This window comes from Heteronotia binoei, chromosome 13, assembly GCF_032191835.1.
Source record: "Heteronotia binoei isolate CCM8104 ecotype False Entrance Well chromosome 13, APGP_CSIRO_Hbin_v1, whole genome shotgun sequence".
NCBI lineage: Eukaryota > Metazoa > Chordata > Lepidosauria > Squamata > Gekkonidae > Heteronotia > Heteronotia binoei.
Genome location: NC_083235.1, coordinates 71459454 through 71602694, shown reverse-complemented (window position 1 = coordinate 71602694; position 143241 = coordinate 71459454). Strand labels below are relative to the sequence as shown.

The 143241-nt window shown below is 44.7% G+C and overlaps 4 protein-coding genes across 12 annotated transcripts; 2 read left to right on the top strand and 2 right to left on the bottom strand.

Moving 5' to 3' along the window:
- Positions 1-56674: 56674 nt before the first annotated feature.
- Positions 56675-97131, bottom strand: MFSD11 (major facilitator superfamily domain containing 11). Of its 3 annotated transcripts, none has more exons than XM_060253411.1 (15): positions 96908-97131; positions 91574-91808; positions 91198-91370; positions 88750-88805; positions 87531-87638; positions 85698-85777; positions 81256-81352; positions 75859-75917; positions 72456-72600; positions 69046-69086; positions 68243-68308; positions 65227-65352; positions 62902-63076; positions 59826-59961; positions 56675-57455 (listed from the first exon to the last, which is right to left on the bottom strand). In XM_060253411.1, the coding sequence occupies exons 3-15, from the start codon at positions 91291-91293 to the stop codon at positions 57291-57293; spliced, it is 1350 nt and encodes a 449-aa protein (XP_060109394.1). In that variant the 5' UTR covers positions 91294-91370; positions 91574-91808; positions 96908-97131; the 3' UTR covers positions 56675-57290. The 3 variants fall into 3 exon arrangements, with proteins under 3 accessions (XP_060109394.1, XP_060109395.1, XP_060109396.1); XM_060253412.1 differs by having other exon boundaries at positions 96962-97131; XM_060253413.1 differs by lacking the exon at positions 91574-91808 and having other exon boundaries at positions 96962-97060.
- A 228-nt stretch (positions 97132-97359) lies between these two features.
- On the top strand, positions 97360-100370 carry SRSF2 (serine and arginine rich splicing factor 2). Of its 6 annotated transcripts, XR_009556149.1 has the most exons (5): positions 97360-97754; positions 98099-98409; positions 98707-98810; positions 99377-99490; positions 99949-100370. XR_009556149.1 is itself a non-coding variant. In XM_060253409.1 (3 exons), the coding sequence occupies exons 1-2, from the start codon at positions 97393-97395 to the stop codon at positions 98400-98402; spliced, it is 666 nt and encodes a 221-aa protein (XP_060109392.1). In that variant the 5' UTR covers positions 97360-97392; the 3' UTR covers positions 98403-98409; positions 99377-100370. The 6 variants fall into 6 exon arrangements, 1 of the variants encoding a protein (XP_060109392.1); XR_009556145.1 differs by lacking the exon at positions 98707-98810; XR_009556147.1 differs by having other exon boundaries at positions 99377-100370.
- Positions 100371-100688: 318 nt separating this feature from the next.
- METTL23 (methyltransferase 23, arginine) lies at positions 100689-109900 on the bottom strand. Its single transcript, XM_060253499.1, has 5 exons — positions 109266-109900; positions 106251-106355; positions 104950-105187; positions 101396-101480; positions 100689-100975 (listed from the first exon to the last, which is right to left on the bottom strand). Exons 1-5 carry the CDS (start codon positions 109374-109376, stop codon positions 100816-100818), a joined length of 699 nt encoding a protein of 232 aa, XP_060109482.1. The 5' UTR covers positions 109377-109900; the 3' UTR covers positions 100689-100815.
- A 1271-nt stretch (positions 109901-111171) lies between these two features.
- JMJD6 (jumonji domain containing 6, arginine demethylase and lysine hydroxylase) lies at positions 111172-140926 on the top strand. 2 transcript variants are annotated; one of them, XM_060253494.1, is made up of 7 exons: positions 111172-111667; positions 113263-113651; positions 118618-118904; positions 134244-134379; positions 136686-136824; positions 138259-138386; positions 140773-140926. In XM_060253494.1, the coding sequence occupies exons 1-7, from the start codon at positions 111539-111541 to the stop codon at positions 140822-140824; spliced, it is 1260 nt and encodes a 419-aa protein (XP_060109477.1). In that variant the 5' UTR covers positions 111172-111538; the 3' UTR covers positions 140825-140926. The 2 variants fall into 2 exon arrangements, with proteins under 2 accessions (XP_060109477.1, XP_060109478.1); XM_060253495.1 differs by lacking the exon at positions 140773-140926 and adding an exon at positions 139558-139932.
- The last annotated feature ends 2315 nt before the right edge of the window (positions 140927-143241 follow it).

Here is a 143241-nt window from a genome sequence, read left to right as displayed (position 1 = left end):
CCTTCAGAAATCAGACCTGCTATTGCATTCTTGTGCAAGTTTATACAGTTCACTTCTGGATTTTTAAGGAAAATTAAAAAAGATTTTGATGAGCTTGAGAAACAAGCAAAAGCCACCTTGCCAAATGTTAACTACAAAACAAGGAGGCAAAGAGTAAGGGAACAGCAAAAAAATGACAGAAGTGCATCTGATGCCTTAGGCGCACTTTCTTCAAGAGATAGGTTTGGGATAAAATCCTTTATTCCTATATTAGATGCACTTGAAGCCAATTTAAAAAGAAGTATTGTGTACAGTGATGTTGCACAATTGTTTTCCATTCTTGCTAATCTGACAGCATCTAAGCAAGAAATTCAGCAAGGTGTTTAACTGCTGATGGAAGCATACCCAGAAGATATTGACCTGAAACTTATTGATGAACTTTTGCACTTTCACCTGTACGTGAGATAAAGCCGTCGGCTTACAGAAGAGCACTCTCTGTCTCATACAGACCTTTATCAAATTATATACAAGGAAAACATTCAGATGGCCTTTCCTAATGTGGAAGCAATCTTGCAGCTATTTCTTAGCTTTATGGTCACTAACTGCTCTGGAGAGAGGAGTTTTTCAAGACTCAAAATTTTAAAAATTCAATTTTAATAATGCTATAATACTTTTATCATGTTTTACAGATTGTTCTCATGGATATGTATAGTTATCCCTTTTGTTTAAGATGTTGTCTTTTGCCATAAATAAAATCTATCTAGAATTAAAAATGAATTAAGGGGCACGATGTCTCAAGAGAGGTTGTCCGCACTGAGCATTCTGTGCACTGAAAGTGACAAACTTAGACAAACAAATTTTGATGAAGTTTTGGATGATTTTGCTATGAGGAAGGCTAGAAAAAAAAAATTTTAGTCTTACTTTATTTGATGGTTGTAGTTTACTTCTTAATATGTATTTTAAAACTGACTGTTTAATGACAACTTAAAGTAGATTCTAAAAGTGCCACACTGTCAGGTAATCATAATCACATTATTTACACTTCCCAGGCAATATAATTTGTAAACTCAAGGTTTTTTTAAAAAAGAATAACATTACAACTTCATTTTCCTAAAAATTAATGCTTATTCCACAAAAGGTTTACAAAGTTCAGTTATTGCAAAAAAAATTCAGTGTTAATTTTAACATTTATGCATTTTTTTCAATCGCTATGGTATTTAACAATAACATCTTATGTCCTTTAGAGGAGAAATTGTGAATTGCAGAATATTAAATACCCGTAATCGTACTTGGCTTCACTCAATTTTGTTTATAACACTCTTCCATTTTCTTCTAGTCGTGAGGGTGGGGGATTCGGAGGGTCCTCACAAGTGGAGTAGCCTAGGGCCTCTCTTCGTCTAAATCTATTTTATTTTATTTATTTATTTATTCTATGACTTATATCCCGCCCTTCCCATAAAATGGCCCAGGGCGGCTCACAACAAACGATAAAACAATAAACAGAGTGCAAAGTTATTACATTTTAAAAAGTCGAAGCGTTTAAAACCTAAAAACCTTAAAATCTTAACGTTAAAACTATACAGTATATTTCACTGAAGTCTGATAAGCTACATTTATCTAGTCAGGCGTAGGCTAACCGGAAGAGGCTTGTCTTACAGGCCCTGCAGAACTAAGTAAGATCCCGCAGGGCCCTCACCTCTTCCGGCAGCTGGTTCCACCATGTGAGGGCCATTGTAGAAAAGGCCCTGTCTCTGGTTGTCTTGAGACGGACTTCTTTGGGCCCGGGGATGGTGAGAAGACTAAATCTGGCCCTGCTGACAAGGTCAGATCCAGCCCTCATAACAAATGAGTTTGACACCCCTGCCCTAGATGTTTTCATATATAGGTCTTTACTCACAGTCAGATTGCATCATGGATTTTGTACTCTTAAGGAAGTTGGAACAGAAACACACACTCCTGCATATGCAGTGTTTCACACATCATCATATACTACTGTCTGGGTTTGTGGGTTTTAGACAATCTTGCATTACAAGACTGAAATATTGCAAAGATAAAATAGTATTGGGTTGGATCCAGCAAAACATTTCCATGGCTTGAAGGGGGACAATTTTTACCAATTCATCCATCCCATGACAGACTTTTGACTCCCCTTCTCATACTGTTCCTGGAGAGAGTCCCCTGTCTCCCCAGAACAGCACTTAGGGACTATTTGAGGCTGCACTAAGAGGATACACACACGCCCAATGCTGTTCCACTAATGGAAGATCCTTCTATCAGCTGAAACTTTGTGCGGGATCCATCCTATTGCTAGGAAGCTGAATAATCATTGCTTTTCTTGAGGTTTTTCCTGGTTAACATACACACAGGGAGGCTGACAGAAAACGTGCAGATTTTGATAAGGATGCCAACCATTCTCAACCACTATTCTGTTAGAAAAGAACTGCAAGTTTCAAGCCAAGTACTGCTTTTAATGGTACTTGGCAGCAATCCTATTCCATATGTTTCCCCCTCATGGTTCACAGTGGCTTCTGCTCCAAGTCAAGATGCAAATTATTTTGTTTGTAAAGCAACTGGCCCCCAGGGGCAGCAAGTGCAGCAGAAATTTATTTGCAGCTATCATAAATAAGACGAAATGCAAACCAGGTGCATCTGCTTCCTCCTTCTGTTGGCATCCCATGCATCTTATGGCCAAAAGGCCTACATCTCCAGCTCCTGTGTACTGGAATGTACAGTGCTAACTTTCACATGACTCCACAAGTCTGCTGGTGGTCATTTTTCATCATCGTTGGATGTGTTTGCAGCCAGCTTTTGATGCCTTCTGGGAAGCTTAGTCTTTTTCATTAAGAGTAGGATGACACTCCATCTTTTTTGGGGGGGAGTGTCAAGTCGGCTGATTCAATAACGAGGCCTTGTTGATACAAAGTTTCTAGTTTATTGATATCATTGCTCTCGACTACAAGGAGATTAAAAGACTGAGGATCATACAGTAAAGTGTAATCATATAAAGTACACATCAAAAGGATTCTTAAGGGAGGGGTACTATGCAGGGCACATTCACACATTGATGTTACAATTTCGTTCTCAGGCCTGCTTTGGCCTTGAGCGTCTCCTCCCCCGATGCCCAGCCTGAGAAGGCACTATAATCTCTTTCACATATTCCCATTCCTCCCCCACAACAGGCACCCTGTGAGGTAGATGAAGATATTGGATTTCTATCCTGCCCTCCACTCCGAAGAGTCTCAGAGCGGCTCACAATCTCCTTTGCCTTCCTCCCCCACAACAGACACCCTGTGAGGTGGGTGGGGCTGGAGAGGGCTCTCACGGCAGCTGCCCTTTCAAGGACAACCGCTGCCAGAGCTATGGCTGACCCAAGGCCATTCCAGCAGGTGCAAGTGGAGGAGTGGGGAATCAAACCCGGTTCTCCCAGATAAGAGTCCGCACACTTAACCACTACACCAAACTGGCTCTCTGGTTTTCTGAGGGACTCAATAGCAAGTGGTAAGGCGAGACTTATTCATGGAGGTAAGCTGCAGTGAGAGGAATGTGCATCGGTAGCATGTACAAGAATAAGGGGAGTTGACAAAGGCAGACAATGGATGCAAGTTACATAGAAGAAGATATATGTGTTACAGTAGCCTACAATACCATAGCTGTGTGACATACTTTGAGAACATTATCAACCATGTGACTTTCTTAATGAACACACTTGATACTTCAGTGTTTAGAAGCACATTTAGGCTGAAATCCAAAGAATACTTTCCTGGAACTAAGCCCCATTGAATAAAATGGGACTCACTTCTGAGTAGTGTTGCTAAGGCTTGCTCCCTCAGGATATAATTCCATACATTTCTTAGCTGGGTAATATTGCCACTGAACTGCTTCTAAGTAAATGCATGCAGATGAGATATATTTTATTTTCATTACCACTACTTTAGTGGCAATGACTTCATTTAGCATGGCATACTGGACACATGTGAGACGTTGACCTGCCTTTAAATCCCTGTTCAGTAATTAAACTCACTGAGTGGCTTATCAGGATCACTTGCTGAACCTACTTCCCAGGGTTATTACCTCAAGGGACTGTTGTGAGGGGGAGCTATATCTGCACTCTGAGATCCACAGAGGAAAATACGGGGTTAAAACATAGTAATAAATGGTTTATAGATGTCTGTTGTCTACCACAAGAGGGGGGGCACAGAGGAATGTAGTGCCTTTGTTAACCTCCTGTGACTGTATATAATATGTTCTGCATAGAAAAGAGTGAGGTTTCATATAGCGCAAGAACACTAAGATTGCATTGTGTATAACACACACTGTTGTAACATCATTGTACAGACACAAGGGTTTATCTACATCCATTCTAAAAACAGCCCAAGACTGAACAATTGCTTATGCCCTGAAGAAGAGGAGTTTGAAGGACTATCACGCTGCTTGAGGTGCAGAACGCAGCGGCTAGACTGTTGCTGGGACTCCCTAAATGGGAGCACATACAGCCTGGGCTGCGCGAACTGCACTGGCTGCCAGTTACATACCGGGTTCGTTACAAAGTGCTGGTCATTACCTTTAAAGCCCTATATGGTCGAGGACCTGTCTACCTTAGGGACCGTCTCTCCTCATATGAACCCCAGAGAGCACTGAGGTCAGCCGGGAAAAACCTGCTGACTGTCCCCGGACCGAGAGAGGTGAAGCTGCAAAGCACCCGTAACCGGGCCTTCTCCTCTGTAGCCCCGAGCCTATGGAACCAACTTCCAGAGGAAATGCGGGCCCTGCGGGACCTAGAACAGTTCCGCAGGGCCTGCAAGACCTTCCTCTTCAGACTGGCTTTCCCTGATCGAAATGGAAATTACGAAGGAAACCGCCATCAGAAAAAGTAAATGTAGCACTAGCACTTTTAAAAAATTAACTTAATTTTAAAGCCTAACCAGATTTTAATTAAATGTTTGATGTTTGATGTAGTTTTATTCACCTGTATAATTTGGCTCTGAGCCATGTTGTTAGCCGCCCTGAGCCTGCTCCGGCGGGGAGGGCGGGATACAAATAAAATTTGTTGTTGTTGTTGTTGTTGTTGTTGTTGTTGTTGTTGTTGAAACAATCAGAGCTGAATAGTATTACTTCATGGAAGTGCTGACTACATCTCACAGTTGTCTGGGGGCAACATCCATTTCTGCACATAAAGTGCTCTGCCCATGCTTCCCAACAGCTTTCGCTCACAAACGGATAATTGCTATTCAGCGCAGAGACAAAACTGCAACAATGGCGAATCCATAATACATATATATAGATTTAATGAGCTGCTTTGGATTCTCTCACATACCTTGACCTGATTCATAAGCAAGCTATCAAAATCATCCCTGCATTAATGCCACAAATACACTGGTGCTGTACCATGAATGAAAATGCAGTTTAAGTTGTAGTCTGATTCCTGTACATGTTTCCTCAGCATTAAACAGTACCATGAATGAAATTGCAATCTGACTTGTAATCTGATTCCTCTGCATGTTTTTTTTTCAGAATTAAGCACCAATGAATTCAATAAGGCTTACTCCCAAGTAAGCATGCATATACTGACCTAGATAGCCCAGGCCAGCCTGGTCTCTTCGGATCTCAGAAGCTAAGCAGGAGCAGCCCTAGTAAGTATATGGATGAGAAACGACCAAGAAATGCACAGGTTGCTATGCAGAAGCAGGCAATGAACCTACTGAACCTACTCCACCTCTGACCATCTTGCCCTGAAAACCCTGCAAGGTTGCCCCTAGTCAACTGTGACGTGATAGCAAAAAAAGCATGCATAGTATTGAAACTAGAAAAGAACAAGATGATGCTGCACTATAAACCAATCATAGTTGGAATAAATGTAACTAAATAAACAGTTCAATTATATTTAAAACTAGTGTGAAACCCATGATTCGCTATGGTATTTAACTACCTTTAATCCTGTTATAATAGTTCTGGGTATATAATTTTTGGGGTGTTTTAGGAAAGGTGTTTCATTTTTTGAATTGGTTTGGAATAAGGCCCATTATGAAGGAAACACAATGGGATCTAGAAAGAGGCTCTAGGCAACTGGTGTCATTTCACCCACCGACCGCAGCCATTTTCTGTAGATTAATTGATCTGACTTCAGCTTTCCATTTCCTCCCTCCTCTCTGCAGCCTCTACCCCTTTTCACTCCCTTAGAGGTGGAATTTCTTTTCTTTTTTTAAAAAAAAATTATTTTTAAAAAATCCCTTTAGAGTGGACACTTACATCATGGAAGGAATGCACTCCCTGAATTTTGTGTGTGTGTGTTATATTATTTATACTTATGAATAATCTTCAAAATATTAATCTACATTAAACGCAATTATTATTACAATTTCAAGCAAGATCAATGCCAACAGAAGAGAATCAATACAGGGGTTTGTAAAGAAGCAAACAGTAATTTGATTCCACAATATTATAAAGATCCTGTCAGTTGCGGCTATAGTAAATATAATAGCCTTCAGTCTCACAAATTAATCCAGTACTCCAATGCCAGATAAGCCATGAGTGGGGCTAATGAGCTGAGTTGTAAGGTGAGCTCCAATGAAAACCCTAGGTCTTTTTCCTTGCTAAGATTGAAACTAGGCAATCTAATCCTATGCATATTTTACTAGGAAATAAGTTGTACATTCAACGGGTCTTACTCCAAAGAAAGTGAGATTGGAGAAGCTCATCCTGCAACTAATTTCATAGGGTTTTAGTCTCCTCCACATCCCACGTGTATTTAGGCTCGATTGTGAGACCCTGTCGTTTAAAATGCTGTAACCCACCAGGTAGCTGTCTGTTAGGCTGATACCTTGTATCAGCTTTGGGGCAGAATCCATGCCAGAACATTGCCTGGTAGAATAAAAGTCTCCCACCAAAATTTTTTTAAAAACCCCCAAAACTCCAGCTGGTAAACTATTTGGACTCTTGGGGAGATGAGCTAGGAACATATGTTCATTAGAGTCATAAGCTCTGTCAGCAGAGTGAAATTGGATTTAACTTGGGAGAGTCACTGGGGCTATCCAGAAGTTCAAAGGATGAGCCAGACTGACTAGTTTTAACAGTGTATTAAGATATACCAGATCTTCTTTACTTTCCAAAAGAGATGAAAAATAAACCAGAGAAGGAAAGCCACAGCAGCCTCCAGGGAAAGAGGAAAATAGTTCTGTGTAGTTCAGATAGCATGACATGTTATCACAGGAGTGTGTAGATTATTAGGCAGGTCAGGCAGCTGTGGTCAAAAGAAATAGATGATACTTCTGCTCCCCCATCAGTTGTTCATGAGAACAGGAATTAAAAGATATAACAATACCTCAGCATTCCCAGTGTCATGTCTCTGTAAAACCTTGGTCAAGCCTGTACTGTACTTTGGCTCAAGCAAAGAGCCTTCTGGGTAAAGCCTTTCTGTATTCCAATGCTGCTAGCTAAACCTCTCCCTAACCCAATGCTGCTAGCTAAACCTCTCCCTAACCCTCCTCCTTTTCCTTTGTTATGTAGCCTTGCTTTGAAATGGGAATATGGGAAGCTATAATCTGTGCCTTCTCAGGCTGGGCATCGGGGGAGGTTGGAGCCAGAGACACTCAAGGCCAGAGCCGGCCTGAGAACGAAATTGTAACATCAATGTGTGAATGTGCCCTGCATAGTGCCCCTCCCTTAAGAATCCCTTTGAAGTGTACCTTATATGATGGCATTGTACTGTATGATCTTTAGTCTTTCAATTTGAACCTATCCAAGTACATCCTTATCAATAAACTAGCAACTTTGTTTCAACAACGACTCGTTATTGAATTTGGAGACTTGACACCCAGGGCATTTTTAAACATGCTCAAAATAGGGTTGCCAATCCCTAGGTGGGGGCAGGGGATCCCCCAATTTGGAGGCCCTCCCCCCGCTTCAGAGTCATCAGAAGGGGGGGGGGGATGGAGAATGATTCCCATAGGGTATAATGAAAAATTGATCCACAGGTATCTGGGGCTCTGGGGGGGGGGCACTTTTTGAGGTAGAGGCACCAAATTTGCAGCATAGCACCCAATGCCTCTCCTCAAAATGCCCTCCAAGATTCAAAAGGATTGGGTCAGGAGGTCCAATTCTATGAGCCCCCAAAGAAGGTGCCCCATCCATCATTTCCAATAGAGGGAAGGCATTTAAAAGGTATGCGGTCCCTTTAAATGTGATGGCCAGAACTCCCTTTGGAGTTCAATTATGCTTCTCACAGCCTTGCTCCTGTCTCCACCCCAATGCCTCCTGGCTCCACCCCTAAATTATCCTGGCTCCACCCCCAAAGTCCCCAGATATTTCTTGAATTGGATTTGGCAACCCTAGCTCAAAACTATGAAAAAACAAAGAAGGGAAGTTAAAAAAAAAGGTACACTCAAGAGGAGCAACAGTGGGTCCCATAAGAACTTGGACGACAAAGAAAAGCTCCAGGAAGTTGTTAAATATGAGGACAGAAAAATAAAGATGCTCTTTGGAGGCAGATCGCTTCCTGCTGTGGGACTCACCACAGCAAAGGCACAGCTGCGCCCTGACTAACTGCACCTGCCAATATCCCTTCAACAGGAATCTGGGCCATCTTTGCACCTGCTTACCACAGTTCTCCTATGATGAGCCTGATGATATCTTGAGCACAGCTGGGACAAAAACTCCACTAGAGTCCTGCCTGCAGATAGACCATCCCTGCCATCTTACTGTATGCTTCTGTTTTCTCTGCTTTTGATTGGTAAAGGAGGAATGGCTATCATGCTACATCAGCTGACACAGCGGATGGCTATCTTCTAACAGATACAGTGGCATGCCAACTCCAAAGCCAGTTAGTTACATTTCCATTTTGATTCATGCTTTTGGAAAAGCCACCTCTAGTCATTTCTCTGTGTGAAAGCCAGCAGTTTACAATCCAATAAGCCAAAATTTGCCATTTAATTATCTGTCCTTAAAGCAGGAGATGCAACCGGATGGCCACTAACAGGAGAGCAGAACAAGATCTGCTGGATTTTTTCTTCACATCTGGATTCAAACATTTCTAAATCAGTTCTTTGATTCAGTGACTCTGAAATCAGTGACTCTTACTTAACCCAAATGGTGCTTGTGTTTCTGGCTTGCCTGGGAAGAGTATAAGCTTGGTGAGCAACTGAGGTTGAGAAAAAGGTGAGAGAATAAACAAAAAAAGCTACACACACACACACACCACAGCCTTCGCCTGATAGAAAGCCCTTTTGGTTGCTTTTTATCCCTTTTAAAAACCGCAGGAGAGCCCTTATCAGATCTCCTCACGTTGCATTTTATTTGACCCAGATAGCAAGAACTAATATACTGTATTCAGAAGAGAGAGGACAGGATTTTCAGATTTAAGACAACTACATTTACCAAGTACAATCTTCCAATTATAGTGGAAGTGTTTCAACAAATCAGCAAGCACTAGGGATTAGCATGAACTGGGGAAATAGTGGTTCATGTTGGTTCATGGATCGTATTGTTGCCTGAACTGGTTCATGGTTTGTTGGCTCATTGAAAACTCACCAGGAGTCTCCAGCAGGCTCTCCTCCACCCATCCCCAAGTTCGGCGAAGATTGGATTCAGTTTCAGTTTCAGTTTGCTTTATTACGGTCCATGACCAAATACACAGCACAATGCAGGCCAACAACAACCACATAAAAATTGTAAAAATCAAGATGGACCTAAATAAGTAAAACGTAAGATATTTAAAAAATAAATGTGAAAATAAAATATAGGGCATTAGTATGAATAATGAGACATGACAAATAATACAGTAGTGGTTAAACATCCTCTAGCTTAATAAATATAGTACATATAATAAAAAAATTAAAATTTAAAAATTTAAAATTTAAAAATTATACAGCTTCAGAAGAAATATTAACTAGAATACACTGGTTAAAATTACAATCTGTTACCGCGACATTAACTTGTAAGAACCATAAAATGCAATTTGATTGCATGGGAACAAAATTTGGATTTGGAATGTCCAAGTTATAGCCCCTCCAGAGCAAACGCCCTCAGGGAAGCTCAGCTTCAGCTCTCTTGACAACTCTCTCTGTTCTGCAGAATGAGAGCTCCAGGATTGGGTCCTGGAGCTACCAACAAAGGATGGATAACTATTATGAGTGTTTCTAGCGCTCCCAGAAGTCCACCCCCAGTGTCGCCCAGGAATTGACTGAATCAGTGCCAGAAACCACAAAAACAAAACAAACTAATCAGGGCTGAAACACTTCAGAACTAACCATGAATCGGCCTGATTTGTGCACAAATTGAAATTCATGGATCAGTTCAAGCCCATCTCTAGCAGGCACCTCATTCCCATGACTCGATACATTTGCTGTTGCTACTTTTGTCTAGCACTTGCACCCATGCTTGATTCACAACATTCAATGAAATAAATGGCAGTTTTACACAGCCATCTTTGGGCATGTCGCCTTGAGAAATTTCTGGGGTTTTTTACCTTGCTGTAGTTTTCATGGCATTTTCTCAAAAATTCAGATAATTATAGTATTGTAAACATACTGGCATTATCTGTCTGACATTCATAGCACACTTTGCAGAGCTACCTGAACTGACAGCATGACTGCTGAACTAGTTTAAATCCATGCAGTTATGCCCATTGACTTTGTCACAGAACAAAAGCTTTGAACTTACTCAATATATCCTTTGAAGTGAAATATAGATGTTTAAGCTTGACACTAATCATTTAAAAACCCAGCCTGGAACTCTGAGCAGGCAGCTATGAACAGGGGCATAGTGATTAGGCACCCCAGAAGGTAGGACTGGAACCAATAGGTTAAAATTAAAGAGTTTCCAGCTCAACGTTAGGAAGAATTTCCTGGGGGGGGGGGGCAGAGCGTTGCCGGCGATCATGGGGGACGCATGAGAGGAGAGCTCTAACTCCCGCGTCCCTATTTCCATCCCATTCCAGCGCCGGATCTTACAGCCCTAAACAATGCAAAAAGCTGGGGGGACAACTTTGCCTTCCCCCAAGAAGACAGAACGACTGGCTAAAACCTCCCCCCAGGGAAAAAAATCCTTACAGAGTAATGACTGCAGCACAAGTGATTCAAAAAAATGGCAGCTTCCCCTGACAGGGAAGGGAGCACAGCCTACAACGAGGCCTCTGTGGAGGAGTTTCTTCAAGCCACCTTACAAAGATCTCTTCAGGCCATGGAGATGTCTCTGTTAGATAAACTTTCTGCACAAATGCTGGGTTATTGAAACCCATTAATGATCAGCTACAGGACTTTACTAAATCTCTCCCACAAACTGCGTAGACTGCAGACACGGCCTTGAACTTAGGCATGGCTTTACAGGATGAAAATCTTCAGCAAAATGATCGTATTCTTCAGCTTGAGGCCACGGTAAGACAAAATAACCTTAAACTGCATGGTTTTGCAGAGGGGGTGGAAGCTTCTAATGATCTAATTGATTTCCTGACACTCTGGCTGTCCCAAGAATTAAACCTTACTGATGACTCTCCATTAATTCTTCATAAAGCTTATCGGATTGGGAATGCTAAATCTCCTAACAGAAGGCTCCCCAGAGATATTCTAATTACAATACCTGATCCACGAATCAAATCTTTGCTTCTGAACACAGCCAGAGAAAAAGGATACTTAAAATACCAGGACTGTAAAAATACCATTTATCCAGATCTTCCTCAGGATGTATTGTCTCTCAGGAAAACAATGAAGCCAATCACCACCAAACTTCAGCAGGCCAACATAAAATACAGATGGACAATGCTGTACAAATTACAAGTGCAGCACTTTAGCAAACAATATGTAGCCACGGATCTGGCCTCTGGAATTACTATGTTGAAGACCCTACACTTGGAAGTCCCTGCAGACTTACTGAAGAAAACAGCTAAGAGGAAGCTCTCACCCCAGAGAAGAAATGCAAGATTCCCATCCTGGAAAAGACCTGAAACCTATGAACTGAACATTTGCTGCTGACTTTCTAATTGAAGACGTGGAAGCTGTCAGAACTGATTTTAATGAAGAATACCTGATTTATGAGTATAAAGGGAGGGGGGGAATGGGGCTGGGGGAGGGGGGTTACGTTCTTCTTTCCTTGCCTTCTTTGCTGTGTTAGTAGTGTTATAATTGCTGTTTTATTTTGTTGGTTAGAGTAGGTATAAGTGTGGAACTTAAGTGAAGCTTAGTATAAGAACTTACCTTCTTGAAAGCTATGGTCTTTATGATGTATGGCGTCATTCCCACCAAACTGAGAGAGATTATATATATTACTCAGCAAGACATAACATTTATACACAAATTGATTACATAACAATCATTAATGAAACTTTTATCAGACAAACAAATTGGCATTAATATTTGGTCAAACCATACACCAATCCTTTGTACATTAAAACTATTTAGACAAATGCAAACAGAAAGGCACTGGGAATTTGAGAAAAAAAATTTATTGGATGACACCATAAAAGAACAAATTGCCCAAGACATACAAAACTATTTTAAAGAAAATAACACAGATGATATCTCATTAAATACATTATGGAATGCATCTAAAGCAGTTGTTAGAGGCTTGGTATCTTCTATGGCAATATGCCTGAAAAAAGAAAAGAAACAATTAATATTGGAAATGCAACAAAAAATTAAACATTTGTAACTACTCCATAAACAAACTGGTAACTCGCATATTTATAGGAAATTAGAGGCAGAATGGAAACTCCTAAAGGATAAGGAAACTGAAACAATTCAGAGACAGCTGATGTATATTAAAAACAGGAACTGGAAAAAATCCCCAAGATCAATCAAATACCTAGCGTGGAAGGTTAAACAGAAGTGCCAAGCCTCTCACATATACTCACTTCTGGACAAGGAAGGATCCAAACAAGTACAAACTCAAAAAATTGCCAAAATTATGACTGATTTCTAAACAAAGATATATTCCACCACAAAACCTGAGACACCTAAAATAAAAGCTTTCTTAAGTAAGCAAGGGTTGCTGCCTAAGCTAACTCCTACCCATGTTCACTTGTTGGAAAAAATATTACAACTGAGGTTGTTGAATATATTCAACAGCTGAAACCAAATACTGCACCCGGTAGGGATGACCTCCCTCCCGAGTATTTTAAAATTTTTAAAGCAGAGTTGGTCCCCTAACAACTCTATGCAACAATATTCTAGAGTCAGGGTCCATGCCAAAAACTTGGTCAGAAGCCAATATCATTACAATTCTAAAACCGTATAAAGATTGTCAAGATCCGGCTTCATACCGCCCAATTTCGCTCCTTAATGTAGACAACAAAATTTTCACAATACGTCGCATTTTAAACATTATTTTGCATTGTAAATCTAATCAAAATGAAGCCTTACTATTATCACTAGATGCCACAAAGGCTTTTGATAGTGTTGAAATCCACTATTTGAAAATGGTTTTACACGGTATGGGTTTTGGCACTAAGTTTAACAATGCAATCCACGCTTTATATGAGGAGCCCTCAGCTAAGCTATTAATAAACGGCTGTTTTACTGAATCAATCTCACTTCAAAGAGGTACGAGGCAAGGATGTCCCCTATCCGTGCTCCTCTTTGCAAAAGCCATAGAACCTTTGGCTGAGACAATTCGTACAAACCTCTAATTAAAGGAATAGACATAGGTGTTACTTCTCATAAAATATCGTTATATGCTGATGATATTGTCTTATGTCTCTCCAAACCCTCTGATTCTTTGCCGGAAGTACAATTAATATTACATAATTTTAGCCTAGTCTCTGGACTGTCTTTTAGTCAAACAAAATCAGATATATATCCAATTAATATGTCAAACTTTAATATCCAAAATATTAAGTAATTTCCCCCTTACAATTGGGTTTCAAAAAATTGGAAGTATTTAGGGGTGACTATACCTGTAAACCTGTCACAGTTATTTTCTGCCAATTTCGGCACCTTGCAGACAAAAAATTAGAAATTCAATTAAAAACTGGAATACCATGTCTCTATATTGGACGGATGGACTAGATCTTATCAGACACTTTATCTTCCCCATATTTCTTTACGTTTCTTTACAGACCATCCCAATTGAGATCCCCAGGAAATGCCTATACCTTTGGCAAAAAGAACTTTTACAATTTTTATGGGCAAAAAAAAGACTACGCACTAACCAAAAGACTCTTTACAGATCAATACAGTATGGAGGTCTTGAAATACCAAATCTTGCACTGTACTATGAGTCATCCAATTTAGCCTCCTTATTAAAGGCTTTAGCTTCTCCAACCTTAGCTTGGGTACAAATAGAAACACATGATATTCAGCCTCTAAATTTATTTGACTATATATGGACCTGCTAACAAGTTGAAACCAAAAGCATCTCTTACAAAAAGCTACTTACATACTGCCATTAAAATATGGAACAAATAGAATCACCCTTTTTCTATCCATTCAGTCCTCATACTTGAACCGAGAATGGTTACCCACACATTCTGCAGATAATTGTGATATCTCGCTATAAAGCTGGACTTACACGAATTATAGACTTCTTCAGCAAAGGAAAGCTTTTAGAAAAAAACAAATTAGAACAAAAAACTGGTCTTAAGTTATTTTGGCTACATTATTTTCAAATCAGAAGTTCTTTCTCCATACCACCAATACAGAATGCCCTAGCCAGACCTCAAGCAGAGTTTGAAAATATATTACATACACTAGCTACTGACGATTCTAAATTCGTATCTAGATTGCGTAAAGTTTTGCTCCACTCAGACCATACCCCATCCTTAAAGTATCAAAGATTGTGGCAAACTGATTGTAACACAAAATTTTCTGACAAAGACTGGAAAGAAATATGGTCTTCCCCATCTTATACCTCTAAAATTCCCACCATTAGGCTACAGTCCTATAAACTGCTAATGCGTTGGTACTTACCTCCCAAAATACTTCACCACATGCGCAATAGCATAAGTTCAAACTGTATCAAACAGTGTGGGGAAATGGGCAACTATTTTCATTGCTGGTGGTCATGCAAGCACATGCAGAATCTTAGGCTACTGAAAACATCAAAACCTTCTCACACTTCTCTATGAAGAGATAAGGGACAGTGGCTCAGTGGCAGAGCATCTGCTTGGGAAGCAGAAGGTCCCAGGTTCAGTCCCCGGCATCTCCACTAAAAAAGGGTCCAAGCAAGTAGGTGTGAAAAACCTCCGCTTGAGACCCTGGAGAGCCGCTGCCAGTCTGAGAAGACAATACTGATTTTGATGGACCCAGGGTCTGATTCAGTAGAAGGCAGCTTCATATGTTCATGGGGAGGGACGGTGGCTCAGTGGTAGAGCATCTGCTTGGGAAGCAGAAGGTCCCAGGTTCAATCCCCAGCATCTCCAACTAAAAAGGGTCCAGGTAAGTAGGCGTGAAAAACCTCAGCTTGAGACCCTGGAGAGCCGCTGCCAGTCTGAGAAGACAATACTGACTTTGATGGACCAAAGGTCTGATTCAGTATAAGGCAGCTTCATATGTTCATGGAGAGGGATGGTGGCTCAGTGGTAGAGCATCTGTTTGAGAAGCAGACAGTCCCAGGTTCAATCCCTGGCATCTCCAAAAAAGGGGCCAGGCAAGTAGGTGTGAAAAACCTCAGCTTGAGACCCTGGAGAGCCGCTGCCAGTCTGAGTAGACAATACTGACTTTGATGGACCGAGGGTCTGATTCAGTAGAAGGCAGCTTCATATGTTCATGGGGAGGGATGGTGGCTCAGTGGTAGAGCATCTGCTTGGGAAGCAGAAGGTCCCAGGTTCAATCCCCAGCATCTCCAACTAAAAAGGGTCAAGGCAAATAGGTGTGAAAAACCTCAGCTTGAGACCCTGGAGAGCCGCTGCCAGTCTGAGTAGACAATACTGACTTTGATGGACCAAAGGTCTGATTCAGTATAAGGCAGCTTCACATGTTCATATTAGGGGAGGAACGGTGGCTCAATGGTAGAGCATCCGCTTGGTAAGCAGAAGGTCCCAGGTTCAATCCCCAGCATCTCCAACTAAAAAGGGTCCAGGCAAATAGGTGTGAAAAGCCTCAGCTTGAGACCCTGGAGAGCCGCTGCCAGTCTGAGAAGACAATACTGACTTTGATGGACCCAGGGTCTGATTCAGTAGAAGGCAACTTCATATGCAGGAGGGACGGTGGCTCAGTGGTAGAGCATCTGCTTGGTAAGCAGAAGGTCCCAGGTTCAATCCCCAGCATCTCCAACTAAAAAGGGTCAAGGCAAATAGGTGTGAAAAACCTCAGCTTGAGACCCTGGAGAGCCGCTGCCAGTCTGAGGAGACAATACTGACTTTGATGGACCAAAGGTCTGATTCAGTAGAGGGAAGCTTCATAAGTTCATATTAGGGGAGGGATGGTGGCTCAGTGGTAGAGCATCTGCTTGGGAAGCAGAAGGTCCCAGGTTCAATCCCCGGTATCTCCAAAAAAGGGTCCAGGCAAATAGGTGTGAAAAACCTCAGCTTGAGACCCTGGAGAGCCGCTGCCAGTCTGAGAAGACAATACTGACTTTGATGGACCAAAGGTCTGATTCAGTAGAGGGCAGCTTCATAAGTTCATATTAGGGGAGGGATGGTGGCTCAGTGGTAGAGCATCTGCTTGGGAAGCAGAAGGTCCCAGGTTCAATCCCCAGCATCTCCAACTAAAAAGGGTCCAGGCAAATAGGTGTGAAAAGCCTCAGCTTGAGACCCTGGAGAGCCGCTGCCAGTCTGAGTGGACAATACTGACTTTGATGGACCGAGGGTCTGATTCAGTATAAGGCAGCTTCATATGTTCATATATATATATATATATATATATATATATAGAGAGAGAGAGAGAGAGAGAGAGAGAGAGAGAGAGAGAGAGAGAGAGAGAGAACTTCTGGGAATACATCATTCAACATATAGCACTTATTACAAGTACAAACTTACCTTTAAAATCTGAAGTCCTCCTTCTTGGCAAATGGACTGGCCCTGGAAAAAGTAAGACAAATTCAGAAAGAGTACATATATTAATATCTGCTGCATGCACCACCCTGGTGGCGCACTGGATTGATAAAAATCCCCCATCTATCCTAGCTTGGCAACAAAGACTATGGGAATATTTCATAATGTCAAAGATTTCTGTTCAGACTCAAACCCCTTTGACGGAAAATTATGAAAAAAAATTATTTCTGTATGGTACCCGGTGATAACTTACTTATCTGAACAAAACATTTTGCCACGTCGAATGCTGTATAGAAAGATGTTATATTTTTAGTCCTATTAAGTATAAACTCTTTTACTTTAGCTATTCTGGAAAGGTTAAAACAAAAAATAATATAGATAATAATGATTGGGGGGGGGGGGAGGAAGAATTTCCTGACAGTTAGAGCGGTTCCTCAGTGGCACAGACTTCCTTGGGAGGTGGTGGGCTCTCCATCCTTGGAGGTTTTTAAACAGAGGCTAGATGGCCATCTGACAGCAATGCTGATCCTGTGAACTTATGGGGAGATATTTGTGAAGTTCCTGCATTGTGCAGGGGGTTGGACTAGAGTACCCTGGGGGGTCCCTTCCAACTCTATGATTCTATAATTATTATGTTCCTGTCAAGCGCGCTCATTTCTGGATCCCATTTTACTATGTAGAGAGCATGTCATCAGCTCTCCCCCATTATTTACAACCCAGAGGGCACGTAGTGAAAACATCTGATCCTGGGATGTTTATACTATAGGCTGCCTGTTGGTACCTCAAAGCCGCCTCCCCCCACCCCTCCGGTTTCACACAGACAACCCTTATCTCTTCATAGAGAAGTGTGAGAAGGTTTTGATGTTTTCAATAGCCTAAGATTCCATAGTAATAAAATAGTTGCTCTGTAACCTTTGAACCCGTGACTCAAGTATGCATCTGTAATGTAACCTTTGATGATATCCTATATAGCAACTGTGTAACTGTTGGTACTCCATTACTCCCAAGGCTTATGTCCTTGGCAAAGCTAAGGAATCTTAGGCTATTGAAAACATCAAAACCTTCTCACACTTCTCTATGAAGAGATAAGGGTTGTCTGTGTGAAACCGGGGGCGGGGGGAGGCAGCTTTGAGGTACCAACGGCCAGTCTATAGTATAAACGGCTACTGCTGTCTTCTCTCAGGAGGACCCTGAGCACCTGCATGTAACAAAGATGGAGTCACCCAGGGCCAATACACCTGTTAATCCAGGCCTGTACAATCTGTGGGTGGGATCACACTGGGAATTTGGCACAGCCATATTTTTCAAAATTTTCAAAGGTTTTTTTCTCTCTCAAGTTTTCAAATTTTTCAAAGCCTTTCATCAAAGAGAACTATTTAATCTAGTCCCAGTCTGTCCGAAAAGGAAGCAAGTATGGGCAAGACTCAGTGTGCATGTGACTGTGGACGTAAAATCCAGAAGGGAGCCATGGCTAGACCAGGCCAGCTCTCTCATGTGATCTCACCCTGTGGCTCTTCGATGCATGCTGCAGCAATCACACAGCCCCTGCGGTGCTGCTGGGAGAGGAATGGACCGCATACATGCAAGGGGAGCATTCAGACTGCTCCTGCATATGTGTGGCAGGTGCATTATGCATCCCCGGCAATCAGGGAGCTGGGAAGCCCACATGGGGTGTGTTTTAGAGAACTATTTAATCCACTCCCAGCCTGTCCTAAAATGAGGTAAGTACAGGCAGGGCTCAGGGGCAGATGTGTGCATGTGACTGTGCCCGTAAAATTCAGAGAGGAGTCACGGCTAGGTCAGGCCAACTCTCTCGTGTGATCTCACCCTGTGGCTATCCGAGGCAAACGCGGCCCATCCCTCTCTCTGTTGTGGCCTCCCAAAGGCTGTATGTGTCTGGTATTTGCTTTTGCAGTTCCAACCAGACCAAAAAAAAAAATGGGAATTGGAATAAAGGACTTGTTGGGTTCGATCAGCAGTTGGGCAGGCTGCTGTCATTTGTCGTTTGCACCTTAAAAATGAACTAGGTCAGTTTAGCAGTACCGTTATCCCGCTTGCTTTATGGAAGACGAGAGCACCTTCCCATGCGGTCCCTGCCGTACTGGCATCTCCTTAGCTTTAACTGAAGTACAGCTTCCTGTGCTTTGACAGAGGTTGGAGATCGCTGATAGTCAAAGGAGTTTTGGTGTAGTGGTTTGGTGTAGTGGTTAAGTGTGCGGACTCTTATCTGGGAGAACCGGGTTTGATTCCCCACTCCTCCACTTGCACCTGCTGAGATGGCCTTGGGTCAGCCATAGCTCTGGCAGAGGTTGTCCTTGAAAGGGCAGCTGCTGTGAGAGCCCTCTTCAGCCCCACCCACCTCACAGGATGTCTGTTGTGGGGGAGGAAGGTAAAGGAGATTGTGAGCCGCTCTGAGACTCTTCAGAGTGGAGGGCGGGATATAAATCCAATATCTTCTTCTTCTTCTTCTTCTGCTCATGGTGTGTACATTAATTCCACTTCCACCTTTGCAAAACGGGTTTTGAAGGATTTTGTATTGTTTTATTAGAGGCAACAGCAGGACAAAAACAATGTGTGTGCATCACAGTAAGTGATGTCTCCCTTACAGAAGTACTTTCTGCTTTCTTCCTCCAGCTTGAGCTCCAAAATTTATCTTTGGTGATGAGTTTTAATTGGCAAGAATCTCTTACATGATACGCAGAATTACTGGGAGATTTACTGAGGATCTGCTTAGGCATCTCTGTTATTGTATGGCACATGTGTGTGTCTTCCCAGTCAACACCTTCCACTCAAGAACAAGGTATCTGAGGATCAAACATGAAACAGATTGGAAGGGAAGCAGCACAATGACAGGTGTGGCTTCTGAATCTTTCTGCACCAAGAAAAATATCTATGGCAAACCCACACTGCTCAATATCTTGCTACTAATGTAAGCCAAAATGCCCTCAAAAGAGGTTGGGGAATTGACAGGTGGGCACCTTTGGCTTAAAAAGGATCTAGAATCTATGTATACAGGATTCCACTTCCAGAAATTATTGCTAAATTTACCAAGGACTCTAATTAAGTAAAACAATTATGATTTTATTACAGAAAAATATAGAACACACACACATACAAGATAATAGACTCATGTAACATACATACAGACCTATTAAAAATAGAGAGAAATGCATAGAGGTAACATAAGGATGGACAAACAGGGTGATAATTACCGATCGTAGTCTTCAAGGAAGGCTCCAATGGCGACAAATGAGGACGATGGGGAAGGGGACCCTCATTTGGCCAAGAATCAGGGATGTATCTAAACAGCAGGAATGGGGTACTGCTAAATGCACACCTGTGGGGAGTTGGGACCGTGATTATAAGGACTATCTTGAGCCCTTAGGGGATGGGAGGTACAGGGGCGGATGACAGGTGGTCAGCTTGTACATGACCTCAGAAAAAGGGGAGGCTCCACAATGACCATAAAGGCTGGACTTATGTGGTAGCCAATAGCCAGTTTATTGGGGGCACTTGATTGGATGCCCATACCTGGCCAATGAGCATACCTGGCCTTGGTTACCTGATTGGACTTCCAGGTAACAATGGGCCAAAGGTGGAGGCTCCAGAATGACCATTAAGGAAAAGAATGGGTGAAATTATTGGGGTGAAAGTGATTAAAGGCTATCAAACTTATCTAAAAGGTGACAATAGATGACCAAATTGCTACCTAAGGTAACACCCAATCTATACAAAGAAACTTGGCTCTGGGTGAAGATGTTCTTCCTCTTCTTCATTCCTCTACTGGCACCATCCTTTGTCTTGGGTTCCGTTGGACAAAGGCTTTAGGCAGTCTGACAGGATCTACGCCTAAGATAAGCTTGATTGCCTTATGCATAGGTGACATCTGTTGAGTACGTGAGCCTCCCGCTTCGCTGTCATGGAGTCTGGCACTGCAGGAAGATAGTTGCTGGTGATGTTAGCCTACCAATATGGATTCTATGGTCAAAGCTGAAATCCGCTTGCCTGGCCAGTTCCTGGCGGCGCAACTTCTTCCGCTGCAACGGCCGAGATGGTGCACGCATGGAGCGGCTGGAAACCCATCTGTCCTCCTGGTTAGCACTCTTCTAGAGATACCGAGTTCTGCTGCAACATTGTGGCTGTTAGTACTCACATAAGTCCCTTACATTCTAGTAGACAAAACCCACGTTCTCCTGGCAGATGTGTGTGAGTTGAATCTCCAGGCAACCGAACGGGTGACTATGATGTTCTGAAATTAGGGGTCTTTTTCTCACACTAACCTTGCATATTCCCAGCATGTTAGAGGTCACTACCTGAAAAATGTACTCAACACACTAGAGCAGTTATTAGAATGTTGGAACTGATTGTGGGGAGAGCTGAGTTTTGAAGCCATTTCACAAGGTTACCATTGGAGTGAGGATATAGTAAGTCTTTTTTTTAATTTTAAAAAAAGAGAACCTTGGAAGAAGGATGGAAGAAATATGTGATGAAAAGAAACTGATCCTTGCTGTTTTCATTCCTTTGCTTATAGTGCAATCCTTTCTAGACTTCCTTAGAAGTAACTCCCTCTGAATTCATTGGGGCTCATTTCCAAGAAAGTGCGCATGCATGGGACGACAGCCTTAAACAACAATTCATCCAATCCACTTGATTACAGGACTACTTTATTGATCAATCAAGCATCACCTTTGAATATGATGTCTATATTTATTTAGAATATTTCTGTACAGACTCTTCAGGGTCCTACTTAAGGCAGCTTACAAGTTTTTTAAAAAAAAAATAGTATTAAAAGGCATTAAAAACAAACCATTAGATATAAGGAGCATAAAAACTATCCATAAAACAGAAACAGACCATTAAAAAGCTGATAAAACTCCTAATTAAAAGCTAGGGTAAAATATGCATTTTAGCTTGGCACCTAAAAGCAAGTATAGTAGGCACCGGGTGAGCCTCAAGGGGAAGGGTAGTCCAAAGGCTATATATCTTACAGTATTTTAACAAGCTGAATCTGCAGTGCACGGAAGGAATATGACCAGCCCAGATTTCATGAGGGTAAGGAGAACTGTGGAATAACAACACTCTCACTTCGTGTAGAAAAAAATGCAGTTGTATTCCGTATATATTCAGTCTATTTCAAAATATATCCTCTTATGAGTATCTCAATGGTACAAACAAAAAAAAACATTTTGTGCACAACATCCCTACTGTCCAAAAAAGATTTCATGAGGGCTGCTGAGTACAAAGCACGGACAAAACTGCAACTGGTCATAATTCTTTTGCTGAAGTAGAAGAAGATGAAGAAGATATTGGATTTATATCCCGCCCTCCACTCCGAAGAGTCTCAGAGCAGCTCACAATCTCCTTTACCTTCCTCCCCCCACAACAGACACCCTGTGAGGTGGGTGGGGCTGGAGAGGGCTCTCACAGCAGCTGCCCTTTCAAGGACAACTCCTACCAGAGATAAGGCTGACCCAAGGCCATGCCAGCAGGTGCAAGTGGAGGAGTAGGGAATCAAACCTGGCTCTCCCAGATAAGAGTCCACACACTTAACCACTACACCAAACTGGCTCTCCAAAATAAGTAAAATAAGGCACAGAGCTTGAAGCCCTATTTTATTCCCTTGGGTTTCAAACTGTGTAAGGAAAACCTGGGAGCCTTCCCATAGTTAATATTCTGTGCATGAGGTCCCCTTTCAATGTATCCTAATAAGAACCATTAATAAGACAATGGTGTAATAAGACAGCCTACAATTTATATTAGAAGGGGGGGCGGGAAGAAAATACCAAAGAGAAAGGTAACCCGTTTTAAAAAAAAAAAATTAAAAAACACACTCTCCTAAATCACATCTGAGAACTTCCCTTGCCTGGCTTCTTTTCAGGAATAGTCAATTGATAACCTCCTGAATTTTACAAGGCTGGCTGCTTGTCAAGGTTGACCTGCACTGGGTTTAATTGAAAATCTCCTGTTGGCAGCGGAAGTGAGATATTGGAAAGGGCACCTTGATAGGAGAGTGTAGTGCAAAGTGACTTCTGAAATGAAGGACACTGAAAAGCAGCGGAGAGGGCAGGACAGGGAGGGGGGGGATGCAGAGTGCCAGCGAGTGAACAGCACCCTCTGATGCTTGCTCAGCTCCTGTAAGGCTGTTGAATTAGAGGCTTCAAGATGTGTTTGAAAGCAGCTGTTGACTTGAGGTAGCACGGGTTATGAACTTGACTCTGTTGATACGCAAGAAAAGAAAAAGATACCCAAGTCAGGAACTGTATTAAGCCTTTCTCTTCCATCTGTGTGACATTTCTATAAAGCTTCTAAACTGCAAAGATGCTCAAACACCTGCAAACACGGCTCACGTTCCGTTCTCCGGTAGCAAAGAAGGGGGCAGCTTTTTGTCTATTGTTTGGTTGTTTGTGAGCACTGCAATTGGCAGTGTTTCACACATGCGCGCTCTCACCAGCCTGACGAAAGTTCTGATCCCCGCCCTCTCCCATGGATCTGTTGTCGCTTCGTGCTGCTAAGCGACGAATCGTATAAACAGCAAGCAAACCAATTAGTCAGCCACTAATTATAAACAAACACTGTAAGGATCCTTACCATTCAGCCTTCATTTAAGTCCGTGTTATCCAGCCTATTTTGCACATCTGCAGTTTTGCACAGACTTATTGAAGGGTTGTTCTCCTCCCCCCATTGTTAAGGTACCACACCCAGCTCTACGTGGCCCTGAGGGATAACTGATTTTGCCATCTGCACAGATACAAAAATGCCTGCAAAGCAAGGCAATGAAATGCCATAACTGCAGCTACTGCACAGCCAGAAAGCTATTCAATAGCTGCTTGAGTTGGACAGAAGTCTGCTCAAGAGATTCATGGTTTGGCTCATGATTGAAGGCAGCTGTTGAATGTGGGATGTTCACTGGGCATTCCTAAATAGAGGATCACCTGCGTTACCACCTCTTTTCTCGGCACAATGATGACACAGACCAGAGGCAACCCTGCATCAGCTACAAAAGAGGATCATGGTTAAAATGTAATGGAAGTGTTTCACCACAGTGGTCTGAGAGCCATTGTGCTTTTATAGCCAGCACATAAGAATGTGCAATTCTCTTCAGAATTAAACACAGGTTATGACAATGAGCCACTGGATGTCAAGAGTTCTTAGCACGGAAATGAGAGAAGTAGGACAACCGATCACAACCTTTATGTGGCCACAGCAAGCCACCGAGTCCCACAGCCTTCTGTTATTTGTGGGATTTCATCTTATGGAGGAAAGTGTTTCTTAATGACTTGCAACAATACCTCGTAGTACCAAAGATTCTTGCCTCAGAGAAAAGATGTCTGTCTTCTTCGTCTTTCTTAAAAATGTGCATTGCTCCAGCATAAGATGTTCATTTTGAGTTGCCTCATTCCAGCTTTATTTCATACCCTGACCTCGATAGCCCAGGATAGTCTAATTTTGTCAGATCCGGAAGTTAAGCAGGGTTGGCCTTGGCTACTATTTGGAAGGGCTGCCTCCAAGGAATACCAGATTCATGATACAGAAGCAGGAAATGGCAAAACCACCTCTGAAACATCTCCCTTAAAAACAAGTCTAGCTCACCATCTAGTGGTGCATAACACAGGTAGACCAATCCTGAGATCTGCTGTGTAGCCCCGCCCAAACGTAGAACTAATGTTGGCCAAGCTAGTTGGCTTCTAAAGAGAAGAAGTTTTGCCAGGCAGGGAGGGGGACAGAGCGCAACTGGATGAGCGGGCACAAGAGAGGACTGTTGCCATGGTGATCCTGCCCATGTGTGTGCTATTGGCCTGCTGCCAAGGCAGGGGTGGGGGGAGGGATCGGGCAGTGCAGCACCACAGGATTGGCCAGTCCATTGCACGTGACCAGGAGGGGAGGTGGAAAGCCTGCTCCTGAGAGGCTGTCAACCCCCTCACACCCTCCCACTGTCAGAGACTCGTGCCAATGGCAGGCAAAGAGGCAGAGGCATGCCCCCCCCCGGCCAGCCACAAATAAACAGGAAGCACAAAATGCAGGAGTCCATTTCCAAAGACACCAGCCGAAATGTGTGTATGGGAACGAGCAGACAAAGTCACAGCATGCCACCAAGTCCCACAGGCAGCCTCTCCCCAAAACAGACTCAGCGACCCTCCGTGTTGCCCTGACATCCCCTGCTGTGTGCATGGAACTCCCCCTCCAGGGGCTGCAGAACTCAGAGTCCACTCCATTAGTCCCATGGGGTTGGACAGGCTGTTGGGGTGGCCAGGCTGAGGTGCGGCACTTGGCCCAAGGCCACCCTCCCTCCCATGGGATGCGTGGGGCAAAGACCCCCCTTCCCTGTCCAACCTCACAGGGACTCATGAGGTGGCTCATAGTTCCCCCCAACCCCTCCCCAAGAAACAAGCAAGCCCACCCGCTGAGATATTCCCTTGAGGAGCCCACTCACAGAGTGGTGGGGGGTGCAGAGGAAAGGAGCAGAGCGGAGCATAAGCCAAGCAGGGGAGACAAAGTAGTTGAGCGTGTTAGGTTTTATTGTGCTGCAATCAAGTAGAACAGGATCCCAGGTGGCAGTTGGAAAGACCTGCAGGGCAGGCTGCACTTGGAGGGGGGGGGCAGGAACAGCTGGCTGAATGGAGGGGGATGGTGGGGTTTGCATCGCCACACACAGAAGCTGCTCTGTTGAATCTGCACCTGAAAAACAGAGAAAGAGACCCATTCCACTCGGGGTGGAGTGCCATACCACTGGCAACCAGGGAGGTCCCGTCCTGACAGGGGCAGCAGAGGTGTGTATGGGGGGGAAACAAATAACCCTGCAGCACGTGATGAAACCAGCCACTGCACACCCACCTGTCCTGGGTTAAAGCATTCCTGGCTGCTTGTAATTCGACAGCCACGGCAGCTGCAGCGTGGGGTTGTGTCAAAGCCAGGGACTCTCTTAAAGAGACAGTTGCTGACCTGCCTCCCCACAGGCAACGGAACAGCTGCCAGACCCCCCCCCACACACACACACACACACCAGTTGCCCTGCCAGAGGTGGGAACAAGGCAAAGGACAAACGGGGGGGCCTCCAGTGACATACAGGGGCTGTGGCAAATGCCACATGCCTGAGTGTGCTGCCAGTTCCTGTGCTGGAGATGCTGGCAATCTGCCCAGCCTTGAGCGAGGGGAGGGGGGGCAATGCGAGGGTATGCGATTGCACTTACTCATCCATGTGTGAACACTCTGGAGGCCGGACATCTGTTGGGGCTTGGAAACAGGAAAGGCTAGCCACGAAGTAGAGACTTTGCTTTTCTCCTTGCAAGTCAAATAGCTCACACTGTACTGCCTACGTGCCTTCTCTGTGCAGCTCCCCCCACCAAGTGCTCTTGCCCTCAAGCTAAGTCCACATGGCAAGGAGCTCTGTGACAGAGTCTCATGCCATGTGACCTTCCCTACCTAAAGAGTTGTGCGGGGTCAGTGCGGAAGCTTTTCTAGTACACAGGGAGCGGTGATTGGGTGTTGGGGAGGGGGCTCAACCAGCCTAGGGTGTAAGGGGATTGATGAGGCAATTACATGGCTCCCTAAGGCATTTGCAAGCTGGTGCGGCGGTGGCAGACTTTGTTTTGTTTCAACGAGTGTCTATAAGGCATGCCGCCATTTTCCATGGCACAACTTTGTGCCTCTTGGGGGGGTTAGGGTTAGGGCTCGAAGTTCTTAGGGAGCTGACTAAGTTAGGGCACATCCCTGACTCCACCCCCCCTTGAGCTGGCATTCGCCTCTCTGCCGCACTTCTGTCTGTGCTTGGGCGCAGAGCCCATGCTCGGACGCAGGGCCCTGCAGCAGGGGCCTGCTCAAGTGGGCTCACATCGGTGTAAGTTGCCTCTGCTCAAACATAAGTGGGCTTGCGTCGTCATAACACCGACTTCCATCGTCGTAACAGTTCGTTTGCTCCCAAAGCACTTTCAGCCCCCCCCTTAGGATTGTGCTGTAAAAGAGCTAGATCTTCTGGCTGCCAGACAATCTTCGGATATCCTGGCTATTCTACATACAATGAAAGAGGAGGAGGAGTTTTATTTGATCTGCATATCCCAAGCTCTTTTTATTTTTGACAGCTTTCAAAATAATCCAGTAAAAACTGCTATAAACTTATCATTAGTGGTGGTGGGAGAACATACGTTTCATGAAAGGTGATGATACACAGAAATACTCAGACCCTTTCTAATATCCCAAGGAATGACATTGTTCAGGCCCAGTTAATTCCTCTCTCTTTGACCTTGATGCTGTCTAAAGCCAGGTCAGTAAGAAATAAGACCACAGTTCTGCTGGAGACTATCTGGGAGGGACACTTTGATCTGGCATGCTTTGGGACCTGGGTGGGTGAGGATGAGTTCCCCTAATTGAGCTTACTCCCCCAGGATACTTGATCCTCCATCAACATCAAACTGAGGGATGGGGGGGTAGAGTGACAATCCTTTTAATGCCAATAAAGGTCTAATGAATTAATGACAATCCTCTTCCAAGACTGTTTTCAGAGGATTCCAGCATCAATCATCACTGGCTTTGAATGTGTTGGCCTGGTTTGGGGTGTCAGGGAGAGAGTGGGAGTCCTGCTGGTGTACTGTTCACCCAGCTCACCAGTAGACTCCCTTCCGATGCTATCAGAGGCAGTAGCTGAGTGAACACTATGGCAAATACTCGGATGGCAGACCTTCTTGGAATACCAGAAGTTGGAAAGGCAGGGGCAGGCTTTGTCATTCTTAAGTTTCCCAAAGCCTGGCTGGTTTTTATTAGGGGGGGAAATGCTGGATTAGATATGCATTTTGTCTGATCTAGCAAGCTTTTTTGTTTCTATGGGCCTCCAAGGACAGGAAGAAGGTCTAGTCACATCCTGGTGGGTTCTACTGTCCATGTGCATTCCTTTATATAAGATCTAGGGTTGCTAACAGAGAAAAAAATATCCTGTCCCTTCAATAGAGCCTTAATGTGTGGAAAGTGGCAGCTGAAGCTTTTCATAGCATAGAGATAAATAACATTATCTGACAAATAACATCCCATTTAAAGCACCTGTTCAAGGAACGGGATCCCCCCCTCCGCCATAGGCAGTTTGGTGGCCTGGTTTCACCACCAGGGATTCTATGGGTCTGTAGTAGACGTATGTGCTTAGTATACCGTCACCCATGTCATATACACTGAGCTAAATACCAAAAAAATGCCTTGTTGGTATTTTTCAGGTATTTATTCAGCCAAATACAGATTAGACAATCTGATTCTGCTATTGAAATAGCCACATCCGAATAAAAGCTGATATTATTCAGCATTTATTTGGGTGTGGTTTCTTTAAATGTCTCCAGTCCACTCCCCAGGTCACAATGCCATACTGGCACAACTTAATGAGCAGACTAAAGGCCTTTAAAGTTTAAATGCCTCCAGTTTACTTACCAAGTTACACCACCATGGCAGAATTCAGTGAGTGAAATTCTCCATTATACCCTATGGAGATAGTTCCACAGGGTATAATGTAGCCAAATAAATTCGGGTTTCCTGAATAGTTTCCCGAATACCAATACAGTACTAATACTGATATTCAGGAATACCAATTTTGTTTTGGTCCCATAGACCCAAATCAGGGGGAAATAATTTTTTTGCACACCCCTACTCTGTACACCAAGCATACAGACACATTGCATCTCTTAGGAATCATTGGGATATATCAGGAGACCCCATCTGTCAGCTTCATGACAATGGGCAGTTTATCAGTGCCTCTTAATTTGGGAGCAAAGGTTGAATTAATCAGATCACAAATTATCCTTTCTCAAATACATCTAGACCTGGAAAAAGTTCTAAGAACAGATCTGCCTAAAGACTTTTCTTTCAAAATGATTTTCCCAGAGAACAGAGATAAGTTTGTTTGTAGCTCACAAAACACACTCCACAACACTATCAACAAGCAGTTTTATTGCCAACCACTGAAGCCATTTTCACAAATAACATTCAACTGAGCTTTGCATTTCCCTTGCCCTTAAATCAAGTGGCTGAAATGTGCATTCTGTTTAAAATGATTCTTTCACTTTGGATCTTGTGTTCATGAGCAACATATTCCACTTAACTAAAAGGACATCCATCAATTGTAAAAATGTTTTTAATCTTCAACTGCAGATTGTGAAAAGGAACCTGAAAAATTATGTGCAATAGTGCCATCTGCTGTTGTCAAACAAAACATAATTATTGAAAATTACTTCAGGCTGCCCAGAGAGAGATGAGCAAGGCTTTGCGATATGCATAAAGTTATGAATTTGAATACACAAAATCTGTGTGGTGGGCTTCTTCCATGGTAGCTACTCAAGCAACCACTACAAATTACACCATATCTATCACCCCATAGCTTGTCTCTCTCTCTCGGCTTGACTTCGCGAACAAAGATTTAAGAAGGGTGCAGTAGTCCACGCCTGCTGCAGGCTCGCTGGTGGCTGACAAGACCAATGCGGGACAGGCAGATCCGGCCACAGTGGCTGCAGGGAAAAGTCTGATTTGGGGTTGGTGCTACAGCACTGCGATTCTTCCTCAATCTCCTTTTGTCCTCACGACCAGCTATGCGTGCATTCTCAAAGGAAGAAACAGCCTGGTGGATGGTGTGCCTCCATGCTTTGCGATCTGAGGCTAGGTCAGACCACTGGTGATGGTTGATGTGACAGGTGCCAAGGGATTTCTTCAAGGAGTCCTTGTACCTCTTCTTTGGTGCCCCTCTATTTCGATGGCCGGTGGAAAGTTCGCCATACAGAGCAATCTTGGGAAGGCGGTGGTTTTCCATCCTAGAAATATGCCCTGCCCAGTGCAGCTGCGTCTTCAACAGCAGTGCTTCGATGCTTGTAACCTCCGCCCTCTTGAGGACTTCAGTGTTGGTCACAAAGTCACTCCAGTGGATGTTGAAGATGGTGCGAAGGCAGCGCTGATGAAAGCGCTCAAGGAGTCGCAGGTGATGACGGTATAAAACCCACGATTCGGAGCCGTAGATGAGGGTTGTCATCACAACCGCTTTGTAAACATTGATCTTTGTGCCTTTTTTCAGATGCTTGTTGCTCCACACTCTTTTGTGCAGTCAGCCAAATGCACGGTTTGCCTTTGCCAGCCTGTTGTCAATCTCCTTGTCGATCTTGGCATCTGAGGAGATGATGCACCCTAGGTAGCTGAACTGCTGGACTGTCTTCAGAACTGATTCACCCACAGTGATACAGGGAGGATGATAATCTTCCTGGGGTGCAGGCTGGTGGAGAACTTCTGTCTTCTTCAGACTAACTTCTAGGCCGAATAGCTTGGCAGCCTCAGCAAAGCAGGACGTCATATGCTGCAGAGCTGATACCGAGTGGGAGACGAGTGCAGCATCATCAGCAAATAGTAGCTCTCGGATGAGTTTTTCCATTGTCTTGGAGTGGGCCTTTAGTCGCCTCAGGTTGAACAGGTTGCCATCAGTGCGATAGCGGATGTAGACACCATCGTCATCATCTAGATCTACTGCGGCTCTTTGAAGCATCATGCTAAAGAAGATCGTAAAGAGAGTTGGTGCGAGAACGCAGCCTTGCTTTACACCTGTGCCTATTGGGAAGGGCTCCGAGAGGTCGTTGCAGTGTCTGACTTGGCCTCGCTGGTCTTCATGTAGCTGGATGATCATGCTGAGGAACCTTGGGGGACATCCTAAACGTTCCAAGATTTGCCACAGGCCTTTCCTGCTAACGGTATCGAAAGCTTTGGTAAGGTCGACAAAAGTCACATATAGACCCTTGTTTTGTTCCCTGCATTTCTCTTGGAGCTGCCTGAGAACAAATACCATGTCGGTGGTGCTCCTGTTAGCTCTGAAGCCGCACTGGCTCTCTGGGAGGAGTTCTTCTGCAATGGTGGGCACCAGTCTGTTCAGGAGTATTCTGGCAAGGATTTTGCCTGCGATGGAGAGCAGGGTTATCCCCCGGTAGTTGGAGCAGTCTGACTTTTCTCCTTTGTTCTTGTGTAGAGTGATGATGATTGCATCGCGAAAGTCCTGTGGTAGTTTGCCTTGTTCCCAGCAGGTGACAAGTACTTTGTGAAGTGTGCTATGTAGTACTGTGCCCCCATGCTTCCAGATCTCTGGTGGGATTCCATCAACTCCCGCTGCCTTGCCACTTTTCAGTTGCTTGATGGCTTTAACAGTCTGTTCTAGGGTGGGGATCTCATCCAACTCTGTTTTCACTGGTTGAAGTGGGGTGAGGTGGATTGCTGAATCTTGAACTACGCGGTTGGCACTGAAGAGAGCCTGAAAATACTCCGACCACCGGTTCAGTATGGATGCCTTGTCTGTGAGGAGCACTTGGCCGTCTGCACTACGCAAGGGACTCTGAGCCTGATATGATGGGCCATATACTGCCTTCAGGGCTTCGTAGAACCCTCTTAAATCACCAGTGTCTGCACACAGCTGGGTTCTTCTCTGCAAGCTTGGTCCACCACTCGTTCTGAATGTCTCGCAGCTTGCGCTGGAGGATGCTACATGCAGCGCGAAAGATTGCTTTTTTTCCGGGACAGGAGCGCTGAGCAAGATGTGCTTGGTAGGCAGATCTCTTTTTCGCTAGTAATTCTTGGATCTCTTGATTGTTCTCGTCAAACCAGTCCTTGTTTTTCCTTGTGGAGAACCCGAGGACTTCTTCAGAGATCGACAGGATGGTAGTTTTTAGGTGTTTCCAGAGTGCTTCTGGAGAAGGGTCTGTGGGGCAACTGGGGTCCTCAATTCTTGACTGGAGTTTTGCCTGGAAGGCAGCTTTAACTTCGGCTGACTGAAGGCTGCCAACCTAAAGCTTCCTCCGAGGGATACCTCCTCTCCTGGGTGTGGGTTTAAAGTGAAGATGGAGATTGCAGCGTACAAGACGATGATCCATATGACATTCCGCACTGGGCATTACTCGGGTGTGTAAGACATCTCGAAGGTCTCTCTGGCGCACCAGAATGTAGTCGATAAGGTGCCAGTGCTTGGACCGTGGGTGCATCCAGGTTGTCTTCAGGCTGTTCTTCTGCTGGAAGATAGTGTTGGTGATGGTGAGCTGGTGCTCTGTGCAGAATTCTAGCAGGAGGCGCCCGTTATCATTGCAGTTGCCAATGCCGTGTTTGCCAAGTACTCCTTTCCAGGCTTCCGAGTCTTTACCTACTCTGGCATTGAAGTCACCAAGGATGATCACCTTGTCCTCTGTAGGGGTCTTCCGTACGAGGTTGCGTTTATCAGCATAGAACTTGTTCTTTTCTGCAGGATCTGCTTGAAGGGTTGGGGCATACACACTGAAGAGTGTTGCATGCTGCTTGTTTTGAAGTGGGAGGCGCATGGACATGATGCGATCTGAGTGACCTGTTGGCAGGTTTTCAAGTTTGGAGGCAATGGAGTTCCTGACCATGAAGCCAATGCCAGAAAGGTGGCTCTCAGCCTTTGACTTACCTGACCAGTAGAGGGTATAGCCAGCACCATGTTCTTGAAGACTACCTTCCTCAGGGAAACGGACCTCACTGAGAGCTGCTATGTCAATATTCAACCTGAGAAGTTCGTGGGCAACTAGAGCAGAGCGTCGTTCAGGGCGACCACTGTCTACTGTGTCAAGAATGGTTCTGATGTTCCAACACGCAAGCTTAAGTCTTTGCACACTTTGTGAGGCAGGTGCATGCCTTTTCTTTGTTGTTATTTTTTGACTGCAAGTAAGGATGCCCGTTGACCGCGGCTAGCCAACTGGGGTGGGGGAGACGAGCTTTGTTTGGGCCACCTTTTCTAGGCCCCTCTCCGTGTGGAGCAAGCAGTGCTGTCCCTAGATAAGGCTGCTTGGTCGTTCAGGGTGCTGCCGAAAGATGCTTTCGTCTCCGGGTCAGCATCAGGCGACCAATACCCTGAACCGCCTACATGCAGGATCGGGACTGCGGCTTCCAGTGGCATCTGCCGTTTCGCCCCTTGCCCATCGCTGCAGGACTTGGTGTGTTGTGGGTTGTGGATGTGGATATGCCCTTCAGGCCTGCACAGAAGAATTTTTAGGTGAAGCACAGTGTGCGCAGTACTGGCTCCACCCTTTCACCTTGGGGTCATCTGCCATGGCCCAGTAAGCCGGGACGCCGGCAGCGAGTCCTCCAGGTGGTAGGTGTTACATTAACGAGCTCTATCTGCCCGGGTTTGATGTTAGAGTTTTCCTTCTCTTGGCTGGCGAGGTTGGTGGGCCCAGCCTGCCCATCCGGTTATACCGCCGGACATTCGGTCGCACCATGACATGGCAAACTCTGTGAGAAACGGGGGGGACCAGCGGGAAGGTGTTGCCACGGATGCAGTAATGCAGGAGAGGCCATTGCAGTGACCATCTGCCAGGCATAGCCGGACAGTGACCACGCGGCGTTCACTACACCGGGAAGGAGAGGCTATGTATTGCGCATACACTTTCCCTGGGGGGGCAGGATACCCAAGAGGGAGCCCACCCCTCCCCATAGCTTGTAATGTGGTAGAAAAACCATAAGATCTCACATCATAATATGTGAACAAACTGAAGGACTTATGACTAGCACAGGATGAAAGGGATATTGATCAGTCATCAGGAATAATGCTACAAAATGCTGCATGTTATTTACTTATACTGTCCATATTTAAGCCCTGGACTTCCTTGGTGGTCTCCCATCCAAATATTGACCAGATATGAGCCTGCTTAGCTTCTGAGAACTGATGAGATCAGGCTTGCCTGGGCCATCCAGGTCAGGACAACTTTCACTTAATTGGAAATGTATGTATATATTCCTCAATGAACCATAATGCACTTTGTTCATTATATACCCCAACCAGGGAACCAGTGTTCATTAAGGTTCTTTATGTGTCAGTGGGAAGATGTAGAGTCCATGATACAATTCAGACAAGGCTCCTGCCACATGGAGATTTCCCCCTGGATTTATTTATTTAGAAAATTTGTATCCTGCTTCTCCAGACCAGCTTGAAGCAACTCACGATGATAAAACAAAGCCAAGCATAGTATGCCGACAATAAAGACAAATCATGTAAGTAAAAGCATGATAAAAGATATTTACAGGCATTCTTATTGCCGCTCTGCATCTGGAAACCCAAATGTGCTACTAGGAAACTCATACTTAAGAAAAGATCGATTCGCTAAGAATCCATTTGGGGGACTACAGGGCCAGCTAAAAACACAAACCTTCCCAGGGATATTGAAGGAAGGACATAGAAGAAACAAAAACTACCACAACATATTAAAAGGAAAGATAGTCTTAATTATTTTCTTTTCCTTCACTTTGGGACTGTGCAGGGCTTTTTTTTGAGCAGTAACGCATAGGAACGCAGCTCCGGCTGGCTTGGTATAAGAGGGTGTGGTCTAATATGCAAATGAATTCCTGCTAGGCTTTTTCTACCAAACAAGCCCTGTGTGAAACAATGGTGATGTCAAGGTGTGTGGCCTTATATGAAAATGAGTTCCTCCTGGGCTTTTCCTGCAAAAAAAAAAAAGCCCTGGGAATGTGTAATACAGAACATCCTCCAGTACTAATAATGGCAGAATTTCCTGAGGCTCCCTTAGTAAGTGGGTCACTAATTGCAAATATACATGTGCTTTCTTAAAACTGTCACTTAGGAACTGTAGTGTGGATATAGAGGAAGACAGTCCATTGTAAAAGTCGCAAAAGAAGGGTGAGGGCTAGGTTTACATCCCCTCAATTTCCACGTTGTCTAGAATGTTATGAAAAACTCTTGAACTGAAGAGGAAAATGCCGCCCTGCCTTCCACCTACTTACTTCTGTAGAGGTCACCTAGGGCTGCCAGATTTGGGTTGGGAAATTCCTGGAGATTTGGGGGGTGAAGCCTGCGGATGGCGGGGTTTTGAGGGGGACATCATGAGGTATAACGTCACAGAGTCCACCTTCCAAAGCAGCCAGGGAACTGATTTCAGTAACCTGCTCTGTTAGGAGAGAAAAATGAATGAAAATAAATTTCCTGCATGAGCTGAGCTCCCCCCATACCCGGCAAATTTTATTGTTAATACACCCCACCCTGCATTTTTGTTACAACCACCACAAAAACATGAAGCAATTCAAATATGTAAGTGTACCTGGCTCTGTGTGTGTGTGTGTGTGTGTTTTAGAGCTCTGCAGAGTCTTTGGAGCTGCCTGGTTTTTTTTCTTTTGAGTTGCAGCCATGGGGGTTTTGATGAATCCCCACTATTACCACCACTTCTGGAGCTGTTATCCTGAACTAAATAGGAGACAGCCAACAGTAAAGATCTGCTTTTTGCTAAATAAGTAGTCTTTTTTCAGATCTCCAAACTAACACAGAAGGAAATAACAAACCAGGTTGTTGGTTTTTTTTCTTTTTTTAAAGGGGGGGGGGAAGCAGCATTGGCTATTCTGAGTTCAGGACCCCACCTCCCAAAAAATTCTTGCAGTTTGTAGAAATTGCAATGTGTAGAAAAATGCCCAGCCATAGCTTAAGGGAAGCACAGTATGAAAAAAGGCAAAATTTTAAAAGCATTGGCCCAGGGATTTATTTTTTTAAAAAAAGCACCCACCTAACAAACTACAGTGTACCACATATGATCACATATTTCAGCGGCCGAAAGGAAGCATTGCAGAAAAATAATCAAACTAAGGAAAAAATATGTCAAGCTCGTGGTGTTAACACCTTCCTCAAACTACAGTATAAAGAAATACACACACACAAAAACCTTCCGATACCTTGGCATAGTCTTCTAGCTGTCTGGACACTGGAGAGCTCAGGCGCTGCACTGGCGCACAAATGCTGGCCAGCTGGCGTGTGGGGAGGGGGTGCCTAGTGACACCCTGTAGGCCATGCGGTGCCCTAGGCAGCCACCTACAGGGCCTATTCCCACACACTGGCCATGCCTACCTGTCTCCCCAATTAGGACCCAAAGTGCCTTACATCATTCTTCTCCTCTCTATTTTTAATGCGACTCTTAGCCCATCCCCACAAGCAGGCTCCGGGTAGGGTATGACATAGCAATAAAACATAGGAGGATTAATACACTTAAAATAAAAATCTAAAACCCAATTCAAACGACAAGATGGTGAGATGGTAACAAACTGGCTGTCGATACATAACTGTGTGGCACCAGGTGGGCCACTGAGATAATAATTAGGCTAGCGCCCATCCAATAATATACGTTGGTATGCTGGTTGACATAGCTGGATGAGGAAAGCTGGTAGGGTGGGGAAACCAGATATGGCGAGGCGGCTGCCACCTCAACCAAAGACCTTATGGAGCAGCTCCATTTTATAGGCCCCCTGGAACTGTACAGGGCCCTGATCTCAACCGGGAGAGTGTTTATCCTCATTGGGCTGTAAGGCTGAGAAGTCACCCAGCAAGCTTTCATGGCAGTGTGGGGATTTGAACTTGCGTTGCCCAGATTCTAGACAGACACTCTAACCACTACACCCCACTGGCTCTCTCATGTTTACAATTTATAGAGATAAAAGTGAATTAAAATCCAATGGGACTGCATGCGTGCCTTTCCAGTTTGCTGGGATTAGCAATTGCCACCCGTTGTGTGGCAAACTCTAGTTACTGACACGTCACCAGCAGCTTTGACAAGCGAGCCTATTCTCACAGCACCTTAATACACGCTCCTCTGCTTTCAAATGGGTTCTCTAGCTAACAGTGACTTTGAAGCTGCCTTACAGATGGCTTTCTGTTCTCCCGGCACCACTCGCTGTTGGTTCATTTTCTCCTTTCAGAGTGAACACCTGAGAAGCTGCTGCTGCCTTGAAATCATCTCAAACTGAATTTCATGCATGCATAAAATGACATTCAAGCAGCAGCTCCCTGCAGGGCCAGTCGCAAGGATGTTGGTAAAGAGCACAAGGGGAGGGGGGACCAGCCCTGCAAACCTATTTAGCATCTCTCCATCGGGAGTGAGGAGGGGCACAAAGCACCCCCATGATCTCAGTCACAGAGCTCAGAAGTATAACAGAGTATTGTGCTTTTATAACAGGGTCAAATAATTCAAACGCATACATGACGTCCGCCGCTTTAGCCAACAAGCTGAAATGTAGCTTTTAGAATGTCCTAGAATTATCAATTTAATGTCTGAGTCACCTTTCCAACCCAATTTAGGGCATTCAAAGCAACACAGAGAGGCGAATAGTAATGAAACGAGGCAGCATTAAAATTGCAAAACAATAATGAAGTCTATGATTAACTACACACTTCCCCAAACATGTCTGCTGGGGACAGAAGAAAGGCAGCATGCACTTAAAATATTCAGGTAGAGAAATTGGTAATACAGTATATGTGTGGGAGGGTGATCATTAAAAAAGAGTCTGTCAAAAGACACCCTCTGCCCACATCACAAACCCAGGGCAGGGATCTTTTAGGAAGGGGCAGGCCAAGCAAGGCAAAAGACCAAAAAGGCTGATGTGTGAGTCCTCACACCCCAGGGTAGAATCGCAACCAGCCCCTTTCCACTATCCAGACAGCCGGAGACTAAAGGAAGAAGTCTCAGGCCCTCCTGGAACTAAAGAAAATCATCTATGCAAGGCAGAATGCTTACAAGGCAAGTAGCACAAAACGATTACTCGGATGGCAATAAGGCTAAAGTACTGGATTCAGATCGAAGCCTCCTGAATTCAAGAACTCCACAAGAATTTAACTGAAGTGATATATTTAAAATCATGTAGAAATAATTAAAACAAAGGAGTGAACAGTGAGGATAAAATAACAAAGCGAAATGTCTAACTTGGCACTTTTGCTAGCCATGGTTCAAGATCCAGATATTACCTGAAAGCAGACTGAGTCCATCGAGGTTCCAAACTCCAAGACAAGGTTTCTCGTTAATAAGACCCACCAAACAAGACAGACATAAGCAAAGGCCTGAGGCCAAAGGCTAAACACAACGGCTAGAATACGAAACTAGAAAAACCTTTACTTTATGCCTAAAGATGTGTGTCGGCCTGATTCTAAGTAACCAATCAAATGTAAAGCAAATGATATAACTTTACCATTAGATCTACAGTGAAGCAAGCGATTTGACCAATCAGAGGGTTTGCCGCTTAACCAGACACCCTGCAGCTGCATTGTGTCAGCACCTTTCTCCCACCCATGAGCTCAGGCATTAACAAGATAGAATGCACCTTCCCTGATTCTCATGTCCTTGAAGCAGCCAGGCCTGTTGGCATAACTGTCAACTGAATTACCTCCCATCGCCTTTATCTGAGTAGGGTGGCCTGTTCCCCCTTTAAGGAGGCGGGGGTCCTCTGCCACAGGCCAGTAGACAGGGATTTTTTGGGGGGGTAGGGGGTAGACACTGGTGCAGACCTAATAACAATTAAATTAAATTAAATTAAATTAATGGAGCAGTAGAAGGGAGAGCGAGACAGGCAGCCAGCTGGCAGTGCTGTGTGGATGCCTCTGCCTGGGAGACCACAATCCTTCCCCTGCTGCAAAAGGTTGGCTTCCTGGCCCAGTGTGTGATCGGCTTGTGGGGGCATGCTACTCTATCCTGCACCAGGAGCATCTCTCTCTGCGCTCCCCAATTGAGGAAATGGACTGTGATGGGACAGGAGTTGCTTGCTGACCTGCCACGGTCCCCTGGGGCTCTGGGGGGTGCTGTTTTTTGGGGTAGAGGCACCAAAGTTTCAGTATAGCATCTAGTGCCTCTCCCCAAAATACCCCCCAAGTTTCAAAAAGATTGGACCAGGGGTCCAATTCTATGAGCCCCCAAAAAGGTGCCTCTATCCTTCATTATTTCCAATGGAGGGAAGGCATTTAAAAAAGGTGTTTTTGTTGTTGTTGTTGTTGTTCAGTTGCACAGTCGAGTCCAACTCTTTGTGACCCCTCCTGCCTTGCTGTGGGACTGGCATACCTTCCCGGATGTCTCAGCCTTGGGAAAGAAAGTGCATTCCATTGGGTGGATCGAGTGCCCCCCAGATTCGTGCTCATGCCTGGGTCCATTAACTCACCAGGCAATTTTCTGACTTCCCAGCTGCCCTCTACATCCCCAGCAGGGCCCCAGAGTCTGGCCCATACTGCCTCGCCATTGGCAAGTTCCCTGGTCCCCATGTAGGGTTGCCAAGTCCAATTCAAGAAATATCTGGGGACTTTGGGGGTGGAGCCAGGAGACTTTGGGGTGGAGTCAGGAGACATTAGGGGTGGAGCCAAGATCAAGGCTGTGACAAGCATAATTGAACTCCAAAGGGAGTTCTGGCCATCACATTTAAAGGGACGGCACACCTTTTCAATTCCTTCCTTCCATAGGAAATAATGAAGGATAGGGGCACCTTCTTTTGGGGCTCATAGTATTTGAGCTTCAGCTTCAGCATCTGACCTTCCAGGGAACAGTCTGGGTTGATTTCCCTTAGGTCTGACTGATTTGATCTTCTTGCAGTCCAAGGAACTCTCAAGATTCTTCTCCAGCACCACATCTCTAAAACATCTATTCTTCTGCGCTCGGCCTTCCTTATGGTGCAGTTCTCACAGCCATATATTACTACTTGGAATACCATTGCTTTGACTGTACAGACTTTTGTTGGCAGGGTGATGTCTCTACTTTTTATTATACTGCCCAGGTTTGCCATAGCTGTCCTCCCAAGGAGCAAACGTCTTTTAATTTCATGGTTACAGTCACCATCTGCAGTGATCTTGGATCTCAGAAATGTGAAGTCTGTCACTTCTTCCATGACTTCCCCTTCTATTTGCCAAAGTGTGATGGGGCCAGATGCCATGATCTTAGTTTTTTGGATGTTGAGTTTCAAGCCTACTTTTGTGCTCTCCTCTTTCACCCTCAACAAGAGGTTCTTTAGGTTCTCCTCACTTTCTGCCATTAGAGTGGTGTCATCTGCATATCTGAGGTTGTTGATGTTTTTACTCTGCATATAAATTAAATAAGCAGGGTGACAATATACATCCTTGTCAAACTCCTTTTCCTATTCTAAACCAATCAGTTGTTCCATATCCCATTCTGACAGTTGCTTCTTGACCCTTATACAGGCTTCTCAGGAGGCATGTGAGGTGGTCTGGTACTCCCACCTCTTTGCCACAGTTTGTTGTGATCCACACAATCAAAGCCTTTAGCGTAGTCAATGAAGCAGAAATAAGATGTTTTTCTGATACTCCCGTGTGCGGTCCCTTTAAATGTGATGGTCAGAACCCCCTTTGGAGTTCAATTATGCTTGTCACAACCTTGCTCTTGGCTCCACCCCCAATGTCTCCTGGCTCCACCCCCACAGTCCCCAGATATTTCTTGAATTGGACTTGGCAACCCTAGCAACAAGGCTTGGACCTTTATCTCTCCCTAGGTAACTCCTTCCCATCCCCCATGTTGCTAGGAGGGACCTGGCAATCCTATATCTGTCTCTGAAGCTTCAAGCAGCTTGCTTTGTTTTAGAGGAAGAATCTTCCATCTTTACAACACAACGGCTTGAACCAATGTTTGAAATTTGAACAAGAAACTCTGTGGCGACCAGTTTATTGACAGAGTCTTTATAAAATCGGAATCTTGATGGTTTGTATTTTTGATCCTGATCCACTGGGAGTGCTATGGTTGCCAGCCATTTTAATGTCTCCTGTCCTTTTGGCAGCTGTAGCTTTATCTTGTACAGAAATGTCATGGGGGGATTTAGCTGGGGACTGTTTTTCTTGTTGTAAGTATTAGTACCCCCCTCCCCACACACAACCTTATAGTGACAGTGGCTGCCATGAATTCCTAAACTGCTCCCATCAGGGTAGTCTTGGCAGGAACACAGAAATCCCCAAGTACAACAAACCTTAAGAGTCCTCGACACTAAATATAAGACTGCCTCATCAGCTCAGGCAGGGAGACTGTTGGACAGCACGGTGGGCAGCATACCAGGAGAATAACAGAATCCCTATTTTATCCTAGATCCCAAGAATCAGGTGCGTTACTCAAAATTGACACTTTTGATAACAAAGCAAAGGGTGTGAGTTGGTAGACCACTCCCCCTCCTTGCCCACCAAACCAAGGCTGATGGTGTACTTGGGAATGTGGGAGAGAACGTTGGGAGAGAACCATCCCTCCTTCTTCATCCACCCTTGTCTTAGTTATAATAATAATAATAATAGATCTTATTTCTACCCCGCCCTCCCCGCCGAGGCGGCTCAGGGCGGCTCACAACAATTCATACATTAACATAAATGATAAAACATTAAATTTAACAATTAAAATTAAACATATAAAAACCAGTTAGTTAAGTTAAAATACATAATTTAGTTATATTATATATATATATCTGGCAGCAATAAAACTGTTCTGACGCTGGTTCTGCCAGTTAAGGTAATATTAAAGATGGCGGTTCTTTGTTCCTAGCAACTCAGCAGTCGGTATCGTTATAAGCTTGTCTAAAAAGGGCGGTCTTGCAGGCCCTGCGGAACTGGTCGAGGTTCCGCAGGGCCCGCACTTCCTCCGGAAGCTGGTTCCACAGTGCAGGTGCCGCAGCTGAAAAGGCCCGTGCTCTGGTGTTTTGGAGTTTGACCTCTCTCAGCCCAGGGATCATCATTTTATTTTTGCCCGTTGACCTCAGTGCCCTCTGGGGTTCATATGGGGAGAGACGGTCCCTTAGGTAGGCAGGTCCTCGGCCATATAGGGCTTTAAAGGTAATAACCAACACTTTGTACTGGACTCGGTAGGTAATTGGCAGCCAGTTATATTTATTTATTTATTTTATTCGATTTATATCCCGCCCTACCCCACCGAGGCGGGCTCAGGGCAGCTTACAACAGTAAAAGCTAACAGAGATCGGTTTAAGTATGATTAAAATTATACAATAAAATACATAAAAACCTAAAAATACATAAAACTCACATCGATATACACTATGCTACATTTTCCTTAAATCAGTCCTCCTTCTCCAGTCTGTCCTACATTTTCCTTAAATCAGTCCTCCTTCTCCAGTCAGTCCTCCTTCTCCAGTTAGCCTCCTTCTCCAGTTTTAGATATTGAATGAGGGATATTTTCCTGCTAGATGGGTGTTCATGCTAAAGAAGATCGTAAAGAGAGTTGGCGCGAGAACGCAGCCTTGCTTTACATCGTTCGCGAAGCCAAGCCGAGAGAGAGAGAGAGAGGGTGTTCAGCAAGATTACAGGGTCTCCTTGGAAGAAAGAATGGAAGAATGGATGGGTGTAAAAACAGGTTGTTTAACTGAAACTGATAATATCTCTGAGTGGTCATCTGTGCAGTCACATGCTTGGGTACTGTGCCTAAGCAGAACCACACCTCGGAGTTTGCAAAGCTTTAATGCCATTTTGGTGCGCTTTCCTTGACTCTGGGGAGCAGAAGTGACTGTGCATTCCTGGAGCTGAGAAAAAGCACCCTTCCACTCAGCTCCCTCTGCCACTGCAAGTCAGTCCCATCAACAAGGTAAGTAGACAAGAGGTGCCAGCAGTGGGGATGGCTGGACAGGTGGGTGTGACTACACAGATGACCATTCAAAGATAATCAGTTACAGGAAAGTAATTTGCTTATCTTCTTTATGGTCTCTGTGCTGTTTGACACTTGGGTGACTAGCGAACTATTGTAGACTGGATGGTGGGTGCTGGCATATATAGAAAAGTAACCAGGCACCAAGTTAACAGGTACCAAAATAAAGATCATGTTAAAACATATTCATAACCCCCAACAGCAATGATAAATAGCCAACAGACAGAGTAACAGACAGAACTGTGATTTATTGTACAGGTTACCTGAAGAAACTGGTCTGCCCAAACAATGCATCTTGGTGTGTTCTCATGTCAAAAGCATAGTGGGAAATCAAAGTCGCTTGGGAGGACCAAGCGGCAGCAGCACAACTGTCGGCAATGGAAGCACCAATGAAGAGGGCAGCCGGCATCGACACAGCCCTAGTGGAATTGGCAGTCAGGTGAAGGAGCAGAGGTTACTTAGCGAGATCACAGCAGAGGGAGAGAGTAGAGACGATCCATTTTGCTTGTCTCTGAAAATAAACTTTGGAACCTCTTTTAAGTTTGACATAGGCAATAAATACGTTAGGCTCTGCATGAAAGGATCGCATATGGTCAAGGTAGAAAGAAAGACAATGTTCTTTTTATGTCCAAGGTATGAAGAGTCCATTGGGTGTCATCTGCAGGGTTCAGAGAAAAGGTAAGAACCATAGCTTGAGAAAGACGAAAGGAGGATACCACCTTAGGCAGGAAAAAGGGATCCTGGTGGAGGACCACCTTATCTTTGTGGAAAACAGTATGGCAGAAAGGTCACTAGTTCGTTTAGCAGAAGTGATGGCCAGAAGAAACGTCTTCCAAGACAAAAAGTGAAGAGGCACTGTGGCTATCCGTTCAAAGAATTTCCCCATAAGTTGAGAAAGGATGGAAGACAGGCTCCAAGTGGGAACAACAGGCTTCACTGGCAGGTGGTGTTGCAGAAGACCTTTGAGAAAGGTTTTAGTCAACCTGTGAGGGAAGAGAGTGCAGCAATCTATGGGATTGTGGAAAGTAGAGACAGTCATCAGGTTTACCTTCAGGGATGAGAAGCTAAGGCCCAATATAATGAAGGGAGACTAAGTAAGAGAAGACGTATGGTAGAGGATTGCCTCTGGTAAAAGACCTTCACCTTGGGCAACTACTGAAAAATGTTTCCATTTTGCCACATATGTACATCTGGTACTGGCTTATGGGCATTATCAAGGGCATGAAGCACCTGGGGAGAAAATGTCAGTGCCAAATGAACCAAGCCGAGATGTGGAAAAATTCTGGGTTGTGCAGTACCTTCCCCCTTGTTGTGAAAGGAAATCTGGAACAACAGGAAGGCGATGGTGTGATGAGACAGCCACAAGAGAAGGGTTGCCTCAGTCACCAGGGTACAACCAGAACACAGGACGTGTGATCCTTGATCTTCTGAATCACTCGAGGGACGGGAGGAAATAAATAGGGAGTATTCTGGCATCCTACAAACCAACACAATTTATTCCAGCATAACCTTTTAAGAACCAGAGTCCACTTCATCAGATGTGTGTAACGGGTGCCCAGCCCAGTGGACAGACAGTATGGCAAGATCCATTTGCTTAAGCTGCTATCTGATTGCGCTGAATGCCCTGTTGCATTTAGTATTTCTGGGACTGTGCTTAGTTCTGCTTTGTGGCACTTTCATCTGGGTTGCATGGCTTATCTGCTAGAGATGTATGAACTCTTATTTCCATTGTGTAGAGTATCGGACTCTACACACGCGCCGCGTGTCCTCGGGCGACCAGGCACAGCGCGGGGAAAGTCACGGCCAATCAATGTCAAGCGCGGGAAGTTTAACTGGCCAGGATTGGGCTGGCCAGCAGGGGGGTTGTTCCGGGGTGTTTGTATATATTGGCGGACCCGGCCGCGTGTTCCCCAGTTCCGTAATGTACTAGCGAATAAAGCCTGAAGTCTTCACCACGTCTCGTCTCCCAGTACATTACACTGGCGACGAGGATGGGATCGAGCTAGGTCCGGCCGCCCGAGGGGAACCAGACCTGGCCGGAGACGAGGAAGACGGAGACCGCAGGATCGCACAGCCCGCCGCCGCCATGGCGAACCCAAGTGTAACGACGGGCCATCTTGCGGAGTTCAACCCGGAGCACCCCGAGAGATGGGAGACCTACACAGAAAGGGTCGAATGCTACCTGCGTGCGAACCTGATCGAAGATGACGACAGGAAGAGAGACGTCCTGCTGAGCGTCTGTGGAGAAGAAACCTTCGAGATCGCACGGGGTCTCTCCGCTCCGGCGAAGCTGACTGAGAGGACCTACGGGGAGGTCGTGAGACTCCTCACGGGCCACTTTTCACCCCAACCGTCCATCGTCGCCCGCCGATTCCTCTTCCACAAGAGGGACCAGAAGTCGGGGGAGACAGCGGCGGTCTACCTGGCGGCCCTTCGGCAGATCGCCGGGAACTGCAGTTTCGACAAGAGGGACGAAGCCCTGAGGGACCGTTTCGTCTGGGGCCTCCGAGACGAGCGGCTGCAGCAGAAGCTCTTCGCAAAGGAGGAGCTCACCCTACAACAAGCCTTCAACGAGGCGACGGCGTTCGAGAGGGCCACCAAGGCGTATGGCCAGCCGCGGGGAGAGGCAGTTCACCAAGAAGAAATGGGACCAGAGGACCGAGCAGAGGAAGAAGCGTTCCAGCTCCGACGGCCACAGAGGACAGAAACTCGGGTCCCCGCGAGACAACGAGCGACGGAGAGGGCCCCCACCAACCCCAGCTCCAAGTGCGCCAGCTGCGGCGACCCCCACGAAAGGAGGGACTGCCCGTACCGAAACCTGGACTGCAGAAGCTGTGGGAAGATGGGCCACATCGCCCGGGCTTGCCGGGCCAAGAGCAGCCGTCGACCACCGTCCGCGCATCACGATTCCATGGACACCCACACGACGGCATCCACCAGCTTGCAGGTACTGAACTTGCCCCTCGCAGCCCCGGACAAGGTCAAAATGTCTGTCCGGATCGAGGGCGCCCCCTGCGTCATGGAAGTAGACTCGGGTTCCTCGATCTCCATAATTTCAGAAGAGACCCTTACGAGACTATGCCCCCGCCGCCGCCTCCAAACGAGGCCAGCGGATTTCGTACTGAGGGACTTCCAGAAAAACCCGGTTCACGTCGTGGGGTGGGCCCAGGTGCATGTGGAGAGGGGAAGCTTTAAGGGGCCCCTAGACATACTGGTGGTCAAGCGCCAACTGACCACCCTTCTGGGGTTAGCTTGGTTCCAACCACTGGGGATCAAGCTGGTAGGGGTGGAGCACGTGCAGGCCAGCAACTTCGAAGGGGTCTGCCAGGAGTTCCCCGAGGTTTTCGATGGGTCCCTGGGGAGCTACAAGGGGCCGCCCATCACCCTACCGATTGACCCCATGGTCCGGCCCATACGGCTCAAAGCGAGGCGCGTCCCGTTTGCCCTAAAGCCGAAAATTGAGGCAGAACTGGACCGCCTCACGGCCCAGGGCGTCTTGGAGCCTGTAACTTATGCGGCTTGGGAGACCCCCATTGTAACGCCAGTGAAACCGAACGGGGACGTAAGGATCTGCGCTGACTACAAGTGCACGATCAACAAAGCGCTCCAGGATAACCCGTATCCAGTCCCCGTAGTCAGCCATGTACTATCGACACTCGCAGGGGCACGGGTTTTTGGCAAGCTGGACTTAGCACAGGCATACCAGCAACTGCCAGTCGACGCTAAGACAGCAGAGGCGCAGACGATCGTGACCCACAGGGGGGCGTTTAGAGTTAAACGATTGCAGTTCGGGGTGAGCGTGGCTCCGGGAATTTTCCAAAGCATAATGGACTCTCTCCTTAAAGGAATTCCCGGAGTGCAACCCTTCTTCGATGATGTTTTAATCGCCGCCCCGAACGAAGAAGAGTTCAAAGGCCGCCTGCGAGAGGTCCTCCGGAGGTTCCAAGCGGCGGGGTTGAAAGTGAAGAAGGAAAAATGTCTGTTGGGGGTTCCGCGGGTGGAGTTCCTGGGATTCGCCGTGGACGCGGCGGGAATTCACCCGACTAAGGACAAGACTAGGGCCATTGTGCAGGCCCCCGCTCCCAAAAGCAAAGCGGAGCTACAAAGTTTTTTGGGTTTGCTGAATTTTTATCACTCGTTCCTGCCCCACAAGGCCGCCGTGGCGGAACCGTTACACCGTTTGCTTGATAAACAAGCCCCGTGGGTCTGGGGGAAGCGCCAAGCCGCGGCGTTCCAGGCAGTCAAGGACCTATTGGTCTCGAACGCGGTTTTGCACCACTATGATGAAACCCTGCCACTGATCCTGGCTTGCGACGCCTCCCCCTACGGGGTGGGAGCGGTCTTGGGGCACCAACTCCCGGACGGGAGGGAAGTGCCAGTAGCATACTATTCACGGACCCTATCCCCAGCGGAGCGGAACTACGCTCAAATCGATAAGGAGGCCCTGGCGATCGTGGCGGGGGTGCACAAGTTCAACGACTACCTCTACGGTAGGCGTTTCACCATCGCCACTGACCACAAGCCGCTCCTGGGCCTCCTGGCGGCAGACCGTCAGACCCCCCAAATCCTATCCCAGAGGGTCCTGAGGTGGAACCAGTTCCTGAACTCCTACACGTATGAACTGGTACACCGCCCGGGCAAAGCCATGGGACACGCCGATGCCCTCAGCCGCCTGCCGCTCCCCATAACAGAACCCGATCCCGCCCCCGCACATGGGGTAATGCTCATTGAATCTCTCCCTGAGCGCCCACTGCACGCGGCAGAGGTAGCCCGGGCGACAGGGAGGGACCGCATCCTGGCACGGGTCAGGGACTGGGTGGGGAGGGGGTGGCCGGCAGGCAAAGTGGAAGAAGTGTTCAGACCGTTCGCGTCCAGGAAGGACGAGCTATCGACACACAAGGGGTGCGTGCTTTGGGGCAGCCGGGTGGTGGTTCCCCCCCCCTTGCGCAAACAGGTACTGGAAGACCTCCACGAGACCCACCCGGGCATCGTGAGGATGAAAGCCCTGGCCCGTAGTTATGTGTGGTGGCCGGGCATGGATGAGGAAATTGAGGGGTGGGTGAGGAGGTGCCAACCCTGCCAAGAATCCCGGCCCGATCCCCCGTCAGCCCCGGTCCACAGATGGGAGTCTAACAGGCGGCCATGGTCCCGCCTCCACTTAGATTTTGCCGGCCCGTATCAGGGCCAGATCTTTTTTATACTTGTGGATGCCTACACAAAATGGTTAGAGGTGATTCCGGTAGCCTCAACCTCCACGGCGGCAGCCGTCCGAGCACTCAGGAAGGTCCTATGCACGCACGGGATCCCAGACACCCTGGTGACGGATAACGGAACGGCCTTCACCTCCCGGGAATTCCGGGAGTTCACGGAGAGGTACCTCATACGACACATAAGGTCCGCACCATTCCATCCGGCAACCAACGGCCAGGCGGAGCGGATGGTGCGGACCACCAAGGAAGCACTGGGGAGAATAGTACATGGGGATTGGGACCACCGCCTCTCAGCCTTCCTGTTCCACAACAGGATCACCCCAAACCCTATAACGGGATCCAGCCCCGCGGAACTGCTCATGGGGAGGAAACTGACAACCCGTCTAGACAGGCTGCACCCAGACCGGGCCCCCGAGGTCCGCGGGTCCCCAGAGGTCCGGGAGGCAGTGCGGGGGTTCTTTCCGGGTGACCCTGTATACGCGAAGAACTTCGCAAGCGGCCCCGATTGGGTCGCGGGGAGAGTCCTTAGGGTGACAGGTTCCAGGTCATACGAGGTGACCACCGAGGGGGGCCAGGTACTAAGACGGCACATAGATCAGCTGCGCCGCCGCACCCTACCCGAGGAAATGGAGGAGGCAGGGAATAGAGAACAGCTAGCAACAGAAGCGCCGGAGGGGGCCCCGCCAATACAGGAACTACCTACTTATGATGCCCCCAGAGACACCGAATCAGAGCCGGAGCCAGAAGCAGACCCCAGCGTCCCACAACCAAGAGCAGCATCGCCCACACCAGAACCAGACCCAGCTCCACGAGCGACCCCGAGGAGATCGACACGGGAACGGAGAGCACCAGCATACCTCCGGGACTATGTGGTCTGAACTAGGGGGGGAGGAGTGTAGAGTATCGGACTCTACACACGCGCCGCGCATCCTCGGGCGACCAGGCACAGCGCGGGGAAAGTCACGGCCAATCAATGTCAAGCGCGGGAAGTTTAACTGGCCAGGATTGGGCTGGCCAGCAGGGGGGTTGTTCCGGGGTGTTTGTATATATTGGCGGACCCGGCCGCGTGTTCCCCAGTTCCGTAATGTACTAGCGAATAAAGCCTGAAGTCTTCACCACGTCTCGTCTCCCAGTACATTACACATTGGGACATAGTAGTTAAGTCCCACTGCATGCATGGACTGCATGAAGTTCAAATTTTAGCCCTTAGCACTTCCAAGCAGGGCTGAAAAAGTTTAGAGCAGGGGTGTCAAACTCAATTGTTATGAGGGATGGATCTGACATAAATGAGACCTTGCTGCGCCATGTTAGGCCGGGCCGTGTGTGTTCCTATTTAATATTAGGTAGCAGAGATATAAACTTTATAAAGGACACAAAGATTTTTTTTTAAAAAAAAACTTAAAATAAAACATGATTAAGACGTTAGCACTTGTTGGCCTTAATGGTGCTGTCTTTTTATCTCTTCCGTGCGATCCAGGGAACTGGGCAAAAGAAGCTCTGGCTCTTTCCTTCCTTCCCCAGGGAACCAAGAGGGGAAGGAGCCTCAGCCAATTGAAGGAAGAGAGGCATGGCTCAGTAGCTCTGCTGTGCAATTGAGAGGGCCTGGCAAAGCAAGCTATTCCTCCCCAAGGGAAGAGCCTCAGTTAATGAGGAAAACAGATGTTTTGCTCTGTAGCTCCTGTGTGATTGAGCAAGCTTTGCAAAGCAAGCTGCTATGCAGAAGGAAGCAAGACAGAGGAAGAAGGAAGAAGATGACAGACAGTTGCTCGGGGGCCTGATAGGAGCCCTCCTGGGGCCTGATTCAGCCCCCGGGCCGCATGTTTGACATCCCTGATTTAGAGCAAGCAGGATTGAAATTGCTGTACATTTAGTGCTGATAGTCCTAGACTAGATGGACCATTAGCTGGTTTGACTCCTGGCATAATAAATGGCAGCTCCAAAATGGCAGAGCCAGTTTGGTGTAGTGGTTAAGTGTGCGGACTCTTATCTGGGAGAACCGGGTTTGATTCCCCACTCCTCCACTTGCACCTGTTGGAATGGCCTTGGGTTAGCCATAGCTCTGGCAGAGGTTGTCCTTGAAAGGGCAGCTGCTGTGAGAGCCCTCTCAGCTCCACCCACCTCACAGGGTGTCTGTTGTGGGGGAGGGAGATAAAGGAGATTGTGAGCCGCTCTGAGACTCTTCGGAGTGGAGGGCGGGATATAAATCCAATATCTTCTTATCTTCATCTTCTTCACTTGCTGAGCTCTACCTGTAGACAGGGAATAGTCTACAGCAGGGGTGGCCAACGGTAGCGCTCCAGATGTTTTTTGCCTACAACTCCCATCAGCCCCAACCATTGGCCATGCTGGCTGGGGCTGATGGGAGTTGTAGGCCAAAAAACATCTGGAGAGCTACCGTTGGCCACCCCTGGTCTACAGGGTAGGATATGGTGAGCAAGATGCAAGTATTGCCGCATACGATATACATGTCATAGATGATTCAGCTTTAGCAATCCTTGGAGGAAAATGTTCAGTACCCTTGAGTCCTCGTTGGATTATCTCACCTCATATTGATGCATTCCACTCATGGGCAGAGCTGTGATTTATCAGCCTAAAACATTTGTGAAGCATAACACACAATTAAAAAAAAAAACCATTCAGCTCACATAAAACAAACAGAAAACTATAAACCTAAAAGAAGTCATGAAACGCACAAGAGGTAATTGTTACTACAAGACAAACTGGGCCTGCCGGACTGTAGAGGCCGTTGCATAGGTCGTGGTGGCCTAAGGGAATATTTCAGCAATGTTATATTTAGAAATGCCCCCGAGCATTTCTCCTCTGTGCTAATCAAGCTCATTACAATATGCATTATACCCTTTGCAACCTTTAAAGACACAACACTCCTCCCACCTTCTGACTGGGATATAAAGACGCAGAGTTCTCCATTCCTACTCATATCTGACGAAGGGAGCTTTGACTCTCAACACTTACATCCTGAAACTCTTGCTGATCTCTACTCTGAACTCGACTCTGTTGTACTGCAGATCAACACAGATGGCCCTCTAAAATCATTTCATCAAGTGCCTTTCATAAATGTTTTGTGACTGGCATTTTTCCAGCTGCGCCAAGTCAGCAACTGGCCTCTTACCTGTCTTGCCCTGACCTAGCGACGGTAAACCACATAACAGTCACTTCCAGACTAGACTACTGTAACTACTGTGATGTAGCGCTGCCCTTGAGACTAACCTGGAAACTCCAATTGATCCAGAATGTGGCCTCTTGGATCTTTACTGGGACCCCCTGCCATATGGCACATATTCAACCTGTCATATGGCACATATTCAATTGTGCTGTGCAAGCTGCACTGGCTTCCAGAGGAATACTGGATCAGGTTCAAGGTTCTGATGTTAACCTTTAAAGCCCTTAACAACTTGGGACACGTGTGCTTTCTGGACTGCCTCTTCTGGTATATCTCCAGAAGAGCTTTACGCTCAGGAGATAAAAAACCTTCCTGGTGGTCCCCAGCCTGTGTGACATCCAGCTGTCCTGAATTAGGGCCAGGGCTTTTTCTGCCTTGTCTCCCACCTGGTGCCAAATAACATCTGTGCCATTTCACAGGGCAAGTAAGACGGGGACGTTCCCCAGGCACTTGGCTGACAAGTGTGATGGTCTCCTCTATGAGACAACGGCACTCCTGGATGGCTAGGCTGCTGCAATTGTATTTTTATGGGGGGGGGGTTCCCCAATTTTGAAACCTCTTGTAAGACTTATCTTGACAGTAGTATATGCAAAAAGGAACTGTCATGGGTACTGGGGACCCTGCAGAAGAAGCTGAGCCTGCAGAAGAAACTGTGCCCCTGCCACCTGCACCAGTGCCCCTGCCTCCTGCTGAAGAAGATCCAAGCCCCCCTGCCTCGCCCTCTCGGGTGGCTCGTGTGCGTGACCGCCTTCGTCAGGACCTCAGGGATCGGAGGAGGGCGACACGCTCACAAGCAAGACGCTCCCTGAGCCCTGAGTTTTGAAAGGATTCTGGCCCTTCTGGATGCGTGAGTCTCAGCAGGATCCTGGCTGCCTCTCTGAGCCAGCAATTAGCCCAAATGGGCAACAGACAGCAGAGGGCTATATAGCTGTGGGCTTTGGGAGGAGGCTTTGTGGAAGCAACTAGTCACTTACCTGACGTTCTAGCATCCACTTCGGCTTTTGACTTTGGCTTCTGGACCCCCTGACTTCGGCTTTGACTTCTGGACCCCCTGACTTCGGCTTCTGAACCCCTGACCTGTGATACCTGGACTGTGATTTGGTTTTGGCGCCTTGGACCCTCTTTGCTCACCAGCTACAGACCTTGGACTGCCCCTGGACTTTGGCTGACCTGGCCCCAGCCCGTGACAGGAACCAGGGGTCTTAGTGGACCCCTAGATCCACTGAACATGATACACTAGATCCACTGAACGTGAGTCAGCAGTGTGATGCAGTACCTAAAAAGGCAAAAGCGATTTTGGGCTTCTTTAACAGAAGTATAGTGTCCAGATCACACAAAGTAATGGTATCATTTTACATTGCTCTGGCTAGACCAGAGTACTATAGTCAGGCCCGTGGGGGTGGGGGTGGCTGCTCCACCAAAAAACCCCTTCCACCTGTATGGCTCCTCCTGGTGGTCTGGCCGCTCTGGCAGCCCCCGCCCCCCTCCATGGTGCCTCCCACCCACCCACCAACTGAAGCGCCGGCTCCTAGGACTCTTTCAAGGCCACCTGCCCCCCCCGCTGATCAGCTAATTGGTGGGAAAAGCAACGATCTGGGGAGGAAGTGGGGAGAAGGCAGCAGTGGTGGGCACTTTTTTAGTGGCTCGGCCTTGGTGCCGCTTTTCCTGCTGATCAGCTAATTGATGGGGCAGGGGAGGTGGCCTTGAAAGAGTCCCAGGAGCTGATGTTTCAGTTGGTAGGTGGGTGGGGGAGGTGCCACAGAGGGGGGCAGGGGCCACCAGAGCTGCGGGGAGATTGGGGGCCACCAGAGTAGCAGCCACGGAGAGAGCAGGGGCTGCGAACGGGGGCTGCAGCGGGCTCCTCCACCTGAAATTTTATTCCCTGGGCCCCCCCACCTAAAACTTTCTGGCTCCGGGTCCGACTACAGTACTGTGCTCAGTTTTGAGCACCACAATTTAAGAAGAATATAAACAAGCTGGAACATGTCCAGAGGAGGGCAATGAAGATGGTGAGAGGTCTGGAGGCCAAGTCCTATAAGGAAAGGCTGAAGGAGCTGGGTATGTTTAGCCTGGAGAGGAGACATTTGAGAGGCGATATGATAACCATCTTCAAGTACTGGAAGGGCTGTCCTAGAGAGGATGGTGTGGAGTTGTTTTCTGTTGCCTCAAGGAAGTCAAACCAGAACCAACAGGTTGAAATTGAATCAGAAGAGTTTTTGACTTAACATTAGGAAGAACAGTGAGAGTGGTTCCTTAGTGGAACAGGCTTCCTCAGTGGGTTGTAGCCTCTCCTTCGTTGAAGGTTTTTAAACAGAGGCTATATTGTCATCTGATTCTGTGAACTTAAACAGATCACGAGGACAAGAAAGTTGCATCAGTGCTTAGTTCTCATGGCCCTTTCTCACACGCCGAAGGGTCTTTGTGGCATACTAATTTCAAAATCACCAAAGGCATCTCTTACTTAATCCGAAACTCCACACAAAATGTTGAAGTGAATGAAGGATGTTTGTCCCTCCATATTTTTTCAGAACTGATCCTAAGCTGCACTAAGTGTACCAAAATACAAGAACCTCCAGGTATAAATACAAAGCTAACCTGGACATATTTCAGAGGCTGATCAATATGGACTGATTCTGCAATACCGTTTTCCCCAAAGGGGCTTTCACGATCAGCACTATATAAGAAGAAGAAGATATTGGATTTATATCCTGCCCTCCACTCTGAAGAGTTTCAGAGTGGCTCACAATCTCCTTTCCCTTCCTCCCCCTCCCACAAGAGACATCCTGTGAGGTGGGTGGGGCTGAGAGGGTTTTCACAGCAGCTGCCCTTCCAAGGACAACCTCTGCTAGAGCTATGGCTGACCCAAGGCCATTCCAGCAGGTGCAAGTGGAAGAGTGGGGAATGAAACCCGGTTCTCCCAGGTAAGAGTCCGCACACTTCACCACTACACCAAACTGGCTCTGTAAATCTGTCCAGTGCTTTTATAGCTGCTCTCAAATATTTGCTGCACTGAGACTTGAAAGTGTGCAGTGGTGAGGCCAGGCATTCTTTGGGGGAGGGGATGTATTTATGCTCTTCTGGAGATTCTCAAAGTTATTATAGCCAAAATGGGAGCTGGAGTGATATCAGAGGTATTATTTACAAGACAAGCAGACAAGTTAAAACGGATAAAAGGAAGTACTTCTTCACCCAAAGGGTGCTTAACATGTGGAATTCACTGCCACAGGAGGTGGTGGCGGCCACAAGTTAGCCACCTTCAAGAAGGGTTTAGATAAATATATGGAGCACAGGTCTATCAGTGGCTATTAGCCACAGTGTATGTGTGTATGTAAAATTTTTTGCCACTGTGTGACACAGAGTGTTGGACTTGATGGGCCGTTGGCCTGATCCAACATGGCTTCTCTTATGTTCTTACTGTTGGAACTCTGCTTTGGCAGCACAATTTGCTGCAGAATTAAAAATTTGGCTGAATATCTGTGACAGACTTGGTTTTGCCTCCAAGGTGAAATTCAGGCAGAAGAGTGCAGGGAATAATGGATGCAGTGCAGGAGCTGCTGGACACCTTAAAAGTGCTCCATGGGTCACATTATTCACACAACCTATATACATTTACAGGGCTTTTTTCTGGAAAAAGAGGTGCCGAAACTCTCAAGAGGGAAATGAAAGAGAAACACACAGGTTTTAAACATTTTTGAGAATTCCGTTTCCATGAAGAGGTTCTGGAACTCCATTCTACCACGTTCCCCCTGGGGGAAAATAGCCCTCTATATTTATATTATTAGATCTTTTACAATTAACTGGCTGCCTTTGAAACAGTTTGAGGCTCTACAGTCTAATCAAATGTGTTCAGGGAGAAAGCATGTCCTCTTGAGACGAATACAAGTTATACTCTGGTTTTGGATCTTGTGGAATAGAAGTTGCTTCCTGGCAAGTAGGCTTAGAACCGGAGTCTTCTTCCCAAAACTATGTTTGTTCAGTTATAAATCCCACTGCTTTTAATAGGGCTTATTGGGCTTACTCCCAAGTAAATGCACACTACGCTGCAGCCTTGTAGTCACTTTCTATCGCTCGTAACAACAGTGAAGCTTATTTGCAAAAATAAGCTTGTTTTCTGGTCTGATTATGTAATTGTATTTAAAGAACACAAGCCCAACAAGAGCATCAGCCTGCAAAAGGCAAACTTCCACTATACATTGAAAAGGCTCTACATGTAATCCTGCAGTCTTTTTTATGCAGATCCACTAAATTCAAGGGACCCACTCGTCCAGAAGCGTCATTTTAAATCCTCTGCCCAGAACGACAGTTCTTTGCTCCCCCTTCCAGCAATGTTCTGGGGAAATTATTTCCTCGGAACAAATTGTGCAGGCAATCTTCACATCTTTTATTCCATAATAATCTAGAGAAAATTAATATAAGCCAATGATAATTTGTTCTGGATAACCCCTGAACTACATTTTCCATAGCACTGTATGTCGGTCAATGTTTACAAAACGGTTGTGATGACAACCCTCATCTATGGCTCTGAATCGTGGGTTTTATACCGTCATCACCTGCGACTCCTTGAGCGCTTTCATCAGCGCTGCCTTCGCACCATCCTTAACATCCACTGGAGTGACTTTGTGACCAACACTGAAGTCCTCAAGAGGGCGGAGGTTACAAGCATCGAGGCACTGCTGTTGAAGACGCAGCTGCGCTGGGCAGGGCATATGTCTAGGATGGAAAACCACCGCCTTCCCAAGATTGCTCTGTATGGCGAACTTTCCACCGGCCATCGAAATAGAGGGGCAACAAAGAAGAGGTACAAGGACTCCTTGAAGAAATCCCTTGGCACCTGTCGCATCAACCATCACCAGTGGTCTGACCTAGCCTCAGATCGCAAAGCATGGAGGCACACCATCCACCAGGCTGTCTCTTCCTTTGAGAACGCACGCATAGCTGGTCTTGAGGACAAAAGGAGATTGAGGAAGAATCGCACTGCTACAGCACCAACCCCAAATCAGACTTTTCCCTGCAGCCACTGTGGCCGGATCTGCCTGTCCCGCATTGGTCTTGTCAGCCACCAGCGAGCCTGCAGCAGACGTGGACTACTGCGCCCTTCTTAAATCTTCGTTCGCGAAGTCAAGCCGAGAGAGAGAGAGAGTATGTCGGTGTGCGTGCATATACATGTAACAAAACGTGTGCGATTGTCATACATGAATGTCATACACTTTCCTATTTTTACACATTAAGGCAGCAACCCTACCCACACATAATTGTGTGAACCTCATTTAACACAGAGGGGGCTTATTTCTAAGAAAACATGTACAGGCAAGCTTTCAGTACAGGAAATCCAACACATTTAAAGTGGCCTCCAAATTATGTTTCCGTTGCTCTCGTAGTGTTTCTCCCTGGCTTGACGAAGGTAAAATCACAATTGTTGTCCTGAATGCTATTCTAGCATTTCCATGGCACAAGGATTTCTGCTTAAAGAATGCTACTTCCTTGCCTCCTCTGTCTTGTTACAGCCTGAAAGGGGGTTGGGGGGAGATTTCAGGATACAGCAGAGGGAGGGACTGTCTGCTCCATGTACAGAAATCCTTGCACCTGCAGAAATGCTACTTTAGATCCAAGCCACTGTCTTATTCTACGGACACATTAAAATGTGAACTAATGATATATCACTAAGAGAAGACTGTGCCTAGAGGTTGTTACTAATCAATGAACAGAAGTGAATGGGGCTAAAACAATTCATGGCACTTTCCTTAATCTCACACCAAATTCATGCATTCAGGTAATTTTATGCACATGACAAGTCCCAGTGAACTCAGTTATGCCGCCAAGGTATTTACATATTTATAGATGCGTTATGATAATGTGATTAGGGGTCTTCAGAAACCATTTCTTACACAGTCTTATAGCACCAAAATAATAATAAACTTGATCCTGAGTGAAGATAAATAGCCTCAGAGGATTGGGATCTTAACAATTTTTGCCTCTGATTAGACTACATAAAATTAGCAAAAACAGCTTGTGCAAAAATTTTTAATTTCCTTATGCTACATTCTTTTTTTTCCAACATAAATAATACTTCATCTTGTAAAGTAAATGTCTCAAGAGAAAATGGGGCTGGCAAATTAACGAAGAAACTTTAGAACCTGCGTACAATTTCTGCACAAATCCATGAAACAAATTAGTCTTCCATATCTGTGTTGCAGTGTACCTAAGCCCAAACAGGAAAAAATTCTTAGTAGACAGCTGGATCAAAATTTCAGACATACGTAACTGAAGCCAAAATAGCAACGTAATTATTTTTAGAAGGGCATGATTTCCGCAATCAGTGGTCATAAGCCTGAGATGCAGGCACTCAGCAAGTGGCAATGATACAAAGAATATCCTGATGCTCTGATTTCCAAGTCCCTCTTCCTCCACCCTGTAGTGAACAAACCTTCACATCTGCACTATTTGATTAAAAACAAAATTTGGGGGCTTACTTGTTCCATGCCAAGTAATAGTTGTTCTCAGGTGGAAACCGGATTTCCTTGAAACATGCTTCTCTAATTGCAAATGTTAGCAACTCATTTCAAGAAACGGATGTGTGTTTGCATGTGAATGCTGTCCTAGGGTGATTGAAAAGGCTTTTCTTAAATGCTGCTGTAATGTAAATTCTTGGCAACAAAGGCTGGGGCTTCCCACTCCACCGTGAAAAAGGAAATTGTCCCAAAGAATCCAACCACAGCCATAATCAAGAGCTGCCACTGAAGAAGCAGGTAGTTGCTGTAGAAAAATGCGATGGCTGCACAGACAGACTGAAAAGGAAAGCAGGGAAGAGAGGAACATATGGTTAGTGACATACCCACTCCACTTTAGAGGCATTTGCTTTTAATAACATTCCAGGGCGTACATTCCTTTCCTAAGTTACCTCTTTAGCTTGTGAAATCTTTCTGAAATCAACCTTGGCAGCATATGGTCATCCACATCTAACAGGACGCTACTTAATCCAAGGTAATTTCCAATATGAGTTTGCCTATTATTATCTTCACTGCTTCTGCATGAAATCCAACACTACTGTTTCATTTCCCAGTTTGCATGACCGCTTGATGGCCTTTGCACTATTCTCTATTTCATCTATGTTAATAAGTAGTGCCATATAAAGGTCAAGGTAGTCCCCTGTGCAAGCACCGGTTGTTTCCAACTCTGGGGTGACATCGCATCACGACATTTTTATGGCAGACTTTTTACAGGGTGGTTTGCCATTGCCTTCCCCAGTTATCCACACTTTACACCCCCAGCAAGCTGGGTACTCATTTTACCGACCTTGGAAGGATGGAAGGCTGAGTCAACCTTGAGCTGGCTACCTGAACTCAGCTTCTACCAGGATCGAACTCAGGTTCTGAGCAGAGCTTGGACTGCAGCACTGCAGCTTACCACTCTATGCTACGGGGCTCCTAATAACCATATATCTAATTCCATATATAAACACATATCCAATTCCAAACTTGGCCTGAGCATAGATCCATAAACCCTGCACAATGTGGCCTGGCACAGAAAAGCCAAACTGCCCCCTTCCCCCATAGAGAAGGGAGGTATACACCTAAATACATCACGACTTTCAAAAAACTAATACAATCCTAAGAAGTTATAGTTGAACAGAAGAGGAGAGGGGGAGAAAGCAATGCCAATGTGAGTGTTGGGGGAGGGATGGAGAAAGCAGTTGGTCTTAAGAAGGAGAAGGGGGGCGGAGAATGCAGTGATGGGAGGGAGAAAGTGGTGGCAGAGGTGGGAGGGGAAGAGAAGGATGAGAAAAAAGCAGTAAAAGCAATTATGGGAAGGCTGGGAGAGTGAGGGAGAAAGCAGGTGGAAGGGAAAGGAGAAGGGAGTACGGGGGGGGGGAAGGTCCTGCCTGCCCAGGGACTCTCCAACCTGGAACTGGCGCTGCCTGTGAGTCCCCCTTAAACTCCCCTATATAGCACATCCGGAAATGTATGCATTCTATTCATTTTTTAATCCCTATTTTCATTTTCCCAATATTGTCTTTTTTTTAAAAAAAAAAATCCAATTTAGGTAACCAAACATCCCATTAGTGTGAGGGCTTTGGCCTTTTGCTGCTATAACAGCACCCGCCTCACGGTCCCACTGGATCGCTTCTATGTGCTGTTTACAGCTACCGCAGCCCCTCCGTTTCTCCTCAGTTCTTCCTTTTTAAACTTTCGCCTCAGGACTATAGAACTCAAAGGGGTGGGTATGATATGGATTTCTCTCTTCTAGTCTCTTCGGGGGTTTTGTTTTCAGATGGATATATAATTCTAATTCGTAGGGGACCGCGGCAGCTTTGACGGTTTTCCCAAATTAAAGGCACCAGAGAACTTTAACGTAAACCACAGATATTTATTTTAAACACAAAGTCTTCAACTGGGGATATGGGAGATATTTACATAGGCTATCATGTATCTCATGCAGTTAATAAGTTGCTCAGTCACTTCAGGCTTTATAATGTCTTTCTTTTTCCTAGGTCTCTCAGGTTCACAGTTCCTATACAAACACTCTCCAACACTAGCAAAGGCTGGCCTCTTGGGTGTAATGTGCCAAGTCTCTCACAAGTCGACTGGAGCCTCTACTCCCAGCCCTTCAGACTTCCAGACCCACATATGTTCCCTCAACCACCTCTCTAGCTCTTAAGAGATATGTGCATGTGTCTGTGACCATTCAGGTCTTCACCGTGACTCTCCTTCTTAGTCACACACAGCCCCTTGCTGCTTTTATAGAGCTAGCAGTCAGCTTGGCTTCTCTCCTCAGCCACTGTCTCAGCTCCCACAAAGACCAACTCTCTCAGACTCTGACAGGCACTAACTCTCTCCGGCTCTGTCAGGCACCAACTAACTCTCCTCAGCCGTTAGCTGTCAATCTCACACACTGAGAGTTCTGAGCACCCTGGCCCCCACCCTCAGGTCACCTGACGCAGGCTCTATGCGTCTTCAGTTTTCTGTTTAACCCATACCTTACCGTCACAGCTGCCACCTAATTTATGCAAGCTATGTAGTCATCAAGGTTCCTTCTAAAGTTCCCACATAAAACCTTTTACTGATGGGTAATTAATAATTTACTGCATGATTCCAGTAGAGTAGTAACTACACATATAATAAAACAATCTGGCTGCGCCATTTGGTGAGAGAGATTACCTGAATGAATTTGAAGATTGCAAAAGCTGGAGCACTGTCTTCTGCATACAGGTACCCCAAAATGCTGAGGAGCTGAGTGTTGAAACAGCTGTCACCTAGACCCAGTAAGAAACTGCAAAAAATAGCCACTTCCTTGCTAAAAAAAAAAAAGGAAAAGAGCCTCACATCAACCACAATGAACTTAAGCAAAGCATGTACAACTACTGCTGGAGGAAAAGTATTACATACAAATTGTACCATCATTTATTTTGTCGCTAGTGACTGAACATCTGTTGAGACCAAGTTTCAATGTGTAGGGTCAGGAGTCCCCAACATGATGCCCTTCTGTGCCGTGGCGCCCGCTGAGACTTTTCCTGGCGCCCGCCAAGTGCTTTTAGAAAATGGGCGGGGCCAAGTGGGACTTTTGCCCAGCAAGATTTCTGATTGGCCACTGGAGATCTGATGAGCTGCGAGGATTTCAAAAACACTGCTCGGGCAGCAACAGTGGCCTCCACAGCCCACTGTGTACTGAGGGGTAAGCTGCAGCAGTCATTTTGTGGTTGGCTCCACATTCTGGGGGGACCACCTTGTGGCTGCACGCAGCATGCCCACAGGCTCAAAAAGGTGATGACCCTTATGGAGCTTTATGGCAACTGGGACTTGAACTTCCATTGTTCTGCCCTAATCCAGCACTCTAATGGCAAAGATATTTAGCATGTGTTAACTAACATTCTGCTATATGCTTTAGTAGAATCTGTTACATTTTTATTCTCTCCTTCCTCCAGGGAGCTCAGGTAGGCATACAAACCTATGACGTAGATTTGGTTGAAATTAATTGGTAGGCCCAATGTTACTTGCGGAGCTTTATGGCAACTGGGATATGAACTTCCACTGTTCTGCCCTAGTGCAGCACTCTAATCACTAAACCTGTCAGAAGACCATGGAGTTCCCCAACTCCACACGCCTTCTCATGGATGCCTTGATTCCCCTGTCCCCGCATCTGGGACCCAGGAACAAGTCTTCTTCTGGTAGATCCAGGTGGGTAGTTATGTTGTTCTGAAGCAGAACAAATTTTGAGTCCAGTGGCACTTTTAAGACCAACAAAAGTTAATTTAAGGTATGAGCTTCCATGTGCATTAATTTAAGGTATGAGCTTCCTCGGATACAATTGTATCCGAGGAAGTGTACCTACACATGAAAGCTCGTATCCTGAATAAACTTTTGTTAGTCTCTTTCTGGTAGCCTGACTAAGACTGGGCAGGACTCTCACACGTGAAGTAGAATACACCAATAAACCCAGTAAGTTTTATTTAAAGTAATTTTAAAAGTGGTTCAGGTTTAAACGTAAGTAATACAAGTAGGCACGTTTAAAAACTCTAGCTTCCTACATATACATACATATATGAAGACAAGCAGATTGCAGTACTTTCAAGTCAGCATCAGTAACAAAGCAAAAGGGAGGAGATGTAGCAAGATGGTTCTTGGCCCATGGGAGATTGGGTCAGGCCAATGGCCCATCCATTGTAACATGTTATTCAGCCCCTTGTGTGTTGATTCACATGTTATTGTAACCTCTGTCTTCCCTCCTTCTCCCAGATGGATGCAAGATAAGAACATAAGAGAAGCCATGTTGGATCAGGCCAATGGCCCATCCAGTCCAACACTCTGGGTCACATAAGAACATAAGAGAAGCCATGTTGGATCAGGCCAATGGCCCATCCAGTCCAACACTCTGTGTCACATGAGAACATAAGAGTAGCCCTGTTGGATCAGGCCAATGGCCCCTCCAGTCCAACACTCTGTGTCACATAAGAACATAAGAGAAGCCATGTTGGATCAGGCCAATGGCCCATCCAGTCCAACACTCTGTGTCACATAAGAACATAAGAGAAGCCATGTTGGATCAGGCCAATGGCCCATCCAGTCCAATACTCTGTTTCACATAAGAACGGAAGAGAAGCCATGTTGGATCAGGCCAATGGCCCATCCAGTCCAACATTCTGTGTCACATAAGAACATAAGAGAAGCCATGTTGGATCAGGCCAATGGCCCATCCAGTCCAACACTATGTGTCATACAGGGGCCAAAAAAACCAAGTGCCATCAAGAGGTCCACCAGTGGGACTAGAAGCCCTTCCACTGTGCCCCCCAAGCACCAAGAGTACAGAGCATCACTGCTCCAGACAGAGAGTTCCAACAATAAGCTGTGGCTAAAAGCCACTGATAGACCTCTGCTCCATATGCTTATCATTCCCCCCTTGAAGCTGTCTATGCTTGTCGTCGCCACCACTTCCTTTTTAGCAGAAATATAGGTGAGCCCTTTAATCACTGTGAGCTAATCAAGAACAAGATCCAAAAGATGATTCACAAAGAAGACCAAGGCTCCTCCTCCCATCTGAGTGCAATTAAGGCAGGTTACTTTGATATACCAAACTGCAACCTTTTGGGTCTGGGAATAGTGGAAGAATGATAAGTGTTTGACATGAAACTCTCCCCGATGTTATTCTTCACACTTGGATGGCACAACAGGAAATAAGCCGTTGCATTAAATTTACAACAGGACCAAATGCTGATGTTTTCGAACAGTAAGATTCATAGATGTTGAGGTGACCATCTCTCATGACAACACCACAATGGCTTTTTAATAATATCACACAGTAGTAGGCAACAAGCGCTTACCGTTTCCCCTGAACCAGTTCTGTCTATCATCATATGTTAGAGACTATGCAACCATTTTAAGCGATGGAGTGAACAGAAAAACTAGCCGATGGCTACATAATTTTTAAAACTTCGTTTGTAAACCTCCTTCATACATTTTGAAGAATTATGTTTAGGCTGTGAAAATTTAGGTCAGTGATAGCAGGTCTCTGGGACCTGCACCCTTCTTGCATTCGCCTAGTAAAAGGGATATTCCCAATGTGTAAGTAGTTATTACACTTGCAAGGTGTGCAATTTACTTGAACAAACTGCCTTATGTCGTTATTGGCTAGCAGAAAGGGGTCTCAGCATGAAAAGAAAAGACAACCTGAACTCAGTGAGGTTTAGACTGAATCCCCGATTAGTCACTCGGTTGTCAACTCAGCACAAGGGGGCAATACCTTGGTTCCATGTATGCTATGCTGTCTGTCCCATAAATGGAAGCCACAGGTGCATCATTTGGTATGTTATAGAATATCAAATAGAAGGCTACAAAATGGACGACGATGCCTAACATCACCACGGGGTTCCGGCCAAAACGGTCGCTCTTGCTCAGGAGGCCAAAGATTCCTCCGCCTGTGGACAAAACCGGAAAGAGGAAAGAAAGTTAAAATAATTTTAAGTAAACTCCGTATTCACAGTATCAAGATTTCGGACTGCAAACATAAAGAGAAAGGTGTCCTTTAAAAACTTGTATGTGCACCACAAAGGGGGAAGGGAGCAAGCAGAAAGGAGTTCTGAGCACTGCCTTCTTGGGATTAAGGAAGGAGCCACCTGCCAATCACATTTTTATCCTGCCTTTCCTCCAAAGAGGTCAGGACAGCATACATGGTTCCCCCTCCTCCATTTTATCTTCACAATGTCTTTGTAGGTTAGGCTGAGAGAAAGCAATTGTCAGCTTCAAGACACTGTGGGGATTTGGATCTGGGGCTCCACACCCCAGTGAACAGGCTAATCTGTTTAGCACATGGGAAGATAGGTCGGACCAGAACCAACAGCTTGTAATTATATCAAGAGCGTTTCTGGCTCAACATTAGGAAGAACTTCCTGACAGTTAAAACCAGTGGAACAGGCTGCCTTGGGAGCAGGTGGACTCTCCTCCTTTGAGAAGAAGGAGGCCAGGAAGGTTTGCTTCAGTGCTTGCTTCCTGTGGCTCTTTCTTACACACCCAGGGAAATGCCTATCACCACTTTGGGGTTAGGAAGCAATTTTCTATATGCCAGTTTGGCCAGGGATCCTGGAGGGTGTTTTCTGCCATTGTCTGGGCATGGAGCAAGGGTCACTGGGGTATGTGGGGGGGGGGAGGTATTTGTGAATTTCCTGCATTGTGCAGGGGGTTGGACTAGATGACTCTGGAGGTCCCTTCGAACTCTATGCTTCTACTTTACACTTGGTTTTAGCTGCTTGGTGTTTTTTCTTGTTTTTGCCTTTTGCTTTGATGGATTTTTATATGAATGTTTTAATTTTTTCCCACTAATTAATTATTTACTGCATTTCTCCCTTTCTCACAATACAAGAACTCATGGGCATTCGATGAAATTGCTGAGCAGTCGGGTTAAAACGGATAAAAGGAGGTACTTCTTCACCCAAAGGGTGATTAACATGTGGAATTCACTGCCACAGGAGGCGGTGGCGGCTACAAGCAAAGCCAGCTTCAAGAGGGGGTTAGATAAAAATATGGAGCAGAGGTCCATCAGTGGCTATTAGCCACAGTGTGTATATATATATGTGTGTGTGTGTGTGTGTGTGTGTATGTATATATATATATATATATATATATATATATATATATATATATATATATATATATATATATATATATATATATATATATAAATTATTGGCCACTGTGTGACACAGAGTGTTGGACTGGATGGACCATTGGCCTGATCCAACATGGCTTCTCTTAAGTTCTTCTGTGACACAGAGTGTTGGACTGGATGGGCCATTGGCCTGATCCAACATGGCTTCTCTTATGTTCTTATGTGACACAGAGTGTTGGACTGGATGGGCCACTGGCCTGATCCAACATGGCTTCTCTTAAGTTCTTCTGTGACACAGAGTGTTGGACTGGATGGGCCGTTGGCCTGATCCAACATGGCTTCTCTTATGTTCTTATGTGACACAGAGTGTTGGACTGGATGGGCCACTGGCCTGATCCAACATGGCTTCTCTTAAGTTCTTCTGTGACAGAGTGTTGGACTGGGTGGGCCACTGGCCTGATCCAACAGGGCTTCTCTTATGTTCTTCTGTGACAGAGTGTTGGACTGGATGGGCCACTGGCCTGATCCAACATGGCTTCTCTTAAGTTCTTCTGTGACAGAGTGTTGGACTGGATGGGCCACTGGCCTGATCCAACATGGCTTCTCTTAAGTTCTTCTGTGACACAGAGTGTTGGACTGGAATGGCCATTGGCCTGTTCCAACATGGCTTCTCTTATGTCCTTATTTTTTCCATTTTTTATCGTAAGCCACCTTGGGAACTGATCTTCTGGTTGAGAAGAAGAATATCGATATTTAAACTAAATAAATAAAAACGTGGCTGTTTTTGCCCCACCTCGGACTTGAAGACTAGCGCAGCTGCTACTTAAACGCGTTGCACCGCCATGTTAAACAGGCCCATCTTACTCGTTGCTAGGTTCCGTGAGCTACATGCAAAAATATATACAGACATAGTACAATTGGGCAAAATTATTTTAAACCGCATCATATTCCGTGCAAACTCACCTAATATTTCCCCAATGCCGATAAAAATACCAGACAGCCCGATCAGGCTTTTTTCTTCAGCACCAAATTTATCTACAGCGCCTATACAGGTCCCATACACTCCAGAGAAGAATGTTAATTCCAGACCTTGAAAGAAACAACATTCTTTCAGATGTGGTTATGCACAACTGCTTTATCCATAAGCACTATTCATACCACCTAGTGGAAGCGGCCGTGACTAAGGTAAAGCGTGCCAACAAGTCACAACCAACTCATGGCGATCCCATGAAGCTCAACTCCGTGAGATTTTCAAGGCAAGGGATGAGCAGAGCTTGTTTGCCATTGCCTTCCTCTGCATAGCAGCTCTAGTCTTTCCTGGAGGTCTCTCATCCAAGTATCAATGAGATCTGGCTAGTCTGGGCTATTAGGGCAGTTATGACAGATTAAAAAGGTAGCCCCCCTGTGCAAGCACCAGTCGTTCCGACTCTGGGGTGACGCTGCTTTCACAACGTTTTCACGGCAGACTTTTTACGGGGTGGTTTGCCATTGCCTTCCCCACTCATCTACACTTCCCCCCCCCCCCCCAGCAAGCTGGGTACTCGTTTTACCGACCTCAGAAGGATGGAAGGCTGAGTCAACCTCAAGCCGGCTACCTGAAAACCCAGCTTCCGCCGGGGATCGAACTCAGGCCCTGAGCAGAGCTTAGGACTGCAGTACTGCAGGTTTAACGCACTGCGCCGCGGGGCTCTTAAGTACAGGAAAGGAAAGGTCCCCTGTGCAAGCGCCAGTCGTTTCCGACTCTGGGGTGACGTTGCTTTCACAACATTTTCACGGCAGACTTTTTACGGGGTGGTTTGCCATTGCCTTCCCCAGTCATCTACACTTTCCCCCCCAGCAAGCGATTACTTGAGGAGAATTTCAGTCTCACAAAGGAGAGATTAACATTAAAAACCCAAACAAGCACTTAATAGCAATAGCAATTCCTGCAGTTCACACAACTGTTCCATCCAAGTTCCATCAAGGCCCTGTAGGACTTATTACAGTTCCACAGGGCTTGGAAGGCAGAGATGTTCCATCAGGCATCTGGCTGAGTGTAGCAACGATTCCACATCAGCACTCCACTTCCACCTTCTTCCAGAGATAACAACACCACTCTGAACTTGGAAAACATCTTGTTTTTCTAGACTCTAAGGTTTTGTTGCCTGCTATTTTGGTTTTACTTGTTTTTGGCCGGTTTTTACATCACTGTCAACTGCCCTGAGACCAGTTCTGGGAAGGGTGGTCAAAAATCCAATATTAATAATTAAGAAAAGTATAACAGAAATAGCAGAACAATGTGTAAGTCTGTGCGCTAAACTAACAGTTATTCCCCACCCCACAAAAGCAATTACTGTTTCTTTATACAGACAAGTAGTACAGCCTTGCAGATCTCCGTTCTTGCCCACCGAGCCTTTGCGTCTGGAGAGGAAACCTCAAATATACGACTGCACCTAAGTAAGAGTATTTGGTTTGTCTGAATTTTAAAAAATACCAGAAAAAATGCCTTACTTGATTTTGGGGGTATTTTAAAGCCAAATGTAGATCAGAGATCTGTCTTCATAGATCTGTATTTGACTACTGCTCCAGCTAATCCATCCAGAAAGCCAATCCCGCCCCCCTCGGTTTTATTTGGGTATGTTCAGTTATACTGAGAAGCCCTTTCCTCCAAGTAGCCTTCAAGTGGCAGTGGCAGTAGACATTTAAAGAGACTGAAGTCTCCGTAAACGCCTACTCCTCCAAGCCTTGCCATCGTAGTCCGACTCAGCATACGCCTTCTGCGTTCACTTGCTGTGTTTTGCTGCCACTGCCACACTTAACAAAGGCGGTAGGCAATTAAAGAGACCATGGTCCTCCAAGTCCTGTCAGCTAGTAAACCCAGAAGGCATATGTCTTCTGAGTTCACTTGCTGAGTCTTGCTGCTGCCCCCATTCTTGGAGAAGGTGGGAGGCGTTTAAAGAGACCAAGCCCCACGGCCACATGACTTGGTGAGTGAACTCAGTTAACTTACTGAGTCCCACCGCTGTGCTTGGAGAAGGCGTAGGCATTTACAGAGAACTTGGTATCAGTGGCGGAGCTTGGAGAATGCATTTAAAGAAACCACTGCTTTCAGCAGAGGATGGGGCACCTTTATTGGGGATACACAGAATTGGACCCCTTACTCCAATCTTTTGTCAAATATGAGGTTTGAGGAGAAGCAGCAGCAGCTATGCTGCAGATTGGTGCCTCTCTCTCAAAAAACAGGGGCCCCCAATCCAGAGCCCCAGATCAATTCGCCATTATACCTTACTAACAGTCCCCATAGAGTATAATGGAGTAAAAAAAAAATCAGTTTTTTTTTTAAATCCTAAATTCCAACGCCATATCGATATTGGGATCCATGAATTTCAGAAAATACTGGTATTTTTTGGGTTCAGTATACCAGAACCCCAAAAATACCGATTTTTTTTTTGCACACCCCCAAACCTAAGGAATGACAGCTACTCTTTTTTGTGACCACCAGATGGCAGTCTTGTAGCACAACTCTCTGCTGGGTCCCAATATAGTAAGAGAACTTGCCTACAGCGGCTGGAAAAAACACCCAAGGATGCTGAAAAGTAATCCTTTAACGGGCTAAGGAGCCATAACATGTCTACAGCAGCCAAAAGTTTTCTGTGTGTAGTTTTGTCCAGTGCAGCTTTGACAGCTAAGACAAGCAGATGTTCAGAGCAAAAACCAGATGGACTTTTTTTTCTCTGCAGTTAAGAAAGCCTCAGCTCTACACGCGGCTTTCCACCACCACCTTCAGTGGTTCGCTGGGCCTGCAGTGTGAAATCCTGGGGCTGAAAAAGGAGCAGAAATGGGAATGCGCAAAACCCTTGAGGAGATATGAAAAGGAAGACTCAGGGAAGAGAAGCGGACATAGGATGGCAGGTTCGGTGAGAGACTCGCTCTTGTCCACACAAAGAGCACCTTTCTCAGGCCCCAGGCAAACCTCAGACAGCAGTGCTTTTGACTCTACCTGTATAGGCTGTTGTGATACTAAGCAACAGAATCTCTTTGGTGAAACACAGCTTCATAGAGCTTCCTGCAAACAAAGCACAATTAAAATCATGAAAATTATACAGACTATTAAAGAAAAAAAGGGGGGGGGACTTCACCTATGGTCTCTATTATTACTCACACAGCTGTATATAAAAACAAAAATTGAAAAAATGTGAAAAGAAATGATGGTATTTCCCACCACCGCTTCACTTCATTTATACAACACCTTTCTCTCCACAAGGGATCCAAAGAGGCTTAAATCCTTCTCAGCCTCCATTTTATCCTTACAATAACCCTGTGAGGTAGGCCAGGGCTGAGAATGTATGGCTGGCCCAAGGTCACCCAACAAGCCTCCATGGCAGAGGGGGGATTTGAACCTGGGTCTCCCAGATCCTAGTCCAGCACGCTAATTGCTACACCACGCTAGCTGCCGTTATTATTAGTAAGCATTTCCAATCCCCCTTCCCTTTTTTTGACTCGTGGCCACCTCTCCCCTGATAGAAACAGCCAAGTTGCATGGAACGTCCCCAAATCTCTCATTAAGTCAGTCAAAGGCACTTTTACTCTACTGCGATGCTAAAAAATGGAAAACATTGGTAGGTAAGAAAAAGCGATACAATATAGGAAAACAGATCAAATTTGGAGGGGAGCACCAGTGCAGCCGCCTTGTCATTTTTAGACAGGTCCACAGGTGAGTTAGATTTTCCTTTATAACTAATGGTGGAATATCTAAGGCCCTGTTCCTTGCAAGTATTAATTCTTCCAGGGAATGATACTTACTAAATGCATCTGCGGCTCTTGTCATTTTACTTTGGTCAGACCTGATGAAAAACAAATACATGTTTTCTATGAATGCACAAATACCAGCCATAAGAACATAAGAGAAGCCATGTTGGATCAGGCCAACGGCCCATCCAGTCCAACACTCTGTGTCACACAGTGGCAAAAAATTGTTTATATATACACACACACTGTGGCTAATAGCCACTGATGGACCTGTGCTCCATATTTTTATCTAAACCCCTCTTGAAGGTGGCCATGCTTGTGGCCGCCACCACCTCCTGTGGCAGTGAATTCCACATGTTAATCACCCTTTGGGTGAAGAAGTACTTCCTTTTATCCGTTTTAACCTGTCTGCTCAGCAATTTCACTGAATGCCCACGAGTTCTTGTATTGTGAGAAAGGGAGAAAAGTACTTCTTTCTCTGCTTTCTCCATCCCATGCATTATCTTGTAAACCTCTATCATGTCACCCCGCAGTCGACGTTTCTCCAAGCTAAAGAGCCCCAAGTGTTTCGACCTTTCTTCATAGGGAAAGTGTCCCAGCCCTTTAATCATTCTAGTTCTAGTTGCCCTTCTCTGGACTTTCTCCAATGCTATAATATCCTTTTTGAGATGCGGCGACCAGAACTGCACACAGTACTCCAAATGAGACCACACCATCGATTTATACAGGGGCATTATGATACTGGCCATACTGAGCCGCAAATGCCACTGAGCTGTAAAACAGGCACACCCATTTCATCTTACAACATATCTTTTTAAAAACATTTTTGCTAACGTTAGAAATATTACAATATTACATACTCAGTATGGGAAACAATATCTCATGCAGAAATGAAATCAAGTCAATTGCATCAAAATTAACTTTCTTCCTTCAGAATTTTCAGTAAGTTTTCCCCACCCTTAGGATATTACTGTAGCTCTGTCCACAATCTTAAATACTGATTTGTAAAAAAACCCAAAAAAAACCCTCGCCATCATATATGACTGACTAGTTGTCTGTGGAGAGCCAGTTTGGTGTAGTGGTGAAGTGTGCGGACTCTTATCTGGGAGAACCGGGCTTGATTCCCCACTCCTCCACTTGCACCTGCTAGCATGGCCTTGGGTCAGCCGTAGCCCTGGCAGAGGTTGTCCTTGAAAGGGCAGCTGCTGTGAGAGCCCTCTCCAGCCCCACCCACCTCACAGGGTGTCTGTTGTGGGGGAGGAAGGTAAAGGAGATTGTGAGCCGCTCTGAGACTCTTCAGAGTGTAGGGCGGGATATAAATACAATATCTTCCTATCTTCTTATTTTATGTAACTTGGTATCTTAGTGGAAGGTGTGGTTTATCTACATCCAAACAACAAACCAACTTAACAAGGCTCCATGGGATGTGAAATCTCAGTGGAAAACATTATAAGCAAGCAGGCCACTGTGGAATTTATACCTCTCAAACTATTGTCTGAAATTGAAATTTTTTAGGCCTTGAAAACATGTTTTTGGAAAATTCTAGAAATACCGAAAGAGGGTTCTTGAAAGTAAACATTATTCAAATAATATTTTTACTATCCATTAGTTAAAGGAAAGCAATGGTCAGAGTGTTAGAAATCGACAGGGCTTTTAGAACTTACAGAGGGCACATGGCTGCCATATACAATTCCAATGTGGAATTCATAAGCCAGATCTCCAAATGCTTACAGAAGGTCAGAATCTTTTTTTCCCCCCAGTGTAGTTCTTAATAAGGCTGGTCCTCCCAAAAGCAATTATTGGTGCCTCAAAAGCTGACACACTGCTTCCAGGGGAGAAGAGATGGACAGTGTTAATGTCAATCACATCCCCAGGTTTCAATCTAAATTCATTTCTCTTTCATTTAAACGCTACAGATCCTTTTCTCTTACGTTTTCCCATCACCTTTACATTGCCCTTCACACGTGCCACTTAAAAGAGATTTACCCCATTGCAAAAGTGAGTGAGTATGATTGGGAATAGAACACTGGCATGAGGTTGAATGGTGGCATGAGGATCCCTACACTCTAAAAGTTACAAAAAAAACTTTCTCAGAATACTGCCAAGGTATTTGTGGGCAGAGACAAGCCAAGACTCAGGCCAGCATGGAAACCTGCCTCTGCCTTTAAGAAAGCCCTCCTCCTTGATTCTAAGTTCGAAGGCATGCTGCTGTAATTCGGGGCTGATGGCAAGGCATTTTGTACATGCTCAGAAGTATTTTATCGGTTCATAACTGTTCCTGCGAAGAAGATAGGAAGGGATGGTTACATAAGGAGTAATAAGGCTATAAAGCAACATTAGCAGCAGATACAAGATAACTTGGGCTGGTTCTCAGTGTGTTGTTAAACCCAGGTTAGGACTATACCATTAGAAACTGTAAGTGGGGGACTTGCATGATAATGTGCAAAAAATAGTCCCTTGTAAAAGGGTTTTAGTCTAGTGTGGTATGCTGATTTCCTATGTGCAGAGAATATCACAGGGGCCTCCACCTGCACTCTATTACATTTTAACCTTTCTCCAAGGACCTCAGGGTGACATATTAGGTTCTTCTTGCTTCCAGTTTATCTTCAAAACTACTTAGTAAAGTATACAATACAATAAACTAAGTACTCAGGAAAGTAGATTAGGAGCTTTTCTGTGTTTCCATTTTCCTTGGTTATAAATTCCTGACTCTTGGGGGGGGGGGGTCTGTTCCACACATTTTGTTCACTCTAGCGGTCCATCTGATATCACAACGTTTTATGTTTTATCACAACGTTTTATGTCCAGCATAAAAACCTGAGTTTAAATCTACAGTGAGATTTGCTAGACATAAACTAGTGCAATATCAAATATAAGTGGACCAGAAACATAATCCCAAAGACAAAGATGGTTACAAGCGAGGAAAATGAGAATGTGGAAAAGCCATAGAATGAGAGAGGATGTGTAACTCTTCCAAGGTTGCCCAGCTAGCATCATGAGGCTTTGAATCTAGCTCTCTTCACTTCCAGACTTAGTTCCAACTCTCTCACCACTAGGCCACACTGTCTCTCACCGCTTAGAAGTGGTCTAACCCAAGGACAAATTTATCTTGTTAACTTGCATCACTAGCCTATAATTATGTATCATCTAGTCAAGATCTGGTGCTGCTAAGAGAAAGGTACTTTCACCCAAACCAAATTACATTGTCCTAAGGTAGACTCATTGCTATTTCGATTCCTACGGCAGCTCCTACAGTTCCAGAAAGATGCTTTCAGTCGCGCACTTTACCTTGAGCGCTGGTCAAAGGGGCAGCCTTTTCAGAGATTAATGGAAAAACACAATTACTCGTGCATTCCTCTGGAGACAACTAAATATAACTTGAATTCTCACTTCAAAACAATGTGCTTAAACTAGAAGCAAGTGGATCTAGGAGAATGTTTTGCATGCATCTATATTGCACCTACATTGGTTCTACAAGGTTATCGGCATTGCCTGCTGTCTCTCCTTCTTCTGTATTTGATTCCTGTGGATTCCTGACGAGAAAGAACAGAACGGTGCCTACGAGGCTGATCACTGTCAGCGCAATGAAGACGGTCCTGCGGTCGCTCTCTTGGGGGGTGGGGAGAAAAACAGTAATGAGTTACTCTTTAACAAACAGCAATACAGGCATTCATACCAGTGTAAACCGTTAGAAAACTATTTTACTGAAGCATTAACAATCGTTAATTGGGGAGGGACGGTGGCTCAGTGGTGGAGCATCTGCTTGGGAAGCAGAAGGTCCCAGGTTCAATCCCCGGCATCTCCAACTAAAAGGGTCCAGGCAAGTAGGTGTGAAAAACCTCAGCTGGAGAGCCACTGCTGGTCAGGGGAGGGACGGTGGCTCAGTGGTAGAGCATCTGCTTGGTAAGCAGAAGGTCCCAGGTTCAATCCCTGGCATCTCCAACTAAAAGGGTCCAGGCAAACAGGCATGAAAAACCTCAGCTTGAGACCCTGGAGAGCCGCTGCCAGTCTGAGAAGACAATACTGACTTTGATGGAGGGTCTGATTCAGTGGAAGGCAGCTTCATATGTTCATATGTTTTAAAGACAGCCTACTGCATATATTGATTAATCTGCTCTCTCCACCACAGAAATGTTAACTGCACAATACAAGGTGACTAATTAGCTTTCGGAAGAATTTAGAACCGCTGTGCAGGGTGGACGTGAAGAACAGAAAGGCGTGACATCTCAGTCACTGAGAGGAAGGAAGAAGAGCTACAACTGTAGGCACAGACCAAGAGAGCTGGGGACAGGGAATGTGAGCTCTCCAGTGGGAGGTATCCCATAGCGAAGGTCAAAGTCATGGAGGAATCCTATCCACTGCTGTGTGATCTGGCCTCTCTATTCCTCTGCTTTTCTCAGAAAGTGCAAAGAGAGGCAAGAGGCATAAACCCATGTTTTCTATGCATATACACCGGAAGCTGGTCTTCAGCAGCCAAAAAACACAATAGGAGCTTGTGACTCAGCAGGTCCCTGTGTTGCTCCTATGGATTATGAAAAGGGCAACTTTTTCATGTTGAATAAACACCTATTTGAGAAGCATATATATAAGCTACTTCTTAAGATTCGTTATTGCAATATTACCTTTCTTATACTTCAATATTATGCAGTTGTGATAGACCTCCTGTAATACGATCTGTGTTACAAATTTATAATAGGGTCAGTATGGCTATAACTTATTTAGAGAAATTTTAGTCAATTCTGAGTTTGCAATCGACTACTCGATTAAATCTGCATATATTTACACATAAATAAATATTTTTGTGGGAGAAAAATATTCTCTGTTGTCAGGTAATGCAGATCTATATTGCGGAAGGCACCATCTCAGAAAAGAGATTTGCTGTTATGAAAGACAGAAGCATTATATTTTCTAAAGTGGTGCCTACCAACTGGGAATGTTTGCAAGCACTTGTATTAAAGTGTAAACTGTTGCTTTTTTAAACCTCAAAGGTTTTTTGAAAATGACTGAAAGGTCTTAAAAATGTATTCATCTGATTCGTCAGTCCGCTATTGCGGCTGTTATAAAACCTGAATGTAAATGCTCTTTCGCTAATAGAAGGCACTATGCATTCGTTTAAGGGCAACATTTTTTTTTTTACAATTTGTAATTACTCCATAACAGACTGTGATGAGAGAAAAGTTTGCTTGTCTTTAAATTCAGTTCTCCTATCTCTAATATTGGTATGCTGCACCAAATTACAAAACATGATATGTACACAACTGTGTTCTTGTTGTTGTTATAGGAGTCATGTTTTTGTTATTTGTCATAGGAGTCATGTTATAGGAGTCATTGCTATAGCTTTGTTTTTGTTATAGGAGTTATGCTACGGCCCCGTGGCGCAGAGTGGTAAAGCTGCAATACTGCAGTCTGAACTCTCTGCTCACAACAACCTGAGTTCGATCCCGGTGGAAGCTGGTTTCAGGCAGCTGGCTCAGGTTGACTCAGCCTTCCATCCTTCCGAGGTCGGTAAAATGAGTACCCAGCTTGCTGGGGGGGCGGGGGAAGTGCAGATGAGTGGGGAAGGCAATGGCAAACCACCCCATAAAAAGTCTGCTGTGAAAACATGAAAGCAACGTCGCCCCAGAGTCGGAAACGACTGGTGCTTGCACAGGGGACTACCTTTACCGCTAGAGTACCTGCAAGGAAATAAATACAACCTCAGTTCTATGATAAACATGTTCTATGGGCAAGGACTCCTTTACGATGCAAACAGAACCAGACAAATCCAGAGCTGCCTGAGAGACAGGCTAAATGAAGGCGTATTATTTCAGTGCATCAAACCACTGATGGTCTGCTGTGCCATCAAAATCTACAATAAAAAGCTCTAATGAAATGGCATGGTACAGTAACGGAGGAAAGGGGAGTATCTTTGACGTTTAGCATTTAAAAGCGCTGCAGCGACAGTATAGACATATTCAGTTTGTAAAGAGTTTGTAAATTAAAAAACAAACGATATAAGAATAGGGCAGGCACAAGGAAAGGAAAGACTTGTGTGGTTGTTCATTAGCGATGTCAGGAACTCTAATCTCTAATATTCATCAGCCACATTCCATACACTGCTCTCGCCACCATAAAGGCAGGGCTCTTTTGGGGAGAAAAGCATTTTGACAGCAACCCAGTGCAGCTGAGTGCTGGAAAAATGAAATTATACTGCAATAGTTTTGCTGCATGAGGAAATGTCATCTAAATCCTGCTCAGCTGCAGAGTAAACTCTATGCATTCCCAATGCACAAAATAAATAGTCCGGCAGGACCCTACTATTTCAGTATATCAAACCACTGATGGTCTGCTGTGCCATCAAAATCTACAATAATTTCGGTTCTTGCTAAGACCTAGCTATATCCCACCTAGTTATAGTCCACCCACCAGCTAAGTATTTTCCCAAATCTAATCATTTCTCAGTGCAGTTTAAAGATACATACGATACGACTGAGATGGCATCCAAAAATACAGAGCCTTTGATCCCTCCTGGAATTTCTGCAGGCGGACGAAAGGGAGGTGAATTTCACCAATTCCTCCCTCTCATGGCAGTCCCAAGTGCCCCCTGAAATGCTACTCCTGGAGAATGGGGGATCCCCAGAAACAATTCAGGAAGGGACTAGAGGTCTATTGCAGGACAGGGAACTCGTGGAAATCCTCCCGCCTTAGGCAATGGAAATTCTAAGTGGGATCTATCAGAATACTGGAGGAAAGTTCCAACAGGGTTACAACAGTGCCTATTAATTGACTTACTTTATTTCTGGCAACAGCACAGAAATGTCCTCTGATTATTTCATCCACAATCTTCCCCCCCCTCAAAATAATACCTTATAAGCAAACAAAACCAACCTGTTATACGGGTCTTCCCTTGCCAGGCAAAGTATATATACAGATTCCCAAAAAACAAACTATGGAAAAAATAGCAAATTAGTTATTAATAATGGGAAAAATATCAAATAAAGATAATAAAAATTAATTCATCCTGCTAAGAGATAGATGCTTTTCTCCCATTATAAACCCCCTTGTAAAACTTGTAACATAATGTTAAACCTAGCATAGGCCCTGGCTAGACGAGAGCCCGCAACCCTAATCCATGTGTCATGAAATCAGTCAAATTTTAATGACATATGAAAACATCAAATGTGCTCCAAAGTCAAGGTAATCTGAAGAATATATCCAGAGTTTGCTCTGAGAAGAGCAATGAATGCGACAGCCATACACCACTTGATTATATCGCCACATTCTTCTATCCATTAAAAATGTTTTACAGTGCAATCCTAAGGGGGGGGGGGTCCTTTGGACGCCCGCGGAAGTCGGGGATACGGTGGCACAAGTCCACTTACGTTGGAACGGAGGTGACTTACATGGGCATGGCCTCTGATCCAGGGCAGTGGTGCCTCAGCCCTGTGCTCGAGCGCAGGCATTAAGTGCGGCAGAAAGGCCTACGCCAGCCTGAGGGGGGGCAGAGTCAGGGGTGTGCCCCGGCTTAGTTGGCTCCCTAAGAACTTTGGGCCCTGACACACTCCCCAAGAGGCGCAAAGTTACGACAACGAAAATGCTGCTGTATCCCATAGACACTCATTGAAACAGAAACCAAAGTCCGCCACCACACAACCTTGCAAACCCCTTTGGGAGCCGTGTAATTGCCTCACCAATCCCTTCACGCCCCAGGCTGGGCGAGCCCACCCCCCCATCACCGCTCCCCATCTCCTAGAAAAGCTTCCGCCCCAGTCTCGCACAACTCTTCAGGTAGGGTAGGGTGCACGGCACAGGACTCTGCCACGAAGCTCCCTGCCATGTTGACTTAGCGAGGGCGAGGCACTGGTAATGGGCATGGCACAGAAAGGGCACTGAGACAGTGCAGAGCAGGCTCTTTAACACGCAAGGAGGAGAGCAAAGTCTCTGCTCCGTGGCTAACCTCTCCTGTTTCCAAGTCCCAACAGGTATCCGACCTCACCGCTCAAGAGTGGTCGCAAATGGACAGGTAAGTGTGACTGTGCACCTCAAACTTGCCTCCCTCCTCCCCTCGTTCAAAGCCGGGCAGAGTGACAGCATCTCCAGCACCTGACCTGGGCTGTAAGTTCAGGCAGGGGGTGGTTGCCGCAGCCCCTGCATGCCGCTGGAGGGCCCCCTCCCCTGGTCTGTCCTCTGCCGTGGTCCCACCCCTGGCAGGGCCCTGGGTGGACTCAACCCACAAGCAAGCCTGAACTTAGCTAAACAATTAATGTAGTGAGAGGCTATAGCAGAGAAAAGACTGCAAGCTGTAAAAAGAGCAAACAACAAACACAAATGATGTGTGGTGATATACTATAATAAACTAAATAAACGTAATAAATCCTTAAGTAAATCATGAAGCGCATTGTAATTTCACCAGTCTTAAGTACAAAAACATTTCCACACACAAATGATGTATCAACGACAGGGGATCCAATGTAAAACCAATAAAGGTCACTTAAAACGAAACAGTCTCTTTAAACAGAAAGCCAGTCTTATGGCTCTGGATCCAGAGGACTGAGAATTAGTTCATATGCTGTTTTTTCATGCAAATAAGGCAGTCCGGTGTTCCTAGTGGTATCAGTCTGAGTGCTTTCTCTAAAGGTGAACTAGCTATGGAAAAACGTATTTCACCTAAGATTTATCAAGACAAACCACACTGTTTCATAAATGAAACAAAATAAACCACACTGTTTCATAAATGAAACAAAATAACCACATCATCATTATAACCATCGCATAACCACAAAATAACCATCATTATATTTGTTAAGGATGACTTAAAGCTATACAATGGAAATACCTGGGACAGTAGCATCTTAATCCCCAGTGGAAAGCAGATTTTTACCACTGAAGATTGGAACAGTATTGCTGGAGTAAGAGACCGTAATATATTGTGTCAATTGTGATACAGGTGGGTTTCCATTGTATAACAAATATAATGATGGGATTGTATTTATCTTACTTCATTTACAGAATGGTGTTTGTGATTTATAGAAAACGGTTTATGCCTTGATAAAGCTTAGGCGAAATATGGCTTTCCGTGGCTAGCTCACCTGTAGAGAAGACACACAGACCGATATCACTGAGAATACCAGATCACCTTATTTGCATGAAAAAACAGCATATGAATTAATTCTCAGCCTGGGAAAACATGAAATGGCAGAGCATTTCAAACTTCTTCTCCCCGCCCCCCCCGGGTCTACTCATATTAGCAAAGGCTCTCCAGTGTAATATCTCCCTTTAGCTGTGGGTTCCTAAGTTAGAGTACTTGCTAGGCACTAGTTCTAAAGTCTACTGAGAAGAGACAAAGCTGACTCAGAGCATCAACACTTGATTTGCAAGGACACAACTCCAGGAAGCTTCAGCTGGCCATAAGAACATGCTGGGATGTTAAACTGAGTTTTTCTCCGTTAAAGTTGCAAGAAAACCTGGAGTGGATCTTCCATTCCAGTCTGCTCTTCCCATAGGCCTGAATGGGAAATCCATTCCACATTTTCTTTGCAGTTTTGCTTTCTGCTTTAGCCTTTGCAAAGAGAAGGCAAAAGGAGCTGGGAATGTCAGCGGCCTGGAAGCTTTGCAGGGTGAGGACAGGAGGGGGAAGAAGAGAGCCCTATGGGCTTGACTGAAGCCCTCGAAGGGCCGTTTGGACTGCAGGCCACACGTTTGACACCCCCGTATTAGGAATTGCTAAATATTGCTAAAGCTTTTACTTTACATGTGCATGCAAAATAAGTTTGCTACAAGATGTAGTCAGAATGGTAGTCGAACACACATGTTACCAAACCTTTGACCTGCCCATTGTAAGCAACAGAAATAGAATTCTTTTTAAAAGGACCACCTGGCCAATGGGAACTCTCAGCAAATTCAGGAAGGAAGAAACCCAGAGAATGCCACCCAGACTTGTTCTTACACTCATGAACATCACTGGAACAACCACAGACATGACTACAGGGTGTTTGCATTCTCTTTGCTGTCCTTGAGAAGACGAGACATGTTCTCTGCCTCTGAAATGACTAGCTAGCCGCCCTGTAGCTTCAGTTTCATAATTCCCATGGCTGAGCTAATATGATGTTTTTCATGCTTTTACTTGAGTTGCTGTTGCTAGTGATGCCATTGAACTTAATAAGCCAATTGATTAATAACCTTAACGAGACATGTGCATAGCTGGTCTTCTTCTTGCAAGAATCCTGAAAAGACCCTGAGGAGACCTTACACAGCAGGTTTAAGCACAGTTTAAAAAGAGAATAGGAGAATGGCTTCCGATCATACTATGCTACTGGGATGTTGAAAAACGGTTAGGGGAATCTTGGGTGTAGTCATCTTCTGGTTTTGGTCCTTTTTCTCCAATAGGAAAAAGAAAGCTTGGTACTGGGCTTCAGAGCTCAGTGCTAACCCCCGTGGTCTTTAATATTTATGTCAGTCCACTCGCTGAGAAAATACAGAGTTGTGGAGTTGGTTAATATAATCAATATGTGAATGACGCACAACTATGCATCTCTATCTGCAGCTCTTTCTGTTCTGAAGCTTTTTGGATGCATTGGTCTACTGGGTGCAGAAGACCAAGCTGCACTGAATCCAGACAAGATAGAGATGGACCCGGCTGGGGAAACAAACATTCTTGCGAGGAATGACACGACACGTTGAATGGATTAAGCTACTATATTCAGATAAGGGGAAAGGGTTTAGAATTTATCCTGGACTCATCTTTTTTTTGTAGTTGCAGTTGGGAGCTTTTGCCAGGATTTTTGTTTACTTATCTGCACTTAGATTTTTTAAAAAAGAAAATAACTTTCTTCCTGGACTCCACTGACCTAGCTACACTGATCCATGCTCCTGTTACCTTCAGGCAGGATTACAGTAATGCACCTCATGTGGAGATACCCTTGAAGACAGACCAGAAGCCTTGTAACTGGTGAGAAGCAGACACAACACCAGTTTAGAAACAACGTATGCTTATACCTTCTGGCAATTCAGGATGCTGTATTTTAAAGTCCTTTAAAGCTGGAGCAAAGTAAACCCAGCATAGCTAGCTAGCACACAGCAGATTTCTACTCAGTTAGTCCTTTATGATGAATATAAGAATCGCCTCCAGGTCATTAAGATGTAGAAGATTTGAGAACTGGAAGGATGCTGGTTCTTTATCCTCTTTTACATTGTTAAAAAGAAACATAACTGCCATATATCTGTGAATACAGGAGCAGATAAATGTTTATGGGCTAGTAAGTTTGAGGACTCTTCTGCGAGGCTGGCGATAAAGCACGAATAAGAGATCGGCTGCATTAAATGCAAAGGAAGCTCTGTAGCCTTACCCTAATTTCTGACTACTCGCTTGTGCAATGCCAAGACAGTTGCTGAATTCATGCAAAATTTTCATTTCGTTTTATTCGATTTATATCCGTCCCTCCCCTCTGCTTGCCCTCAGCAGAAAGGCAGCTCATCTCCCCTGGCAGAGAAGTGATGTTGACTCAGATGAGCCTTAAAAGAGAGTACCCTGGACCCTTCAAAGAAAAGACTATGGGCGTTTTCACACAGGGCTTACCCCCGAAAGAGCCGCGGCTTTTGCGTCGCAAATGTAAAGTTGGGTTTTGGCGGTTTACATTTGCGACGCGAAAGCCGCGGCACTACGTGGCTCTTCCGGGTTCTGTGGAGCAGTTGGTGCGAAATCCGCGCAGACGCTGCGCGGTGAAGAGGGACGTCGCTCCGGGGTAAGCCCTGTGCGAAAACGCCCTATTGCTAATGTTGGAACAAAAAACCTACTGGAAGCTGTTACTCTGACAAACACATATCCAGTGTAAGCATCAAGGAAGATATTAAACACTCCCCTCCAACAATAAACTATGGTTTTTTTGAAAGAGGCTTAACCCTTAAAACACGTTATATTCTCAGGGCTCTTTAGATTTTTTTTTAATGTGTTTATTACCTGCTTTAAGTGATGTGTACGCAAATGTTTTATATTTTTGTAAGTTGTCCTGAATGCTACATATATCTCAGTATTTATTACGTGGTCTTTCTATTATCTATGTATCTACATAACAAAATCTATATATAATGTGCCTAACGCAGCGTTTGTGCGTGTCTTATATAGTGTGTGCTTATTTATGTGTGTAGTTCTTATGTACTGCATAGCAGAAGGACAGCTTATAAATAATTTCATTTAAAAATCAGACAAGCGCCAATCTTATATTGCCAAAGAAGAACACAAATGAGTACAAGGTGGAAATAACTAAAAGAAACTGTTTTATTCCTTACCTAGATTGCAATAATGCCCAGAAGATTCCACTGTTTCTGCCAATTGTGTTTTCATTGGAATTTATTGTCAGACAGTTTCCCTGAGCAGTCCACAATACTGAAATTTAATCAGAGTGGTGATCAGCAAGGGACGAAAGTCATCTAGGGCTTGTTCACACGAGATATTAATCACATCCTTTGGTGCATGCAAACATCGGCAGTGATAATTCGTTAACTCAGAATTGTACTTCTAAAGCAAATCTTAGGCCTGCTGCATACATTATGTTTCTAGGTGCTATGTACCTAGGATTTTTAAAGCGTTCACATAAATATGAAAGTGTGAATGTGACAAAGTAATATTTGAAAATATGTCATAAAAGTACACACTAGTCAGAAAGCTGGGATTGGCTGCAACTCCTCACTGAACTGCACACTTAACGAGCCCAGTTTTGTTGCTTCCCTCCCAGATAGGGTTGCCATGCCTACGCCCTCAGACCCCAAGAGCTTTTAGGGGTGGGGCACAGGAAGAAGAAGGAGCAATCAAGGTCTCAACATCACATCCAGGTTTCATCAAGAAGTGGCATCAAAATGTTCTAGGAATTCCCAAAACTCTATGGTAAAACCAGAGTGGTTCAGGGACATCATACTAGGGCAGGGGTGTCCAAATTTGCTTACTATAAGAGCCACGTAGAATAAATACCAAATGTTTGAGAGCCACAAAACATCAGGTGTTAAGGAAGGAAGGAAGGAAGGAAGGAAGGAAGGAAGGAAGGAAGGAAGGAAGGAAGGAAGGAAGGAAGGAAGGAAGGAAGGAAGGAAGGAAGGAAGGAAGGAAGGAAGGAAGGAAGGAAGGAAGGAAGGAAGGAAGGAAGGAAGGAAGGAAGGAAGGAAGGAAAATAGATGGGGAAAGGAGGCAGGATGGAGGTGGAAAAAAAACCAACTTTAACTTTAAATGCATTCTCCAAGCCACTGGCTAACTTGGCTTGGGTTGTGATTTAAAGAGACAAATGCCTTCTCCAAACTGGTTGATGGGGCAGTGGGAGCCTCAAGAGCCACACAATATGTATGAAAGAGCCACATGTGGCTCCCAAGCCACGGTTTGGCCACCCCTGTAACTAGGGTATTGTGAAACCCAGAAGTGATGTTACAATGTCAATTGACCTCGCCTCCCTCCTTTTCCTCCTGCCATTCATTCCAACAGCAGCAGGGGTCAGGAAGTGGTAGCAGACCTCCTACTGTACCAGGTAACCTGGCCATTTCCACATGGGTCATTTGTCCCTAGTCCAGTGCTATCGAGAAGTGGATTTCTTTAATTTATTTTTTAGATTTATATCCCACCCTATCCCGCAAGCGGGCTCAGGGTGGCTTACAACAATAAAACAACAGAGTTAAAATAATCACGGTGCCTTCGTGCACCTACTGGGGATTCTCTGGCTCTTCTATGATCTTTCCTTAATCTGCTTGGCTGAGAAGTTTTAGGGGAATCACAGCAAAGTCTTTGGGGCCATTTCTTTCCCCCACCACGGGGGGCTTTCTTAAAACAATTGGCAACTGATTATTCTTGTACCATTATAGCACAATTGTATTGTTTTTAGATTAATTTTAATGTTAACTTATATATTGTATTTATTTATGTCACCTGTTTATTGATTGTATTTCTTTGTTTTATTGCTATATCATGATATTTATATCATGCTTTGTAAGCCGCCCTGAGCCTGCCTTGGCGGGGAGGGCGGGGTATAAATAAAAAATTATTATTATTATTATAACAACCTAACAACGTGGGTATCTAGTTCTCTGAAATATCTACAACAGAAACGGTTAAAGTTTTTTTTTAAATGAAATTTAGAAATTCAGAAAACCCGATAAACATGTAGTAATTTGACATAATGCTGTAACTATATTCAATCGCCATTTTTAAAAAAAATCTGAAAAGTCATGGTGGCATGGAGGTCTGATGGTTTATTGGATTTATATCCTGCCCTCCCCGCCAAAGCAGGGTGTTCTCTCCTGGGGGACTGGGGCAAAGAAAGCATATGTTAGGGCTAAGAGTCAGTGGTTGGCACCCAGTGGGAGATGGGGGGCAGGGACATGGTAGGGGTGCCACTGGAAAAACTGGAAGTGATGTCATGCCACTCTAAGAATTGCAGGAAACTCTTATGGTCAAACTGACAGAGCTTCTAGCAATTCCTAGAGTTGTAGATACCTGCAACTACCATTAAGTTCATAAAACCAAGTAAATACCTTTGTTCTGCTTACTGCAAACGTCAATTCTCCTTAGCACTAATGGTCACTTCCAATTTTATAACAAGCTGGTGATATCAGCAAATGTATAGAATACATATTTATAAATGTGCATCAAACGTGACTGTTCTGAGGGAATACCATTTCTTATTTTTATTATATTACATTTTCATCTGAACAACTCTGCCCCCAGGATGAATATAATAATATAAAACATAAAATAATAGTATTTTAAACAATATAGAAACTAGATAAAAATAACTTTAAAACAGTCACACAATATATTAAAATCAATGTAGAAACCACTTCTGCTCCAGTAGGAAGACTTTGTGCCAGTCAGGGCTTTTTTTGTAGCAGGAACTCCTTTGCATATTAGGCTACACCCACCTGATGTAGCCAATTCTCCAAGAGCTTACAGTAGGCCCTGTAAGAAGAGCCCTGTAAGCTCCAGGAGGATTGGCTACATCAGGGGGCTTCAGCCTAATATGCAAAGGAGTTCCTGCTACAAAAAAAAAAGCCCTGATACATGCTACCCCAAAAGCTCTCTGGAATAACTTCTCCCTGACAGCCTCACTGGAAAGTATATGTGCCCACCGACCTCTTCCAGGAGGCTCTTCCACCCACAGTCTTTGTCATTTTGAAATGCAACTCTAAGTTCTATATTCACCACATCCCCAGCTGGCACAGCAAAAGGACAAGTCAACTGCTAATCCTGCTTATTTCTGTGAACTAGTAGGTGATAATGGGCTTACTTCCTAGTAAGTGTGCTTAAGACTGCAGATAGGGTTGCCAGCTCTGAATTGGGAAACACCTGGAGGTTTCTGAGGTGGAGTTTGGGGAGGAGAGTGACCATAGCAGGGTATAATGCCATAGAGTCCACCCTCCAAAGCAACCATTTTCTCCAATGGAACAGGATGTGTTCCCCCTATTTTGACATATTTATTGCTTCAACAGTTGTTCCCCCTTAATTCAATCCATACAGCTGTTGACCCTGTACACTTGGGTTGTTGTTCCTGGTTTGTCTCAAAATGTCTACATCATGTTATATGCTAATTTGCTTCTCAACCCTGTCTGTAAGTTTGAATAGTTTTCTTCCATTGCATTGTATCTGGAAAAGCGTGTGTGTACCTGAAAGATCGTTCCTTGAATAAAACTTTGTTGGTTTTAAAGGTGCCACTGGACTCTTAACTTTATTCTATTGCAATATTTATTATGTTTGATTTGTATATGGTGGTCATTGGACTGAAAAATACATAAACTGAAACTGAAAATGTTATTCTTACTTGGAGGTTTTTCCATGTGTCTCATTTCCGCATATCTGATTATTTGCCTTTTAAATACCACCATTTCAAGACACTATTTGGAAGAGTTCACATCTTGTGTAGCAAAAGCAAGCCTTTCTGCTTGCTGGAGAGGCCAAGAACAACAGCCTACGAACCAGTTTGCTACAGCCAAAAGAATAGGTTAAACATTGGGCGTTTTCGCACTGACCTTAATCGGTAGCGACGCCCCTCTTCAGCGCGCAGGATCTGCTCGGATTTCGCACCAATTGCCGCGGAGCACCCAGAAGAGCCGGAAAGTCCCGTGGCTTTTGCGGCACAAATGGAAACCGCCAAAATCCAGTTTCCATTTGCGCCGCAAAAGCCGCGGGACTTTCCGGCTCTTCCGGGTGCTCCGCGGCAATTGGTGCGAAATCCGGGCTGATCCTGCGTGCTGAAGAGGGGCGTCACTGCCGATTAAGGTCAGTGCGAAAACGCCCATTATTTGCCCAAAGAGTGAGTTCTGGGATATTCAACTTCCTTCCTGTTTTGAATACAGTTTTGCCCAGTCATTAATTTTTTCTCTTCAGCCACAACAGCTAGAAAGTTTTGATTTTTAAAAATTTAACCCTTAAGCCTGACTCCAAAGGAAAGTGTAGATAGTTTCTTGTTTTGGAAGGATCTAATTTCTTTTTCTCAAACAGGAACCCCACCTGCCATTCAGCGAACCTCTTGTGAATCTGTAAAGGATTTCAAAACTAATCTGTGACATGGCAAGCACAGGTAGATCTGCCATTCAACCAAGACTGAAAAAAAACAACAACCCAGGAGGCACACCTAGGCTCTCCTAAAATAGCTCCCTGGATCCCAGCCTGCACTGCAGACTTTTTCAACAAGAGGTGAAAGCCTTCAGAAAGATACAAAAGGGAGTATGGGATATAAAATGAATGCAAGACTTACTAGCAGCTGCTATGCCAAGGAAAACAGAGGCTGTGTAGAAGCTCCATGGATAAGGCTCAATAAAGACAGCAATATATATGCTGAAACATAATAATGCAGTGTTCAGTTTTAACACGCGCTATACCGTGCCTGTTATATCTTTTTTTCATATTAGCTGTACTGCTATGCAAAAGGATGTGCATCCAAAACCAAAGGATGGCAGAATTCATAGACAATAATAGAAAGAGGTGTTTTTCAACCGAGTACCAAAGTTCAGGTCTACATAATGCAGATCTCTTTATGTTTCTGTGAACAGCTATGAACATCCCTTCCCACCCCTGTTCAGATGGCCTCTGGTTAGAAATTATTAACCAAAAAGGAAATTTCTTGCTGTCTCCCGTGCAAAGTCTCTTCCAGCCAAGGAGTAACATTAATCAGAACTTAGGTCGGGGCCATTTCAGTTGTGGCTTATAGAATTACCATCCCTCTGAGACCACACCTTGTAGGCCAAGCGCAACCATTTTACTTTAATTTGCTTTTAAAGAGTAGCAGCTATGGTCCTTATGGACTTGTTCTGAGGATGTAAGAGGATGGAGGCTTTCATGGCGCATGCAAGGCTTCCTGTATACACTTTGGAAAGGGGCTTGCCAAGTAACTAGCAAGTTCCAGCTAGACAGAAGATGATGATGGTTGGGGCACTATGAAATTTTAAAAAATGGGAACAGAAATAACTGCGTTGCTGATATTCAAAACACATGGGTCTAAAACAATTTCTCATTTCCAATCACCTGCAAAAAAGAATACGAGCTGTTCATTTGAAACAAAGGTTTTCATATCTTTAAAACACTTGGGCTTCACCATGGCGGTCTCTCGTCTTTTAAAAAGCCGATCCAGTTTGAGATACGCCACAGCGATCAGACTGTGCCAGTGACACAGCCGCAGTCCTGCGATGTCAGGAACAGGCTGCAAATATGCAGAGAGGAGCAATCGCATCGCTCCTGCACTTCCATGGGGTGCCCGGGCCGATCAGGCAGCTGCAAATGCATGGAAGTGCCTCGCCAGCTTTACCACTGGAAAGTTCCCAGTATCTATTAAATGCATTTGGGAGGCATTGCAGCATGAGTTAGGCGCGAGCAGGCTGTGAGGAACAGATGTGCAAGTGTGATCGTGCTCATTAAATCTGGAAATGGGAGGCGGCTATGGCAGGCCAAAATGTCCATCTGGTCACATCCACTGTCTCAAGCAGACCATCATTTTCCCCCCTGTACATATTCCATGTATCTTACTAGAAGCTGAAAGTAGCATTCATAACCCTGAGGTAAATTTAAGCTGAGAGCAAGTAGACTTCTCCAAGCCTCCATAATTCTGCAAGGATTTGAACCTGGGTTTTCTAGGCCCAAAGCCAGTGCTCTAAATACTACCTGTATGTTCTCTGTTTCTCTCTCTCTGTCCTTCTCCCCTTTTCTAGACTATCTGTGCATTTGTATCTCATCTTTCCTCCAAGAAGCTAAAAGCAGTGTATAAAGTTCCCTATTTGACCCTCACAACAATCATGAAATAGGGTAGGCTGAAAAAAAGGGATTAGCAAGACTCATGGGAGAACAGGGGTCTCGGACTGAAATCCTTGGTCTTTTATTCCAAGACTAGCTGCAAGCGACGAATGCTAAGTTTTAGAGGATGAATGGCTGATATTCTGTAACATGACCAATGGAAAAGCAATACCAGTGATACTGTAGTAACTTGTATCCTAGGTTCCTCAGGCAATAATATTGTGTTCAAGGACATATTGTGTCTTCTAAACATGAAAAGAAGAGGCAGAGAATAAAAAGCAAACACGTAAAAGGCTTCACTTACCTATAAAAGATTCCACTAAAAAACATAGAGAGCTGCGGCCCTGCAATTGCAACCACTGAAGGTGAAATAAGATTTGATGCTGAGAAGACTCCATAAATAATGGCCATGCTGCGGAGAGCAACCACAGTTAGGAACACATACGTAAAACAAAATCCAGTATGCTTCTCGATGCTAATTTTAAACAGTCCTTTCAAAATAGCTAATTCATAAATGCTTAAGAGTGCAGTGATATTCTTGTCATTCAGTTTTGTAATGTACTGATTAAACTGTGGCATGGATTCAGAGATTTACAATGGAATATAGGTATTTGCAACATATGGACAAAATTATGTAATTTCTCCATTGCTGCCACATTCACCCATACAGAGCAACAGGAATGGGACTTCCATATGGCAGTTCACCCTGTAGTATCCTTGTCCTATTCCCTACTAATGACCACTGGCCTTTTTTCATTTCTTTTTCTTACCGGCAACTGAATGTCACTATAACATCAGATTCTCTGAATTCCCAGTTTTCATTCTTTCAAAAAGTAAATCTCTTGTCCTTTTCATTGCAGATATATAATGGAAAATGCATATATCTGAAATGACAGGAATTACATACCATTTTTTTTTAAAGCTGGGAATTCAGAGACCTTGATACAGAGATTGCTGTAATATTTTAATGGTACCCAACTGCTAGTTTAAAAAAAAAAAAGCAACCCTCCCCCCCCACCAGAACCTTTGGTGACATGGAGAGTGACTAATATAGAGGTATGGAAAGTGGCTGTTGTGTGGGTGGAGGACCATGAAAATCTGAAATCTTCCACCTACGTAACACCCATCCAAGTCTTCCCCAATCCCAGCCATCTTTTGAAATACTATATTGTCACTGAAATAGACCTGGGATGGGGAAGGGAGGGAGGAGGAGGTGCCGGGGGGGGGCACAGTGCCACGGGGCGCTGTGGAGGGGGGCGGCAGGCCACCAGTCTGCCTAGCGCACCATGTGCTCTCAGGCCAGTGCTGATTAGAAGGAACCTTTCATGCTCTAAGGCACTTGAGGTGTTTTTCATTAGCAGAAGGCTCATAACCTGGATTAAAGTGCTTCAGTTAGCAGACCAATTTGTGGGATCCAATCCACTTTCCCCATTTTACAGATTCTGGGTCACAATCAGATTTAATTCACACATCCACTGCAGCTCATCAGCAATGAAGGGAAAAATATTATGAATGTAAGGTACCTGGTATATCCACTGCCATGAAAATCTGTGCTGTTTAAATTTGTGATAACAGTTTGCTGTGTGGGGAAAAAAATTACAAACGAATTATGTGAACGTTCTCCAGAAATCACTTTCAAAAAATAAAACTCAAGACGCAGAACAGAACCAACAATCAAAATATTCAGCTCAACAACAAGGTTAGTCATACTAACTACATTTCAAACCAGTTAGATGGGTGCTCCTGGTACAAGGTACAAGGACTTGCCTTGCTGCTAGGGCTTAAACAAAGGATATCATCATCTCACTCTGTCACAAAGGAGAAGAATGACCCAAGTTCGATACACTCAACTGCTTTTGCATACTGTTATCTGAGCTCCCTGAATATTGCACTTGGCCTTATGCGTGTTGCCAAAACAGGTTTGCAATGGAAACTTAAAAGAAGGATATGAAGCAAACAATGGTCATCTGGAAGAGGAGCCCCTGACTTCGTATTCCCCTCTCTCTCTCTCTCGGCTTGGCTTCGCGAACGAAGATTTAAGAAGGGTGCAATAGTCCACGTCTGCTGCAGGCTCGCTAGGCACGCTAGAAAAACTAGAGGTCAACCCTCCTCCTCTCTTATCTTAGAGTAGCCAGGAAACTTCATGTACTGGATGAAGCTGTTCCCCAGAGAGTACTGAGATCAGGAACTCAAAACCTCCTGGTTATCCCCGGGCCAAAAGAAGCCCGTTTAAAATCCACCAGGGACCGGGCCTTTTCTGTAATGGCCCCTTCCTGGTGGAACCAGCTGCCGGAAGAGGTGAGGGCCCTGCGGGACCTTGCTCAGTTCCGCAGGGCCTGTAAGACAACCCTCTTCCGGCTGGCCTATGACTAACTGGCACAAGAAACTAAGTGTGGTTTACTAAACTTCTGCTGTTCTTAATGTTTAAATGTTTTAAATGTTTTAATTATTTATTGTTTAAATGTTTAAACCCTATTCATGTTAGACTCTACGTTGTAAGCCGCCCTGAGCCACTTGTTGGGAAGGGCGGGATATAAATTATAAAATAAATAAATAAGCTGGTTTAGGACACAAAACTATATTTCACAAATGGATGTGCTGCTGACATGGGGGGGGGGGGGGAAGAGAGGTGCAAAAGTTGGCAGAGTGCAAAAGCAGTTGAGTGCATCGAACTTGGGTCATTCTCAAACTCTGCAAAATAAACCAGGAAGTCAAACAAGGAAACGATTAAGTTATTTGAAATGAACATTCTGAGCAACGTTTCGGGGGCAGCTGTGTTGGTCTGCAATAGAAGAGCTAGAGTGGAGTTGTCAGCTCTCTGACAAAGGGAGCTTTGACTCTCAAACAACTTATATCCCCTAAATCTTGTCCGTATCTAAGGTGCTACCGGACTTGAATCTAGCGCTTCAAGCAAATATATTTAATGATCATTTTCTAAACTAGGCTTCCCAACCCTCCCGCTCTGGCAGGAGTCCCCTGGGTTTGCAGCCTCATCTCCCGGTCTTCAAGAAGTGGGAAGCGGGGGGTGGGGGGTGGAGGGGGGGAGAACATACCTGTAGGCTTCATTATAGAGCTCCTGGGCCGTTTGTAAAATGTCTGCCGCTTTAAGGCTGGGCAGCGAGCAGGAAGGGCTTGGGAGAACAGCCCCGCCCTTTCTTTTGCTTTCACTTTCACAGCAAGAGTTCTCCGGAAGAAGCTCTGGTAAGTGTGTGTGTGTGTGTGTGTGTGTGTGTGAGGGAGGGGGCAGGGGATTCCCTGGTTTGGAGGCCCTCCCCCCTTTTAGAAAGCGTGGGGGGGGAGGGAAATGTCTACTGGGCATTCTATTATTCCCTATGGAGAACGATTCCCATAGGGAATAATAGGGAATTCATCCGTTGGTATTGGGGGCTCTGGGGGGGGGCTATTTTTTGAGGTAGAGGCACCAAATTTTTAGTATAACATCTAGTGCCTCTCCCCAAAATACCTCCCAAGTTTCAAAACGATTGGACCAGAGGGTCCAATTCTATGAGCCCCAAAAGATGGTGCCCCTATACTTCATTATTTCCTATGGAAGAAAGGAATTTTAAAAGGTGTGCTGTCCCTTTAAATGTGATGGCCAGAACTCCCTTGGAGTTCAATTATGCTTGTCACATCCTTGTTCTTGGCTCCACCCCCAATGTCTCCTGGCTCCACCCCCAAAGTCTCCTGGCTCCACCCCCAAAGTCCCCAGATTTTTCTTTAATTGGACTTGGCAACCCTATTCTAAACACTGTGTTAATGTTTTTATGTCACTCCTGCTTCAAGTAGCAGATTGCCTCAGTAACTTTTAAACTGGGGAGGGGACAAAGAGTAATAAAATGGGTGAAATCTACCTACAGTAAAAATTAAAAAAAAAAAAGCACCGTGAAGTTTCAAAAACAAAGGAAAGGAACGCATGCAGGAGAAAGGAAAAAAGGATACGTGCATCATGCACAGTGAATGTTAGTACTTACTGCAATGTTTCCACATGTTTGAAAAGCAGTGAATATAAACATAAAGGCCACTCCTAAAACAATGACGTTCAGCCGCTTTTTAGATTCAGGATGCATTTTGTGTTTTCATGGAATGCAATCAACTCGAACCAGAGGAATGTTTCATCTTCTAAGCTTCTTTTTAAACAAAAATTCTGCCAAGGCAACAAGAAAACCACAGATATTGCTTTTTAAACCCATTACTACATTAACAACTGTCTTCTGACAAACGGGAAGAATGTGTGCCACCGTAACAAAATACAACGGCAAAAGGAAATAACATCAACCTGGACTACATTATCCATAACTTTCATAAGAGTTGCCACAGATTATAGCTTGTTATTTGTCCAGAGCATACCTTTCCTCGCAAAGAAACATTCTACAGCAGCTGATCTACTTGAATACTTCCATTTCTCACAGTATCTCTGAGTCAATTTTGGCCAAAAAGCATCAAATCACCCGATGAGGGTAGGTGCTCCCATACCATCTCTATTCATGATGAACAGGAAATAAAGAATAGTCCACATGCCAAGTCAGCTGATCAAAGAAACCCCTTGTGAATTCTGGGAAATGAAGTCCTCGGCATTCTCTTACTAAAATCAGGAAGAACAAACAAGTGAAATACTTTTTCATACTGTAATGCACCGATAACTATTCATCATCCACGCAGTCTTGTTCGTGAGATGTAGAATGGAAAATACAGCTCAGCACCTGTTATTGAGAAGATATAATTTTTAATATTAGGGCAAATTATGGTATCTGTGTCCAGTCAGCCAATTTATCTTGTCCTCCACTTGCACCTGCTGGAATGGCCTTGGGTCAGCCATAGCTCTCGTAGGAGTTGTCCTTGAAAGGGCAGCTGCTGCTAGAGCCCTCTCAGCCCTATTTACCTCACAAGGTATCTGTTGTGTGTGTGGGGGGGGGGGGGAAGGTAAAGAAGATGGTGACTGCTCTGAGACTCTGATATTCAGAGTATAGGACAGCATATAAATTCAATATCTTTTTCTTCTTTCTTCTTCAATTTAGAACTGACAGTGATTCGCTGTGTGGGATCACCTGTTTCTGAGAGATTTCTTCCAGCTCTACTAGGAGTATACAGTTAGGGTGTCTGTTACTTTCCTTTTCCCTTTGTACCTTTAGAAGCTCATTGATTCAGAAATCTTGAGCAGCAGAAGACACTTATTTCTTGGTTTTTTTGATGCAAGGGCTAAAAGGACTGAGACAAATTTTGCGATTGCTAGAGTGATCTTAGGATCCATGTAACTGAGCAAAAGAGCTAGGGTTTCCAGAGTACAAGGAGAAATTGGTTGAATAAAGGCTTAATATAGTAATCCCTCATAATCTCAAAAATCTGCATTCTAGCAAAGCATTAAAGGATGTATCAATCCTGTTAAGGCCACAAGGGCAGATTCTATCAGTGTAGAGAGCCAGTTTGGTGTAGTGGTTAAGTGTGCGGACTCTTATCTGGGAGAACCGGGTTTGATTCCCCACTCCTCCACTTGCACCTGCTTGAATGGCCTTGGGTCAGCCATAGCTCTGGCAGAGGTTGTCCTTGAAAGGGCAGCTGCTGTGAGAGCCCTCTCCAGCCCCACCCACCTCACAGGGTGTCTGTTGTGGGGGAAGAAGGTAAAAGAGATTGTGAGCTGCTCTGAGACTCTTCGGAGTGGAGGGCGGGATATAAATCCAATATCTTCTTCTTGTATAATGTTCAATCTTGCAAACAAAAAAGCTCTGCAATAATGTAGGATGGTAAGATAGTACATATAGAGGGTAGGGTTGCCAATCCCCAGGTGGGGGCAGGGGATCCCTGGGTTTGGAGGCCCTCCCCCCGCTTCAGGGTCATCAGAAAGCGGGGGGAGGGGAGGTAAATGTTTGCTGGGAATTCTATTATTCCCTATGAAGATTTATTCCCATAGAAAATCATGGAGACTTGATCCGCGAGTAACTGCGGCTCTGGGGGGGGGGCTGTTTTTTGGGGTAGAGGCACCAAATTTTCAGTACAGCATCTAGTGCATCTCCCCAAAATACCCCCCAAGTTTCAAAAATATTGGACCAGGGGGTCCAATTCTATGAGCCCCAAAAGAAGGTGCCCCTATTCTTCATTATTTCCTATGGAAGGAAGGAATTGAAAAGGTGTGATGTCCCTTTAAATGTGAGGGCCAGAACACCCTTTGGAGTCCAATTATGCTTGTCACAGCCTTGATCTTGGCTCCACCCCTAATGTCTCCTGGCTCCACCTCCAAAGTCCCCAGATATTTCTTGAATTGGACTTGGCAACTCTAATAGAGGGGTAAAGATTTTTGGTAAGAAAGACCAAAAAAATAGAGGTGAGTACACTCTGTGGCCTCTCAGGTTTATACTACCATGGTCAATTTCGAGGACTTGCTTTTTGATCAACAAAAATGCTTTGTGTTCTGCCCATCTCAAAAATACCATAAATTGGCATTCTAACTTTCATCAGTTTCTCATCCAGGGCTTTCACCCAAGTTGATCTGTGGGCATCCCGATTTAAAGCAGCTAACAAACCATCTTCAGCAAAGAGCTGTTTTAATCTCATTTTGAAGGCAAAAAGCTATGCTCTTGCTTCCAAGGATATCTGTCCAAATTCTGATCGTAATACAATTTTGACACACAGCAGGGAATATTCGATATTTTCCTTAAGAACTGGGCTAGTGGTTGTTCGATATTATCAGTGATAGCTTTAATCCAAATAGCTGAACCATAAAGAATTATGGGAACCTCTTAGGCTTGTATCACTTCAGGAATATGCCCCCCATTGTGGAAAACTCTATTTATGGCATTTGCACAAGGTTTTGCTTCATTAACCACTGTTCTAAATTGGGGGGTCCACGTTTGTTACTAAGGGACAGCTCAAAGGACCTAAGGCTTATCTACAGGCAAATCATGTGCTGTGGAATTCTGGAATATTATCATTTCAGAATGCAGATAGAAAATGTCATACGCGAATGTTCCTCCATATAAAAAACTTTTCCTGACGCACTATTTTTCTGTATGCAGGGATTTTAAGATGTGACGGAGTATTCCAACATTAAAAAGCAGCTGTTCTTAAATGTTTTTAAAATACAGACCACCAAATGATTTCAAAGACCTTTCAGAACATATCTAGAAAGCTATGGATAAAAAAGCACTGTCACAAACACCCATCCACCTTAATGAAGGCTCTCCATTTAGTGCATCGCCATCTGACATCAAGCCTTGGGTACATTTATATGAATGGAGACCATCTTTGAAATACCTTAAAGCCGACTTAGACATACAATTTCTGGAAATTCTGAAGTCACAGAAGCAGCAGAAATTTGGAGGAAAACTGGAAATCAATGCCATACTTATTTTCCTATCAAAACCTAAACTTCTTTCACCAATTTAACAGCAAGATGCACTATTTCCAAATCAATATATATTTCTGTCTCAAGTATTACAGCGCAGTCCTATGAAGCCTTACTGCAGTCTGTCCACTGAAATCAATTATCTTATATGGATGGATGATCCCTGAATCCAGCCCCTGCCACATTTTAGACAACGGAAGTTTCCAAGCACTTTTCAAAGGTAATCCCATATAAAGTGCATTGCAGTCATTTAACCCAGATGAGATCAGAGCATGGATCACCACAAATCAATTACACTTTGCTTAATGAGACTCACTCCCAGTAAATTGGGCATAGGATCAGCAGGTACAATTTTAATATATTTTATTCCAGGCTATATTTATCTAGACTATTATATATATTTTATTCCAGACTATATTTATCAGACTTCTGAATTCCTGTCAGTGATTGTATCTGAAATTATAAACTACCTAGTTATCCTGATTTTCAGAAGCTGCATATAGCATGCCCACTACCTGTGGATTTAAAGGGTGAGCCAGCATGGTATAGTGCTCAGTGTCAGATTAAGATCTCAGCTTTGAATCACCACTCTTTCATGGAAGTTCACTGAATGATCTTGGGCTGGGCGTCTTCTCAGCCTAACCTACCACACAGGGTTGTTGTACATCATGTATTTGTATATGCATGCATGAAGCTGCCCTATACTGAATCGGAGGGAGGGAGGGAGGGGGGGAGAGAGAGAGAGAGAGAAAGAGAAAGAGAGAAAGAGAAAGAGAGAGAGAGAAAGAGAGAGAGAGAGAAAGAGAGAAAGAGAGAGAGAGAGAGAAAGAGAGAGAGAGAAAGAGAAAGAGAGAAAGAAAGAAAAAGAGAGAGAGAGAGAAGAAAGAGAGAGAGAGAGAGAGAAAGAGAGAGAGAAGGAAAGAGAAAGAGAGAAAGAAAGAAGATATTAAATTTATATCCCGCCCTCCACTCAGAAGAGTCTGAGTGGCTCACAGTCTCCTTTCCCTTCCTCCCCCACAACAGACACCCTGTGAGGTGGGTGAGTCCGAGAGGGCTCTCCCAGCAGCTGCCCTTTCAAGGACAAAGCGGCCTACAATCTCCATTCCCTTCCTCCCCCACAACAGACACCCTGTGAGGTGGATGGGGCTGAGAGGGCTCTCCCAGCAGCTACCCTTTCAAGGGCAACCTCTGCCAGAGCTATGGCTGACCCAAGGCCATGCTAGCAGGTGCAAGTGAAGGAGTGGGGAATCAAACCGGGTTCTCCCAGATAAGAAGATATTGGATTTCTATCCCATCCTCTCAGAGCGGCTCACAATCTCCTTTCCCTTCCTCCCCCACAACAGACACCCTGGGAAGTGGGTGGGGCTGAAAAGGCTCTCACAGCAGCTGCCCTTTCAAGGACAGAGACTCAGAGCGGCCTACAACCTCCTTTCCCTTCCTCCCCCACAACAGACACCCTGGGAGGTGGGTGGGGCTGAGAGGGCTCTCACAGCAGCTGCCCTTTTAAGCGCAGAGGCTCAGAGCGGCCTACAATCTCCTTTCCCTTCCTCCCCCACAACAGACACCCTGGGAGGTGGGTGGGGCTGGAGAGGGCTCTCACAGCAGCTGCCCTTTCAAGGACAACCTCTGCCAGAGCTATGGCTGACCCAAGGCCATTCCAGCAGGTGCAAGTGAAGGAGTGGGGAATCAAACCCGCTTCTCCCAGATAAGAGTCCGCACACTTAACCACTACACCAAACTGGCTCTGCAGAAAGAAAGAAAGAAAGACCAACTGCTTCTGCACACTCCTATTTCACAAATACATTATCCAGTGCCTGTTCTGTGTCAGTTTGTTTCGGATTAAGGGACTGCATTGCTTTTGTCTCGTTTTTGCACTGTGCAACACAGCACAATTGCTTTTTTTCTGCGCGGAACTCAGTCGCATCGAGTTCAGCGGCGCTTCCCTTGGGGCCAGTGCAAAGGGCTGCGGAGCATCCTTTCGATCTTTTCGACAAGTTCAGACGAAAGCGCGAAACCTGCAACGTTTCGGCCCCACAAACAGCTTTTATTGCAACCCCCCCAGCAGCGCAAGGCTCCTCGGCCCGCGGGACTCCTTCCTCAACCCGGAAGGCGACGAGAGGGGCGCCCCACACCGCCACCATGCGGCATCGAGAGGATCCTGCCGCCAGGCCTGGCGCCCTTTCACGCACGCAACGTGCTTCCGTCACGCGTGCAGGGCGCCCCGCCCCCTCGTCCTCGGGGTTCTCTCCTCCCCCCCCCCCCCCGCTGGGCCTCTGTGGCCATTTTGGAAACGCCGCGTTTGCGCTTCTTCGGTTTCACGTCACGCCGCGCTTTTCGGAACAAACCTCTCCTCCCTTCCTTAAGCGACAATGAAACATTAAAAACTAGTCTTGGGTGACCTTTGAAACGAAACGGGTCTCTTTTCAAAACCCCGTGTGGAGCGGAGACGAATCTCTTCCGGGGTTCTTTCAAATAGGCAAGATAGAACCAAACAAAAATTTATTTCGGAGAGGCAGAGGCGAGACGGCCGTTAGCGGCGCCGTTTCGTAACGGCCGTTCTCACGAAAAGGAGAACTGTTTCCCCCACGGATTAAGGTGTTTCGGCGGGGAGAGGGCGGGTCCCCGTGAGTCACTTCCGGGTCGGCGGGCGCCATTTTGTGCCGCTTAAGTAGTCGGGGCAGGGCGGCGCCTCGTCCACTTGCTCGTGGCGGCCGTCGGAGGTGGTGGCCTCGTCCTGCGAAGCGCGCCTGGCGACGGAGTTCCGCGCGCCCTTCCCTCTCGTGGCTCCGCCGCGGGCCCCCCGTCCTCCTCCTCCATCCCGGCTTCCACTATGAGTTACGGGCGGCCGCCGCCGGACGTGGAAGGCATGACCTCGCTGAAGGTGGACAACCTCACGTACCGCACCTCCCCGGACACCCTGCGCCGCGTCTTCGAGAAGTACGGCCGCGTGGGCGACGTCTACATCCCCCGGGACCGCTACACCAAGGAGAGCCGCGGCTTCGCCTTCGTCCGCTTCCACGACAAGCGCGACGCCGAGGACGCCATGGACGCCATGGACGGGGCCGTGCTCGACGGGCGCGAGCTGCGCGTGCAGATGGCCCGCTACGGCAGGCCGCCCGACTCACACCACAGCCGCCGCGGGCCCCCGCCGCGCCGCTACGGAAGCGGAGGCTACGGGCGCCGCAGCAGGAGGTAGGGCAGCCGCGGGGGGTTGAGAGGGAAGCCGAGGCCTAAAGGCGCCTTGAGTGGCGGAGAGGAGGGCTTGGGTTAGAAGGAAGGCCGGAAAGCTGCAAAGGGAGAGGAGGGGGAGCTGTGCAGAGATTGGGGGGGAGCTTTGTTTCCAAATGGGGAGGTTGGCGGGAAAGGAAGGCCACGTGCTGTAGGCGGGGGGTGGGTGGAGGGGGTTGGATCCACAACTGGCCTTTCACTTATTTAAATCCCTAAATTGAATGTCCCAAACGCAAGCTCAGGTTCTGGTTTGATGTTTGTTTGTTTTTTAATTCGTCTTTTTTTCCCCCCCCTCTCTCTCCCTGCAGCCCTAGAAGGCGGCGCCGGAGTCGATCTCGAAGCAGGAGCCGATCCAGATCCCGTAGCAGGTCCCGCTACAGTCGCTCCAAGTCCAGGTCCCGCACACGGTCCCGGTCTCGTTCCACCTCCAAGTCCAGGTCAGCCAGGAGGTCGAAGTCTAAGTCGTCGTCTGTGTCGAGATCTCGTTCCCGGTCGAGATCCCGGTCGAGATCGAGAAGCCCCCCTCCTGTCTCAAAGAGAGAATCCAAGTCCAGATCTCGTTCAAAGAGCCCCCCTAAGTCTCCAGAAGAGGAAGGAGCGGTGTCATCCTAGGAAAATGGTAATGTGGTTGAGCATCTGCTACACTTGCATGCTTTGTTGTATTAGGTTAAGCGGATACTGAATCCACCATATAGTATGCTAGAGCAAGTAAATGGGGTATTTGGTTAACTTCTCAAGAGGGTGTTTAGTTTATGGCTACTAAAATAAATTTTCAAAGGGATTTTTGCCAAGGTTACTTTGTCTTTTGTTACAATTAATAGCTTGCTTTTTAAATAATTGTTTTAGTCACAACCTATTTCTGAAAATGACTATTGCTTACTGTTCTTACCCAACATCTGCATTTTCCCCTTTAAAGCTGCAGTCTCCTGTTTGCTTAAAGAATATTGGCCAGTATTGCAGATTTTAACTGATTTGGCTGATCCTCCAGGGACCAGTTTCTGTGGGCGTGTATTGGAGCAGGTTTGTCTTTAAATGTTAAAGATACACTATCCTGTTAAAGTCCTGTGGTTGCCCTTTTCAGCAGCGACAAATAGCGTGGAAGCCGGAACGCAATGATTATGGAAGCCAGTTACCTTCACGAGTGCAATTGTGGGCTTTTAAGGATATACAGGGTGGGGAAAATGGATAGTGTGTCTTTAACCTCCCTCAAATTGTTTGGTCCTGTTTTTTTCAAAGGAAGGGGGCCTAGAATTCTTAAAGATTGCGCAGCTACTAAGGACTGTAACAAGTTTTGAATAAGAGCTAATGTGTAATCTAATCTGTACCAGGCTGGATTCAGGATAAGGGGTGGTTGGATCATAGCCTGACACTATAATGTGATTAGTGGAGACTCAGCTGTATCTCCAAAAATCTCATGACCTCTATAATAGTACCACTGTGACAGTGGGGAGGTGGGACATGTACAATTTCTATAAAATTTGGTGAAAGTAGACAAGGCCAGTACTGCTAGGTATCTAAAAGCAGCCATTAAGTATTGAAGAAATGCAAGACGTGCCCTGGCTGAACTATTCCCTTTTCAAATCTAGATGCATCAAATAGATGAAAAATCTGCATAAAGGATGTCTTTGGAGGAGAAATGATCGTAAGAATCACCAGTCCATTGGAGAGACCCTTGGCACAAGTAACCAGCCATTGAAAAGGTTATTTTGTAACACTTTGTCTAACTTCTTTCTTTACTTTGAGCCTCAAATGGCAGACTTTTACTTTTATGTGCCATTTTGTTCCTATTATTCAAATTTCTTGTAATTTAGTGAAGTGAACGACTACAGATTTCATTATTGACTTGGATATTTGAGGTAAAACTTCATTTTTGTTCATATAGTGCTGATTTGTTTGCAAATAAATTACTAACTTGCTGCCTCAAGTTTTTAATATTAAGCAACCATGCAGCTATAATATGCTGATTAGCTTAATGCTGTCCCAATGTTCAATTTTTGCCTTTTCTCAAATTCTGAAACTTTTTAATTCAGGTGTATTTTACAGATTCAGTTGAAAATAGTGTCTTCAAGTCAAACATTAAACTTTACAGGTTATTTTGAAAGATTTGCTTTATCAGACAAAATTCTAATCTCTTCTCTTATGTATTTTTGTGCACTAGGCGCAGTTGTGTAGCAGTTGAGTAATGCTGGTTAGCTGTTAAGGTGGCGTGTTGCAGTGCAGAGTGCTTGGCTGTTTCCTGTTTTCTCCTGATTGCTCCTGTAACGATGCCTTGTCGTGCAGAAACAAATGGCTGTCCAGTTAATTATAATTGCCTGACAACTGCACTTCCAGTCACCCGGGCCTTGCATAAAAATAACGGAGCATACAGTGAGCACATCTAGCTGGTGATATACACACCTTATTTTTTCCAGAATGGTAAATTAGACCATCTACATATGTGAACTTGCATATAAAAATGTTAACGCTAAAGCATTTGATTCATTCCTCTGTAAGTACCAGTTTGGTGTATCTTAAAACATTCTGTAATATAACCACTGTCTGTAGTTAATAAAAACACTTTCTTGGTGTTCAGTTTTTGAATTTCAATGTCCCGCATCAACTTTCTGTGCGTGGTGTCTTAGTTTCCACTTCAGAACAGCAGTCTTTTAATGAACCCATCCTGCATCTTTGCGAAGTCAATCACAGTGGCCTAATTCTTTAAGGCGAGTTTTTTTTGTCATTGAGTAAAGATAAATGGAAAATTAAAACAGCCAGGTGGCACTTCTAAATGGTTTTGAATGAATATACTTTGTGCACAGATTTCACATTATGGTAGGGTAGAACAGAGACTAGTCAACATTTGAGAGAATTCGTGAAAGTTGTAAAACTTTCAGCTGTGAAAAAACAAACTAATACTTCATAAGCAGGTAAGAATCTTCCCCTTTGCACGAGGTAGTTTTAATATGAGCCTTTCAGCAGAAAGCAAACAAACAAACAAACACATGGTATTCATAATCTTGGAAAAGTTAAGGTAGTATTCAAACTGTTACATAGTCACTTTAGTGATAACCATCATTTCAATAGTGTGTCTTCCTGGAAGAGGAGAATCTGCAAGTTGTTCCTTGTTCGCTTCAAATGACTGTAAGGGCACATAGATGCTTTCCATTTCCCATTTGTGGAGTAATCCTTGGACAGACCAGTCAACACTGAAAAGAAGATTTTTTTTTTTACAGTAGAGAGGTACTTGTAAGTTTTTGGGTTTTGTCAGTCAAAACCTGGCTACAGGTGAAGCAAGCCTGTGCTTTAGACTGGCTTCTAACACTTAAATATAAATTCTATGACCACACTTCTGTTACGCTAAGAAGAAAAAAAAAATTGTGGTAAGCAGCATCAGGTATGGAGAAAATTGTACTGATAACAGATATTATCCATATGGCATACAAAAGATTTTATGTTCAGCCCCCAGGATGTCCACCCCAGGGGAACAGCAGGAGGTGGGAAATACCTATCTGAGCTGCTACCAGTTGTAAGAGACAGTATTGATAGGCCAATTATCCAACTCTGTAAGGTAATGTGTTCATGTGATTGAAACAAGTTTCAAGAAGTGGAAAATATCCCATAATTACCTTCTAACTTGATAAGTAGTCCAGAACTGAGCATGTGGACTCTTCTCCATTAAGTAGTGCACAGTACTTATCACATCTTCAAAGTCTGAAATGCAAATGTATTTATTTACTTTACTGGATTTATATCCTACCCTCCCCACCGAAGCAGGCTCACAGTGGCTCACAACACAAAACTTAAAATAAAAACAGTTACATTAAAAGCATTTAAAATAATTTGGTGCTAATTTCAACACAGATTTAAGATGGTGTTCAACGATCTTAGCATCCATTGGATCTAGCATCTCGGTGGTCAACATTTCAGTTAAACGCTACCTGAAACAGTGTCTTAAAAGCCTTGGGGAACTGGGTAAGGTCCCACAAGGCTCTGACCTCAGGGAGTTAGTTCCACCAATGAGGGCAGCAACTGAGAAGACTAGCGTTTTCAGTCTTGCCTCCCTCGGCCTAGGGATTGATAACAAGTTTTGTTTTCCTAATCTAAGTAACCCTCTGGGGAACGCGGGGAGACTGTGCCTAAGGTAAGTAGGTCCTTGGTCATATAGGGCTTTAAAAGTAATAACCAGCACCTTGTAGCAAATCCAGTATACCACTGGCAGCTAGTACAGGCTGTATGTGCTCCTGCATGGAGAGCCCCCAGAGCAGCCTGGCTGCCGCATTCTATACCAGCTGCAGTTTCCGGATTTGGGACAAGGGCAGCCCCATGTAGAAGGCATTGCAGTTCAATCTCGAGGTGACCGTAGCATGGATCACAGTTGCCAAGTCGCTGAGCTCGAGGAAGGGAACCCAACTGCCTTTCAAGGTGGGAAAAGGCAGATTTGGCAGTAGCCGCTATCTGGGCCACCATTGTTAGGGAAGGCTCCAGTAGCACTCCCAAGGCTTCTAACCCTGGGTGCCGTTGTAAGTGGCACTCCATCAAAAGCTGGTAAAGGGATTTTTCTACCAGGACCACTGCAACTCAGGCAAAGGACCTCTGTCTTTGCCAAGTTCAGCCTTAGTTGACTCAACCTAAGCCATCCTGCCACAGCTTGGCAGTGCCAGATCCAGATTTTCTAGGACACAGACCGACCATCAGTAGATCGAAAAACATCAGGGAAAGTACCGCTCCTGAGACACACCGCAATGAAGCATTGGAATTGAGGGGTGCGAGTCCTGGAAGATAGCTAGTGTGAAAGGGTCTGTGAGAGAATACTGCCACCAGTCAGGAGTTCTCTGTGTGTGGAAGAGTGATTGAAGTTTGTTATTTTTATGATTTGGCACTGCCAAAGTTAGGGTAAAACATCTGAAGTCACAGCGTTCTGAGTGCCCAGAAGGCACAGACAGTCTGTGTGAAGTAGAGTCTAGTGGACTCTGAAACCTGCCTTGTTATTGTTTATTTTTAAGATCTGCCAAAATAGTGTTATACTTTACCTCAGCCTGATAAGTCCGTACTCTCTGTAATTGTTTTATTCTGCCAACCAGCTGCCAACTGATTTGCCTCTTGCATAGTGAACAGTTCCAATCTATATTCTTTCATCCCTCTCCCTTGCCTTTTGTTTCTTAATAAATATTTTGTGGTTTTTGACTTTAAAACCATCTGGTGCCAATTATTAATCGTTCTGACAGGATTTCTGTGAATCTGACTGAGACGCAACTTAGGAAGTATAGGATTCTCACTTGAAAACCTCTTGGCGCAGAGCTATGCCAAAGCAAAAAGTATTATCAAACAAAGAATCTGCGATATAGAGAGACAACGGGATCTAGAACAGGCCCCCTCTTTTTTAGCAGCTACTGAGACCAAATATGATGAGGACAGCCAAGTACTTTTTTTATTTGGAGGTACCAGCCCACAGAAGAGCCTTTACGTTGGCTCGATGCGCAGCCATGCCCTCAAAGGTGCTAGAAGGGAAATATAGAAAAGTCCCGTATGAAGACCGACGCTGTCCTTGTGCTATGGGAGAGGTGGAGTCGATGACTCATATGTTTTTTCGATGCCCTTTCCACCAGGTACAGAGGGATAGGTTTGTTTCCCCGTTTGTAGTTAAACCAATGGCAGACACCGGACGAGGCATGTTTGGAGAAACTTTTGGTGGATGCAAGTCCAACTGTCTCTAGACAGATAGCCAAATTTTGCCATTATCTTGTGAAGTTCCATACTAAGAAACAAGAAACTGCATGTCTTGTATGATCTCTTGGAATTTTAGTTTATAAATGTTTTTATATACTCTGATTTAAAGGATTTATATAAATTGGAACTGACTTGAATTTTAAAATTGGTTCAATTATATTTTAGTTATCTTGAATTGTATAGGTGGGGAAATGTTTATGTATTTTATTGTATTTTGTTTTTTTAGGAGGGTATTTTATACTATCTTAGGTATTTTAGGAGGGTTTTATATGATGTGTTATAGTTTTTATATTGGTCTATGACTGTAATAAAGTTCATTCATTCATTCATTCAATCTGACTGAGGGAAGGTGACTGGGGAGAAATTTTAAAGTGGTCACCTCCCGAGTAAAGCCTCTGACTTGATCCTTCACAGATGCATCCTCCAGAAAGCTCTGCAACTGTAGCGCCACTGCCCTCAATAATCTTGCCCAGAAACAATAAGTTTGACACCAGTTGGTAATAATTAATATTAAACTTACTGTAACTTTTTTGAAATGCAATGGTCATGCAAAAGGGAAGATTGTTACACAAATTAGTATACCACGTCATTAATGTTATACGTTGCGCTTTAGCTGTAGTTGAATATATGGCATCTATTTTTAGCCTATGCCGTTTATAGAGGCTTGTAAAGCGGAACTAGAAACAAACGAATGCACAGATCTTACAAACCATGAACTTACAAAGAGGTATGTCTAATGCACAGACACGCACACTCTTAACCTAAAATGAGCTGCCATGTCATGGTCATGCGTCAGGAAGCTTCGCTATAGCCACGGCTGTGCCAATTTATCCAAGAGAATCAAAATGTGTAGTAACTACATTTCATTCCTTGCAGATGGTTGCCATGCAAAACAAATGCTATTCAGCTCAAAGAAGATTTTTCAGTAACGTTTTACATTTAATAGAACAAAGCAGGAGTCCAGTAACCCTTTTAAGACCAAGTTTTATTCAGAATGTAAACTTTCATATGCATGTATACTCGCAAGCAATAGAGCAATTAACAGACAACATTTATTGCCTCATTCTCCCATTCTGAGATATTACTGCTGTACTGGTTTTCCATGCAAATGCTATCCAGACCAAATGTTCTTTCAGTGTGTTCATTTCACTATTTTGCCATTGAATTCTAAATTTGTAGCACTTTGCAGTTTTGATGGAGTGCCGCTGCCCACCAGTGGGCTCTGCTCACCGTATCCCATTCCACTGTCTGATGAAGTCTGCATGCATACAAAAACTTACATTCTGAATAAAACTTGGTTGGTCTTAAAGGTGCTACCGGGCTCTTGCTTTGCTCTACTACTTCAGACCAACACAGCTTCCCACCTGGGTCTGTTTTACATTTAATGTACACGGTTCTCAGAAATACAACAGTAGATAAACATGAGTCTAATCAATTACAATTGAATGCATACCTTCTGGTTCAAAAAATATGTCTGATGCCAAAATAATGTCTACTGGAGGCAAGGCCAACAAAGCAGGTGATATCTGACCCCAGATGAGTCCGGTTACCAAAACCCTGGAGAGATTATTCATCTGACAGCTTCGGTTACAGTTGTCCAGACACTGAGGAAGTGCTGCATTATCTGATAGTATAATTTCAGCTCCACATTTTGCTGCCACTATTCCAGGAAGACTCACACCTGCTCCAAGCTAAACAGAACAAAATTTTTAGCATATCATCTGTAATTTGATTGAATTAAACCGACGTGTACATAACTTTGAGTTTTTAAAATGCACGCACTTTTGCTTTGGAGAACTAGGGACAGTCGATGAGCGGTTTGTTCATGGCATTTTAATGAAAGATTCATTGCATACTTAGGCTTACAGCATATAGCTTCTTTTAGTAGTTCAGTTTGCAATGACTGCAAGTTTAATTCAGAAATTAACTATAGACAGGTCCTGTGTTTTATTTCGAGCTGCTTAGTATAGTTCTGCAGGAAGATGAGGGCAGGTAATAATTTCACATGAGGTGTGTATCATGCTATAAAACATGTTAAGGTAGTCTGCAGCATTTATTAACCAAATGATTTTTAAAAATCAGAATTATGATGACAATGAGGTCACAATAATAAAGCAGCAATACTCCTTTTAAAGTCCAGCAATAAGTAATAGAGCCAATCAGGGCTTTTTTTTAGCAGAAACGCACAGGAACACAGTTCTGGTTGGCTTGCCTTCAGGGGGTGTGGCTTAATAAGCAAATGAATTCCTGCTGGGCTTTTTCTACAAAAAAAAAGCCCTGGAGCCAAACAAACAAGGCAGGAGAACTTCACAAAAAGTTTGGAAAAATAAAATTGTCTTTGCTTGGTACCAAGCAAGTCTCTGTGGGGACTGTTTCAAAGGAACAAAGGCATTTTCCCTGGTACTCATGCACCTTATAAAAATGAAGTCACACTGATCAGGACCTCTAAAACTGATCCTCATCGGGTAGATTCACACTGGCCTGTGGGCCATATGAGCCTATTTTGCCTATTACAGGATTTATGTTCCTGCTTTTGAACGACAGAAAGACAGTATTACCTTTGGGTTCTAGGTTTGCGATTCCCTATTGAGGCTGACAGCCTAAATGCCAGTCATACAAAATTGCAGCTTTAAAGATCTATCGCCAGCTTCCATCTTGATTTTAAATGCTGTTTCACTGCAACGTACTATGAGCAATTCTAAAGCATATTTCAAAACAAAACAAAGCTATATAGTGAACTTCAAAATGCCATACCTCCAAAATTCTCTTGTCACGGACTAATCTTCTGTGAAACCACACATACTGGGCCAGGACCACCGCACAAGGCCAAACATACATTCCATACTGGGGGTCAAGAATCTGAAGAAAGAAAGTCATACTTTAAAACATGGCCATGGTTAAAAAAAAATGTAGGAATGCATTTTCCAGTTTCTGTCACTTCTGTACCATTTTATCCTAGTCTTATGAGAGACAAGAAACAAATTAACTTTAATGGTCTACTTTGAGTAGTTTGTACTAAGCTACGAAGTATATACTTTTCTGTGGAATGCCGTAATTGAAAAGGAATTGCATAACACGTTAAGGAGAAATGGGGATTTCCTTCACTCCCCCCCCCCCGCCCCCACAGCCAGGTGACTATAGAAGGCATTGCTCTCAATGTTCTCTCCCCTCATTGGTGGATCTGCATAATATGGGATGTAAAAGGAAGATACAAATGATCTTAAGGGACCCTTCATATCCGGGCCACTTGCTATTTGAGATCTTACCGTCAGGTAGGCGATATAGAGTGTTGAAGGCTAAGACAAATAGATTCAAGGGTAGCTTCTATCCAAGTGCCGTGGTTAGGCTAAATGCAGGGTTATGAATGGTTATTTGTTTTTAGATGCATTTAAATGGTCTATGTATATGTTCTTTTTTGGGGGTGTTGATGTGTTGGTATGTCTGTGGAAGAGCACCTCATTTCGTTGCTCTCATTTTCTTTTTTGAGAACAATGACAATAAATCTATCTATCTATCTATCTATCTATCTATCTATTGGTGTGAGGGGCAAGGTTCAGTGAGTTATTATTCCACAAGCCAGTATTTTCTTCTGTCTGGCCAGCTTTTAAGTCAATCATGCAGTACCAGGGAATTTCACAGACTTTCCTCATACAAGACCAAGTAAAATATATACAACAGAGTAGCTACAGTTGTTTTCATTTTGTCGAGACTGTGCTAGCTAAGCACAGATGTAACTATTTAGGTGGGCTTTTAATGCTGTCACCTGATTTTTAGTTAATATTGTTTCATTTGTACCCTGAGTGGCTTATAACGTTCTCAATAATGTGAATCTAGCTTTCCAGATCCTGATCCAAAAATCTAACCACTATACCAGACTGGTTCTCAGTAATTACACATTTGCTTATTTTTATGGATTTGTCATTGCATATTGCTTAGACTTGCTGTAATCCGCCCTGAGCCCACTTGCAGGATACAGCAGAATAGAAACAGAAATTAACAAAAACAAATAAAATAATGAATAAATATTGGGGGGGTTTAATTATCACTTTAACACTATCACCCCCATTAGACTCCCCCAGCAGGTCAGAGTCCAGGGCTGCAGTGCTTGCCAGTGTGAAGCCTGGGGCTCAATTACAGAAAGGAGGACAATTCACACCCTCCGCTCCCCCGCCCTCCAAGCCATCCACCATTCTCTGAGCATCATGACAGCAGTATGTCCCTTCCTGGGCTTGCCTAATACAAGACTGTCTGGAGCTGATCTCTGTGTCCTCTCTTCAAAGTAAGTGGTAAGTGAAGGTAATCTGGGCCAATGGCCTAGCTGGTTGGCCCCCTCCTCTCCTGTCCTGCCCTCCCCTGAGGCTTTAAGAAAGTGTTCTGCCTGCCCACACAAGTTTTAGGACACCCCAGCTACTGCCAGCCTACTCCACTGGCCTGTTCCCAGGTGCAGGCTGCTGCCTGAGCCTTGCTTCCTTTCTAAGGCATGCACCCAGGCTTCCAGGCACATCCCAGGTATGGCCTCATCCTTTCCCTACAGCCCCTGGTTGCCTGCCTCAGTGGTTCCTGAGCAAGGTTGACCTCCTGCCAGAGGCCCTCCAGGACAGGGCGAATGCAGATGCAGAGTCGCCAACCCCAGATGCCCCCGAGTCCAGTTTCAAAGAAAGATGGGTTAAAATGCTCCAAATAATTAAGTGAATATTATGGTTGGTTGGTACATCATAAATATATAAGTAATTATCAATCTGGCCCCAACTGTGGATACTGAAATCCACAGATCAGGGTCAGGTGCAGAAAAATCTAAAATTTGCCCAGATTGGAGAGGATGGGGTGGTTAATCCCCAAAACAAACCTCTCTGTACTTGTGCAGAATCTCAGCTCCAGAACCGCATCTCATCGCCAGGCGGGCGATAGCTTTGCTATCACTGTCTTTCCTCACCAGCTTTTTCAACACAGAAAAGAAAGTGAGAAAGAGCGATAGTAGGCATGAGGGGGAAGAGAACGAGACAAAAGCTGTGAGAAGAGGTAGGGGAGGTGGAGTCAGCAAGAAGGGTTAGAGCAGAGGAGGCAACGGCAGGTGGGTGGGATGGCTACTCCTGCAAGTTCCTTGTGGGTCTCTGCGCATGAACATAGGAAGCTGCCTTATACTGAATCAGACCACCAGTTTATCAAAGTCATTATTGTCTGTCCTGTGTGGCAGCAGCTCTCTAGGGTGTCAGGCACAAGATCTTTCAGATCACCTACAACCGTATAATAAAGTCTGAACACAAGAACATCTCCACATATGTAATTTTCTAACATTTGTACCCTTCATCTATGTTAAATCTATATATCCTGGACTTCATTTCTTTTTCTTTCCATTGTTCTTTCAGATCACCTAAAACCGTATAATAAGTCTGAACACAAAAACATCTCCACATTTGTAATTTTCTAACATTTGTACGCTTCATCTATATTAAAATCTATATATCCCGGACTTCATTTCTTTTTCTTTCCATTGTTCTTCCAGATCACCTACAACCGTATAATAAAGTCTGAACACAAAAACATCTCCACAAACACAAGAACATCTCCACATTTGTAATTTTCTAACATTTGTACCCTTCATCTATGTTAAATCTATATATCCTGGACTTCATTTCTTTTTCTTTCCATTGCATAATTCTAAAATCTGGTTATTATAACTCCTTGGATTGAAGGGCCAACGCTATGCTAGAAACACTAGAGAAGGAACACAAGTCAAACATTAAAAACAAACAAACAGCTGACTCGCACCTCTGGAATAAGCACCACCAGCACCGATTTCGGGCGTCCTCTTCCGCGTTCCTCTTGCCCTTCCGCAAACCTGTATTTCCGCACGGTGAATTCGGGTGCCAAGCAGCACATTAAGGCCAGTTTTGGAAAGCCCGCCGACGCAGACCCCTCCGCCGCGCTTCCTTTGCGTTGGACCCGTGCAGAGTGGAGAAGACCAGGCAGGGCTCGTTCCGTCGAAACGTCCAATCAGAGGCCGGGTGGGCGGAAAGGCGCCAGCCGGGGTGCTGCCCTCGCTTCGGGTGAGTTCGGCGCCCCCCGGAGGCAGCGCGTTGTTCCTGGCTGGCTCAAAGGGAAGGGCGCGGGGCAGAGCAGCCTGGAGCTGCTCGAAAACCTCCGTCGCGCCACGAATCTCAGCGGGACGCGCAGGCTCCGTGCAAACACGTGGCCCGATTCTAGGCCGAATTGGCCGCCCTTGAAACCCGCAGTGGGGTGCGGCGCGTGGAACTCCGCGTAAGCGCAAACCGGACAATTTCGCTTTCCAAAATTGCGAGAGCGTTTCTAAGCGTAGCCCGAATGCTGGGGTTGCCAATCCCCAGGTGGGGGCAGGGGATCTCCCGGTTTGGAGACCCTCCCGCTGCTTCAGGGTCATCAGAAAGGGGAGGGAGATGTCTGCTGGGAACTTTGTTAAAGGGACGGTGGCTCAGTGGTAGAGCATCTGCTTGGGAAGCAGAAGGTCCCAGGTTCAATCCCCGGCATCTCCAAAAAAAAAAAAGGGTCCAGGCAAGTAGGTGTGAAAAACCTCAGACTGAGACCCTGGAGAGCCGCTGCCAGTCTGAGAAGACAATACTGACTTTGATGGACCCAGGGTCTGATTCAGTAGAAGGCAGCTTCATATGCAGGAGGGACGGTGGCTCAGTGGTAGAGCATCTGCTTGGTAAGCAGAAGGTCCCAGGTTCAATCCCCGGCATCTCCAAAAAAGGGTCCAGGCAAATAGGTGTGAAAAACCTCAGCTTGAGACCCTGGAGAGCTGCTGCCAGTCTGAGAAGACAATACTGGCTTTGATGGACCAAAGGTCTGATTCCGTATAAGGTAGCTTCATATGCAGGAGGGACGGTGGCTCAGTGGTAGAGCATCTGCTTGGGAAGCAGAAGGTCCCAGGTTCAATCCCCAGCATCTCCAACTCAAAAGGGTCCAGGCAAGTAGGTGTGAAAAACCTCAGCTTGAGACCCTGGAGAGCCGCTGCCAGTCTGAGTAGACAGTACTGACTTTGATGGACCGAGGGTCTGATTCAGTATAAGGCAGCTTCATATGTTCATGTTCATTCCTGTAGAAAATCATGGAGAGTTGATCTGCGTGTATCTGGGGCTCTGGAGGGGCTGTTTTTTGGGGTAGAGGCACCAAATTTTCAGTATAGCATCTAGTGCCTCTCCCCAAAGTACCCCCCAAGTTTCAAAAAGATTGGACCAGGGGGTCCAATTTTATGAGCCCCAAAAGAAGGTCCCCCTATCCTTCATTATTTCCTATGGAAGGGAGGCATTGAAAAGGAATGTGGTCCCTTTAAATGTGATGGCCAGAACTCCCTATGGAGTTCAATGATGCTTGTCGCAGCCTTGATCTTGGCTCCACCCCTAATGTCTCCTGGCTCCACCCCCAAAGTCCCCAGGTAGTTCTTGAATTGGAGTTGGCAACCCTACCGAATGCATTCCCCCCCCCCCCAAAAAAAATCATATGCACGTTCGCGTAGGCCGTGGGGAGCGCAACACAGATTGTTTCGAATGTATAAATCGATTTTTTAAAAATACGTTCAAAATTGATTAAAAATACGTTCAAAATTGATTCTTCTCTTCTTTCAGCCGCCGTACTCTTAACAAGCTACGTTTAGTATTGACCCACCCTCGAGCGCATCTTGCGTGACAGCCACGATGCTAAAACGGGGTTGCATTCGGGGACGCCGGCGAGAGCCTGCCTCAGTTCTTCACATTCCACTGCCGTGACGTAGTTCCCCTCGCGCCGACTGCTCAAGATGGCGGCCGCAAAGCCGTCCCCTCCACTTCCTTTATCCTTTCCCGTCAGTCTTTCTCTCCGCTCCTAGAATGGCCAATGGGGTTCGGCGGTTTGCGGGCGGAGAGAGAGCGGCAGCCAATAGGAAGAGGCGAGGCTTCAAGCGAGCGCCCGAGAAAGGGAGGCTGGCTGCTGAGTGAGCGGAGCTAGTGGCGCGGCGTGGACGTGAAATTTCTGGAAGGGGCTCGAAGTCCGAAGAGACGGCCGAGGAAGAAGAAGAAGCAGCCGGGAAGATGAACCACAAGAGCAAAAAGCGGATCCGCGAAGCGAAGCGGAGCGCCCGGCCGGAGCTCAAGGACTCTCTCGACTGGACCCGGCATAACTACTGCGAGAGCTTCCCGCTGAACCCGGCGGGCTGCAAGGTGCGGGGGCTGGAGGAGGGCTCTGGAGCCCACCCCGGGGTTCGAGCACATGGCACCGTCCAAAGGCAAAATCCAGTGCTGGGTCTGGTGGGCGTGGAGACGTGGAAGAGCCCATCCCACTCTGGGGGGGGGCGCTGATAAGATGTAGCCTCCCCGCACTGTGCTGCGTGGCCCTTATTGAGCAGTCGGTTGGCTTCGTTATAAAATAGTCATTATTTTATATATTTACTTATGTTGTGTCCTAACGGTTTGTGGGAGGTGCCCTGCATGGCAGCCTTTTTAAATGCGGGGATTCATTTCACCTGGTGAGTGGGTATCAGTGTTGATGCGAGGTTTGCCTTTGCATTTTTAGAACGGATTTTGGCATGCTGGCTTTCAGCTGTATGGGTTATATAGGCGATAAGGAGTTGTTAAAAGTGATAACTGTGTGGGATAGGCGGTCGCTTTACAAACTTTGTGGAAGTGCTGCTGCTATAGGGGAGGATTGGGAAGCTGGTTTGGGGCATTCCAAACCAGGACTGAGAACTGGAGGCAAGTGGAGGAGAATATACATTCTCTCTCTCCAAGGCAAGAACGTGAGTGATGAAAAAGGGCTGGAATATATTAAGTTATAATCATAGTTGTTTGATCTTTGATAGCTAGAATATAGACCTGCCGTTTTGCAATGTGGAGATCTGCAGAATTTTGTGAAACTTTGCAATGCATCTGGATTTGTCTCCCCCCTCTCCTGTGTGTGTAGGATGAAGTCTCATGCTTGCATTCCCAAATCAAAGTATCAAATAAGCCTCCTTTGGCTATCTTTATTTGATACAGCATACCAGTGGGGGGGAAAAACACTGTTGGTGTGAGCTTAAATATAGAGTAAAACCTCTGCATACCAGTTTAAACTGAGGAAATTTCTTTTACTAGCTCCTTGCATAACCAGTGTAAAACTTATTTCAGATGTCTTCAGCAGCAAATTATTCTGTATTATTTCTCTGATTTTGACCCATCATTCCCTGAATATTTTAAGTGTTTCCAAAGCCAGTGTGATTCAATGTAGAATAGACATACATGCCTTTTCATACTTAATATCTTCACTTGCAAAACAGGTGGAGCAGTGTTCAGCTTCAGAGCAGAGGATTTCAAAGTTCCATATACACAAAAGTGTTATTAAAATAGCAGTGTGAATAATTATTTTTCCAATTCACAGGTTGATCTTACATTTTACTTTAAGGTGCCGGTTAATATAGGTACTACTACACATCAGTATGCTGGTAATTTAATTGTTAAAATATTTCTGCATTACACTAAGCACACAAGACTGTCTTTTATTGGACCATCTGCTCTTTTAAAAGATTGCCTGGTCTAGTAAAAAAGCTTTGAGTTGTGCTGTATTTTTCCTCAGAAAGAAGTGGTGGTAGCACTTTATAAACATCTGCCTTTAAATTGCATTGGAATCTACAATCCCATGCACACATACCTTGGAACTAATCTCTTTGAACAAAATGGGACTGACTTATGAGTAAACCTGCATGGAGTTGCATTGAAATATGATTAATACTTCTCTGTGTTATGTTGCACATTATTTTAAGAGACGTTCTTTCATTCCACAGGACAATGTGGAAAGAGCAGATGCACTTCAGTTGTCAGTGGAAGAATTCATTGAACGTTATGAAAAGCCCTACAAACCCGTTGTCCTGTTGAATGCTGAGGTGGGATGGCCAGCACAGGAGAAATGGACTCTGGAGCGCCTGAAGCGCAAGTACAGGAACCAGAAATTCAAGTGCGGTGAAGACAATGATGGTTACTCTGTGAAGATGAAGATGAAATATTACATTGAATACATGGAGGCCACACAGGATGACAGTCCCCTTTATATATTTGACAGCAGCTATGGAGAGCATCCTAAGCGCCGGAAACTCTTGGAGGACTACAGGGTGCCCAAGTTCTTCACAGATGACCTGTTCAAATATGCAGGAGAGAAGAGGAGGCCACCATACAGGTAGGGCTAGAAATAGCAAAGATGCTGTTGAACCATGTTTTTTCAAAGGTGTATATAACAGATATCCATAAGAGTATTTTGACAGTTTTCCTTCATCCTTCACATTCCGTTTAGGTGAACTGAAGTACAGATGTTGTGTCTTAATTTGGAAGTACTTAAAAGTCAATTATGATTGTAGTACAAAAAACACCATGAGCAAACAAACTAAAATAGTAGTCTGCCATTCAGACATTCAGGAATAACTGGCATGAGGATCTTAACACTTTGGGCCAGTTGCCTAGGAGTGGTCTAAATCATTCTTAAAATTCTTCTGTCATTCCTGACAAGCTTGTACAGTTACTGAATCTCAGTCTGTACTGTTAGTTTTAAGATGCTTTAACACTCCTCTGAACATCTTTCTTTATTCTTTTTGTGTCTCCTCCGGTTATACATGTTATATCCAAGAGGAGTAGTACATGTACCGAAACCAATAAGTAATTCAGCTTTGTATCCTAGAAGAATGATGTGTAATGATTGTTTCTGTGTTTATGCCTTTGAGGCATATTCTAATGATTTATTGCTACATGGTTTGGCAGAATATTAACCCTGTTGTACTGCTTGTGGTGGTGTTGACTGCTCTGCTTTTTATTTCATGATTGAAATGTTTTAAAATTTGCCTACCAGCCGAGACATTGAAAGCCACAAATATAACACTTGCGTCCTGTCTTTTCTAGTGAATTGCAGAGTTATTTTTCAGCCTTGGGTTGGGCTTAGTCACCCTAAGAACTCTCAAGTTGGTCATGGAAGAATGATGCAATGTAAAGAGTATATTAATTAGAAGTCACTTTCTGCAGAAGAGTTTTGGGACAAATTTGTGCTGTGGGTAATACTGTTTTGCTTTGCCTGTGGTTCAATCTCATTTGTGTCTTCTTTCTGACTTGGGGTGGGTGAGCTAGTCTCATTGTGGATAATAACAAATATACTTCCAGTGGGCACTCCATCTCTGTAACATGGCAAATGCATGAAGCCAAGGCTCTCAACCCTGACCTCCTCAAAGACTACCTTCTAAGTGAACAACATTGCAGTTTTTCTTCCAAGACGTGGGAAAAGCAAGAGGAAATAAAAATAAGACAATTAAAAATGACTCCCTCTCTGTGAAATCCTATTTTCCACTGGGGGATCCTACGGTAGCAAAGGGCTCAGAGGCCGTGCAGAAGAACAAAATGGCAGCTGGAAAACTCAAATAGAAGAAAATGTGTGCCTGTTTGCAAGAAGGACCAAATTTAAATGAAGGGTGAGCTTAAATAGCTGCTCTCCAATAAAATATTTCAGCTTCTTGAACTGATTACTCTGCAGCTGAAAGAACTTGCCGGATCTGTTAAAGACACAGTGCAAATGGTGACTACTGCTTTGGAGCTGTGAATTGCTTTGCAAGTTGAAATCAAAAGTCTCCATGCAAATGAATCATCTCTGCTTGAAAAAAAATATGGACTTTGAGAATAAACAGCGCCAGAAAAACCTGAAATTTAGAAGTCTGGACGAACCTGGAAGGAAACGCTGACTTACCAACTTTTGAACATATGAACATATGAAGCTGCCTTCTACTGAATCAGACCTTTGGTCCATCAAAGTCAGTATTGTCTTCTCAGACTGGCAGCGGCTCTCCAGGGTCTCAAGTCTTTTATTTCTTCCTGGCTAGCCTCCTTGCTGAATTTGGAAGATGGAGTGCCTCAGACATCACTAAAGCCTGCTGGTTAGGTCGTTCATCTACAGCTCATCCTAATTTCTCTGGCTTCTATATCCTCATGCAAAGGGGAAAAAGTACTATGTGAAACTCGCCTTAAAGAATCGCTAGTTTATAAAGAAAAGAAGATCATTGTGTTGCAAGGTATCTCCATTGAAACCTTGTAGAAAAGTAGAGTTCTCAAGGCAATTACGAAAAGACTCTCTGAAGCCAATATCCAATACAAATGGAGCTCTTCTTCCAGTATCATGGTCTATGACAGGGATGGCCAAACTGTGGCTCAGGAGCTATGTGTGGGTTTTTCACACATATTGTGTGGTTCCTGAAGCCCCTACAACCCATCAGCTGGCTTGGAGAAGGCATTTGTCTCTTTAAATCACTTCGCCAAGCCAATTGGCAACTTGGAGAATACATTTAAAGTTGCTTTCTTTCCACCTCCTCCCTAACCCTCATCTATTTCCTTCCTCCCTCACTTCCCCTCCCTCAAACATCTGACATCTATTCTATGTGGCTCTTACATTAAGAAAGTTTGGCCACCCCTAGTCTATCATAATGGCTCCTATATCAAGCAAGTGACCCAGCTAGTGACAATGGAATCACTGAATTTAAAACCTTTACCAGAGGAAGAAAAGGAAACCTGGAAAAATGCTACGTGGAAGATGCCTTGCTTTATCAAGATTAAATAGCAACATGGGCTTTAATTATTCTGTTTTGTCTTTAAACACATGATAATACGTTTTACTTGCATCAGGTATTTCTCCAGAACATCTTTCATAGGGTTCATTCCTGTTAAAGACTCTAATAACTCTAACTTTTGCAGAAAGAAAAAAATATAGACTATGTGATATCTCACATAATGGTCAAAATACAGATAAGGCTTAATTGGAGGTGAAATAGAAGGTAAATATATCCTGCTTCTAATAGCTAGAAATGCAACATTTGTTAAATAATACAGGTATTAAATCGTCTCTTAGCAGAGATCTCACAGTCTTTGGAAGTTTGTTAAAAGATAACAACATAAAGGGCTCATTACCATCATTTATAAACTATTAAGTCATAAGCATTGAGCATCGGTAACCTCATACCAAATCAAATGACAACAGGTAGGGCTTTTACTGAGAGTTAGTGGAACAACATCTGGACATCTAATGTGTTTATTGCAAGTACTGTTAATATCAAATTACAATTCTATAAAGTGCTCACCAGGTGGTATCTGACCCTTTCAGAATTACACTTTATTAAATCATCCCTGAACTCTCTTTATGGGAAGGGCTGCAGTCAGACCAACATGTTTTATCATTGTTAGTAGGATTGTCCAAGGATTCAAGTTTTATGAAAAAGAATACTGCACATGATAAAAAAAAAAATATTACAAACTATAAGGTTCCACTTTGTCCCGAAATCATGTTACTGAATCTGTGGGAGGATGGTGCAGTTTCAAAAATGAGAAAAGAAACAATATCTGTAATACTGGTAGCAGCCTAATCTTTATTAGCACAATACTGAAAAACAAACCATTCCCTCAATAAATCAATGGTTACGAAAAGATTGGGAGTATTTGGCCATGAAAAAGATTTCTGATCAAATTTTAGTTGCTGAGAACCCAACGTATCAGTCTTGTTTCCTGGGGAAATGGTTCCCTTTGAGTTTTTAGAAAAACACATGACATCAGAACAAATGATCCCCTGGAGATATTCAATATTTAGCTTTCTATTAAGAATGTACATGTAAACTGTCCTTTGGCTCTGTTGTTGTAATTGTATGTACTTTCTGTTATTATATATACCTTATGATGTTATTTTTAAAAACTGAATATTTTATATTTTGTAAAATTCTGTAAAATAAAATTATAAAAATACAGTTACAGATACCTACCATATGAAAGCATCAACCAAGTTCAAACGAGAGATTTGTTTTAAAAAAAACACCCAATTTCCATTTACTAGATGAAGTGTTTGGTATTAACCCTCCCTCCCCCCTCCATTCTGTTTGGTGTTGTTAGTTTGTTTTAGGGCCAAACTAAATAATGGAGCAGTCAGAGGGTACGGACCATGGGGAAGGGGAGAGTTCTTTCTTCCTCCCATACAGATGTAGCCCTTTCTCAGCTCTGCCAGCATCAGTGTTGCTGGAAAGTTATTCCGCGGGTCCTAATCCTATTAACACCCCTCCCCCCAATTTCTCCTCTCTGTCACTGCCTCTGCTTTTTTGATCAGCCGGCAGCCTTCCTCTTGATTAAATTCTGCTTGTTTGATGTGTGGTTATATCTCCAACATCTTCTTTCAGGAAAGAGATGGGCATGAAACAACCTTCTGCAATTTTCCTGTATCCCTTTGGGGGTTTTGTGTGTGTGCATGGGGGGGGGGGGGGGTTGCCTTTGTTGTTTCATGGCTCAGCTGCCTTTCTGGCTTGGTTTCTGCTTTTGATTTGTTTAGCTTTATTGTCAGTTTATGGTTCATTACTAAAATTTGGGTGGGTGGGTTTCATTTGGACCCCATGGCGCAGAGTGTTAAAGCTGCAGTACTGCAGTCCTAAGCTCTGCTCATGACCTGAGTTCGATCCCCAGCGGTAGCTGGGTTTTCAGATAGCTGGCTTGAGGTTGACTCAGCCTTCCATTCTTCTGAGGTCTGTAAAATGAGTACCCAGCTTGCTGGGGGAAAAGTGTAGATGACTGGGGAAGGCAATGGCAAACCACCCGATAAAAAGTCTGCCATGAAAACGTGAAAGCAATATCACCCCAGAGTCAGAAACGACTGGTGCTTGCACAGGGGACCTTTCCTTTCCTTCATTTGGACAGGATTTGCACTTTTTAAGGAAACTGCCGTGTCTTCTGTAGACTCCTTGACACTGTCAAACTCTGCTGGCATCCTTTCAGTTTTATTCCCACCCTTTCTGCATGGAGGGGCCATAGGTCAGCAGCTGAGCATATAATTTGTATGTTGAATGCCTCAGGTTTAGCTTCTTAAGCACTTACGGTTAAAAGGGAGTTGGCTAGCCTCTTCTCAAAACCTTAAAGAGCATCTGCCAGTTAAAATAGGCAGAACAGGGCTAGATGAACCAATGGTCCCAACTCTGAAACAGCTCCTTATATGCTTATGTTTTGTTTCCAAAGTCTTCCTACCTAACTTGAATGTAAAATATGAAACAAGTATTTGAGACCACTTTAGAAATATTTGAGACCACTTTAGAACTAGGAGAGAAAATAGTTGAATCTTTTGTAACCTGATGGAATTCCCTCTTACACAGATGGTTTGTGATGGGGCCACCTCGATCAGGAACGGGAATTCACATTGACCCTTTAGGAACCAGTGCCTGGAATGCCTTGGTCCAAGGGCACAAGCGTTGGTGCCTCTTTCCTACTAGTACTCCAAGAGAGCTGATTAAAGTGACCCGTGAAGAAGGAGGGAACCAGCAAGATGAAGCCATCACTTGGTTCAGAATAATATATCCCAGAACCCAGCTTCCCACTTGGCCTCCCGAGTTCAAGCCTTTGGAAATTGTGCAAAAACCGGGAGAAACCGTCTTTGTACCAGGTATGTTCAGTTGCTGACTTCTTTGTAAGTGAAATGAAACTGTAGAAAAATACACTTTGTGTCCTCAAGCCTGTGTGCGCACTCCTCGCTTTTCAAAATATGTTACACCATCCCTTTGTATGTTTAACGAAGAGGATGCGTGGCTTATGTACAGCAGGCTAACCTTGGAATAAGGTAACATACTTGGGAAGGAAACTGAAGTGGAGGGGAATGGAATATTTAAAGATTAAGAAGAAAAGACCAGGAATGACGTGTCCTGTGTAGCAGGCAGCTTAGCTGTACAGTAGCAGGGAGCGTTTAGGCTGCTTTGAGAGTTTAGCTAAAGTGGAGGTAGAAAATGAAAGTGAAGAGACTGATTCTGCTTAATCCTGCTCTTAAAATTAGTCACTTGGGAATCAGCTGAAAGATCCAGCTTCTCTTTGATCCTCCTGGAAAATGTGTGTGTTATATGTGTGTGCGAGATATATATGTGTGTGTATAAAGACTGTGCCCCAAGGTACGCATCTGTACCCTTGCTTCAGTTTTGTTCCAAACTTGATCTTGGCGGAGCAATTTTTGTGTCCGGTTACGTTTTTAAAACTCACCATCAGGACTGACAGCTTTTTTTTCTGAAAGTCTGGTACATGGGTGGAACATGGGTAGAAGCCCAGAGAAAGGATTCTGTCAAGTAGGAGCCGAAGCAATGATACCGGGTTCTAGTAGTGGGGTAGGGGAGACATACAGATAAGCAAGTGCAAGCACAGTTGTAATTATTGCCGCAGCTACACCCCCAGGTGGCTCTGCTGCTGCTACTACCTCTTTTCCCTTCTGGTGGCTGCACTGTTCCGGCTACTCAACAGAGCCAGTTTGAGGATCTGTGGAGGAGCCAAATTAATATGCATGATTATCAGAGATTTCAGGTTTTCACGGCTGGTAACATCATTAGGGTTTGTAGAATCTTTCGGGCTCAAGTGCCGTGTTCTACTGGAGAAAGTTTTCCTTCCAGACGTTTCGTTCTCGGCTGCGGAGAACATCCTCAGTGGCGTTGCAGCCGGAGCAGGCGCTCTGACCTTCTTGGCTGCTGTGCATTGAGTGCTCCGGCTGCAACGCCACTGAGGATGTTCTCCGCAGCTGAGAACGAAACGTCTGGAAGAAAAACTTTCTCCAGTAGAACACGGCATTTGAGCCCGAAAGATTCTACAAACCCCAATAATATGCATGAGTTTGGATTAAGTAGTAACCTGGTGTCCTAGAGTACATGAATGGTCTACCTCATTCAAGTATGTCCGCTTGCGGAGAGGGCGGGATAGCAATTTAAAGTAATAAATAAATAAATAAAATGTGTGGTTAATGAAGAAGATGATGTTACTTCTTATTCAGGAAATTCTAGCAATTATACCACAGATTTACTGCTTTTGCATGCACAAATCTGTAAAATGAGCTGGATGTGTATTAAAGAACTGAAAATGGTTGAGTTAGTTTGTTCTAGTCTGTTGGCAGTTATAGATGCAGGGACTTTATGCCCCCAAAATTTTCATAGTCTGTTTTGCTTTCTTACGGTTTCCAGATGACACACTTTCATCCTGTCTTTGGTGCTCATTTGTATCTTAGGCCACATCCCCCGCCATGACTGGAAGTGCCGTCATTCTGCCACGCCCACCTTGCCGAATCTGGGAAAATCCCCTTTCATGCTCACCAGAGGGGATGCATGATAACATTCAATTTGTCCAAAAAATGTCTATATCTGTTGATACCAGAAACCCCTTTCTCAATATCATGTACTGATAACTGCATTTTTTAAACCTATTGGCACTCTTTGTTTTGATTCCCACCATCACCTTGTGTCCTTGAGGCAGCTGATAAGGCACTAAGCTCAAAACGTGGGGGGGGAGGGGGAAATAAACTGCCGTCTCCAAAGCAGCAACAGTCAAAATAATTCAAGAAAAGCACACCCACACCATGAACTGGAGTCTGGCATCCCCGCTTAGAGCCTGGCTTGGCATCTTATTCCTCCCCCCCACACACACACACACACCAATGAAGAAATTAAGTGACTCTTTAAATGGGGATCCCTAGCCAGGTCTATCTAACTGGAGATGCTGAGAATTAAATCTAGGAACTTTCCCCTCATGAAACCCTGGAGAACCTCTGGTGGTCTGAACACATATACTGACTTTGATGGGCTGAGGGTCTGATTCAGTAGAAGACAGCCTCAGGTGTTCCCACGTGTTTATGAATAATACTAATATGGTCATGGTCCTGTAAGTCCAACCCCCCCTGCACAATGCAAACAATTCACAAATCCCACCCTACCCCAGTGATAGCTATTCTACATGGCAACAAAAAAAACCAAAACACCAGTATATTTTTTTAACCCTCCAAGATTCCTGACAAAACTGGCCTGGAGCCATTGAAGTTTCTAAATTTTAGCCAGTAGATCCTCAGGATGTCCCACCTGGAGGTCTCAGCTACTCAGGCTAAGGGCCTGAGTCCATCACAGCAGGCAGCTTTGTCTTTGAAAGCAGCAGATGGAGATTCTGATTCTGATTCATGCCAATGTAGTAGCTTTGCTGATTTCCACTTCCTTCAGTCCCACAGGTATGGGGCGGGGGGAAGAATCAGCCACACATCCCATTGGCAGGAGCCTTTGTTCTTGCAGCGTGGCTAGCAGTTCAAGGCACAGAGGCAGCCATAGCACCAGCAGCAGTGATGAGAAGGCTCAAGAGAGGGTGGCTGGCAGTGTGTGGGAGTGGGCAACTGAGTGAGAGGCGTGGCAACGATAGCAGCCGAGTGAGTGAGAAGGCTCATGAGAGGGAGGCCGGCAATGGGTATGCTTTGTGTAAGAGCAGGCGAGTGACTGAGAGGCGTGGTGGTAGCAGCCAAGTGAGACCCTTCCCCACCATTTCCTCTCCTTTCCCTGGGGTGTGAGCTGGGCTGCAGTGGGGCCTGGGTGTGGAAGGAGGGGATGGCAGGGCAGGTGGAGGGGTGGAGCAGAAAGGTGCTGGGGTTGGGCACCAATGCCAAGCCAAGGATCGCTGTCTGGGCCTGAGCCTTGGCATTTGTTGGGCCAGCCGGAGGTGGAGCTGTGCTCCAGTGGGCTCCAGCAGAAAAAAAGCCCTGAACTTATCATGAGAAATGTGCATGTTCAGTTAATTTTCTCCTCTCAGTCCAAAAACTGTTATGGCTTTATTAGCCAAAGCCTTAAGCCTAACCACACTAATTTAAAGAGAGCGGGAGAAAATCTTTTTTTCCTTCTGATTTAATTGTTAATTTTTTTATTCTGTCGTTATTTTAAAAAAAGGCCAAGGACTTAATAATATTCAGATCCTTATCCTGCAAAAGAAAGGAATAACTTTGACCATTACTCAGACATTCTTCTCTAAAGGGTTACCCGTTTCTCTTTATTTTCACTAAATAAAGGGTATTCAAGGATTGTGTTTACTAATTTCCCCCCCCCCCCAATGTTACAAAAGCACCAATGTTCTGAAATAGGGATGCCTGCAAATTTGCCTTTCTTGATCTTTATTTAAAAAATAATAATAACAGGGCTGCAGAAGACAGTTTAGAAATGGATCTCTTGCATTTGATATGAAGCCTCTTTAGAGCTAGATAGCCTTCAAAACTGGAACAATCATGAATTCTATTATTGTGTGTGCCCTTCTCTATTTTGGTTTGAAATACTGTACTGAACAAAAAGATAATCGTTGAGGGATCTGGACAATAAGATCAGAAATAAAAAAACAGGTTTTATACTTCCATTTTATATATATGGTTTAAAACCCATTGTCCTTTCCTGCCTGATACTGATTAGATGCTAAGCTGTTAAAAAGCAAGAGTAGTTTGTAAACCATCTTAAGTATATATGGGTGCCAGCCTGTCGTACAGCTAGGTTTTTAGGTGATGTGGAGCTTGATCCTGTGCCTGTTTTCTTGGGTGTTTAAGCATGTTATCCTTACAGGAGTATAGACCATAGGAGGTAGTTTTTATGAACAGAATGTTTGAGCAAACAGCAATTAATTGTTGCTTGCAGGCCGTAATATCTGTCTACTAATTGCTTAAAATGTCGATCTGTTAACACTCTTCCTTCCTTTTTTAAATCTGTGGTTCTACTGCTCGACTGGCCTGAATTTTTAAGTCAGGTTGGTTTAAATGTAATTTTTCAGTTCATCTTTGGTCTTCCATCTTTGGTGCAGTCTCACATTAGGACTGCATTTCGGCAGACCAGCTGTGGAAAGATTCTTTTCAAGGTTAAAAACTGACCAGAGGGCGCCCTTCCCCCTCCCCTGAAGCCGCTGTAAGCTGTTTTCCCACCCGAGCATTCGCATGGTTGGAAGGGGCGGGCACCTGTTCCCCTCTCCTTTCTTCACTGCACTTGGAGTAGCTTCTCTTCAACAGCTCTCTTCAGATACAACTTTTTCTCCACCTTTTTATTGCTGAAGTATAAAAATAGTGTTAGGAACTGAGAGAAACCCTTCCTTTCCAACCGTTGCCTAAAAAAAAAGAGCAAAAGAAAGACTTTGGGGGTTGAATTACCTCACAGTGAACTTCGATAAAGCCTGAGGGCTGCCTCTGTGCTCAAGGTTGTTCATCTTTCCTAGGAGGGAACTATGGCATGAAAACCTTAATTCAAATCTTGTATCAAATGTGGCACCAGAATGGCCCATTCTGATTAACGTAGTTTCTACCTTTTTGTGTCTGGGTGAGGAACATAATGTGGCAGTCCGCCAAGTGTGCCAACAATTCACACCAAAGGCTATGAATGACAGAGCCTTTCCCCTGAAGGTTGCCTTCTGGAAGAAGTCTTATATTCAGGAAAGCCTTCTCAGATGACTTTGTTGGCTAATTGGCCTCTGGACTCACTCTCAATAGTGTCAGTTCCATAGGTTCCCCATTCTGAGCCCACCTGAGTCACCTTCCTTTTTGGTTCCTAAAAGTGTTTTGGAACTGAAGGCAAAGAAAACTAAACTTAACACTAAGTATAAGGATCATGCCCATAGCTGGGGGGGGGGGTGGGGCAGGCTGCTCTGTTTAACTTCCCCTCCTTCCCTCTGAAGGGCCCCTGTGTTGGACCTGAGAAAAAGGGAGGAAGAGAGAGCACAAGAGAGAGAGCGGAGCAACAGTGAGAGAGAGAACGAGAGAGCAACAGCAAGAGAGAGCGGCAGCGAGGGGGAGAGCGAGAGGGAAGAGAGCAACAGCGAGGGGGAAAGCAAGAGCGGCAGTGAGGGAGAGAGCACGACAGTGAGGGAGAGTGCCAGCGAGAGGGGGAGAGAGAGAGAACACGTGAGGGGGAGAGAGAGAGAACACGTAATAGCCAGGGGGAGAGAGTGAGAGAGGAACAGTAAGAGAGTGCATGTGAGAGAGAGCACCTGGGACTGGATCAGAAATGCTGCACAGTCCACAGGAGAGAAGACACACTAACCCCTCGCCCTACTCCCTCACCTCGTTTTTTATTTATTAAGGTGTCAAGCACACAAGACGGGAGTTCTCCCCCCTCCCATTTTCCCCCTCCTTCCTGGGGCAGGTGCCTTGGATATCCTTCCTTGTACGTTTACAGAGACCTCAGTCTGAACTAAATCCACTTTTTTTTTTGTATCCATCAACCAAAGTGTTTTACTATGGATTTCTAGATGTACAGGCTGCGACCGTCGGTGGTGGTGTTTTCCTGAACTTCTACCTCCCCCCCCCCCGTTTTTTTTCTCCCTTTTTGGGGGTGAGAGAGCGCAGGGGCTGGGAGGGCTGGCCACTGGAGGGAAAAAGCAGCCAAGCTCTCCGCTCCCCCCCCCTTCCAAATTTTTATTTCCCAGGCCCCTCCACCCAAAATTTTTTTGACTACAGGGCTGTCAAGGATAAGCCTAAGTTTAAAGCTCAACCCAGTTGTTCTCAATCAGTTCCGATGGAGTCAGCACCTGAACCCAAGAGGCCCATTTTGGACCCTCTGAAAACACTCTCAATGTTGGCTTTGCCAACACGTTCCACTGAAGAAGGTGATATCATTTCAGAGCTGGTTCCGTCTGCGGATCTGAAGGCAGTTCATACAGATCCTAAAGTGCCTCCTACCTGGCTGCAGGGGTACCCACTGTTCCCTTGGCAGCCTTATCCCTACTATATGTCTCTGGCCTACTGTTGCGATTGGGGTGACTAACCAGATTCTGGCAGACTTCCACATCATCTGAACCATCCTTTTGGATTCATTGTCAGGTTCGTAATGACTACACTGCACTGGCTCTCTCCTTGAATCTGATGAGGGGGAGGAGGACATAATTGCCAGTTCCAAGCATAGCTCGGAAGTTCCATTGGATCCATCACTCGAACAAATAGGGGATTCCACGCCTATATCTCCAAGCAAGAATTTCTGCCTCTATGCAGAACAGATGATTAACTGAGCACTGTAGCACTTCCAGTGTTAGAAGGGTTTAAAAGTCTGTTCAAGGATGGATGTCTGGAAGAAACTGGGTTCAGCGTCTGCCACCTCCAGATTGTTGAAAGCCTCTGTAGAGTACAACATGAGGATTGGGTTTTTCTATTTACCCGTCTTCCTTGATAATGAAAGAACTGCAGGCCAAGGGACATTCATCCTACCATGCTGCACCAGCAGATAAGGAGAGCAGGAAGATTAATGGCTTTGGTCAGAATACCTATTCTTTTGTTGCCCTCACGTTCGAGATCTCAAGTTACCAGGCTATAGTAGCAGCATACCAATTGTTTTTATGGCAGAAAATATCTCTATATTTGAAATCTTTACCTGATAATAAAAAAATATGGCAAAGATCCTTCAAACTGAAGCTGTCAAACTCTAAACAAATCAATGCTGCACATCACACAGCTGATTCTGCTGTCTAAGTAATAGCATCCTCCATAGTGATCCATCGCCACTAATGGCTTCATTCTACTGCGCGGCCAGCAGAGATGAGAAATAGGGTAAAAGATCTGCCCTTCACAGGCAGATAACACCCTTTCACAAATTAAAAAGAACCACCAGACAGCAAGATCTTTAGGGGTCACTCCTCCTGCTTCTACCTGCCCAAGATAACATTCTCATTTAGACACTGGTATCCTCCTCACATGGAACAACACTTTTACTCTTCCTCTAGCTATCAGTATCTTGCTCAAAAATCGTTCTCCACCCACCAGTCTTCCTCTAAGAGATAAAAGGTAAAAGTTCCCTGTGCAAGCACCAGTCGTTTCCGACTCTGGGGTGACGTTGCTTTCACAACATTTTCACGGCAGACTTTTTACGGGGTGGTTTGCCATTGCCTTCCCCAGTCATCTACACTTTCCCCCCCAGCAAGCTGGGTACTCATTTTACTGACCTTGGAAGGATGGAAGGCTTGAGTCAACCTGGAGCCGTCTACCTGAACTAGCTTCCGCTGGAATCGAGCTCAGGTCGTGAGCAGAGGGCTCCGACTGCAGTACTGCAGTTTTACCACTCTGTGCCACGGGGCTCTTACCCTCTAAGAGATGCAGTGCATCAAAGCAGACAGGACTCCAAGTACTCGCAGGGTCATCAGTCAAAGTCTGCTTTTTGCCAGAACAGTTTAGTTTTCCTAACGCTCCATTTAGAGACAGGTTATGTCCATTCCTTCCTCATTGGCATGGTATAACTGATGTTAACTGGGCTCTATCTACTGTAGCCTGGGGTTATAGGTTGGAATTTTCTTTACTACGGGTTTGAAGAGTTTCACACATGGTAAACAATCTCTTACCTGAATTGCTACCTCAGTTCCTATCTCTTCTCAATGAGGAAATTACCAAGGAGGTTTTGGCACCAGACTGGATCTTCAGGGCCTGAATACTTTTCTATGGTTAACAGAGTGTCTGTTTTACATCTATTAAATTACAATGCCTGGTTTGCTATAACTGATCTACAGGATTCCTGTTTTCGTATTTAAATATATAAGGAACATAGGAAATACCTTCATTTCCACTATGCAGGAAAGGTCTGTCAATACTGTGTTGCCTGTTGGGTTGACAGTGCCCTCAGAGTGTTTACAACTGGAACACGGCTCCAGTTGTAGCCTATTTATGTCTGCAGGGATGCACTATTTCCCCTTTCTGGATAATTGACATTTAGTCACAGATTCAAGGAAACCATTATCAAACCATATAGGATTCACACTCAAAACCTGCCACCAGCTAGGCCTTACTAAAAAAGAAAAAATCTAGGTTAGAGCCTATACACAACATTCAGTATTGGAGCTATATTGGATTCCTCAGTTTCTAGGGGCTGCCTCCCTACCAATAGAGGCTTGGTGATTAGGGCCTTAGTGCTTCCATTTTTCGCACTGTCGTTTCTAGCAGGTTCAATCAATCCAGAGGCTAGTAGGATTAATGGCCTCAATGACTGCTGCCTTGCCTATGGCCGAAGCTTTTCATGTAACCATTGCAACTTTGGTTTGTGTCATGTTTCAAACCCAGTTGCCATTCTCCCTGTCAGTATCTCTCCATACCTAGGAACACTGTTAAATCGCTTGTGTAGTGGTCAGTGGATGATAATATATTTGCAGGTCCTAAAGGACGATGCTGTTAAAGTGATGCACACATTTTGTCAGCAAATTTGGAGAACGCAACAGTGGCCACAGGATTTGAAAAGATGAGTTTATAGTCCAATCCTAAGGAAGGGTAATGCCAAGGAATGTTCAAACTATCGCACCATTGCACTCATTTCACATGCCAGCAAGGTCATGTTAAAGATCCTACAGGCTAGGCTTCAGCAGTATGTCGATCGGGAACTACCAGAAGTTCAAGATGGGTTTCGGAGAGGTAGAGGAACTGGAGATCAAATTGCCAACATTCGCTGGATTATGGAGAAAGCACGGAAGTATCAGAAAAACGTCTATTTCTACTTCATTGACTGCTCTAAAGCCTTTGATTGTGTGGATCACAACAAACTGGCAAGTCCTTAAAGAGATGGGAGTACCAGCCCACCTCACATGTCTCCTGAGAAACGTATATAAGGGTCAAGAAGCAACTGTGAGAATGGGATATGGAGCAACTGATTGGTTTAGAATAGGAAAAGGAGTTCGACAAGAATGTATATTGTCACCCTGCTTATTTAATTTATATGCAGAGTACATCATGCGGAATGCTGGCCTGGATGAAGCACAAGCCAGAATTAAGATTGCCGGGGAAAACATCAACAACCTCAGATATGCAGATGACACCACTCTAATGGCAGAAAGTGAGGAGGACCTAAAGAACCTCTTGTTGAGGGTGAAAGAGGAGAGCACAACAGTAGGCTTGAAACTCAACATCAAAAAAACTAAGATCATGTTTCTGGCCCCATCACACCTTGGCAAATAGAAGGAGAAGACATGGAAGTGGTGACAGACTACATTTCTGGAATCCAAGATCACTGCAGATGGTGACTGTAGCCATGAAATTAAGACATTTGCTCCTTGGGAGGACAGCTGTGGTGAACTTAGGCAGTATATTAAAAAGTAGAGACATCACCCTGCCAACAAAAGGCCGTATAGTCAAAGCGATTGTATTCCCTGTAGTAATGTATGGCTGTGAGAGCTGGACCATAAGGAAGGCTGAGCGCAGAAGAATAGATGCTTTAGAGATGTGGTGCTGGAGAAGAATCTTGAGAGTCCCTTGGACTGCAAGAAGATCAAATCAGTCAGTCCTAAGGGAAATCAACCCTGAGTGTTCCCTGGAAGGTCAGATGCTGAAGCTCAAATACTTTGGCCACCAAATGAGAAGGGAGTACTCACTGAAGAAGACCCTGATGCTGGGAAAGACAGAAAGCAAAAGAAGGAGACGGCAAAAGATGAGATGGCTGGACAGCGTTACTGATGTAACTAACACGAATTTGAGCAGACTTAGCGGATAATAATAATACTTAATTTGTATCCCGCCCTCCCTGCCAAAGCAGGTTCAGGGCAGCTCACATAGCATAACATAAAATACAAACATTAAAATAATAAAAGCACACTGGTTACACAACATATTACATATTACAATTCACTTATATATATTATTACATTAAAGCCATCTAATTAAAACCATCAAGTTCAATTCCAGCAAATTAGTTTGGTGCTATAGTCTCGATGTTACTCATGTTACAATTTTACATGATGGTACAGTAGGTTCCACATTAAGAAAAAGCCAGCTGAAAGAGGGTAATCTTGCAGGCCCTGCGGAACTGGGTAAGGCTATGCAAGACCCACACCTCTTCTGGTAATTGGTTCCACCAGTGGGGAGCTGTGGTCGAAAAGGCCCTTTCCCTTGTAGCTTTCAGTTTGGCCTCCTTCGGCCCAGGGATTGTCAATAGATTTTGCGAACCAGATCTCAGTACCCTCTGGGGAACATATGGGGAGAGACGGTCCCTAAGATAGGCAGGTCCTCTGCCATATAAAGCTCGAAAGGTAATAACCAGTACCTTGTAATGAATTTGGTACACAATTGGCAGCCAGTGCAGTTCCCGCAATCTCAGCTGTATGTGCTCCCACTTAGGGAGTCCCAATAACAGCCTGGCTGCCGCGTTCTGCAGTAGCTGCAGTTTCCGGGTTCAGCACAGGGGCAGCCCCATGAATTGGCGCTTTCCAACTCTCCCATTGGCCTGTGATGCATATTGTATCAACCACTGACCCATCACCCGCCACACAACTGTACTTATGTCCCATTGGCTGCGTCCACTCCTCTCCCCTGCCCACTGCTGGCCCAGCCACATCTTCTCTGGCTGAAAAAAACATCTGTTTCTCCTCAGGCGATGGCAAGTTGGGCAGGCAGCAGCCATCTGGAGGAAGCTTGGGCCACACAAGAGCCTGCTGTTGCCACCTGGGCAGCCGGTCTGGGGAAGCTGCCTCCATGACCTATTGGCTTGTTCCTCCAGGTCCTCCATTTTCCCTCAGTGGCTGTTGCTGGGCAACCATAGTATTCCACGCTTGGTTCTGTCAGTAAAAGGTGGGGGGAGGAGGCCTATTTTGGCCTTTGAGGGAGCAGCAGCCCCCCATAACAGCCAGTGTGATGTAGCAATTAGCGCTTCAGAGCGGGGTCTGCCGGAATCAGGTTCTTGCTGTGGAAGCTGACTGGATGATTTCGGACCACTCACAGACTTTCCGCCTACCCTACCTCACAGGGTTGTTGTGCAGATGAAAAGGGGAAGAGGAGAATTATGTGAGCTGCTTTGGTCCCCACAACATCTGCATGACCCTCATCATGCCCCCCCACACCCCCATAATTATTCTTATTTGCATTCTGGGCTTGCTTCAGGTCTTTGAGCCACCACAGACAAGGGGACACACACATGTAGGGGGGCATCTATTTCAGCTGCGGGGTGGGTGGGAAGAAAGCAAGGGCGGGGTGAGTAAATGTTGCGGGTGTGGGGAGTAGTTGAGAGGAAGAGGTGGTTGGGGGGTTGGAGGAGGGGTGGGAAGACACCAAATGTGGGTGTGAGTGAATGCCTTCACTTGGGTGGGAATACAGCAGGGTGGGGGTATCACTTGCCCAGAGTCTTTTCCTAGAGCCTGTTGTAGTTTTCCCCACAACAGGCCTTATTCCTAATAGTGATCATAATCAGATAAGAGGTAGGTGATTTTGTCTGCCACTGAATGCTGGGCTAGCCTGGGTAAAATGGATGCAAGAGCCTCTAGCTCAGAGGTCCCCAACCCCCGGACTGGGAACCGGTACCAGGCCGTTGCCTGTTTGCAGTGGGCCGCACAGCCTCAACACTGCCCCCTAGTGGCACCTCCTCCCCCCTATTTTCACCATTTTAAGGCTGGGGAAGGGGCGGTGAAGTGCCTCCCAGGCTGATACCCCACCCCTCCCCCGGCATGTGCCAATCAGTTGATTAGCCAGAAAAACTGCAGCAGCAATGGCGAGGGATGCTGCCCTTGCCTCCTTGGGGGGGGGGGGGAGGTGTGGCCTGGGAGGAGCTTCATGGCCCTGGCCTTAAATGGTAAAAGCGGGGAGAGGGGAGGAGGTGGCGAGGCTGCGCGGGGGGATGAAGGAGGGAGGAGGAAAGGGGAGGAGGATAGATCCAACTGGGCAGCTGTGTTGGGCTGAAGCAATAGAACAAAGTAGGAGTCAAGTTGCATCTTTAAGAGGCAGCAAGTCTGCACGGGGGGGTGGGGGAAGGAGGGAGGAGGAAACGGGGGAGAAGGCGGGAGGGGAGGCCGAATTGGGTGTCCTCACCCTGCTGGCCCTGGGGCCAAAAAGGTTGGGGACGATTGCTCTAGCTGAGGCAATAAGACAAAATGAGCAAATACAAGGTATCAGCACTGGGAAGTTTGAACAAAAGTTGTTTATATGCGGATGACTTAGTCTTATACCTCTCAAATTTCACTTCCAGCACTACAAAACCTTCTTACTGAATCTTTGATTTGCATCTCTCTCTTACTGAATCTCTGGTTTGCATGTTAGCCAAATTAAAACCAATTTTACACGATTAATTTCGATAACACAACTTTCCATATTAAAAGCAATTATTATAATTGGATTGCTTGTATTAATTACCCTTAAAAGGTTGTCGCCACATCCCATGTAGACCAAAAGTTTAAGATAGGGGATATTCACTGGGTCAAAGGCTTTTTAAATATCTAAAGCCAATAAAAGTGTAGATTGTGTGCATTTTCAAAGATTAATAATATTAAGCATTCTCCTGATGTTATCTACTAAGATTCTCTTGGGCATAAAACCCATTTGATCTGGATTTATATAAAGTGCAATAAATTGTCTTAATCTGTTCAACCAAGATTAAAAAGATTTTGGGTTAATGGGATTTAACCACACCAGTTGCTACCTATTTTAAATTATATTGTTCAGCTGTTTTAAATATTGCATTAATGTATTTATTTTTGTACCAAGTCAATAGCTTGAAAAATTATGATGTGATCTGCACTGAGCCCACTTGTGGGGAGAGCAGAATGCAAGTCTAAAGAAATAAAATAAGCAATAAAATAAATTAGCAGTGACTGTTATAAATATTTTCTAGTCTTGGTTTAGAAGCGCAGTAGCTCTGTAAGAGGAGAGGTTTGATAGATCTTTGTTTTCCTTGGGGATAGTGATTATAATAGGCATTTTCCCGGGATTTGAGAATTGACCCATTCATTAAGATTTGATTACAGATTCCTGTTTGGGTACTAGGATATATTTGAAGATTTTATAGAACTCCATAGGGAATCCATCAGTCCCTGAGTTTTGTTGTTCTTTAAGGAGTTTATTGCTTTTAATACTTCTTGGAAAGTAATTGAATTGTCCAGTATGTTTTTATGATGTTGGAGAGTTTGTTTTAACTGTTTTTAATGAATTGATTAATTATGTTTTTAATCTGATATAATCTGCCTTGAGTCTGTTTGCGGGGACGGTGGAATATAAATCAAAATAAATATATGCTTTACTGTCTGATGGCCAAAGAGGGAGAGCCAGGGGCAGCATGGCACCCTAAATACCCATCGGGTGCCCCCCTCAACACCCTGGATCCAGCTAATTAGAGGTTAAGTAGTTGGATATCCTATCTGTGTAAGGAGCCCGGGTCTGGAGGAGAGAAACGTTCCAGCCAAGCCTGGGGTGGTCCCTCCAGGGCTGCAGGAAGAAGAAAGTTGCCCAGACATGTGGGCAGGATTTTCTGCAGGGCGGTTCTGGGAGAGAAGCAGGCCCTGAGTCCTCCTGCCACGCATCCGTTGTTCTCCAAGCTTTGTTTTATTACTATAATAGGCCAGAACTTCACCCCACCTCTTAGTGATACAGCTTGGTAAAATCCCAATGTGGAACTGCACAGAAGACTGAAGATGAAAATGGAGTTGCACTTCCCTGTAACTGATGTTCATTGAGTTGTCTTCTGTTCAGGCACACATTCCCTCCCTTCTGTGCAGGCATACATTCCCGCTGTGAGTTCTCATTTTTTTTCCTATCATGTTGCTACTTAAGGCAGCTCAGGCAGAACTAAGGGAAACAGGCACCCTTCCCTTTGAACCACACAACTTCTTGGGCAGGAAAAACGGATTACAGTCGATTCGGAGGCGGAAGGGTGCTCTCTGCTGAGTTTTTAAGCTTGAAAATAATCTTTCCTCCTAACTGCAGTCCCAATGTGCGCCTGCGCAGAAGACAACTCAATGAACAGTGGTTACAGGGAAGTGCAACTCTGTTTCTCTGTGCAGCCCCATATAAAAGTTCTGTGTCTTTTCAGAACTAACTAGAGCTGGCATGCTGATACTTGTTTCTCCTTGTCTTTATATGAACATGCCTCAGGGTGAGCACCTTCGCATATAGTTCTCTTCCAACAACTGCGTTGTCAGCAGCTAGGGAAATGATCTACATTTTTTTTAGATAGCTATAGCAATTTTTTCTCTTTAGAGTACTTTCATTTGATTTTATTTCAGGTCTCTTTTTTTAAACATAGTGGGACATCAGCCCTCATTTTCTTTCCATGAAACCTTTTTAAAGCAGGCATTATTGTTTGAGAGATGAATTTGTCGGTTTTCCTGCTCCACTGTCAATTGCATGTCTAAATAGGTTATAACTGACAGTGTGTTAGCATCCTCCTTTCTGTGCAAGTAGCTGTTGAGTTCTGATGTGCTGAAGTTCTCCAAATGAATGTAAATGAATTCAGATTTGTTATAGTTGTTCAACTTCAGTTGCTGCTTAATACTGCTTATTCAGGCATGATACTTTCAGTTACACAGCAGACATAGCAATTACACAGCAAGTTCTTTGCTTGTTAATTGCCAGCGTCTTGTTTTGAGACAACTCCATGTTTGACAGAAAAGTTTCCAGATAAGGATGTAAATCCACAGTTTTTTCCTGTGTCTATAACTGGAATGCTAAAGAACTGAAGATTATACCAACGTATACCTTGAACAGATTTAATTCAAAAGCAATCATATTTAGTATTGAAATTTAAAACCACTTTCTAAAGTCGTGTGACTACAACAGCAATAAACAATTCATGTTCCTTTTGAAAAAGTTCAGCATAAAATGAAAGAAAAGCCCAAATCCATGAGTCCCCTGCACAAGGAGAATTTGGGGAAGGTCTTGTCTCACTTTGCACTGAGCTTTTGTAGAATGCAGAAGCCCCGTAGACATCTCTTCTGGCCTTTTGAGAAAGCAACAGTTCCCCCCTACTTTATTTCTCTTCTGTGGAACTCTCACAACATAGAATCTGTATGTGGGCTATCCGGAGTACTCACTGGTGGGACTGGCTGCTGCCATTGTAGCCGTGGCCTAATGTATTGTGACCATCCTCTTAAGGCATTTTTAGAATGAGTTTTGGACAGGTATTTATGGGTGTTGATTCTTTAACATTCACTGCTCCTTCCAGAAAGGCTCTGCAGTTCTGCAGAATGCATTTTCAAAAACGACGCTCTAAGTACGCTCTGTTGCATTGGTTGTCTATAACGTGTGATGGTGTTGCATTTGTAGGTGGCTGGTGGCATGTAGTTCTCAATCTTGACACAACCATTGCTGTCACTCAGAACTTTGCCAGCTGTACAAACTTCCCGGTGGTGTGGCACAAGACAGTGAGGGGAAGGCCAAAGTTATCAAGGAAATGGTACAGGTGAGAGATGCGGTCACTGTGTCAGTGATTTCTCAGGTGCGGGCATCGCAAGCCGCCTGTTGCTTCCTTAAGCACGACAGCATATTGTCAAAGACAAAAGTGTTAAAGGTTGTACGTTTTGGAAAGGCTGTGCATTCCTTGCCTCTCTTGTATGAGTGAATAGAATCCAGAAGTCTAGTTCTTTATTCACGGTCATCCGACCAGCTTAAAAATACAAACAAAACAGCAACAAACGCATCACCTCTTACACAAAATTCCTAACTCCTGCTGTTACATATATTGTTAGAACCCATAACCAAGATTTACACTCTCAGTTTCCCTCCTTTCCAGCTGAGCAGCATAGCAGAAACGGGCAATCTTAGAAGAAACATCAGAATGAGCGTCAGACAGGAAGGCAATTTGCTCATCCTCCTGCCAGCCCACCAAGGGTCCGAGAATCGGAGAGATTAGACTTGCCCTCAAGTCCTTGTAGTTTGGGCACTGCAGAACAATGTGGGAAGTTGTTTCAACCTCATTGCAATTGCAGGGGCACAGTCTTTCCAGATATGGGCGCCCGGCGTAACGACCCAAAAGCACCGATGAAAAAAGTGCGTTGAGCCGTGCTTTTGAAAAAGCTATCCGATATTTTGGGATAGTAATATTGAAAAGGTAACTGGCCGGGGATAGTACTTTAGCTTGCTTCCCTAAGAAAATGTGCGCAGAAAGACTAGTTCTGGCAGATCTCAGTTCGAGCTCCACCAACCTCATGCGCAGAAGTTCTTTCGCGTCCCTCAGCTCCATCATTGCTAAGGACTCAGGGGAGAGATCACAAAGTCTGAAATGGTCTAGACATCTTTTCTCCCAGGTTCCCACAAAAGGGTCTAAAAGAATCAAGTGGGGAAGACCATCTGACTTTGAAAGAACCTTCAAAAAATAACAAAAGGTGTTTAACCACATAGACATTTCGATGTTTGGGACGCCAGCTTCTAATCTAATGGCGGTATTTGGCACCCAGCTAGGAACAGACAGAAACTTGCGCAGGATTTTAGTTTGTACTATCTCCAACGGCTTGGTGGTTAAATAAGGGGCAATTTCAGCGCCATAAAGCAGTATGCAACCTTAGTGCTGCAGGCAGGAATTTGGCCTCTTTAGAGATATAAAAATCCAGAAGGAAGAGTAGGCTTCTGGATTTCAAGATTTGCTAACATGACCCTGCCCTGGATAGCCCAGGCTAACCTGGTCTCAGAAGCTGAGCAGGGTTGGTCTGGTTAGTACTTGGATGGGAGACCACCAAGGAAGTCCAGGGCTCTTAGGCAGAGGCAGGCAAGGGCAAACTGCCTTTGTTTTACGCTTGCCTTGAAAACCTTACGGGGTTTCCATAAGTCAGTCGCAACTTGATGGCACTTTCTACCACACTGTGACCCATATTGTATGTATTTGAAAGATGTGGTTTAATCTGAGCATACATTCGAGAAGCTCATTTACTAAACGTGACATGAGAAACCATTAAATAAGGTGCTCGTTCAGTCGCTTACTAGCTCTTGGGGCTTGTGAAGATAATTTTTTTCACCCACTATAAATACATAGTTCCCCAATTGCAGATTTTTTTTCAGTTACACTGTAGCATAGCTCATTCACAATCCAATTGCTGATTGGACTTGAGTCATATTTAGGCATCCTGTCTGGAGCTGAAAGTCTTCCAAATTCCATTATTGATTATTGAATAATGAGGCCTTTTAGGAAATGATTATAAATTTGAGTACTTCTTTAAGATCCCTTCACTGTCAACCTATATGAGGAATCATGTTCTAAATTTTAATGCCAAACAGAAATGGAAGCCCAGTGTAGCAAGCAAATGGTCGAAAAGTAGCTGAAATCTTTGACTGTGTATTTGGCTGTCGAAACCATACCAAGGTTTCGATCTTATGCAGCGTAGGCAGAGGTCTCTTAGAATAAGACAACTCTCTCTCCTACCCCTGTGTACATACACGTGCAGCAACCCTTTGTACCTGCTGAAATTGGGCTTCTTCAGTAGACCATTGGAAATGGTGGGAGAGCAGCGTGGAGGTCTTTGGGAGGGAGAATTGGCAAAAAATCATCCTTCACAAACTGAAATGTTCTCTGTCGGTGGAACTGCTGTTATATTGATGGAATGGCAATTTAGAATCCATGTTGCTCTGAACAGGGAACGCAAACTACCTAGTAATATTTGTTCCAAATGTTTCGCTTAGGACTCTTTGTCCTTCGCTTGCATTATAAACGGCATAAGTACGGATAATCATTGTTGTTATTGTTATTATTTCTGTTTCTCCCCAATCCCGGCCCAGGGTCTTAAAGCAGGAACATCCCGAGCTGGCTGCTTTGGCGGATTCTGTTGACTTACAGGAATCAACGGGCATCGCTTCCGACAGTTCCAGTGACTCCTCTAGTTCTTCCAGTTCTAGCTCTTCAGATTCGGATTCAGAGGTAAAGGCTCTGACACGTCAGACATTTATTCAAAAACTACACCAGATTTATGCTGTGATTCACTTAGGTAATTCATGGATGGTGGTAGAGCTGGGGATTTAATATTATGATTTGTAACGTAGTTTGATAAATAGAAGTATAAATGCTTGGTGCCTAAAAGGCTCGGCGTGCAGTCTTATGTGGAGTTACTCTGAGCCTATTGATTTCAGTAGACTCGAGTAATTCTATATAGAGTTGCATTTATAAATGTAGTTATCCAAGTTCACGACCTCTGCAGGCAATTGAGAAAAATGTGGTGGTCGGTAGTATAAAATGCTATAACAAGGGCTAGGGTGTCACGGACTGGGGCCGGGTCAGGCGAAGTCCAGGGGCAGTCCAAGGTCTGTAGCTGGTGAGCAAAGAGGGTCCAAGGCGCCAAAACCGAATCACAGTCCAGGTATCGCAGGTCAGAGGTTCAGAAGCCGAAGTCAGGGGGTCCAGAAGCCAAAGTCAGAAGCCGAAGTGGATGCTAGAACGTCAGGTAAGTGACTAGTTGCTTCCACAAAGCCTCCTCCCAAAGCCCACAGCTATATAGCCCTCTGCTGTCTGTTGCCTATTTGGGCTAATTGCTGGCTCAGAGAGGCAGCCAGGATCCTGCTGAGACTCAAGCATCCTCACTCCTAGAAGGGCCAGAATCCTTTCAAAACTCAGGGCTCAGGGAGCGTCTTGCTCATGAGCGTGCCGCCCTCCTCCGATCCCTGAGGTCCTGACGAAGGCGGTTACGCACACGAGCCACCCGAGAGGGCGAGGCAGGGGGGCTTGGATCTTCTCCAGCAGGAGGCAGGGGCACTGGTGCAGGTGGCAGGGGCACAGTTTCTTCTGCAGGCTCAGCTTCTTCTGCAGGGTCCCCAGTACCCATGACATAGGGGAACTAAAAGGTTCATTCATTTGTGGGCACAGGTTTTCCACCGGGGCAGTTTAGTCCAATTCCTGGTGTGGATAAGTCTGCAAGATCAGTCTCCTGTAGAAGACTATGCAACCACTTACTGCCATGTTCAAAAATGATAAAACTCTAAATTTTGCCCAGATTTTGAGAGCTTTTCTGGCATAGTCTGCCTTGGATCTGTGGTGGCAGCTCAGGAGGTGAGGCGAGAAAGTCAAGCTGCATGGGCAGAAATCATTACTTCTGCAAAAACACTCTGGTGGTCCCAAGCCTGTGCCTATGTTGTGCTTTAGCGTTCCTGTTAGGTCAGATATGACTTAACTGGGATCCATAAAGAATCTGTATAAAGGGAGGCCAGGTTATAATTTTAACTATTCTAGATGTCTTCTGTAAACACTTTGGATATCTCTGTGAAGTAACAAATATTATTCTAACTATACTGTTACTGATCACAGAATTACTGTTGGGAATTGCTGTGTTTGAGATTTATTATTGTCCTTTTGTATATTTAGGGTGATTCTAGCTCAGAGACAGAAGGCATGATGCATCGAAGGAAAAAGCGGAGGACTTGCGGCATGATGGATAACGGTGATACAACCTCCCATGATGACTGTGTCAGCAAAGAACGCAGCTGCTCCAGGTGAATAGGCCTAAATATCTACTTCTTTACCAAACAGAAGATATCAGCTTGATCTGTTTGGATGGGCTAAATTGTTGACAAAAAGGGTAGATGTTATACTCTCAGTAAAGTGGAAAAGCTTCTCACTGTAACTAGACTGCTACATACATCTCCTGTATTTCTAAATGCTCTGGATGGACAATTTTTTCTATTTATTAAAAGTATCAAGGAGGGATTTTTCTTTCACTGCTTGAAACTATGCTAAACCTTGTTGCCCAACTCCTTTCCTTGCAACAGAAAGAACAGTTGAAAATAAAATCTGTAATTTTTCAAGGTTTAGGAATGCTGCTTCCTAGACAGAAGATCAGATTTCTTGCTTGTAGAAGAGTTAGAGTTGGTGTTTGGAGGAATAGGAATTTAATGACTGAAATTATCAGATACGAAATCTTTGAGTTTAAAGGTAATCTCTTGTAACATGCCCATCTGCACTAACACATCTTTGGTCTAATTACCTCTTTTTTATTGGAGGAAAGGGCTTACACAGTAATCCTTTTTTTTTTTGTAGATTAGAGGGTGTTTCCCAAATAGTAGGTGGAAGGTTGTGCCTCCAAAGAGGGTGGAAGAATTAGCAAGAAGAAGCAAGTCTTCCCCCCTCCCTTCCACAAACCATTCTTGCAGACTGCAGTCAATCCTTAATGAAACCACTTTCTGATGGTGGATCCTACTAATAAAAATTAGGAGTCACCACTTTTGACACAATCTCTAGAGAGATTTTGTCCAGTTGATTATTGAATAAAACAGGAGTTTGTATGTGGCAGCCTCATAAGATAGCATCTCATCCCATTAATTGCTGTGGTCCAAACCCTAGCAAAATGGTTTAGGAGTTTGCTGAAGTTCTTTCCCATGATTTCTCTATATAGTTCAGAATACAGAACATTCTTTCACTTCAGCACTGAAAATGAAAGGCTCTTTCACAGTTACGTCTTTCAATACTTTCTTCAAGTGGCTACTTTTGTTTACCTTATCTGTTTCTGACTTGCCTACCCCCATTCTATGGCATCTCTGCCCTTAATATTGAAGAGCATGGAATTCTCACTGACATGCATCAGTTCATCTGTGAAGAACTCCATGGCATAAAGATGCTGCAAGAAACTTCTGACAGTCAGGTATCCTTTTTTTTTTTTTTTGACAGGATTAGGGAGTCTTGTGGAAGCCGTGTTCATCCCTGAAAGATAACAAGATCCCATCTAAGGCAATCAAAGCCTGCCAGCTGTCTTCTGTTCCTCTCATCTGCTGTGTGCTTGGAGATTTCTTGAGTCTTCACCGCTTTTTTTCCCCTAATCCAAACTTCTACCTGCTTTCTAAAGTCCTGTCTCCTTGCTAATTAAAGAAGAGAACTCCAAGATCCCCTGTGTGCTCTTTCTGCACCCCATCGAACAAACTAAATAACAGAAGATAATGCTGCCCTCTGCAAGGCTGTGGCTCACAATTCTTTGCAGTTGGAAAAGGGAGAGTATTTATTAGCCAAAATCGTCTTAAAAGCGAGCAAGTAAATCCTGAAAGCCTGTGTCCTACTCCAGCATTGTCTTATGTTTACACTTTGAATTTCATGCACTACAGCTGACGTACAGATCTGCAACCTTCCCTGTGCGTAATGGGCCAGGAGTACTTTAATAGAGCACAAGAGGAAGTGTAAAAGACAAGCTTGGTTCTGTTCACCTGAAGTGATTCTTTTTTTGTCAATTATCATTTATGAGAAGCACCTTTTTGAGGTTTTTAACTTGTAGGGAAACACCAAACCAAGCATGAACTAATGAAATGTGTGTAAAAATATCTCCTGAACCATCCAACCTCACCATCATTACATGTTGTTTTCCGTTTTGTTGTAAAATAGCTTGGCTGGTGTTTTGCAGACATTTCAGGAGTTTGCCCTAGAAAAGAAGTTGGAATGTGAAAAGCTGTAGCTGCTGATTTACCTCTCCCTGTGGGAGTTCCTGAAAAAATGAAGATGGGGAAGCTTTTTAATAAGGAGTGGGTGGGGTTAGTAAATATTAAATCCCATTAATGCAGTAGTACTGCTCTGGAACCTGGTCTCTGCTATTAGTGGGGCCGTTACTAGGGGGGCGGGGTTGTTTGTTTTTTTCGTCTCGGGAGAAGTGGTTGTGTGTTATCTCAAGACAATTGAATTCTAGTGCTTCAAAGGCATTTTTTTGTCACTCGAGTTTGGTATTGTATTCTGAGATGGGCCTTGCACCTCCAACTGTAATAATGCCCCAACAGCGTGTTTAAAATGTTATAATATTTGAGAACATAACTGGGTAATTGTCTAAAATTGATTACATCTTGAGGTTATGAAGCCAGGTGTGTTATTCATTTATCTTCTTCCTTTGCTTCTTGCATTATCCAGACCCAAAGGCAAATCCACAGCTAACAACTCTCACCATCTTAAGCGGGTCTGACCTCCCTCACAGACACACAACATATCAGCCAGTTTTGGGACCAGTCACAGACTGACTTTTGGTTCAGCGAGAAATATATTTAGATCATGATATTCTTCCATGTTTATAAAGTTGTGCCAAAATGCCACCATATAATTAGCACGGGGATCCAAATACCACTTACCAGCCTTAATTCCATGCAAATATAACCATGAATTATTTTGGCAAACACTGACATTATGTGTTAGAAGGCTCTCTTCGGTGCCCAAAGCATATTCCAAGACTCAGTGTTTCAAACCTCTTCTGTAAAAGGGAAATAATGTCAAGAAAGCAAGTAACACTCCAATATCTTACATATGTTTGGATTATACAGCTGGGGATTTCTTTAAAGAAACCGTATTCCACTTTTTTGTGTGCTGGGACTTAGAACTCAGCAACAGTGGGGCCACAAGGAAGGAAAGCAGGAAAGGATATGAAGTGCTGCAGTCTGCAAACTAAAACACAGAGCTGTTTATACCAAGTCAAATTGTTGGTTCATTTAGTTCACTTCAGATTATTCCAGATGAAAACAGGCCTCTTAAGATTTTAGGCAGAAAATTTCTCAGTCCCGCTCACTGATACTTTATTTTGCTGATGCTAGGAGTTACACCTGGGACCTGCGAGGAAAACAGTTATTTTACTTTGAGCTGTGGCCCCATCCAACTACTGGAATTTCTCTGGTTTTTAAAAATAATTCAGTAAAAACCGCTCATGTACTGTCAAAATATTTTTTGCATCCGCAAGGTTTAGAAAGTGGAACTTTACTGGGTTTGTTTTTTGTGTTTTATATAAAGGCTTGATCCCCAAGATTCTGTGTCGGATGCCGTGTTGGGGCCTTTTTGCACTAGAGATGTGGGGAAATGCATCTATTAGAATTCCTAATGATGAAAGAGTAACTGTGGCAGAGGGATACAGATGAGTCGGTTCACTCATATCCATTTGTATTGTGCTTGTATTGTAAATGTGTATCAGTTGTCAAATTAATCTGGATGGAGATGGGGGTTAATTATTCAGGTTAACCTGAAGGGCCCATGGTATTTGTAGGATGTGTTTTATCTTTCCGTATCTGATCTGGTGAAAAGCAAATCTGACAGTCTTTCCTTTCGATTACTGTTGAAAACTTCAAGATGTTTGGCATTCCAGAGTGAAACCAATCATGGCTTTCCTTTTAGCAGTAGTGACAACAAGTTACTGAAGCTGTGCGAGGCTCAGTGGCAATCCATTTTTTTTTTTATTGTAGTCTTCAGCCATGTTGTTGAGATCTGAACTTATTCATTTTTGGAAGCTGTTTGCCTCTGATGTGTACTGTAATAAGGAGTATTTTATATTCCAGTTTCTAATTTCCCATAACGATGGGCACTCCTATTTTTTGTTCTTTTTTAAAAAAGAAGGTTATGCATTGTATTTATATCGTTGCAAATCATCTTGCTTAAAAGAAGCAGTGCCCTTCTTGCATTGCGTGCTTGGTGTTCATAATTTCAGTATTTACCAGATGCCAGTTCTGATACCAAGTATTTTTCTTTTCTGTTGAACACACATGAAGATGTCTTTTACTGAATCAGACCATTGGTCCATCAAGATCAATATTGTCTACTCAGACTGGCAGCAGCTCTCCGAGGTCCCAGGCTGAGGTCTTTCACATTACCTGCTCTCTGGTCCTTTTAACTGGAGATGCTTGGAATTGAACTTGGAAACTTCTGCATGCAAAGCAGAGGCTGTTCCACTGAGCCACAACCCATCTCCTGTTGACTCCAAGCAGTCGTCATGCTAGCCAAAAGTACATTGGTTCTCTTTAGGACCAGCCCTTTCCTGCCTAACTCATTGTGTTAGTCATTCTAGTAAAGTCGGTGGATACCTATTACTAAAATGGCTTAGAAGATAGGCTACTGCTACTGGTGAGAAAGAAAGCAAGTTCCTTTGTCTCCCACTGGACAGACAGTATAGGCTGAGGGGATCCTGGAACCGTCCCCAACTTGTGCAGCAATCCAAGCAAATATAATTAACTCAATGCCTCTTTATCCTTCATGATACTGGGTAACTCTCTCAGGAATGTGGCGATTGCAGTATCACTTGTAAGGCATTTTGCAGAAAAAAATTACAGTGCATTTTTGTACACATTTATTAGCATTGTCGAAGTGACTTTAAAGATGGCACCCTGCTTCTAACACTTTATAAGCCTCTTTGGAAGCAGTGCACAGAGCCTCTGGTATGTCATCTGTAGCTTTAAGCCTGAATTCAGTGTCCCAAGAATTTTGTGGCTATTCTGTTATTTTATTATAGGAGCTAGAAGTTTGTATTCTGTGGTAAAGGCTAAGATTGAAAGCTAAAGTAGCCATGGCAACGCAAGATGTTTGAACAGATTCCTTGCATTTTTAAGGAGCTGTGAATAGCAGATGGAG

Bases quoted from the DNA above. Each gene is read 5' to 3' on its own strand.
- SRSF2 (XM_060253409.1), top strand. From the start codon at position 97,393: ATGAGTTACGGGCGGCCGCCGCCGGACGTGGAAGGCATGACCTCGCTG. The intron at 97,755-98,098 runs GTAGGGCAGCCG...CTCTCCCTGCAG, and splicing joins TACGGGCGCCGCAGCAGGAG to CCCTAGAAGGCGGCGCCGGA.
- JMJD6 (XM_060253494.1), top strand. From the start codon at position 111,539: ATGAACCACAAGAGCAAAAAGCGGATCCGCGAAGCGAAGCGGAGCGCC. The intron at 134,380-136,685 runs GTGAGAGATGCG...ATCCCGGCCCAG, and splicing joins TTATCAAGGAAATGGTACAG to GGTCTTAAAGCAGGAACATC. The intron at 138,387-140,772 runs GTGAATAGGCCT...TGCATTATCCAG, and splicing joins AAAGAACGCAGCTGCTCCAG to ACCCAAAGGCAAATCCACAG.
- MFSD11 (XM_060253411.1), bottom strand. From the start codon at position 91,293: ATGCATCCTGAATCTAAAAAGCGGCTGAACGTCATTGTTTTAGGAGTG. The intron at 75,918-81,255 runs GTAAGGAATAAA...TTTTTTCCATAG, and splicing joins TGGGCATTATTGCAATCTAG to TTTGTTTTTTGGGAATCTGT. The intron at 72,601-75,858 runs GTTGGTTTTGTT...CCACCCCCCAAG, and splicing joins AGGGAAGACCCGTATAACAG to AGAGCGACCGCAGGACCGTC.
- METTL23 (XM_060253499.1), bottom strand. From the start codon at position 109,376: ATGTGCTGCTTGGCACCCGAATTCACCGTGCGGAAATACAGGTTTGCG. The intron at 105,188-106,250 runs GTATGGCATTTT...TGTTCTGTTTAG, and splicing joins GTGACAAGAGAATTTTGGAG to CTTGGAGCAGGTGTGAGTCT. The intron at 101,481-104,949 runs GTATGCATTCAA...TTTGCATTTCAG, and splicing joins CATATTTTTTGAACCAGAAG to ACTTTGAAGATGTGATAAGT.